General features: G+C 39.9%; 1 protein-coding gene and 1 pseudogene across 5 annotated transcripts; one reads left to right on the forward strand and one right to left on the reverse strand.

Annotated features, from left to right (window-relative positions):
• The first annotated feature begins 20,167 nt into the window (after positions 1-20,167).
• Positions 20,168-69,347, forward strand: ZNF326 (zinc finger protein 326). 5 transcript variants are annotated; one of them, XM_037045465.1, is made up of 12 exons: positions 20,168-20,335; positions 22,609-22,656; positions 28,599-28,634; positions 28,731-28,842; positions 30,965-31,370; positions 33,695-33,893; positions 45,046-45,157; positions 49,146-49,293; positions 50,686-50,785; positions 55,175-55,305; positions 57,189-57,284; positions 68,456-69,347. In XM_037045465.1, exons 1-12 carry the CDS (start codon positions 20,320-20,322, stop codon positions 68,804-68,806), a joined length of 1,755 nt encoding a protein of 584 aa, XP_036901360.1. In that variant the 5' UTR covers positions 20,168-20,319; the 3' UTR covers positions 68,807-69,347. The 5 variants fall into 5 exon arrangements, with proteins under 5 accessions (XP_036901360.1, XP_036901362.1, XP_036901364.1 ...); XM_037045467.1 differs by having other exon boundaries at positions 31,229-31,370; XM_037045468.1 differs by lacking the exons at positions 20,168-20,335; positions 22,609-22,656; positions 28,599-28,634 and having other exon boundaries at positions 28,761-28,842; positions 31,254-31,370.
• Positions 69,348-98,299: 28,952 nt separating this feature from the next.
• Positions 98,300-98,952, reverse strand: LOC118986557 (40S ribosomal protein S7-like; annotated as a pseudogene).
• Between the last annotated feature and the right edge of the window lie 45,227 nt (positions 98,953-144,179).

Below are 144,179 nucleotides of genomic sequence, written 5' to 3' on the forward strand. Positions count from 1 at the left end.
GGACACTAACCAGTGAGCTATTCCTGTACTGTCTTTGTCTAGAATGGGACATCTACCTTTGAAGGGATAAACAAGCCTGGGAGCTTCCAGTCTCAGGGGATGACTTCAGGGCATTGCTTCTCCCCTACTCTTCTATCCGTGGGGACTTTGGGGAAGGACCATGTTAAAGGGACAGGCTCTCCTGGCATGCTTCCCCCCTTTCCCACCCCCACCTCCGTGACAACTTCCTCCTTCTTGCCTTGGATCTGAATGCCTAAACTGGAAGCGCGGCAGCCATCTTCTCACCAGAGGGAGGAAAGCCGCTTGCTAAGGATGCTGAATCGTAAAGAAAGAACCTGGTCCTCTCACGGCTGTATGTTAGCCCTGCTTATACCCTGATCTAAATTTTCTGAGAAGCTATTAAATCTCTCACTCTCAGGATCTGGTTTTTGAGTCACATAATTTTTTTTAAACATCTTATTTATTTTTATTTTTTTAATAAAGGTTTTTTTTTTTAGATTTTATTTATTTATTTATCTTTAGAGGGGAAAGAGAGAGGGAGAGAAACATCATTGTATGGTTGCCTTTTGTGCGTCCCCTGCTGGGAGTTGGCCTGCAGGGAACCGGCCTGCAACCCAGGCATATGCCCTGACTGGGAATCGAACCACGATCCTCTGGTTCGCAGGCCTGTGCTCAATCCACTGAGCTATTCCAGCCAGGGCTTAAGATCTTATTTATTTTTAGAGAGAGGGAAAGGGAGGGAGAAAGAGAGGGAGAGAAACATCAATGTATATGAAATACATTGATCAGTTGCCTCTTGCGTGCCCCCAACCAGGGACCTAGCCTGCAAGCCAGGTGTGTGCCCTGACTGGGAATTGAATTGGTGACCTTTCGGTTCGCAGGCCAATGCTCAGTCCACTGAGCCACACCAGCCAGGGCTGAGTCACATAATTTTATTACTTTTAATTTTTTTATTACAGTTGATCAATATTATTTTATGTTAGTTTCATGTGTATAGCGTAGTGGTTAGACAATCATATACTTTATGAACTGATTGACTGCCCTCCCAACCCAGTATTTCAAGCACCCACCGGGCACCATACATAGTCATTGCAATATTATTGACTATATTTCCTATGCTGTATTTTAAAACCCTATGGCTATTTAGGTGTTTTCCCCCTATTGTTTTCATTTGTTACTAAACACATCTTTGATCAATTCATTGTCCCACGACCCTGGTAACAAAAAATCGGAGCTTAAACATTTATACCTTGGTTTGAAAGGATTGCAGATGCTTTCTCCATTCTGCTTCGTATCGGAATACACCTGGATGGAAAGCTCTAGGCATTGCCGCACATTAGAGCTGAGTCCATCTGTGTTTAGACCACTGCACTCAGGGCTGCAGAGCCAGTTACCCTTTGAAGCGCCCTGGTTGAACCACCTGGCCTTCTCACATTCTTATGCTTCATGTCAAAACAGGTAAGAGATATTCAGGGAGTGGCTTCTCCCATTGTTTGAACATAATAAAAATGGTGCAGATTAACTTTTTAACAAGTCGTAGCTGGAGGAAAAAGAGAAAAGTAAAAAGAGAGGGGAAAAACAGAGGCAGAAGCACAAACACTTGCTTCACGTGTGTGTCAGATCACACTCCCTTTGGCAAACTCTCTGTCAGGGAGATAGACTGTCCTAAGGGAAGTCTTGCCTTGGGACAGAAAATCTCTCCAGATGTCTCTGTCCCTCCAAATATTACCTCTTTTAGTCACAGAAAGATATTTATAAAACAGATTTTCTAAGGCAGTCACTGAAAAATATATGCCCCTTTGTTGTTAAGAATCTTTCCCCTTGGAACACAATCTCAGGATTTCTAAGTCGTCCCTGGCCAATATGGCTCAGCTGGTTGGAGCTTCGTCCCTCAGTCCAAATGCTGAGGGTTTGATTCCTGGTCAGGGCACATGCCTGGCTTGTGGGTTTGGTCCCCCATCGGGGTGCATAGGAGTGGCAATTGATCGCCGTTTCTCTCTCAAATTAATGTTTCTCTCCTTTTTTTCATTTTTTGCCCTTCCTCTAAAATCAGTAAGCCTGTCTTCCGGTGGGGATAAGAAGAAGGAGGAGGAGGAGGAAGAGGAGGAGGAGAAGAATTTGTAAATCAAAACTGCACGTTCACCTTATCATGGATTAACTTCTCTAATTCAAATATTTTGATCTTTGTAAAGCAGATCTTCAAAGAATCAGGAAGTCTCCTGGATTTGGTGTGTTCGGGGTGTGGTCTGCCACACCCCTTGAACTGGGGAGACTAATGAAGTGAGTTTATCCGCTTGGGAGGTCCTTGGCTTGTGGACATTGGGGGAAGGAGAGCAGCAGAAAATCTGGAAGTAAGACCAGCCCCCTCCCACAGTGGATTCGAAAAAGCTGTTTGCTCCATCGCTCCGCCTTTTGGGTACCCGGCAGGTAAAACTGCTTAGGATAAGACAGCAAAGACTATTGCAGAGGGGAACGTGGAGAGGCCCTCTTGAGTTCAGGGAGCAAGGTGCACGCTGAGGCCATGTAGTAAAGAGAGGACTACCCTCGGGGTAAAACTGGAACCAGAAAGCTGTCAGGGTGGAGCAGCTCAGGGGAATGACAGTTCCCTTTGTCTCTCTCATGGTCCATATCATCTCCTTCTTGTGATCCCTCTGCGTTTCTTCTGCGATAAGGTCTGCAGTATTTTGCTCTCTGTTAATAGGCCAATTCCTAAAACCAAATGCCAGAGAAAGTTGGTCCAAATGACTTTGCTTATTGACATTGCTCCTTTGGGTAGAATTTTTGCCTAAGGCATTTCATGAGCCATTAGCCAGCTGATGCGCAGTCTGCCTCGGGCCAACTGCTCACCTCCAGTCCACTCAGTGGTCCCTGATGCACAGACACCAGCCTAGTGCAACTTCCCTAACCCAGGGGACTATGGGCAGGGTAGTTTATACTATAAACAAGTGATAGAAGACATAGCCTCTGGGAGTTGCGTGCACACTCAATCTCAATGCCTTCACATGCATTTTCTGTTGAACCAGTGGACACCCAGACTTCCTTCTCCCCAAATAGGGAACAGTAATGAAAACTATTCCAAGGATTGTGGTGAGACTTAAACAGGATAATGTATAGGCAAGAGGGATTTGTAAATTGTTAGATACCATAGTAATGATATTATCATCAGAAAGGGGTAACCTCGAGCTATTTTGACTCATTTGGCTTTTCGGAAAGGCTAGCCACTCATGCAGAATGAGGACAGTGACAGGGAACAAGTGGCCTGGGGAGTTGGGGGTGGGGGGTAGGTTCTTCTGCTTCCTTGAGTTCAGACGTGTGCAGGGGGTGCTAGCCAGGAGTCCCGGTCCTCAGGATCTTACAAAGCCCTGGGTACCTGGTGTGTATGTAAAATGAGTGACAACCTCTCCTCCCCTCTATAAATGGCCCCCTTTTCACCACTGACCTCTCCAAATCTCTTTAAAGGCAAAAAGAAAAGAAGACAGGAAATTGAAAAAATCAGAGTTGAAAAGAGAGAGGTGACAGTGAGTAGGCAGAAATAATAAGATGTTGGGGGTGAGCTCCCCAGGACTGAGTGATTCAACCCACCTCAGCTGGGGAATTTCAGCTCCTCCTTAAACATCCTGTAGCGGCCTGTAAATATCAAGCTCTTTGCCTGCACAGTGGCCCTCATCTCAGGCAGGCAGAGTCGCCTCTGGGCTTCCCTGGAATTCCCTGACTCGCTGCTGAGGTAGCTGGATGAGGGTGGGGCACCAGACCAAGTGCAGTGGGTTTGCTGTTAACTTCACAGGTTCCTTCTTAAAGCATGGAGGAGATGGAGAGAAAAAGAGAGTGGCCGCTGGCTGCAGGGTTAGATCTTCCCTGGGCCTCCTGTCCCGCATCTGAAAGCTGGGCTCTATTTGAGGAGGCTCAGGGTGCTCACATTTAGTTGGTCACATGAAGATGTACTAAAGTGTAAGAAAATTCATAAAAACGAAGTTTTCTAAAACATGCTGCAAACTAGAGTATCTTGATCCACAGAGACTGTCTACTGAATTCTGCTGGCTGAGCTCAGCCTGTGAAGAACTACATGGAGTAGGAAGATTAATAAGGGAACAAGAAAAGTAGAAGCTAAGTTTTTTTTGTCGCTTTGAAAAGAACACAGGAAGGGCAAGCAAGGGGAGATAGGAGAGTGAGGAAAGAGATGACTCATCTCCTCTTTATTTGGCTGGTTTCCTCACGGGAATTGGCAGATAGGGCTGTCGAACCCAGGTCCTGCGGTCATGGCTTTCCTCTTCCAGGGCTTTTCGTTTTCTTAAATTAGGACATTGGAGACATTGTCATGATAATGACAGTCTAGACCTGGGGAACTATGGGAAGTAGTAAGAGAATATTTCATTACAGAGATGAGAAGACACAGGAAACTGACAGGGTTTCTGAAAGTTTTCCCTAGCACAATGCCACACCGAGCTGTGTTTTCGGGATTGCCCTGATGTTGTCTGTTGTGTAAGGGGGAATCGTGGGTGTTTGTCTGAACATTCTGGGCCATCAAAATGTTCTTTGTCCAAGAGTTCAAGGACAGCAGAGAAAGCTGTGCTGCAGGGCTCTGATCTTCAGTAGTTTTACCCTCAGATCATGCCGTCATGGAGGGCCGAGGGGCAAATAATCTCTTGTTGTCCAGACCAAAAGACACTGATTCTGTCTTTTTTTTTTTATTTAATTTGAGAGACAGAGTGATTAGGTCGGAAACCTCCCACCTTGCCAAGTTTGGTCACCACCTTTTCCCTTCTACAAATGACTTACTTTCTTTAGCTGGTTGGTAGAGAAACTGAGCCAGGTGTTTTCCTTCCTAACACATAGTAGTAAATCTATACTTATTGGTGTCCAGTTTAACCAGAAATTCTCATTAATCAGTATTTTTCCACGGGGAGAGGACAACATGACTGGTGTTCACAATGATGCCTGGAAAGTTCCAGGCCATCTCCAACTGCTGTTTTACTTTTCCCAATGGAAGTATCACTATTGTTTCTGCTGGTTATGCATAGAAAAGTAGCTTATTGTAAAGGCTCGATATTGAAAACTGGGGAAGTAAAAAATCCCTTCTGAAATATCTCACCCTATAGTTAATGCCCTGGGTAAACACTCAATAACCTAGTGTAGATCCATCCTTCAGAATTTTCATGTATATAAAATACACTTATGCAAATGAGATTATACTATGTATACTGTTATACTATGTATAATCTATACATAGATTACTCTGTGTTATAATCTATATATAACATAGATTATACTATGTACACTATTATGCAATATATACTATGTACATTACTGCCGAGTAACATGCCTTTTCGCTTCACGTTATAAACATCCATATAAAACATGTAGAACTACTTCAACATGTTTAATGGGCTGCATAGTGTTCTATAGTATAGATTCATCATAGTTGATTTTACTAAATATTTGTTAAAGAATGATGTGCACACCGGCCCACAGTGTCCATGGCATTATGGATGAGATGAGACAAATTCACACGGGCCACCAAAGTCCTGTGGAGAAAAAGGGATGGCACAGCTACTCTCTCCAGGGGAGAGCACCTCAGAGCACCTTGGCCACTCTTTCGAGAGGAGAGCACCCTGACCCTTGCCTTGACAAGCTCTTATTGGGTTCAACTTGCACAGGAATACAGGGCATATACGTAAAACTCACCAATCTTTGTCAGGCAGAAATGATTAAACAATAGATAACATTCAAAGAACTCTGAGGGCTTATTCTGAGTCAGGGTCAGATAGTTAAAGCGCCATAAAACTTTGGGGAACAAACTCAGTTTATACTTGAACCCTTATCATTTAAATTGAGGGTATTATCAAAGCAGTTTTCATAGGATTTTATGCATTTTTTCTTTGGCCTGATCACCCCAGGGAACCCACCCTTCTAGCACAGGACTGCACCCACCTCCAGCATTGTTTCAGGCTTAAGTTAGGCAGGGGAAGTAAGGCAGCCAAGAGATCAGGAGACTTCTGGTAGACAGCATGAGGACTCAGGCTATGTCAAAGCTGAAGGGCAAGTGTCCATCACCCCCTTTTTCTGTAGCCTCCCAAGTCCCTCCCTGAGGGCCCCTTCGCAACTATGCCTGTCTTAAGTCATCCCTCCCTTGAGGAATCTTACCCACTATTGGCTAACAGTCATCCACCCGGGGCCAAGAAGGGTGAAGTAAAGGGGGCAGAGGTGGTGCCTCTACAAGGAAGATAAGCTTTTTCTCTTAAGTGGCTTATGGTCCCAAGGTCCTTTACTCAGCCTTAGCCACAGCAGTGGGGGGAGGGCAGTGAGGGGGGATTACAGCTTCTGAAACCCTGCATGGCAATTCCCAACAAAAGAATATTTAAGCTGCTTCTTATTTTTTTTTAAGTAGGGAAACTTTTTAAAAAATTAATTTATTTTTAGAGAGAGGGGAAGGAAGGGAGAAAAGAGGGAGAGAGAAACATCAAAGTGTGGTTGCCCCTCACATGGCCCTCATTGAGGACCTGGCCTGCAACCCAGGCGTGTGTACTAACCAGGAATCGAACTGGCAACTCCTTGATTCACAGCCCAAGCTCAATCCACTGAGCTACACCAACCAGGGCTGCTGCTTATTTTTTGCTATTATAATGAATTCTGCAATGACATTTTAGAAATTCTCTGATTTTTAACAGATAAACTGTATTTTTGCTTCTTTATATAATTAATTTTATTGAAACATAGTGTATGTATAATAAACTGAACTCGTTGAAAGTGTACAGTTCCAGTTTTGACAAAAGAATCCAGCCATATAACTGATACCACAGTAAAAGTATAGAATCTTTCCATCACCTCAAAACAATTTCCTCATTTCCCTTTATAGTTTCCCTTGCCTGAACCTCAGGCAGCTAATCTGTTACTGAAGATTAGTTTACATTTTCTAGAATTTTACATAAGTGGAATTACATGTTATACACTTCTTTGAGTCTGACTTCTGTCACTTAGCATAAGATTTTTGAGCTGTTAATTCACATAGTTGCCTGGATTAACAGTTCGTTTCTCTTTGCTGCTGAGTAGTATCTTGTTGTATAGAAGAATTGCAGTTTGTTTTTTCCATTCACTTGTGGATGAACATGTGGATTGTTTACAGTTTTTGGCGTTATGAATAAAGTTGCTATGAACATTTGTTTAGAATTCTTCGTATAAATACATGAACTTTATAAGAAAGTGTCAAACTGTTTTCTTAGTGATTGTACTATTTTACATTCTCACCAGCAGTGTGGTAGAGTTTTAGCTATTATTCCATATTTTTGCCAATACTTGACTTACTAGTCTTTTAAATTTTAGCTGTTCTATTGAATGCATAATAATATATCATATGGCTTTAATTTGTAGTTCCCTGATAACTAATGGTGTTGAGCACCTTTTCATGAGCTTTTGACCATTCATGTATCTTATTTTATGATTCACCTGTTAAAATATGTTGCCCATTTAAAAAAATTTAGGTCTTCTTCTTATTACTGTATTATGAGAGCTTTCTCTATATTCTAGCTCCAAATCCTTCATCAAATGAGTGTATTGCAGACATTTTCTCCCAATCTGTGTCTTGCCTTTTTATTTTCTAAAAATGATGTTTTTCAAAGAGCAAATGTTTTTAATTTTAATAAAGTCCAGGAATTATTTTTTTCAAACATCAAAGAGAGAGAGAAAGAGTGTGTGTGTGAGAGAGAAAGATTAAATAGTGCTTAGTATAATTTTTGCATTTAGTTCATACAGTGTTTAAATTCCTGAGAAATTGTCAACTGTCTGTTAATTAGAATATTGGCTTAATCAAAACATATTGCTTTGGGTAACAGAATTTTTTATACTTATGTATCCTCCTGCAGTGACTAAAATTTAAATGCTACCTTAAACCCTTTTCAAAAAGTGACCCAACTGGGAAATGTAGAAAGAATGAAACATCAGATCTCTGCTCACCATTTATACCAATTTTTTTTCCTCTGAATGAGTAAACTACAAATGTTTGTTAACAGTATTGGTGAAAACATAGTGAGTGCTCACTCTGTGTTAGGCACTGTGCTAAATGGATCATTTTATCTAATACTCAAAACACTTGGTCACCATTGTTATCCCCACTTTGTAGATAAAGAAACTGTTCAAGGTCACTGGACTTACTCCAGAGTTGGAATCCAAACCTAAGTGCCTGTGTGCCTATGTGCTTTAACCACAACCCACAAAGCACTCATTCTGTGAGTTTCCTTTGGTGCATTAAAAAACATATAGTACATATCAGTGGTAGAATTAACCTAGCAATGTAACAAATTGTTGCATCTTAAGGTTTTTTTACTACCCAATCCATATTCTGATTTCCTAACATGTCCTCCAATATTTTTACCACTAATATATAACATCTGTTAATTGCATCTCAATCATATCATCTTTATTCTTGAATAGCTTTTATAAGGCTCTCTTGTTATCTGTATTTAGGCATTTGTTGGTCTTGAGGGTTAAGTGTTTTGAGGTTTTCTAATATTGACTTCAGTATCACTTTTTTTTCAGTGTAGGGACTTCATTTTTAAATTCACATTTGCCAAAATTCTTAAGTGAAAAATTAGAAGTTTGTAGTATTGAAGTTTCCAACTCTCTGGCAAGGTGCAGCTCAGAAGACAAAAGTCTGGAAGAACAGAGAGAAGTTGCTAAGGGAGACAAGGGCTGTTCCTCATAAATAACAAGACATTTTGCTGGGTTGCAGCTGTCCTCCTTCGTTTTCAGATAAATGAGTGGGAATTAGAGGAGACTGCAGAGGTGAGGTCCCAGAGCCTCCCAGAGCTGGCTCCCAGGCAGGGGCAGTGCATTTTCAATGTGGGATCCAGAGGGATGGTTGTAATATATCAGTGTCATGGCTTTTGGTGGCTAAATATGGCTTGTTATTAAGTCAGTTACATCCTCCAGATGTACTCTGACAGTTACCCTGAGGATTGGCTTAATCAGAATAATGTGCTTCTAGAAATATCTGGAGTAAGGCCACTGACTGATGAAATGCACCGCGTATTTCTCCTTAAGGACTGCGTATTGGTCAGAGCAGGACTCCACAGACCTTTCCTTCCTTTGCGCCAGATTCCAGCTAGTCCGCTCTCAGTAAGGGGTGATGGTGAAACTGTGTGGAAGGTAAAGCGAGCTCTTCTTTCAAGACAGGAGACAGAGCCTTGCCTTGCCCCTGTGACTACACTTGAAATAACAGTAAACAAGTACCCCCCAAAAGTGTGTAATGAGAAGGGAAGGGGTAGAAACCAATGGACTGCAGATTTCAACACATTTCTAAAATATAAAAAGCAAAAGGGGTAGATTAATAATTGAACTGGGAAGAAAATGCCACAGGTTAGAACATGTAAGATAAAATCATGGTTAGGAACTTAAAAAAAAAACAAATTCTGAATAATAAAGTCAAAGAGCACACATGAAACAAGCTACAGCCAGGAATGAATATAAGCAGTTAACAGAATGTAAGAAAAGGTAATCTGTTTGACCTTGATGGTAGAAACAGCTTCATCTCAGAGACCCAGGGGTTCTAACCTTGGGCCTAATGGAGAAGGTCAGCCTAGTGTATTCACACTGAATAATGTTTATATGGCTCATAACACAGTATATGTGCTCTGTTGGCTTTTCCCCATTTTTAATATGTTAATAAACTTTGTGTTTTAGAAACTTTAGATTTACAGAAGATTTGTGAAGTTATTATAGAGTTTCCTTATTATTAACATTTTACATAAGAATAATTCATTTGTTATGATTAATGAATGAGTATTGATGCATTATCACAACTAAAGCCCATGTTTTATGCAGATTTCTTTAGTTTTTACCTAACATCTTCTTCTATTCCAAGGTCTCATCCAGGATATTACATTACAGTTAATCACTCTGTCTCCTTAGGGTCTCCTTGACTGCAGCAGTTTCTCAGACTTCCCTTGTTTTTGATGACCTTGACAGGTTTGGGGAGAACTACTAAGCTATTCAGTAGAAAGTCTCTCGTTTGGGATTTGTCTGATGCTTTTCTCATGATTAGATTGGGATCACAGGTTTTGCAGGGAAGACCACAGAGGTGAAGTGTCATTTTTGTCACTTCAAATCAAGGCTGTATGCTTATCAAGGTCAAGGTCACTTATCACGTTGACCTCGATAACCTGACTGAACTAGTATTTGCCAGGTTTCTTCAGTGTAAATTTACCTCCCTGTAGCCCCTGCCTCTTCATGCTGTCCTGTTTGGAAGGCGGTATACAGGCTTTTAAAAAAATGTTACTTTAAAAAGTTATTATTTTATTTTTAGAAAAAGGGGAAGGGAGGGAGCGAGGAAAAGAAATATTAATGGGAGAGAGAAAAATTGATCTGTTGCCCCTGGATATGCATGGAGCTGGGATGAAACCACAGGCATGTGCCCTGACTGGGAATCCAACCATAAACTTTCTCCTTGCAGGACGATGCCCAACCAACTGAGCCACCCCAGCCAGGGCAGTACATAGGCTTTTAACTCCTAAATTCAGCCTATAGATAAGAAGTAGAAAAGCCTTTTTCATGGTTGCATTATAGGATATAAATATTAATAATTTTGCCAGCGGTAAAATGTTGCTGACAAAAATCAAAGGCAGAGGAAAAGTGGAGGAATTGAAAAGAAGACCAATACCTTCATTTTATAGACTAGGAAATCCACAGGTACTTTATTAAAAAGAAGTAGAAAGTTGAGTCCTATCCTGGCTGGGTGGCTCAGCTAGTTATACATCATCCCATTCGCCAAGAGGTTGTGGGTTTGATTCTTCAGCCAGGGGACAAATGGCAGGCAACAGACCAATGTTTCTTTCTCTCTCTCTCTCTCAATCTCTCTCTCTCTCTCCCTTCCACTTTCTAAAATCACTAAACATATCCTTGGGTGAGGATATAAAAACAAATTGAATCTTTACCTAAAAATATAAAATTAGCCTGGCTGATGTAGCTCAATGGATTGAGCGCGGGCCTGCGGACCAAACAATCGCGCTTCGATTCCCTGTCAGGGCACAAGCCTGGGTTGCAGGCCAGTTCCCTTCAGGGAACACATGAGAGGCAACCATACATTGATATTTCTCTCCCTCTCTCCATCCCTTCCCCTCTAAAGATAAATAAATAAAATCTTAAAAAAATTTTTAATTAAGTTACAGTAGAGGAAATACACCACCATCATTGATATCAACATTGGGAAGAGAAGGATAGTATGGGGTATTTGTGCATCTTCATGCAGTGGAATCCTCTGATAGTGAGGGCAGTTGGCAGCCCAAGGAGAGCGAGATGGAGTGAGTTGAAGTCAACACCCAGTGACCTCACCGCAGATGAAACCAGTGTTTTCCTCTGCAGAGAAAACTGGAGCCGAGCAAGAAGGGGAATGCCTGATGCTCTTCACTGGAAGTTCTTTTCTACTATTTCACTTACTACCATGTGCACAAATCATTTGTTTTAAAACCAGATGATGTGTAGGGTGTTTCCCGGACTCACAATGGACCACCTACTATGACCCATTTTGTGCAGCACCAGCCTTCCGTGACTCAGGCAAGCCGGCCCACCGCCTAAGCTTCATTAGCACAAACCACACTTCCGGTGAGGTGTTTTGTTGAGGCAAAAACATCACTTTGAATGGAGAGATAAAGAATCTTTTTAGGTCTTTGGTTTGTAGGAAACACATTTGGGGAAAAAAAAAGAACTCTTTGTTCCTTTGGAATAAAGATTAGGAAGATTTCTGTTGCAAAAGAGAAATTGGCTGAAAGATGTATCAACTGTCCCTCGCTGAAAAGTATTGGCAGTCAGTGGAAATGCCGCATGTGCTTCCTGTGTTGAGCATTCACACAGCATGTTTTAGTTTAAAAGCCCTTTACTGTTATTAGCTAATTACCTCCCAAGGGCGGCAGCGGAGTTAGAGGGAGCATTGGAACCAAGCCAATTTTTAGAGCTGGACGATGTACATGTGTCTGGACCAGCCCTAATTCAGGGTGTAGCTGTTACCTCATATCCCACAATGGATTGATCGGTTATTCAATCTCTAAAGTTTTTTTTTCCCCCCTAGACTCCAAATCTTCTTAAAACATGCAAGTTACTGGGACAGAAGAGAACCTAGTCCAACAGTATGTTTTGTAGGTATCCTGGAAATTGTTCAACATCGGTGACAGTTTTAGGATCATCATTGAATCAGAACTCCCAAAGTGAAGTTTTAGTTTTGGCACTTCCAGAAGGGAAAGGGGATGGTTGGGAGGATGAAGACAGAAAACGAGGTTAAATATATGGGGAGAGAGGGAGACTAGATTTGGGGCAGTAAGCATACACTGCAATATACAGATGATGTATTATAGAATTTGCTTGACACTTACAATAATGTTATTAAGCAATGTCACCCCAATAAACTTAATTTAAAAAGGGCTTTAACCCTGGCCGGGTAATTCAGTTGGTTAAAGCACCACCCCCTAAATGCCAATATTACAGGTTCAATCTCTGGTCAGGGCACATACAAGAAGCAACCATTGAATGCATAAATAAGTTCAATAACAAATCAATGTTTCTCTCTCCCAACCTCATTTCTCTCTCTCTCAAATCAATTTTTAAAAAATCATGTGGTTTTTTTTTTCATACACTTAAAAATAAAGTGCCCTGGATGACTTGAGATGATTCTAGAGTAGGGGCTCTTCCTCTTCACCCCAGCAATAGCTGCATCTACAAAGAGAATGAAATACAATGCTTGGCTAGAGGGCACTTTTTATAAACACCGATTGTTAATAAACATTATATCTTGTTTTGTATCATATGTAGTTACATTAGAAAAGTACTAAACCCTTTTGGAGAATGTAGAAGAGGAAACATATGTGCCTATGTACATATAAAAAGTCATCACAAATAGAAACATTGTTCATGTTTTGGAATTTTTCTTTCCATTTTATTTTTATACTTTGTCTTTTAAAAAATGTTAAAAGACTTTCAATTGTAGTTGACATACAATATTGTATTAACTTTAGGTGCTTAGACATCTCTATAACTCAGCACTGAACACGAAGGGAGCCCGGCGCCCCTCTGACAGCACACGCAGTCATCACCGTGTCACGGACTGTGTTCCCTCCACCGCCCTGTGGCTGTTTTCAGAACTGGCAATCCGTCCATCTTAATCCATCCCCACTTTTCACCCTTCCTTTCAACCCCACTTTTTCATCTGGCAACCATCGAAATGTTCTCTGTACCTATGAGTTTGTATGTTTTCTTTGCTTATTTATCTGTTTGTTTATTTTGGTGTCAGGTATATGTGAAATCATATGGACTTTGTCTTTCTCTGCTCACTTATTTCCCATAGCTTAATTCTGTATAGGTCCATCCATGTTGTTGCAAATGGTAAGATTTTCATCTTTTTTTATGCCTAAGGCATAGCCCACTGTATGTGTGCACCACTTCTTTATCCACTCCTCTGTTGGTGAACACTTAGGGTGCTTCCATGTCTTGGCTCTTGTAAATAATGCTGCAATGAACATAGGGATGTACAGGTCTTTTGGATTTAGTGTTTTGGGTTTCTTGAGATAAATACCCAGAAGTGGAATTGCTGGACCCTTCTTTGTCTATTGTTACGGACTTTGTTTTAAAGTCTATTTAGTTTGATATAGATATTGATACCTCAGCTTTTATTTTTTGCTCCCATTTGCATGAAATTTTTTTTTCATCCCTTTGCTTTCAGTCTCTGTGTGTCTGTTGATGTAAGTGGGCCTCTTGTAGACAGCATGTGTAAGGGTCTTTTTTTCTTATCCATTCAGCCACCCACTTAATCCACTTAATTAAATGGTTGGACCATTTATTCTATTTATATTTAAAGTAATTATTGATAGGTATCTAGTTACTGCCATTTTATTACTCATATTTTTAAACCTTCCCCCTTCTTCTTAAAGATGTCCCTTTAACATTTCTTGTAATACTGATTTGGTGGTGATGACTTCCTTTAATTTTTTTCTTGACTAACATATGCTTTTGTCTGTAAAAAAATGGACATAGCTGTAATAATATTTCATATACAATTTTGTATTTTGATTTTCAAATTTAATAAGCATTTTTAATTGTTTCATGCTTTGAAAGTGGTCTCTAAAAATGGAATCTAGCGAAATGAGGTGAACAGGAAAATTTATGCTCATAATTGAACCAACATAGAAATTCAGGTAACTGCAGAGCCCAGGCCCACGGGAACATTTCCTACCTGGTGTTCATTTAGAAAACTCACTGGCAGGAACTAGAACATGTGCTCGATTTCTGTAGCCAAATATTATCTATGTTTGGTGTGTGGTGCCCTCTACTGGCTATCCTAGGATTGTGCCTTTTTGTCGTTGTAGACAGTGTACGTGGTAGGTAAGGATTCTCTAAAGGGGATTAGATAGTATGTGTGCATGTTTGAATTTGGTATATCTGCATTTTTATTGATATGCATTGCCTTAATGTAGAATTGAAGCTATCTAAATACAGGAGATAATGCTGAGTCTATTTCCTTTTTATTCATTCAACGAACATTTTATTATTTTTAAGGATTTGTATTTATTTATTTTTAGGCAGGAGGAAAGGAAGGAGAAAGAGAAGGAGAGAAATATCAATGTGTGAAAGACACACTGGTTGCCTCTCACACACTCCCTACTGGGGACCTGGCCTGCAACCCAGGCATGTGACCTGACTAGGAATTGAACTGGTGACCCTTTGGTTTGCAGGCCAGCACTCAATCCACTGAGCCACACAAGCCAGGCCAACAAACATTTTAAAGAGCCTACCATGAGGGAGGTCTGATGCTAGGGTGATGGAGACCCCCAGATGAAATCCCCACCGAGAGACACAGCTAGGTGGGATCATTATCATAAAAAGCCTTGGTTACTGCTGAAGAATAACTTGATTCCTCTAGATCCTCGTCCTCCTCTGTCTACGAAAACCATCCTCTTCAACAGGCACGCAGCTGGGGGAGGGACATCCGTGGCAGAGCCGGGAAGAAAAGGGACACCTTCCCAGCACGGCAGACCCACCAAATCGATGCTGGCAACCGTGGGCTCGACAGGTGTCACAGACAGCTTGCTCTCAATTTACTTAGTGAATTAAAATACATGATGGGCTATAATATTAATAAAATGAGTGGCAATAATTCAGAGGTTTAATTGAGCCTCTATGAGTGAATAGATCTAATTTTCTACAAATGTATAGTACTTTATATAACGTGTACCAAAGGACGAAACTTAACTGTCACATTTTCAAAGCACCTTTGTGTTGGAATTTTACATTGCATATATAACTAATCGAGTTTTTCTCATTGGAGGAAAGCCAAAAGCAAAGCACAAAATGGGGAACCTCTAAAGTATTCATGACCATTTCTTCTGATATGTAGTCTCTTTGACTACATTATGGACAATTATGCAAGACGATCTATAGATCATCTAAATTACTTTTCTTTTCACCTGAGACTTTGATGATAATATTGGGTTTACAAGGTTGGTTCCATACACCAAACATCTAAGCATGACTCATTTATCATGTGTACAAAACCAGTGATTACCGATTGTGTGGTCCTGGATGAGTAACTTAACTTTCTCTTTCATTGTCTTCATTTGGGAAAACACATAACCTCCCTTTTTAAATAAGAATTAGTAATGAGGCATGTAAAGTATCCATCAAAATTTCTGACATGCAAGAGCTGCTCAGTAGAGCACAGTAGGCACTTTAGAATGACAGGGATACCAGCCTGGGCTCCAGAGTGAGGCTGTGTGAATGTGCATCTTGGCTCTACTGTTTCCGTAGCTGTGTGACCTTGGGCAAGTAATTGTACCTCTCTGGATCTCAGTTTCCGTATCATCTCAGTGGCAGATGATAGCAGTGCCTACATCATAGGTTTACTGGGCAGAAAAAAAAATGAGTTAACACATCTAAAGAGCTAGATGCATTAACATTTATTAATACATAAAACTTAATAAAGGTTAGTTATTATTTTAATTGCTGTTCCTTTTAGCTTTTAAAGTCACCTGCATCTTTTTCAAGTTGCATATTAAAACCAGAGAGAGGCATCCTTCTGTCAGTATGAAACACATCCATCAGCGTTGTCACAGCAGCTGTTTTCAGCAGATTTCCATTGTGGTGACTCTGTAACCAGTTCTCCTATGATAGGTCCTCATAGCCCTCGGTAGGAATTACTTTGTTTGTGTTCCCTTTGCCTACTTTGCCATAATTAGCAATTCTTCATTCTTAACTCCCCTCTCTAAGTATTTGTGAATTCCTTAAAGAACACATTGGGGAAGTAGTATTTGGAGCAGATCAGGAAAACATTGTGAAATTTGAACTCTTTGTCACCCCACTGTCATTTCCATACAAAATAATTGAAAGTCGTGGTTTTCTGCAGATGAAGTGCTGGGAACCCAATTTCAGTCTCATTAAATTTCTTCTTTATTGGCAATTTGGCGAATGCTCTTCCCCCGCAGTGAAAATGGTGACACCCAGGCCACACGAAGGGGTGAAGGAAGGATCTCCATGTCCAAGGAGTACAAACAAGGAGCGTGACACAGATATAATGAAGTAACTCACTAATTATACCAAGAATCCAACTGTGATAACACAGAAGGGGATTCTGACTAAGAGCTTAGGGAGAGTTTTTAAAAGAGGGAACATTGACGATACACGGTGAAGAGTGACAGAGGAGGAGAGGGAACACAACAGAAGCAGAGAGAACAAGAAGAGTAAAGGCATAGAGATGTGGAAATCCCTGGCTTATTCAGTAAATAGCAGATGGTCCTGTGAAGTGGTGGTGGAAGGTACGTAGGCCGAAGGTTAGGAGATGAGGAACGAGGGCCTCTGGGTCCCTGGGGAGTCCACTCATCTAGGTCTTCTCAGGTTCTGGGGAATGGGTTGGTGCGATTTCTCAGACAACCTCCTCAGGGTCAGGTGCTAAGTGTAACCCTTCACTTCCTCCTTCTCCCTTGTCTTCCCTTGACCTCAGCCCACACATCCTTGTTACCTCTGCACATTAAAAGTCCCATTCTCTTCTTTCTTCCAAAGGACTTTGCTGGTCTGGTATTTTCTAACCTGTCACCTATTATGAAATATATAGAAGATGAAATGGCATAAGTGTTCGTACAAAACATTGGCCCCTCTTCCCCCAGGTGAAAATCTGAGCCTAATAATGCAGGAACAGGCTGTGCAGCCTAGCTAGAGATGGGGCAGGGGTGGGGCAACAGATAAGCGAGAACAATGAAGTGAGAAGAACATGCTTGGTACATAGTTGGTGCTTGATCAATACTTCTTCAAGAAATAAACTGGGGGACAACTTGGGAAACTCAAGGTGTCTCTGAGGTACGGCCACCTGCCTCTGTGAAAAATCACTGCCTATTTGGAAAGCAGGAAGGACGAGGAGAAGTGACCTGTATATTCTGGTTCTCTGAGCATGTGTGACAAGTCCAGGCTTCTCGTGGAGTTGGCAGTTCTTCGTCTGGTAGTTTTCTCTTTCAGGGAAGAGAGGGGTGTGTGTGTGTACGTGCCATGTGTACCCGTGACACACAAACACAAATAACCCAATGTTTATTCTCTTCCAGTCATGCCAGGACTAAAAGATCTCCGGCTTCAAATTCATTCCTTTGCCAGAAGGTAAATTGGGGTGGGAGGTGGATAACAAGAAAAAAAAAGTTAAAAATGCCACAAAGAGCACAATTTTACTTGGTAAACATATTCACTCGACACTTAGGATAAAAAGACTTGGTTCTAATCACAAAGAGCTTTTAGTGTGGAGAGATATAAAGCCAAGCCGAGTATTTAATGCAGGGGAAACAGTGTTATAACAGAGGTTAGCCCAGGGGACTCAGGGGAGGGGCTTTAAATAGAGCTCAGGGCCCTGGCTGCTGCGGCTCCGTGGATTGAGCAACCACCCCGAACCAAAGGGCTGCTGGTTTAATTCCCAGGCACGTGCCTGGGTTGTGGGCCAAGTCCCCATCAAGGGGTGGATGATAGGCAAACACACACTGAGGTTTCTCTCCCTCTCTTTCTCTCCCCTTCCCCTCTGTCTAAAAATAAACACATAAAATCTTAAAAAATAAATAAATAGAGCTTAAGGTCTTGCTACTCCAAGTGTGGTCTGGTCACCACCAGAAGCATCTCCTGGAAACTGGTGAGAAGTGCAGACTCATTGGCTCGAACCCAGACTGAGTGAATGTGAATCTGAGTCTTAATGAGATTCCTGGCTGAATCATCTGCACATTAATGTTTGAGAAAAACTGGACTGGATGTCAGGGATGGGTTCTGGAAGTATTTCTTAGTGGAAGTAAATCCTGAGTTGTGTTTTGAAGATGAGTACGGTTAACCACATTGTGTTCCAAACAGAGGGAGCAACGTAAGCAAAAATACAGGGGCATGGAAAAATATAGGGGTGTTTTGGGATCTGGAAGTTCTCAAAAGGGAATTGCTGATCAAAAGGGAAAGTGTGGGAGAGAGGGGGAGGGAGAGATATAGAAATATGGCAGGTCAGGCAGTGGCCGTCTAGGTTAAGGAGCTTTGCCTCTACCTAATCTGTGACAGAGACACATGAGGACATGTTCAAATCTGCATTTAGATCACCGTAGCCCTGAGGAGCCTGAGAATGTCAAAATCAAAGGGCAGAGAAATTAATTAGGCAGCTCCAGCAAAGGTTCTGGAGAGAAATGAGAGTCTAACTCAAATAGTAGTTGTGGGGATGGAGAGGAGTGGGCAAGTTTAAGAAATTTTATAAGGTGATAAGTAGATGAAAGACTTCAGTATGGATTGAGTGTGGGAGAGTCTTGGAGGGCTGAGTCCTGACTGCCGGAGTTGCAGGCTTCTGGCTGGGATCACTGGGTGGCTGCTCAAGACGCCACAGATGGAGATGAAAGCACAAAGGAAGATGAGCAGGTTTGAGGAGGGAAATTACGAGCTCAGTTTTCAGCATGTTCTGCTTACGTGAATACAAAACAAGTGTAACAGAAAAAGAAAACAAGAAAAGGGTGGAAAACTCAATCAATCAGGGTGCAGAAGGAAAGTGATGAAGAAATACTATTCTGCCTATATTNTGGGATCACTGGGTGGCTGCTCAAGACGCCACAGATGGAGATGAAAGCACAAAGGAAGATGAGCAGGTTTGAGGAGGGAAATTACGAGCTCAGTTTTCAGCATGTTCTGCTTACGTGAATACAAAACAAGTGTAACAGAAAAAGAAAACAAGAAAAGGGTGGAAAACTCAATCAATCAGGGCGCAGAAGAAAAGTGATGAAGAAATACTATTCTGCCTATATTTGGGGCGACAGTTATGCACATGGTAGTTTTCTCTGAGTTTTTCCTCCAGTCTTATTTCCAGAGGCTGCCTTCTGGGAACTTGGTCCCAGCAACTGTTTGGACATTGAAGATCAAATGGTTTGACTCATGGTTTCTTATCCTGTGAGCAATTCAGTGCTCTCTGCCAGGGGAGAAAACAAAAACAAAAACAATTCACCTGGAATTCAAGCCGCTCACGGTCGGAATGACTAAACAGCTGTGTTTTTCCATATTGCCCCACCGGTGAATAACTTTGCCCACTGCCCCTAACACTGCATCCAAAGTGGCAATAATACAATGCCAGTATTTGTGTGTGTTAGCACGTGGTTGTCTTTCAAGTTCTGGGTGCGTACAGCCAAAAATCTTCCCTGTGAACTTTTACCTTTTTATTTTGAACCTTAAAATTCAGAACTTTGTAATAGCCTGTCTCCAATCATTTCCAGAGTTATTTCCTATTTAGCAAACTGTTCTTCTTTGCATACAAAGTTCTCTAAAATAAGTCTCGGACTTCTGAGTCTTCACGGCAGAAACTCCAAGTAATTTAACATTTTCTGATCAGCCAATAAAAAGCAAAAGGTCGGCACGTGGTTTATCAGTTTGGGCAGGAGGAAGGTATTCCAACCAGATCCTTCCGTTCTTGCCAGGATCAAACATGGCGGGCCGCAGTCTCACCTTCCAGAACACCTAGCTCTCTTTCCCGCGACCCCCAGTCAGCTTCGGCGCTCATGTTTTTTACCTACATTCCTCCTTGCGGCTCCAAGAGGGTCAGCACCTGGGAGCTTGACAGCGGACCTGCTTCCCGCCCCCACCCTAAGTCCCGCCCACTAGTTTATGTTAACCAATCGTTAGGCCGCACTACGGCGACTGGCAGCGCCGGCCGGCCCCACCCCCCAACCTCGCTGTGGCCTGAGGCTCCCGGGCCGGTAGCGTCGCTTTCGGTCGCGCGGACTGGTAGTGTGGAAACGCGGGTCACCGACGCTCGCTGCCGGCCGCCACTCAGCCTAGTGCCGCCGAGGCTGTCGGCCCGGAGCCTCCGCCATGGACTTCGAGGACGGTAAGCGCCGCCCCTGGCTGGTGGCCGCGGTGGGCAGGAGGCGGGTGGCCTGCGCTGGGGGTCTGTTTACCGTCTCAAGATGGCCGTGTGGGCTTTGTTCTGCGGGCCCGGAGGCCGCCCGCCCGCCCGCCAGCCGCGGGCCCAGTGCCCGGACTCGGCCTCCGTGGGCACCGCTCGCCCCGATCCCACCCGCGCCCTCCGCGTCCTGGGACCTGGGAGTTCCGGGCCGGCCTGGGCGGGGAAGGACGCGCCCGGAGCGCGACGGCCGCGGCGCTCGGCCCCGGTGCGTGGGGATTGACCCGGCGCCTCCCAACTTCCCGGTGCCGGGCCGAGGGGCGCCGGGGCCTCCGCTCGCCCCTCGGCCTGCACCCCCAGCACAGGGCAGCCGCCCAGGTCGGCCGTTTGGTAGATCCTCAGCCCCGGGGACGATTTTCAGAGGCTTCTACATCGAGATAGTTCTGGGCGTCTTAGTTTAAGATGAGTTTAAAGGGCGTCTCCGAGCGATAAGCGTAGGTAGATACGTACATAATCAGATTGGAGAGTGAGATATTTGTGGTGAGCAAACTGAGATACTCACCTCCGGCCACGACCTGGTCGTCCATCTCTAGGAGAAATAGCTCCGAACCAAAGCATTTTTCTCTGGGTTGTGTAAGGAGGGGACTAAAGTTAGAATTCTGGCATCACATGCCCTTCAGATTCAGACCTGTCCACAGCCGCCTGGCTAGGACTTAAACTGCTTAAATGAACTGTATCTCAGCAGACCGTTCAGTGGTCTCCCACACCCGTGCTTTGAACCATTTTCACATGCTCACAGAGTAAAATAATTTGGTCTTCACCTTGTCTTTGAAACTTGCCCAACTTGGATAGGGGTTGGTGGCAAGATAGAATGAGTGTATAATGGCAACGTTAGGGAGACGTGAAAGGGGGCTTGAATGATTAAATTGGGTTTAATCCTGAGTAACCAGGCATTTCTAAATAAAACAGTTCACTAAGAACTAGTTGTTAGCCTCTAGCCCAACCAACCCCCCCCCAAAAAAAAACCCACTTGAACATCGAATGTGGTATGATCTCAGCATGTGAGTGTTAATAAATGAACTTTTGATCTTTGATTTCCTGCCACAAAGAGTTCTGCCAAAGTCTAAGTGATAAAAATGGACCGGTATAACCTTTTTGTGGATACTTTTAAGTTACTTTGTAATAGAAAGGTCAGCTATTAAGTAGCACAAGCTGGTGTTTTTGTTTCAGTTGATCTTTGACTCGTTTTGATATAGATACTTTTAAACTATGTATGAGTAGTTGAAGTGCCAGAGTTGGGAATTAAATTAAAAAATGTATTATTGTGTTTTCACGTCAGAGTTTGATGACTACCAACACCCAAGGTACAGAAGAGGATACTAAGGTGGGGGAGGGGTTGGGGAGCAATTAGAGTGGTCCCCTCCCACATAAGGGAATCCATTTCCTGTAAAGAATTGAAAAACAGTAGAACTGTATGTTGGCTTTTATTATCACCTACAATTCTAAACAGTGTAAATGGTAAAATACTCCCTCTTTCATGCCTTCTCTTCACCCCATCACTATATTTTGGGGGGTGGGTATTTGACTAAAAATATGACTGAATCTAATCCTGTGTAGTGGCGCTGGATTCTGTTGTATCAAAAAGACCAATGTATTAAATTCCTTTCAGTATTTATTAGTAAAATTAACTAGAGACTTTGACAATTTGTAAATTAGTTTTGACAGAGAAATTGCTAATACAGCTTTGGGTTATGTCACATCCTGGTTAGATACAGCACACACACTCATATACATATAGGCATATACATTTCTCCAAGATTCTGAAATCTTTAGAGAGTAAATTAAGTGTTAAAAGAAATATTAAGTTTGAAAACATTATAAGTTGTGTACAATCAATTCTCAGATGTCCTTATATTTGCATTATTTAATACATAATTTAATGTATTTGCCTTCTCTTTTGTTAGTCTGTACAAATCAGTACTGGATCCTCTCATTTGGCTGTTTTATATATTAAGTGTTTTAGACTAATTTTTCCATTACCATAATTTGGACGATAAAACCTGCCTCTTAGGGAGATGGTGAAGAGAAAGAGATACATGTTTTCCCCATATGAAATATTTGTAATCTACTCCACTTTTGCAAATAATTGAGTCGCTGACAGTTTTGGAAGAAATTGTGTTTCTTTTAAATAGGTGGGTAGTAATTTCAGATTTTCGCTAATATTGCACTAATTCTTCTCTGTTAATGTGTCTTCATAGATTGTTACACACACTCTGCTTGCAGGAATACTTATCAGGGTTTTAATGGTGAGTATCCTTTTTCATTTGCTCTTCAATGTTAGGTGACACATTTCAGTTTTTCTTTTCATATGTATGAAGCGCCAAGTAAAATGCCAGTTCTACCTTGTTTCAGTCAGTTTTTTTTTTCTCTCGATGTATCAATCACTTTTTAGGATTAATGTCATACTATATTGAGTGTTTGAATTAGGGAATTTGGGGTTAGAAAAAGTTAAGGCATTCATATTATCTTGTCTCTTTGTTTTATTTGACTTGTGATTCCTTTAATTTATTCCAAAAGGCCCTGACTGTATTCTGAGTGATGAGTTACAAGAAACTGGCTGACATTTTTGTTGAATTAGAGGCTTTGGTTTGAGTAATGTATATTAAATGGATTATTGGCTTGGTTCTGTATTGCTTCCATTGTAATATATTTTGACCTTGTTTTTGAGGTCATTTGCTTAATGTGTTCAAATGTGTTGGTATTTAAAGAACTGCCTAAAGGAGCACATGAAAAAGCCTGGTTATTTATTAACATAAAGATGATGTTGGAGTTGTGACTACAGAGTTAGATAAAATCTGGAGAGGTATGCAGAATACAACTGGGTATCATTTCGATAGTTTACTAAAGTTAAGGCTCTTCCAGACAGGATAATTATGCAGGGAAGAACATGGAATAAATCAAAGAGATTTTAAATAGCATTGCATGAAGGACTCTGGGGAGTGGAATTAAAATTCTGATTGTCAGAGAAATACAAAATTCAATTGCTGTACAGAATATAATATATTCATAAAGTAAAACTGAAGCAAATGTACTACTAAACAAAGGAAACTATATCATTTCATGGGAATAATTACCATCCAGTTGATTTCTGTTTATCATCTCTCAGAAAGTTTCATTTCTCAGAGAAACTTTGGGCTTGATATGGGCTAAAATCACTCACTATATAGGAAGTATTCAATATACAGGGTGGGCAAAGTAGGTTTACAGTTGTAAGTACATGAAGCACACAGTTTATTCTTGTATTAATATTTATTAATTATTGTATTACTTTCCATGTGAACAACTCTAAACCTACTTTTGCCCCACCCTGGCTGCTGAGTGCTAAAAAATACCTTACTGAACAGGAGAGTGATCTAATAAAATTACCAAAGGAAGTTTAATTTTCATCCACATATAGGTTACATTGAAAATTAGAAAATTATCTAGAAAGCTATTTCACAAATTTAGGTATAATGACTTTAAGACACTGGACTTGGAGGTAAAAATAGTAATTTAAAAAATATTAAGATATTTCAGGAGAAAATTAGCAGAACTTGTAGGTTAACTAGTAGTGAGTAGAAAATTGAGAGGTATGGATAAAAATGAATCCAAGATTTTAAACTGAAGTGAGTAGGACTAGTGATTTTACTTAAGAAAGTGATTTGGAAGGATAGAAGGTCATGATCTCTAGTAGGAGTTATTAAAGAGTTGGATTTAATGTCTAAATACAGGACTTCGAACTGCAGGGCCAAAAAGTTCTTTTCTTAATGTACGGTGTTGCAAAAAGAGCTCCAGAAATTTCTGTCACTAATGTTAGTACTTTTATTTTTTCTTTTAATTTTAGCTCCAACAGTGGTTCTTATCTGAGGGTGATCCCCTCGAATCTTACTTATAGGGCGAGTGGTCCCCACCTATGTATGTTATGAAAAAGTACTCTGAATGATTGCTAAATGCATCTCTGGTTAAAGACAAATGCTTGACAACACTTCGAAGTCTGCGTTATCTACATTTTATAAATGAGGAACGTAATTTCAGGGACATAATTTGATTTCACTCAACAAACTTTTTTTGAGTGACTGCTGTGTATCAGATATTATTCTAGGAGCAGGCAATACAGTGGTGAACAAAATGGACAAATATTCCTGCTCTCTTGGAGCTTCCAGTCTAGTAGGGTTAAATGTACAGTAAACATAGTAAAGAAGTAACATATGTAAGAGGGTAATTGCTAGGGAGAAAAATAATACAGGGAAGGATGATAATGATGATTGTGTGTGTGAGAGAGAGAGGAAGAATTTTAGAGTAGCTGGCAAAGAACTCACTGGGAAGGTGACATTTGAGCATAGATTTAAGGGAGGTGAAGATATAAGTCGAGGCTATCTAGAGGAAGAATGCTTCTTTAGGAAAAAGAAGGTAAGTGGTTATCAAGTGAAGCTAACAATACACTTCATCATTAGCATTGTATTTTCTGTAGACTGAAATGAAGACATTGGAAAACATGTCAAGAAACAAATTTTCTCTGCACCATTTGTTGGAAGAAAGTTGTATTTCCAGTGTTTCCATGTTTTCTTTCTTGATTCATTAAAAATATTTTTAAAGATTTTATTTATTTATTTTTAGAGAGAGGGGAAGGGATGGAGAAAGAGAGGGATAGAAACATTGATGTGTGAGAGATACATTGATTGGTTGCCTCTCCCACACCTCCAAATGGGGGCCTAGCCCATAACCCAGGCATGTGTCCTGACTGGGAATCTAACTGTCAGCCTCTCAGTTTGCAGGCTGGCACTCAATCCACTGAGCCACACCAGCCAGGGCTAAAAAAATACATTTTATTGATTAAACTATTACAGTTGTCCCAATTTTCCCCCCTTTGTCCTCTCTGCCTGGGACCTCTGTTCCCTCCAGCAATCCCTTTAGTTTATTTCCATGGGTTGTGCACATAAGTTCTTTGGTTTCTTCACTTCCTATGATGTTCTTAACCTCCCCCTATCTATTTTGTACCTGCCAATTATGCTTCTTATTCCCTGTACCTTTCCCCCCATTCTGCCCCATCCCCCTCCCAGCTGATAACTCTCCGAATGATCTCCATATCTATTATTCTGTCTATTCTGGTTGTTTGCTTAGTTTGATTTTTTTTTTTAAAAGATTCAGTTGTTGATAGTTGTGAGTTTGTTGCCATTTTAATGTTCACAGATTTGATCTTTTTCTTATATAAGTCTTTTTAACATTTCATGTAGTAATGGCTTGGTGATGATGAGCTCCTGTAGCTTTACCTTGTCTGGAAAACACTATCTGTTCTTCCATTCTAAGAGACAGCTTTGCTGGATAGAGTAATCTAGGTTGTAGGTCCTTGCTTTTCATCACTTTGAATACTTCTTGCCAGCCCCTTCTTGCCTGCCCTTTTTGCCTGCAAAGTATCTTTTGAGAAATCAGCTGACAGTCTTATGGGCACTCTTTTGTAGGTAACTGTCTGCTTTTATTTTGCAGCTTTTAAGATTCACTCTTTTTCTTTTTCATCTTTTTTTAAAGATATTTATTTATTTATCTTTAGAGGGGAAGGAGAGGGAGAGAAACATCAATGTATGGTTGCCTTTCGTGCGTCCCCTGCTGGGAGTTGGCCTGCAGGGAACCGGCCTGCAACCCAGGAATGTGCCCTGACTGGGAATCAAACCGTGATCCTCTGGTTCGCAGGCCCGCACTCAATCCACTGAGCTACACCAGCCAGGGCCTAAGATTCACTCTTTTTCTTTAACCTTTGGCATTTTAATTATGATGTGTCTTGGTGTCCTCTTTGGGTCCAACTTGTTTGGGACTCTGTGCTTCCTGGACTTGCATGTCTATTTCCTTCACCAAATTAGAGAAGCTTTCCTTCATTATTTTTTCAAATAAGTTTTCAATTTCTTGCTCTCCCTCTTCTGCCATGCCTATGATTTGGGTGTTGGTACATTTGGAGATGTCCCAGGGCACCTTATACTATCCTTGTTTTTTGAATTCTTTTTTCTTCTTGCTGTTCTAGTTGAATGTTTATTTCTTACGTTCCAAATCATTGATTTGAATCCTGGCTTCATCTCCTCCACTGTTGGTTCCCTGTAGATTTTTCTTTATTTTACTTGTTGTAACCTTCATTTCTTCCTGTGTCTTTTTAATTTTGTTGCCATACTCAATGATTTCTTTGAGTGTCCTGATCACCAGTGTTTTGAACTCTGCACCTGATAGGTTTGTTATCTCCATTTTGTTTAGTTCTTTTTCTTGGGCCATAGTTCTGTTCTGTTTCTTAGTTTTGTTCTTTTCTTTGGGCCATATTTCTTTGTCTCCTCAATTTGGCAGTCTCCCTGTGTTTGTTTCTGTGTAGAGCTGCTTTGACTCCCTGTCTTAGTAGCATGGCCTGTTATAGAAAAGTCATCTATAAATTGTGTGGATGGAAACTTAAGTTTATTGCCAGGGTGGGGCAAACTGCTTCATAGCTTTGTGACTTTGTGTGGGAGGAGGGCTAAGTGAGGGGACTGTGCCTCTGCCAGGCTTCTGGAGGTTTCCTGGACAGTCACCTCATTTCCAGTCATTTCGCACATTCCCTGTATGCAACTGACACCCTTCCAGCTGTTGCCCTGGTGTTAAATCCCAGAGTGGGCTGGTTTGCATGTGTTTTGTGAGCTCTTTAAGGGGAGTTTACTGAAAATCTGTCAGTGTCTTATGCTGCCCCAACCCCCAGGTTTTTATAGCTGGAAGTTATGGAGATTTATTATTCCAGTGCTGGAACTCTGGGCCTGTGCATTCCACCCTGGGATTCCTGGCTCCCAACATATCCCTCCTGTTTTTATCCACCACACGTGAATGTGGGACAGCCCTTGCCCATTCTGCTACCACTGCCACCTCTCCCCACCACACTGTATCTCCTTGCCTTTCCGTCTGGCTCTGCTCCTCCTCCTCTTCTTCCTTGCTTCCCAACTTGATGAATGTGGCTTCTTTAAATCCTTGGTTGTTGGATGATTTTCTGACTGGTCTGGGTATTACTTTTTTTTTTTTAAAGTTATTTATTTTTAGAGAGAGGCAAAGAGGAGGAGAAAGAGAGGGAGAGAAATATCAGTGTGTGGTTGTCTCTTGCGGGCCCCCTACTGGGGACCTGGCTCACAGCCCATGCATGTGCCTTGACTGGGAATCGAACAGGTGACCATTTGGTTCACAGCTGTGCTCAGTCCACTAATCTATACCAGCCAGGGCTTGAGTGTCACTTGTTTTGAGATTTAGTTGTAATTCTTTCTGTGGTGGCGTGTGGCAGCAAAGAGTGTCTACCTACACTTCCATCTTGACTGGAAGTACAAAATGTATTTAATGTTTTTAAAAATATAAATTAAGGTATTTGCTCTGTGTATACTGTTACATTTATTAGTGCATAAAATTTGGGGAGGATGGTAATGAAGGATTTTAAAGGACTTTATAGGAAACACATTCTAAATGGTTTTTAAGTTTTGTCATTTTTATAATCATAATAAGTTCATTTATTACCTCGTATATATTTTTTATATTAGATGCTGAAATAGAAGTACAATTGCAGTATAATAAAATATTCTTAGCGTTATTACTGTATTTGACTTTTTTAGTATGTGTATTACTACAATTTCCATTAATTCCCTTATTCAAAGTATTTGAGGATTTAAATATTTGTTAAGTAATTATTTACAGGCACAGTACTGTACATTGGCCCTAGTCTGTGATTTTAACTTTGTAAAAATAACTATTTCAATTACTATATAAAGTAATTGAAATTTGGCTAATTGAAAATGTAGCTGCTTCTGGGTTGTTAGACATTTAGAGAACAGATTGATGCAGAACATTATATGTGTAACAAAAATGTTCCCTTTTGACATTTTTAAATACTGGTTTTTCTTGAGAATAGTAACTTTTTATTATTAATATGTTCTCTGTAGTATCTAATGCTGGCCTTAATGGTAGTATGCTAGTCAAACAAGTATTGGTAAAGTTGAAAATAATTCTAATATAGAACTTTTTAGTTGCTAATGTCATTCTTTGAAACAAATTTGAATTTTCAGTAAATTATTATGTGCATGTTTTTTTCAATGTCTAGTGTGACTTTAGCTTAACAGTACTAATGAATTATTTGCTCAGATGATTAATATGAATATCTTGTGTTTTATGCAAAGTTTCCCAAATAAAACGGTATATTTTACCAACCTTTTGTTATTGACTCTTTTAGGAATGGATCGTGATTATGGCCCTGGATCTTATGGAGGTCTGGCATTCAAGGATATTTATCTAAAAATTCTTCTTTTGAGTGCCAGTAAAGGTGAGCATCATTTAATTTTTTTTCTTTTTAAACTCTTTATAGGGATGGATCGTGACTATGGCCATGGATCCTATGGGGGTCAAAGATCCATGGACTCCTACCTAAACCAGTCATATGGCATGGACAATCACAGTGGTGGTGGTGGGGGTAGCAGGTAAATTGCTTAATCACTTGGCCAAATAATTAGAAGACTATAAGATTCTGGATAGTTTAATTTAAGAATTCTTTAGACATGTTATGATACTTGAACTTCACTGTTACTGAATAAATCACCTTAAATGTTTAAAGCTGTTAACTAAGGGCTATAAAAATTATCTCAGAATCACTAGCAGACATTATTTCAGGAACCTCAGATAACTATTACCATTTTTATATAAGTGTTAAGATTTTCTGTCTTTAGCAGTGACTATTTCTTTTACTTCTTTTAGTTTTAATGCCTGTCCATTATAATGTCCTGAACAAATGATATAAAAATGTTACTGGAAATATATATATATATGAAGCTTTTTCTTAATGATTTCTGGAAAATCTTCCTTAATGTCAGGTGCTATGTTAGGCAGCAGGACAGTCTTTGACTAGAATGGGTTTAACTGAACTAGCCTAGCCACATTCGGTTTCTGAGAAACATTTAAGATAGCTATTCTTTTCATTTTACTTTTAAATTAAGTAGTAAGAGCATATTATAATAATAAAAATGTTCTTCATACTGTGTCTAGGTTATTTATTGGCAGGTACTGCTGACACCAAAAGCACTCGTGCTGTAGGCTAGGGTCATTTAAGCCATGAACACTATACTTTTTGCTTAGCTTAATGCACTGGAGTTTAGAGTGTATTTATATTTTGCTGTTGATACTGTGGAAAGCTTAAACCTAGTTGAACTACTATAGGCTTTAGGGTTGGCCATTTTTCAGACAAAGGGGGTCTACTTTTTGAGACACAAAGATTCCTACTAAATAATAATAAAACTAGTTAGGAAGCATTTGGAACTATTGTCCTTCTTCATAAGTTGAAGGATTTGGATTCCTTAAGGATGGACTAAATGATGCTTCTCTTTCTGCTTCGAGTGTGCCACTATGGTTTATAGTAGAGAAAAATCAAGAAAATGAACAGTTATGACAATTTTGCTTATATGAGAGATGTTTTGAAAAATGTAGTTGGAGAGAATAATAATTTTTATGTGGTTACTAGGATTTGGAAGTAAATAGTACCTGTTATTTAGCAATCTGTAAATAATTGAAGTAATGTAAAATTTAAATGTTTTAATATCAATTATTGCCTTGTTACATTGTAAATGTAATATGTATAAATTATGTAGATGTTATTGTTTATCTCATGTGTAATTGTGGGCCTTTATAAAACTATGTTGTAAGGTATCAAGTATACTTTGGATTTGTGAGAAGCAAGATGATTTGTTTCTTCTGTTGACACTATTAAAATCTTGAGGAGTCTGTGTGCTCCCCTTTTTTTAGAGTAGTTTTATGTGATAATTTCCTGCCAGGAAATAATTTTTCAAATAATTGAGGACGTAAAATGGATTCTTTCTCATCTGCCTTGAAAATTCATATGCAGAGGATATATGTTGGTGGTTCTTTACTTTTATGTTCTATTTTTATGTGCTTATCCTTTTAGATTTGTTAGATTTACTATTCTGTAAGTGAAAAGTGACTGAGAATTGGTTATTGACCTTAGCCAAAGTTTGGCCAGTTGTCAAATTTTATGACCAGAGATACTTTTCTAAATTTTGACTACTATAAAAACTATGAAGCAGTTTTGTGATATAGATTATTGAGGTTGCAAAAGGATCTCTCCTGTGTCACAAATAGCATACATCTGTGTAGTCTTTAATTTGTGTCCGCATTGAAAGCCAAAATACTGTAAATATTTTGTTTTTTTGCAATATTGGGGATGGATTCAAAGAAAGTTTGAGTAGTTTGTGAATTCAGCAAATAATTTTTTCTAAGACTAGGGCTGGGCTTAAATAATTAATAGACAAATCCTTTCTTTTTAATAAAATAGAAAAGCTGCTATAAAGCAGATTTTTAAGCTAACTTTTGCTTTACTCAATTCATACACAAAAACTGACCCAGGTAGCTTTCTATCTGGTCTCATGTTGAATTGCCCAGCCCTAATCAAGTGTGAACAAAAGTAGAACTGTGCAAACCAGTATGGTGTAAATGAATTTTAGTTGATAAATGTCATCTGATGATTTGTCTTTTGAATTGTCTAACATTAGTAAGCTTACTTTTGTTTTTTCCCTCACTGTGCAACTTTTCCAGGTTTGGACCTTATGAGTCTTACGACTCCAGGTCTTCTCTGGGTGGGCGAGATCTGTACAGATCTGGCTATGGTTTTAATGAACCCGAACAAAGCCGCTTCGGAGGTAGTTATGGTGGTCGATTTGAGAGCTCCTACCGGAATAGCCTTGACTCTTTCGGAGGTAGAAACCAGGGCGGGTCTAGCTGGGAAGCACCTTACTCCCGTTCAAAATTGAGGCCTGGGTTTATGGAGGACAGAGGAAGAGAGAATTACTCTTCCTACAGCAGTTTTTCTTCACCCCATATGAAGCCTGCACCTGTAGGCTCTCGGGGGAGAGGAACGCCTGCTTATCCTGAAAGTACGTTTGGAAGCAGAAACTATGATGCTTTTGGAGGACCATCAACAGGCAGAGGCCGAGGCCGAGGAGTAAGTACAACAGAATCTTTCAGATTCTTTTCACTAGTCACTCTTTTAAACCCTTTCAAGACCATGGTTTTCAATTAGAATAAACACTGTTCATCCCAGTGTATTTTGAAGAAAAGCTGAGTCATAAGCATAATTTTTAGGTTGCCTGTAAAACTTTCTCCAGCACCTCAGAAAATAAGTTGCAGTGTGAGATGATTGTTCATAAGTTTTGCCAAATCTCCCTTTAATAAAAAGGTGAGGATGTTAGGTTTGGTCTAAAAGGGGTTAAAAGGAGTTGCATTTTACCTTGTGAACACTAGCAGTTTTGCTGGTGGGACAGTTCTTGGATTTTTGTAAAAGGTAACTGAACCCTTTTGGAGTTTCTGAGTAGGTTAAAGGTGCAATGTATGATAAAATATTTATAGTTTTCTACTAAACTCTAGTAGGTAGAATTTCTTCAAAGCTCCATATTTCACATTAAACACAAGAGAGTAAAAGTTGGTGACAGTTGAGGGTAGCTTAGCTTTGTTTACATGGTGAAGAAGTTGATATGTATAGTAGGTTGTAGAATGATTTGTGGTCAGTATAATTTTGCTAACTCACACTCTTACAATATGTCCTATTGCTGGGTGTTCTATTTTTCCTGTGTCATTAGTTTTACTATTGAAAAATAATTTCCTACGTGTTCATGTTTATGGCTCCTTCCTAGGAAGTATTATTTTGTAAATTATTGCTTAAATGGGCAGATATAGTAGTCTTCAAGTGTTTGATTTCAGGATATACAGTGTTAAGATTATGCCTATGTTCTTAGGTAACCTGACTAACAAGAAATTTTACCTAGTAAGTGTATGTAGATTATGGAGTTATTATGAAGTTTGGTCATATAAAGAATATTGTATTTTTGCTATAATGTAAGAAATGTTTTTTTTCTGAGTCAGTTGCTCTTAATTTTCTCTTTGCAGAAGAAAGGACTTTGATAAAGAGTGTAGTAGGGTACATGTTTTTGACTGTTCATTGGCATTTGGTACATCAGTGTAATATGTCAACCTTGTTTAGAAATTTTGCATTTATAACAGTTAACTCTTATGTAAAATGCATTGCACCTTTAATGCATAGTAAATGAAGATTTTTCTTATATGACTATATATATATATTACCCGGAAACACTAATTTATTCAAGTCTACTAGGTTAGATAGGTATTGTAAGCCTAACATACATGTAAGCAACTGATTATGTTGCTATTTCACCATGCTTTATGGTGGTAGGTTAATTAAAAATAGTTGGGGTAAAATATGAAAACACTTAACATTTTCCATGCTGTATATTACTTTATAGGCAAATGATTTTTTTCTTAATGAGACTTAAAATATCAATTTTGTTTTCAAAATAGAAAACCAGGTATTCCTGAACTTTGTATTCACCATTCTAGTCTGAATGGACTTTTCCTTCTTTTCTCCTGTTAATGAAGTAGATGAACAAATAGGATTTTCTTTTTTAATCTTCACTTGTACAATTCCCATTGGATCCTTCTCTTCAGATTACTCCTCAATCTTTATCTTCTAAAAATAAGGTTGGCAGAATAAATTCCTATGGACATGTGGCCTCTTGGTGTAGTGGATTTTGTTATAGCTAATGATAAGAGAAGAGGAAGGGACACAGAGTCGTTGGTTGCATGACTCTTCGTCTGTAAACTTTTGCTTCTCAGGCTTCTGGGTCAGAATATGTTTCTCTAGGTAAGAATGTGAATGGAACGTCAGATGTAATTCTTTATCTGAAGTGTGTCTTGGAAGTTGATGCATGGTTATGCTTTAACTCTCCTACTTCATACTAATGTTCCATCTCGCCTTCTCATTCCCTTTTTCAACAGGGAGAAATCCTAAATGATTTCTGGATGTTTTTTACTTTAAACTTTAAATATGCTCTTCTTTGTGTTTCTTATTTTTAAGCCAGCATTTAGTACAATAAAGATTTCTTCTAAGGTCTTTTTATGGGAAAACACCAATTAGGAACTCTGAAGAGGAGTTGTCAGAGAGTTGTACAAGTGGTAATATTTTGACAGGCACATATGTTGTTTATGATCTCAAGTAATTTTGAATTGTGAAAATAAAAAGTAGGTAGGAAATATCCGTATTTCTTCTACTGGAAATAAAAGCATTAATTCACTGGATTTGAGTTCATGTAATAATTTACAAAGTTTTTCATTGTTCAGAATGGACATGTAAAATTTAGTTACGTTTTGGGGAATTTTCAGGTAAAAGTTATTAGATAGATAATTTTATGTGAATTCATTCTTTATCTGTGGATATTATGCTAATAAATATTTCTTGATTTCACAAATTTGCAGCATATGAGTGATTTTGGGAGCATTCATAGACCTGGAATTGTTGTTGACTACCAAAACAAATCTGCCAATGTGACAGTTGCTGCTACAAGAGGAATAAAGAGAAAAATGATGCAACCATTTAATAAGACCAGTGGAACCTTTGTCAAGAAACCCAAGCTAGCAAAACCCGTCGAGAAGATGAGCCTCAACAAATCACCTAGTAAGTAAGAAAACATAATTGCTATTGTTTAGGATAATTTTTATCTTTTTGTAAATTTGGTGCTTTTAGATAATTCTTTCGTATTTGTGTAGACAAACTGCATAATACAATTGCAGAAGTTAGGTTTGTGAATCCGTAGTATAGTTATTAGTCATGAACATCAAAATTGCCAAGATAATTTTTAAATTAATATCCCCTGCTCCACCCCTTTTCCTTAAATCTTGGCTTTGGGTAGAGTCAGAACATGTATAATTTTTAAATGCCTTCACACATGGTTTTGAGTCAGTCTTTTTTCTTGGGTGTTATAGTGTATTTATTGTTGGAGGTATTGTTGAGGAAGTGTGATGTCTGGTTACATAGAATCTGTATGAAGATGAAGAGAAATGTTGTATGGTCCCTGGTCACAGGAGAGGCTGTTTCTTCTAGAAAATTAATTTGCTTTTAATCTTCTGGACATGGTGACTCTTAGAGACATCACATGTACATTTTGACATTGTTAAAGACTGGAGAGCCAATCTGAAAACGAAATTAGTAAAATACTTTTATTCATGTTAGCATCAAGAAGAAAAAATAACAAATTTAACAAAAGAAGAAAAGAACTTATACTTTGAAAATCACAAAGCATTGTTGAAAGAAATTAAAGAAGACCTAAGTAAATGGAAAAACTAAATGTATGTTTATAGATCAGAAAATGTAACATTGTTAAGATGATAATACTCCCTAAACTGATCCATACGTTCAATACAATCCTTATCCAAGTCCCTCTGACTTCTTTGCAAAAATCAACAAATTGATTCTAAAATTCTTGGAGAATTTCAAGGGATCTAAAATACTCAAAACTACCCTGAAGAGGAACAAATTAGTGAAACTCATACTTTATGATTTTAAAACTTAATACAAGCCTGAGGTAATTATAACTGTGGTACTGGCACAAGGACAGACATTGTATGTCAGTAGAATGGAATCAAGAGTCCAGAAATAAGCTCGTAAACCTATGATCACTGGTTTTTAACAAGGATGCCAAAATTATTCAACAGGTATTTCTGGGACAGTTGGATAGGCATATGCAAAAGTTAAAATGTAGTACCTAAAAACTAAAACTATAAAACTCGTAGAGGAAAATATAGGGGTAGATCTTTATGACTTTGGATTTCACAAGGAACTTTTAGATGGGACACCAGAAACATGAGTAACAAGAGGAAAAATGCATAAATTGGACTTTGTGAAAATTAAAAACCTAGCTTTGTGCTACAAAGCACACCATTAGCCAACAGAGTGGGGAAAAGTACTCGCAAATCATGTATTTGATTAGAGACTTGTAACCGGAATATATAAGGAATTATTTTTTTAGAAGATTTTATTTATTTATTTTTTGGGGAGAGGGGAAGGGAGGGAGAAAAAGAAGGATAGAAACATTGATGTGAGAGACAAACATCGATCAGTTGTCTCCTATACATGCTCCGACTGGGCATTGAAGCTGCAAATTAGGTGTGTGCCCTGACTGGGAATTGAACTGGTAACCTTTTGGTTTATACGATGATGCTCAGCAAATGAGCCATACTGGTCAGGGCAAAAAATAAGAAATTTTTACGCCAGTTTAAAACTGAACAAAGCATGTGAACAGTCATTTTTCCCAAAAAGAAATACAAATAGCCAATAAGCACATGAAAAAGTGCCCACTAATTTGTTATCAGGGAAATGTAAATCAAAACCATGATGAGATACCACTTTATACTCACCTGGATGGCTAGAATAAAAATAAAAAAAAAAGACAGATAACAACAAGCCTTCATGACAATGTGGTGAAATCAGAACACTCACACTACTGGAGGGAATGTAAAATGATATAATTGCATTGGAAAACAGGTAGTTCCTCAAATGGGTAAACAATTACCATATCATCTACCAATTCTACTCCTAGGTATATGTCCAAGAGAAATGGAAACATGTCCATGTAAAAACTTGTATACAAATGTTTATACCAGCATTATTCCCAGTAGCCAAAAGGTAGAAACAACCTACGTATCCATCAGTGGATGAATGAAGAAGCAAATGGGTTATGTCCATACAGTGGCGTATTTCTCAGTCATAAGATGGGATGAAGTATTGGTTTAGGCTACAACTAGGGTGAACTTTGGAAAGATTATGCTAAGTTAAGAAAGCCAGTCACAGGACTCCTGGCCAAGAAAGAGGATTAGGTAGTCAGACACACTGTGCCTCCGTGCACAACCAAAAGAAGGATAACAAATTTAAAAACAACTGACAGAAAATTGAAGTGTTTGGAAGTCCAACAAACAGGAGTTAAAGAAGAAAAAATTCATCTAGACCAGTAGGAGGGGCAGAGATAGGCAGCCGGATGGAGAGGATGCACAGTAAGGCAGCAGCTGGCAGCCCGGGCGGTCCCTCATTCCAGTGCAGATAAACTGGGAGGAATGACTGGGGAGTGAGAAAGACCATGCAACCCAGGGTTCCAGTGCGGCCTCGAAGCCTCTGACTGAAACACCTTCAGGGTTGAGGCAGCCATGGCAGAAACTCCCGGCCTCACAGGAGAGTTTGTTGGAGAGGCCCATAGGGTCCTAGAATGTACACAAACCTACCCACGCAGGAATCAGCACCAGAAGGGCTGAATTTGATTGTGGGTAGTGGGGGAAGTGACTGAAAACTGGCAGAGAAGCAGAGCAAGCAGCACTATTCCCTCTTTGACTTTTCCCCCATGTACAGAGTCACAGCAATTTGACCTGTGATGCCCCACCCTGGTGAACACCTAAGGCTCCGCCCCTTACTATAAAACACATGTGCCAAGACCCCCCCCCCCCCCAATGGCCCTAATGAAAGAACAGATCAAAGCTCCAGGAGAAAATAACACCTAAGCAATGAAGAGATAACCAGCCTATCAGATGCACAGTTCAAAACACTGGTAATCAGATGCTCATAGAATTGGTTGAATATGATCAGAAATTCAAGGGAAAAATCAAGGCTATGAAAAGTGAAATAAAGGAAAATGGACAGGAAATCAACAGAGATGGGAAGAAAACTATGACTCAAATCAACAGTTTGGACCAGAAGGAAGATAGGAACATTCAACCAGAACAGAATGAAGAAACAAGAATTCAAAAACATGAGGAGAGGCTTAGGAACCTCTAGGACATCTTTAAACATCCCAACATGTCAATCATAGGGGTGCCAGAAGAAGAAGGGGAAGAGCAAGAAATTGAAAACTTACTTGAACAAATAATGAAGGAGATTGTCCCCAATCTGGCAAAAGAAATAGACTGTTAGGAAGTACAGGAAGCTCAGAGAGTCCCAAGAAGTTGGACCCAAGGAAGCACACACCAAGGCACATTATAATTACATTACTCAAGATTAAAGATGAGAGAATCTTAAAAGCAGCAATAGAAAAGGAGAGGGTTACCTACAAAGGAGTTCTCATAAGACTCTCAGCTGATTTCTCAAAAGAGACCTTGGAGGCAAGAAGTGACTGAAAGAAGTATTCGAAGTCATGAAAGGCAAGGACCTACATCCAAGACTAATCTATCCAGCAAAGCTTTCACTTAGAATGAAAGGGCAGATAAAGTGCTTCCCAGATAAGGTCAAGTTAAAGGAGTTCGTTATCACCAAACCCTTATTTTATGAAATATTAAAGGAACTTTTCTTAGAAAAAGAAGATAAAAAATGTGAACAGTTAAAGTGACAATAAACTCACAGCTATTAACAACTGAACCTGAACAAGAAACAAAAGCAGAACAAACTAAGCAAACAACTAGAACAAGAACAGAATCACAGAAATGGAGATCACATGGAGGGTTATCAGCAGGGGAGTGGGAGGTGGAGAAAGGAGGAAAGGATACAGAGAATAAGTAATGTAAATCGTAGGTAGAAAATAGAGGGAGGTTAAGAATAGTATAGGAAATGCAGAAGCCAAAGAACTTCTTTGTATGATCCTTTAGTTCATGGACAGAACTAAAGTGGTGGGGGGAGGGAAATGCGGTTGGGAGGGGGTGTGCAGGGCAGAGGGGAATAAGATAGGGAAGTGGGACAACTGTAATAATATAATCAATAAAATATATTCAAAAAAAGAAAGCCTGTCACAAAAGTCCACATACTATTTGATTCTTTTTATATGAAATTGTAGAACATGTAAAGTTACAGAGACAGAAGTGTATTAGTGGTCAGGCTGTGGTTTATATAGGGTGTCATAATTAAAGGAAAGGGTGCCAGGTTTCTTTGCAAGATATTTCTTTGTGATTTCTAAAATTGACTGTGGTAGTGTTTGCTCATATCTGCAGATATACTGAAAACCATTGGATTGTACAATTTAAATGGATGAATTATATGATATGTGAAATGTTTGTCAGGCTTATTGTTAAAAATCAGTGCAGAGCCAAGTTACTGTTACTTTTCTTTGTTATTGTATTTTATTTTTCTGAGATCAGATGAGATCAGGTGGGGTCAGGATGGTATGGCTGTAGACTGTATTTTATTTTTAAACTTTGTTTTGTATCTCAAAAAAAAAATCCAGTGCATTTGACAAGTTAGATTGTCAAAGATCTACATAATTAAAAGCTAAGAAAATGTCTTTTCAGCATTCTCTATGAAAACATATAGTAGCAAAATAATATCCAACAAATACTTTGCCTGTATTTTTCTGTAGAATGAATTATTTTTTGTTGGCTATATTTACTTTATTTTTGCCTTGATGACTGAAGTGTTTTATCTTCCCAAGTTAGGTGATACTACATGGATTCAAAAATTATTCTCTTCTTTAGAATTGATATTTGCTTATGTAATCTAGTGGGGACTGGAGAAAGTTTAGATAATTGTCATGAGTAAATATTTCAAAGTTTTCTGCTCAAATTTTTCAAAATTTTTGCATCTACTTTGTCTTTTGAGGTTGGAAGTGCTAAACTAGTGGTGCTAGCTCTCAAGTAATTATTATTTTATTTTTAAAATGTATTTAATTGATTATGCCATTACAGTTGTTCTGTTCCCCTCCCTTCATTCCCCTCCACCCGCACACTCCCTCCCCCACCATTCTGCCCCCCTTAGTTTATAACCACATGTCACAAGTTCTTTAGATTCTATATTTCCCATACTATTCTTGCCCTCCCCCTATCTATTTTCTACCCACCATCTGTGCTACTTATTCTCTGTACCTTCTCCCCCCTTCTCCTCCTCCCACTCCCCTGTTACTAACCCTCCATGTGATCTCCATTTCTATGGTTCCACTCCTGATCTAGCTGTCCTCTTAGTTTGCTTTTGTTTTAAGTATGGTTGTTAATAACCGTGAGTTTGCTGTCCTTTCACTGTTAATATTTTTTATATTCTTTTTCTTAGATAAGTCCCTTTAGCATTTCCTATAATAAGGGCTTGGTGATGATGAACTCCTTGAATTTGATCTTATCTGAGAAGCACTTTATCTGCCCTTCCATTCTAAATGAAAGCTTTGCTGGATTGAGCAATCTTAGATGTAGGCCCTTGCTTTTCGTGACTTGGAATACTTCTTTCCAGCCCCTTCTCGCCTGTAAAGTCTCTTTTGAGAAATCCGCTGACAGTCTGATGGGAACTCCTTTGTAGGTGACTGTCCCCTTATCTCTTGCTGCTTCTAGGATTCTCTCCTTCATTTTAGTCTTGGCTAATGTAATTCTGATGTGCCTTGGTGTGTTCCTTCTTGGGTCCAACTTCTTTGGCACTCTCTGAGCTTCCTGGATTTCCTGGAAGTCTATTTCCTTTGCCAGACTGGGGAAGTTCTCCTTTATTATTTGTTCAAATAAGTTTTCCATTCGTGGCTGTTCCTCTTCCCCTTCTGGTACCCCTATAATTCAGATGTTGGAACATTTAAAGATGTCCTGGAGGTTCCTAAGCCTCTCCTCATTTTTCTGAATTCTTGCTTCTTCCTTCTTTTGTTTGACGTTTTGTTCTTCCTTCTGGTCCACTCCCTTGAGTCCCAGTTTCCTTTCCATCACTATTGGTCCCCTGTGCATTTCCCTTGATTTCACTTGGTGAAGACTTCATTTGTTCTTCTAATTTGTGACTAAAATCAACCAATTCTGTGAGCATCCCAATCACCAGTGTTTTGAACTGTGTATCTGAAAGGTTGGCTATTTCTTGGTCGCTTAGAATTATAGGCTTTGGGGCTTTGAGCTGTTCTTGAGTCATAATGTTTTGGTCTGTTCACACCTCTTCTGTATGAGTGGCAGGGCCTTAGGTGTTCACCCAGGCAGGTGACAGAGTCACTGGGTTGTGATGCTGTATGTGAGGGCGGGGTCAGAGAGGGGCATTGGTGTTCGTCCGGCTGTCTCTCAGATTTCAGTCCCCTCTGCTGCTTTCCACAAGCAAATTGGGCCTTTCTGGTGCTTGTTCCTGGGTATGTGGGCTTGTGTACCCTCCAGGACCCTGTGGGTCTCTCCAACGAACTCCTCCGGCACTTCGACCCTGAAAGTCTTTCCAATTGGTGCTTTCAGGGTCTAATTCCTGTCTCTGGGGCCCTAGCCTGTGCGGTATGTCTCACTGTTCACTCCTTTGCTTGGTTTATCTGCACACGAATGTGTGACCTCAAGTCAGTCAACCTCCCTGCACCCTCACTGGGTCCACCTGTTGCCAACCCCTGTCCTGGGTTGGTCTGGCCACTTTTTCCTGTGGGACCCACTCAGCCGCTGCTTCCGCCCCTCTTACCGGTCTGGCTGAATGGTTCGTTGTTGTCGGACTTCCTTCCTTCCTTACAGTTTAATTTTCTGTGTTTTGGCTGCGTTTTTTTTTTTTTTAAGATTTTTAAATTTATTTCTTTGAGAGAAGGAGAGGAGAGAAATATCAATGTATGGTTGCCTCCCGTGAGTCCCCTGCCAGGAACTGGCCTGCAACCCAGGCATGTGCCGTGACTGGGAATCGAACCGCGATCGTGTGGTTCGCAGGCCCGCACTCAGTACACTGAGCTACACCAGCCAGGGCTGGCTGCGTTTTTGTTACTAAAACTTTGTTGTCTTTAAACTTGGTTGTGCGAGGAGTATGCGTTTCCACAGCGTTTCCACCTATGCCTCCATCTTGGCCGGAAGTCCTCAAGTAATTATTAATAACAGCAAGGAGAGCGAAAGAAGCAAGGAGGCCTAGACAAGTTCTACTTCAGTATCTCAATCTCAATTTTATTGTATGTTTTTGGATATCAACAATATGTTTTTTATTTTCTTAGTTTCATCTTCACTTAAATTGCTCAAGGATTAATGTATTCATTTTGATAAAAGTGGAATTGTAGTTACTGTTAATAACAGTAATCTAGTACTTAAATGCCTACTGCACACTAGGCTGTGTGTTAAAAGGATATGATGTGCATTATTTATGTAATTCTCACACCATCCTGCTCAGGTATAGGTATGTGTGTCACCTCTCCGAAGCTGAGAAAACAGGCACAGAGATCAATAACTTGGTGCCAAGTTTAAACAACGAGTAAATGGCAAAGCCAATATTTATTCTAGGACAAGTCTTGCTCTAGAAACCCTTCACTTAAACCTGTGTGTGATTGTAACAAAAAATTGCTTTGTATTATTTTGTCCTCTTTTGAAACAACTTTCCCCCCTTATTGTAACATTGTGAACAACTTAAATTATCATATTTGAAAAAAATTGAAATTACTAATGTTTGATTCCTTCCTCAGAACATATGGACTAGGCCCTGGCTGGTGTAGCTCAGTAGATTGAGCACAGGCCCGCGAACCAAAAAATCGCGGTTTGATTCCCAGTCAGGGCACATGCCTAGGTTGCAGGCCAGTTCCCAGCAGAGGGAGCACAAGAGGCAACCATACACTGCTATTTCTCTCCCTCTCTCCTTCCCCTCCCCTCTAAAGGTAAATAAATAAAATCTTAAAAAAAACCATGGATTAGAATATGAAACTCAGGAAACATTTAATAACTTTTTAAATTTACTTTTGTGCCATGCTTTGCAAGTTGATATCTGTATTGTTTAATAAAAAATAATAATATTCTGGAATTCTGGACACCTGATATTAAGTTAGTAGGATGTGTATTGTGGGGATATCTTTCATATGGTGTTAATTGACAGATTGTTACTTTCCAAATTTTGCATCTAGATATTACTAGAAGAGGCAATTCAGGTGATCCTCTTAGGGCAGATTCTAGATGTATTTTGCAGGTACAGTTAAGTAAATATTGCAAAGTTTGATATAGAAACTGATTTGCCATTAAAGCAGCTATATAAAGTCCAGCTTTTTTTCCTTTTTAATGATATCTGAGAATAGTGAGCAGAGTTAAGAATAAAGCGAAAATTCTGTAGTCAGTTCAGCCTTTCACTGTCAGGTGTGAGGTGGTCATTTTGAGAGGTATTTGCTGAATATTCAGGAGTAAAAGATCTTGCCGTATAGACTATGTGATTTGTGGGGAAGCAGTAGGAAAGGAACTATGTTCTGTCATTTTGCTGGAGGCTCAGCATGTCATAGCTTTAGTATATAAAAGGAAATTGTAGTTACTTGTAGTTTGAGGTCATACACCTGTAGATTTTCCATAGAGTGAGGGTTTTGGGGAAATTGAATGAGGATATTGAAAGTGGTTAATTAATATGAATATACATTTGTCCTGACCAGTGTGGCTCAGTTGTTGGAGTGCACTCCACTACACCAAAAGTTTGGGGATTTGGGTCTCAGTCAGGTCACATATAGAGGTTGTGGGTTTGATTTCCAGTCAGCCTGTGTATGAGAGGCAACCAATTGATGTTTTTCTCTCACACTGGTTACTTTCGCTTTCCCTTCCTCTGTCTAAAATCAATGAACATATTTAAAAATTAAAAATATATACATTTAAACTTCATAAAATGATGAATAATAACCTAGATATTGAATTTTAATGTATTTGATTTTACATAATTTTGAAACATTCTGTAGCAAGTGCTTTTTAAATATTTGCTTACTGTCAAGTTTATGAATCCTGAGATATTCATGATTTTATATTAGGTATTTTTAAGAAAATTCATTTATTTATTTTTAAAGAGAGGGGACGGAAGGGAGAAAGGAAGAGAAACATCAATGTGTGAGAGATAGATCAGTTGCCTTTTGTGTGCTTCCAGCTGGGGACCTGGCCTGCAACCCAGGCATGTGCCCTGACTGGGAATCGAACTGGCGACTTTTTGGTTTGCAGGCTGGCAATCATACCAGGCAGGGTTATTATTATTTTTTTAATCTTCACCTGAGGATATATTTACTGATTTGAGAGAGAGAGAAGCATCTCTGTGAGAGAGAAACATTAATTGGTTGTCCCTCATAAGTGCCCTGACTCGAGGTTGAATCCTCAACCTAGGTATCTGCCATGACTGGGGACTGAATCTGCAACCTTTTGTTGTACAGGTTGGTATAACCAATGGAGCCACCTGGCCAAGGCTGGATAAGGTTTTTATTTTAAGTCTTGAGTTAAATGTATTATAAGAAAGAACTGGCTCACAATGAGACACATTGCATACCCTGTGAAGTAGATGGTAAACAATCAAAAAATAAAAATAACAAATGTTGGCGAGGACATGAAAAAATCAGAACCCTCACACATTACTGTTGGGGATATAAAGTGCAGCTGCTATGGGAAACAGATGGATTGTTCCTCAAATGATTCAGCATAGACCAACAGGGTGACCCAGCAATTCCACTCTTGGGAACGTACCTCAAAGAATTGGAGAAGAGTATTCTAATAAATGTTTACAAATACACAAATGCTTATAGCATCATTATTCACAGTAACCAAGAGGTGGAATCAATACAATTGCTTATCAACACCCTAATGGCTAAAAGAAAACGTGATGTATCCACACAATGGAATGTTATTCCGCCATTAAAAAGGAAGGAGGTACTGATACATGGTACAACATGCGAATGAAGCTTGAAAACATTATGCTAAATAAAAGAAGCCAGACAAAAAGGCCATGTATTTTATGATTCCATTTATATAAAATATCCAGAACACGGAAGTCTATAAAGCCATAAAGCATATTAGTAGTTATCAGGGAGTTGGGGAAAGGGTAAGTGGGGAGTGACCACTTGATGGGTGTGGGTTTCTGTTTGAGGCTATGAAAAGCTTTGAAACTAAATCGTGGTGGTGGTTGTACACGACATTGTTATGTACTTAATGCCGCTAAATTGTTCACCTGGAAATGGCTAAAATGGTAAATTCTGTACCAGGGTTTTTTTTGAAAAAGGAATAATCTGCTTCTATTTTAGAACTTACACATTTTAAGAAATTTTGGGAAAGCTGCTATAATATATTTGAGTTTTTATATCTAAAGCTCTCCAGTTCTCATTTGATTTACATTTAAATGCTGGGTCAGGTGACCGTTAGTGTTTTCTAAAGGGGTATTCGAGATGATTTTAGTCAGCGATTTTCAACCTTTTTCATCTCTCAGCACATATAATCTACTAAAATTCTGTGGCACAGCAAAAAATATATCCTAGCAAAAATTGATTCAAAAATATCTTTTTTTGCTGATCTGAAAAAAATTAGTTATAATTTCCCCCCATCTTTTAAAAGATTTTATTTACTTGTTTTTAGACAGAGGGGAAGAAAGGGAGAAAGAGGGAAACATCAGTGTGTGGTTGCCTCTCACACGCCCCCTACTGGGGACCTGGCCCACAACCCAGGCATGTGCCCTGATGGAATTGACGGCAAAATTTTTGGTTTCCAGGCAAACTTTTTGGTTTCCAGGCGTTGCTCAATCCACTGAGCCACACCAGTCAGGGCAGGTATAATTTTATTCGTTCACACCAGATAGCTATTGGTTGTGTTAATTGTTATCATTTTTTAAATTTGACAGTCTAAGGGTAAAAAGGTCAGTGGCCAACGTTTTACAAATTCTTGGAGCACACTGGTTGAAAATTGCTGTTTAAGGTGATACGGTTATTATTGCTTAAAATGGGGATAAGAAAAATGAACAGATTAAATATATGTAGCAAAATCACATAGGTGAAAAGTAAATATGGCAAGATTTATAATTGTATTCAAATTAAGTTTCAGACGTACTGGGTAATTTTGAACTCTGATTTTTTTGGTGAGTTCAATTTAGACTACTATCACCAAGTAAACTTTGTATGTCTGTATTTTAACAACTGGGGGCGGGAAAGGGAGAATGAGAAAGTACTCTGTAGTCTTGACATTTTTGTCTGATATTCTAGCAAAAATTGATCCAAAAAATGAAGAAGAAGAGAAGCGGCGAATTGAAGCTCGGCGAGAGAAGCAAAGGCGCAGAAGAGAAAAAAACAGTGAGAAATATGGAGATGGATACAGGTTTGTACTTAAGTCAGAAAATTAGGCTCATTAAAAAACCATTTTCTAGAAAAGTGAAATTAGTTGGAACGTTAAAAATTCCTGAGCGCCAAATGAAAAGTTTTGATCAAAGATACATAAGAATGCTTTTGATTTTTGATATTTATATACAGTTACCACTTAGAAAATATAAAAGTCCCATTCAATAATGGTAATTAAAAAATAAAATATATTTAGAAATACAGTATTCTTAAAGAGCAATATATGTCATAACATGAAGAAAACCACAAAGCCTTTGAGATTGAACTACATGGTGGTACAGTGATATTCTTGGACAGGAAAACCAAATATTACAATTATATATGGCCTTTCTAATCTTGATTCCAAAGAAAATTCTGAAGAATAGTAAATGAATAGATACTAGCTGTTCTAGATATTGAAACATTAGAAATTCATCGTCAGTGAAATAAACTGAATATTTAAGTAATAGCATAGCATTTTATTAGCAAGGAGGAAAGAAATACTGATTTACTAACTAGGATGCAGTCAAAGGGCACTGTTACAATTTTCTGGTGACTAGTTATAACTCCTGGGAGGCAATTTAGCACTTTTAAAAATGTTTTGAATTTTGTAATACTTTTTGATCTCTCCAAAAATAATCTAAAAATACAGAAGAGTTTAATCTAAAAAGATGCCATTCTAATATTATTTATAATAATTCCAAATGTGCAAGAAATACCAGCAATACAGAGCGACCAAGTATATGTAAGATTAGATACATTCCTTCATGGCTCTTAAGCCATTGGTTATAAAGCCTGAAATGACATGCAGAAAATTCAGGTAAAATAGAAAAATACAGGGTGGTAAAGAGTAGGTTTATAGTTGTTCACATGGAAAATAATACAATAATTAATAATAATCCAAGAATAAACTTTCGTATACAACTGTAAATCTACTTTTGCCCCATGCTGTATAAATGCAAGATATAAAATTATGTCTAGAAGAAAAAAGAGACTACTAGGAAATTGTTTTTAAAGGACAAGATTGATATTCTTTTTTTCCTCTGAAATCTGCCCAGGTACTACTAATGGTAGGGAAATAAAGAATATAAAATTTAAAAAGTAAATTCAAAGTAAAATGTGTTTCCCATTCAAAAAACAGTTTTGCTCTATGAAAGTTAACTTGTTTTTGTAGCATGAAGGGACTGAAATGTTTCACCTATGTGAATTTTCTAGATGTCTAAAACTATATCTTAATTCAAAAGATAACATTTTAAGAGAAGAATATACAAACCTTTTTAAGGTAGTATTTTTAAAATGTATGGGTTTTCTTCCATATTAAACAGGATACTCTTTGTTATTACTTGGTTTTAATATATACAATGGGTTTGCTTATGTAAAATGTAGTAAATAAAAAAAATTCAGTTGCATTTGATTCCCAGATTTTTTGTTTGAATGTCTTATATTATTAGTCTGTTAGGTATTACTTGTTTAATCTTTGTGTCTAGATTTAAAAACCTTTACCTATGTTCTTTGTGGTTTGTTACTCCTCATTTGTTGGGACCTGAGAAACAATAAAATTAAGCTTATTAAGGATTAACTCACAAAAAGGAGTTTTAAGGGGCATCTATGTTGTGGTCTTTGTATCTCCCGCTCTGGTATGATTTCTTCTTTTGACAAGGGTCATGGGCTTAGTTACTTTGTAGCAGAAATAAATTGAAATGAATGCTTTGTATCACACGTGTAGGAGTCTGAAGATGGTTTTATATTATAAAATTATATTTACCTATGAATACCTTACCCATTAAAAGTTATAGATTTGGATATAATACATTCATATTAATGTAATATATATTGTGATTTGGAGAAAATAAGTGAGCTTTAATTTAGCTGCTTTCTCCATAATTCTAAATATAAACCCAGTGACTTAACTAAAAGAAGAGTATCATTTCAATTAAATTGTCATTTTAGGATAAGAATCCTTTAAAGTAATATGAAATTAATTTATCAGAGCAGTTTCACTTTGAGTTAGGATAAGAGATTGACAGTAAGTAACTATTCTTGTAATATAGTTTTTGACATTTGAATGCTTTCAATATAATAAAGAGGATGGAAAGGGATGGGTATTTGAGATGTCTTCTACATTGGAGGGCAGGAAAATCGAGGAAATGGATCAGTGGTTGTGAACTGATTTAGGGGTGGGAGGGATGCAGTAGGAGTTGTTAGGCAGCCCAGGTAGTGGTCATGGCTTGAGGTAAAAAAAAGCAAAGAAACAGATGTTTCATTTTATATTCAGGAAACTGAAAGCTATGTAGATTGAAAATGACTGTAGTGTATTGAAAGGTGTAATCTAATTAAAACATTTAATGAAGACATACATATGTGCCAGATACTGTTAAAGGTATTGGTGGGTAAAGCCAGAGAGGAGGAGGGGTGGAGGGAGGGAGGGAGGGAGGGAGGCAGGGAGGGAGGGAGAGAGAAAGAGAAAGATCAAGAGAAAGAGAAGGAGAAAAGCCCCAATTAGTGTAGCTCAGTGGATTGAGCTCAGGCCTGTGAACCTCAGGTTTGTGGTTTAATTCCCTGTCAGGGCACATGCATGGGTTGCAGGCCAGATCCCCACAGCAGGGAGTATGAGAGGCAACCACACATTGATGTTTCTCTCCGTCTTCTTCCCTTTCCCTTTCTCTAAAAATAAATAAACAAACTCTTAAACAAAAAAGAGAGAGTAGAGAGCAAGAGCTAAATGGCAGATTGAAGCGTTTTAACATTGGTGTTTTGTTTGTTTGTTTGTTTTTTGTTTTTTTGTTTTTTGAGCCTTAAGGAGCCAATGAAGCCTTTTGAGCAGTAGTGTGTTGTTGCCTTCTTTAGGAAGTAGCAATAATTAAATGAATAAGTACTGTGTCAGGAACTGTTCTAAGGGCTTTATAATGTATTTTTTAAATCCTCATCTCATTAAGATAAGAAAACTAATGCCTAGAGGAAGTTAAGTAACTTGTCCAAGGTCACAGAAGGATCTAGATGTAAACTCAGCAGTTGACTCCAGATCCCGTACTTTTTTTTTTTTTTTAATCCTCACCTGAGGACATGCTTATTTATTTCAAAGAGGAGAAAAGAGGGAGAGAGAGGGCGAGAGAAATATTGATGTGAGTGAGAAACATCTGTTGGTTGCTTCTTGCATGTAACCCCGGCCAGGGACCAAACCTGCAACCCATTCTCATGACCTGGCCAGAATTGAACCTGTGACTTGGCTTATTGGATGATGCTCCTACTAACTGGGCTACACCAGCTAGGGCCAGATCCCCTACTTTTAACCAGGAAAATAAATTTAATGCTAGAATAGGAAATTAATTGGAAAATCAAGACTGGAGACAGAGAATCCAGATAATGTTGTCATAATTCAAGGAAAAGGAAATAACTACAATATATAAGATAGGAGCAGTTAAATGGGAGAAAAAGGGGAATGGCTCCTGAAACTCTAAATGCATGCATTTGTCCAGACCTGGACTGTTAATCATCCTGAAGTGATCATTAGGAAGCAGGACTTTTGATCACCCAAGAGCTCCAAGGGAGTGAATTATAGCTGCCTGATATTCCACCTGGCTGTGTTGATACTACTCTGGTGGTTTGGAAACTAGGAGATGGAACAAGTTGTTGTAAAACAAGTAATGGAACTTTGGAAATTGATACTGCTTGAGGTTTGCTTTGGCTCTTTAACTGGTTGAGGCTTGAAGTGGAGAGTTTAAGATTAGATTAAGTAGATACACTGATTCCATCTTTTATACCTAGGAACTCCAGGGTGGGCCAGAAATGCAAAGTAGTATAATGACACTTTGTCCAATAGGTACTGAAAGAAATACTGTTTGATTTTTTTGATTTAAGTTTAATTTACATCAACCATAAAATGGAAGATAGGAAATCATTTATGATAGTAAAATTAATTTTATTGTTATCTTTTTATGAACTTAATAAGTAAGGTAATATTTAAAGAAAAACTTTTTTCCCTTTTATAGAATGGCATTCACATGTTCATTTTGTAAATTTCGAACGTTTGAAGAAAAAGATATTGAACTGCATCTGGAAAGTTCTTCACACCAGGAAACATTAGATCATATTCAGAAACAAACTAAATTTGATAAAGTAGTTATGGAGTTTTTGCATGTAAGTAGCTGTTTTTAAAGTGAAAAGCACTTTCTCTGACATTTGAATTTCTTATTTTTTATGTTCTCCATCTCACACTTTATGTTTCTAAAATTTTAATTTACTCTGTAAAGAGTTATTTTGAAATTATCCCAGTATTAGATACAAATGTATCTTCTATAATAGACTTTAGATTTGTTAATTGAGAGAACATTTTAAGTTTTTCACAGTAATTTCTGGCAGAGGTGTTAGGAAAAGAATTTTTTTTACCAACTGTTTATTGATGCAGAATCAGCTGTCATCCATTGAGNCTGGCTCCGCCCCTCTTACCGTCCCCGTTGAACGGTTAGATGTAGTCGGACTTCCGTATAATTCAATTTTCTGTCCTTTGGTTGTGTCTTTGTTTCTCCAATCCTTTGTTTTATTCAAACTTGGTTGTGGGAGAAGGCACAGTGTTTCCACCTATGCCTCCATCTTGGCGGAAGTCTAGATTTGTTAATTGAGAGAACATTTTAAGTTTTTCACAGTAATTTCTGGCAGAGGTGTTAGGAAAAGAATTTTTTTACCAACCGTTTATTGATGCAGAATCAGCTGTCATCCATTGAGGGTCTGTATATGTGGTGTTTTGATATTATATTTGAACTTCATAACAACTCTTTTTTATCATGAAAGATTGTCCTCAGACTCAGTAAAGTGGTGGATTATGAATTCAAAACCATAGAGCCAGGTGTCTGTTTAGTGTCCTTTGTATTATGAGTGTGTAGTCATCAGTTCAATGATTTTCCTTGCATATTTATGAAATGTACTGTGCAGGTACTGAAAACACAGACACTACCCTCAATGAACAGGCAGTAATTGGAAATAGAACATACTTACTCCTACACAGATTATACAGTTAGGTGGAAGGGCGGAGAATGATAGTATAGGCTTGGAGTACAGCTGGATAGTGGGGTCAGGGATTCTTAGGAAGGTGCTAGAGCTGGACTGCTAATTGTGCATACAGTTCATTTGGGCAGAAGAGATGGACTCGTTAGGGGGTCAGCAATGCAGTGATCGTTCAGTCTTCCATCTCCTTGCAGAATTGTGTCCCTTAGTTACAATTTTATGCAGTTCATTCCTTAACTGGATTTTGTCATTTAGGACTTAAGTACTCACCTGCCCAAAGAAGACCTTGAGTAGTCCAGCTCTTTGATTTCTCTTACTCTGTATGCCTAAAATACATTTTTGTAGTTTCCTAGTAACTTTATGACAGCCTTCTCAACTAAATTGTAAGCTTTTTGAGAACAGATATTAGTTCTTACAATAGTTCTTAAAAGCAACACATACTGTTGCTTTTCATAGGCTGAGCATGGTGCTGAGCACATGTCAAGTGCTCACTGATAACTTTTTTGATTCTTCCTATTTTGTTTTTAGGAGTGTATGGTAAATAAATTCAAGAAAACATCTATTCGTAAGCAACAGACAAATAATCAAACAGAAGTAGTCAAAATAATTGAAAAAGACGTTATGGAAGGTAAGTATTTAAAGAAATTGTTTTAGAAATTTACATGTCTATTTTACACCTTATTTCAAGGTAAATGATGTCCACTAGAGTGACACAGTACATAGTTTTATGTGGTAACCCTGAGTGGGTTATTAAAAATGAAGTTGGCTTCCTGTTCTCATGCTTACAAATGTATCACTTGTATCACTTCCGGCTTTCACTTAAGTTTTAGAGGAAAAATCATCTTTATGTCTGGACTCTCTCTTCCTTATCCCTTCTTATCTCCTCAAAGATTTTGCTCTTCTGTTTTTTGTTCCTTTTACTTCCCTCCCAGAAGCCTATGCTCTTATCTTAAAAACAAGTAAAAAACCAAAGGAACAAAAGAAAATAAAAACGAGCATAGTTCACGTAAGGCCTGCCTTTTCCTTTAAACAACTGTGCTTAGAGAACTAAGCATAGTCCACCATGGTCTCTGTTTCTTCACTCCCATTTATTACTTTACTCAGAGTAGACAATTTTCTGCTCCCATTAGTTTACTGAAACTGTTCTGACATGTTGCCAACACCAACTGCTGTAAGTTCTTTTGAACTTGGCAACATTTTTCACTGATGACTTTATTCTCTGTGAAACCATTTCCTTCCTTGGTTTCTTTGGTATCTCACTTTCCCAATGTTCTCTGTATTCCTTTGTCATTTTCTACTTTTTTGTGGTTTTCTTTCTGTATCAGGCATTTAGAAGTTGGTGTTTCCTAGTAGTTTATTAGTCCTGTTATCATCTCTCTTTATATTTCTTCCAGATGACTTCATTTACTTACAGAGCTTAAATTAGCATTTTTGTTAATTACTAATATATGTATAGCATAGATCTCTTTTTTGACCTCAAATCTCATACATTCAACTGCCTGTTCACATCTTTCTTCACCAGTTCCACAATATCAACATATCCAAAAACGTTATCCTCTCTTTGAGCATCCTCTAGCCCATGACGAAAACAAAACAAAAACTCTACAAATACTTTTTCATTTATGTTGGAAAGTGGCCCTACCATCAAAGCAGAAGTTAATCCTAAGTATTTTACTTGACCAGATCTGCAGCATTGTGTCCTTTATATTTCATCTTTTAAATATCTACCAAGTCTGTTCCTTTATCTCCTCTTTAAATATGCATTTGTTCACATCTTTACATGTTCTTTTGACAATTACAGTATTTGGCTAACTAGTTTTCTTACTTTCACTTTCTTACCTCTAATTCTTTTATATCACATCATTACTTCAAGAATTTTCAGTGGCTCCCCCCATTCTCTCCAGGATAAAGTTCAAATTCCTAGGCATGGCACACAAAAAGCTCTCCATGGGTTAGACCTTTCTTTTTTTTTTCTCTTTTCTCATCTTTTGTCCTTTCTTTTTTAAGTATATTTTATTGATTATGCTATTACAGTTGTCCCATTTTTTTCCCTTTGTCCCTCTCTACCTTGCAACCCCTTCCCACCAGCATTCCCCTGCTTCCACCAGCATTATCCTGCTTAGTTCATGTCCATGGGCTGTACATATAAGTTCTTTGGCTTTTCTATTTCCTATACTATTCTTAACCTCCCCCTGTCAATGTTCTACCTACTATTTATGCTTCTTAGTCCCTGTACCCTTTCCCCCATTTTGCCCCCACCTGCTCCCCACTGATAACCCTCCATATGAACTCCATTTCTGTGATTCTCTTCTTGTTCTAGTTGTTGCTTAGTTTATTTTTATTTTGTTTTTAGGTCATTTGTGAGTAGTTGTGAGTTTGTTGTCATTTTACTGTTCATAGTTTCGATCTTTTTCTTAGATAAGTCCTTTTAATGTTTCATATAATAAGGGCTTGGTGATGATGAACTCCTTTAACTTGACCTTATCTGGGAAGCAGTCTATCTGCTCTTTAATTCTAGATGATAGCTTTGCTGGATAGAGTAGTCTTGGATGTAGGTCCTTGCCTTTCATGACTTCGAATACTTCTTTCCAGCTCCTTCTTGCTTGTAAGGTTTCTCTTGTGCAATCAGTCTGATGGGAACTCCTTTGTAGGTACTATCTCCTTTCTCTTGCTGCTTTTAAGATTCCCCCCTTATCTTTAATCTTGGCTAATGTAATTATGTTGTACCTTGGTGTGTGCTTTCTTGGGTTCCAAATACTTTGGGACATTCTTAACTTCTTGGACTTTCTGGAAATCTATTTCCTTGGCCAGATTGGGGAAGTTCTCTTTCATTATTTTTTCAAATGAGTTTTCAATTTCTTCTTCTTCTTCCTCTTCTCCTTCTGGCGCCTCTATGATTTGGATGTTGGAACATTTAAAGTTATCCCAGAGATTCCTAAGCCTCTCCTCATTTTTTTTTTTGAATTCTTGTTTCTTCATCATTCTGTTCCAGTTGAATGTTTATTTCTTCCTTCTGTTCTAAATAGTTGATTTGAGTCTTGGTTTCCTTCCCTTCACTGTTGGTTCCCTGTACATTTTCCTTTATTTGACTTTGTGTAGCCTTCACTTTTTCCTCTCTTTTGTGACCATCCTCAACCATTTCTGTGAGCACTCTGATTACCAGTGTTTTGAACTGTGCATCTGATAGGTTGGCTATCTCTTCCTTGCTTAGTTTTTTTTTTTCCCTAGAGTTTTGATCTGTTCTCTCCTTTGGGCCATATTTCTTTGTCTTGGTGCACCAGCTATGTTGTGAGGGGCAGAGCCTTAGATATTTATCAGGGTGGGGCAACCCATATCTCTGCTTTGTGGTGCTGTATGTGGGGGAGGCATCAGAGAAGGAACAGTAACTTTTGCTTGGCTCTTGGATGGTTTTTGGTCACTTTCCCTGCTATCATAAACAAATTGGGCCCTTGTGGTGCTGAATACCTGGTGTGTAGGTTTGTGTAGTTTCTACAACCCTGTGGACTCCTCCAACAATCTGTCATGTGAGGCTGGGAGTTTTCTCCCACTTCCACAACCACCACTGATTTTTACAGTCAGAGGTTTGAGGCTTTCTTTTCTCTCACTGGAACCCTGGGTTACGTGTTCTGTCTTGCTCCCCAGTTGTTCCTCCCAGTTTATTAGCATGGAAATGTGGGATTGCCAGGTCTGCCAGCTGCTGCCTTGCCACGAGTCTTCTCCACCACAGCTGCCTGTTTCTGCCCCTCCTACCAGTCTGGATGAATGTTTCTTCTTTAACTCCTTGGTTGTCAGACTTCCATGCAGTTTGATTTTCTGGCAGTTCTGGTTGTTTTTTGTTTTTGAATTTGTTGTTGTCCTTACTTTGTTTGGGCAAGGAGGCACAGTGTATCTACCAATGACTCCATATTGGCCGAAATCTTTTGTCCCTTCTTTGTACTCTGTGCCACAACCCCGTGGGATTACTTGCAATTCCCAGGAAGAACCGTTCTCTTTTACAACTATCCCTTGCATGTATTGGGTTCCCAAAAAGTCCATTTAGTTTTTTCTGTAAAATAACAGACACATTTTTTATTTTCACCAATAACTTTATTGATTTGGATATTTTGAATATGTCAACGATTTCTTACATGGTATAAAGTTGTTTGTTCTCAGTTAATGTCTCAATTTGATCACTATCAAATTGAACTGGTCTACCTGACCATGAAGCATCGTTCAGTGAGAAATATCTAGCCTGAAACTTCACAAATCTCTTTTGTCACATTTGATCAGTCATAGTAACCTCTCCATATACTGCACAAATCTTTTTTTTTTGCACTTCAATTTAGTTTTTACTTTTCTTGAAATAATAAAGGATATAGTATACTGAAAATGTTGTGTACTTTCTTTCATCTTCAAAATTAAAATGGCTACACAAAAATTCACTAATTCTGATGTTTTTTTATTAATACGTGGTGACATAGCTTTCACAATACAATCTAACAAAATTGTTTCAAATGAAGTTAAAGACAGCTAAGCGCTGCTAGAGCCACCTTATGGAAAAAAAAACAAATGAACTTTGTGGCCAACCCAATATTTATTTATACCTTCTTCGCCTGTAAAAAACCTCAGTTACCATTTTCAAGGTCTAATGTATATTTTGTTCCTTTTGAAATCCTTTTTTCTGTTCTTACCTACCCACATTCATAATCATGCACATTCTTATTTTACTACAGAATCATACCTGTTTTGTTTTATATTTCATTTTGAGGGTGGACTTACAGGCTTTAGTGCTGATTATATAACATGATTAGGAACTAGAATTATACTTTATAATTTTTATCTTTTATCCATATATTTTTAAGCTATATATGCAGGTTTAGGAGATATAGTAAAAAAAATCAACATAAACCCAAATACTCTCATCCTTTTTTGGGAAGAAGGAGTGTAAATAATTATGGAAACAAACTAGTAAAAATTGATTTGTCTGAAATAAGAGTATATGAATTATTTCTTTTTAATAATTGGGTTTCTTTTGTAGGTGTTACTGCAGATGACCACATGATGAAGGTGGAGACCGTTCACTGCAGTGCTTGTAGTGTGTATATCCCTGCTTTACATAGCTCAGTCCAGCAACACCTAAAATCTCCTGACCACATCAAAGGGAAGCAGGTAAGTTTGGGTCTGTTCTAATGAAGTCCTTAAATTATTCTTCAGTCCCTTATTGTCCTTCAGAGGCCATTGTTTCACACCTACCAACTTGTGTACAATTCTGTTAATCTTACGTGTAAATAATTATAAAGATGGCTAAAGGCAGCATGCACAGTAGTTAAGATTGTGGGCTCTAGAGCTAGACTTTCTGAGTTGGAATTGTGGTTCAGTATATAATATGTGAATTGGCTTTAAGTTTCCTTATCTGTAAAGTGGGTGTGGATAATCGTTCTACTTTTATGTGACCCTTTAAATGTTAGATTAATTAAAATATAAAAGTCACTTACAATGGTGCCTGGCACACATAGTAGCCATTCAGAAAAATCATAGCTGTTGTTGAACTGTTCTTTTCATTAACAGCTTTTAAAAAGTACAAAATGATCGTGTATGTGTGTGTTTAGATCAAAAAAGAAAGATTTGACTATAACAGTTTTCTGTGGTTGAGAAAAATAAATTTAAAAAGTAGGATTATCAGTTACTGTCTATTGAATATTTTAGTAGAATTTACTCAAAAATCCTAGAAGAGCCCTGGCTGGTGTAGCTCAGTGGATTGAGCATGGGCCTGTGAAGCGAAGGGTTGCCAATTCGATTCCCAGTCAGGGCACATGCCTGGGTTGCAGGCCAGGTTCCCAGTAGGGGACACATGAGGCAACCACACATTGGTGTTTCTCTCCCACTCTTTCTTCTTCCCTTCCCCTCTCTCTAAAAATAAATAAAAATATATATTTTTTAATTTAATTTTTTATTTTTAGAAGGGAAGGGAAGGAGAGGAGAGAAACATCAATGTATGGTTGCTTCTGGTGCATCCCCTGCTAGGAACTGGCCCCTGCTGGGATCTGGCCTGCAACATCGGCATGTGCCCTGACAGGGAATTGAACCGCGATCTTTTGGTTCACAGGCCCGTGCTTAATCTACTGAGCTACACCAGCCAGGGCTAAAAATATTTTTTAAAATTCCAGAAGAATTTATTTTCCTTTTGTTAGCATATTTCTGCTTCTATATTGGTTGCTTTTATTTAGTCAAATTTATTTCAGATTACATGTTTATATTGTGTGAAATTTGTTTTAAAAAGCATATTTAAAAATTTAAATATTAAAGACTTAAATTTTAAATAGAACATACCTGAGTTTTAAATTCAAATTTTGTATTAAAGTGAACCTCATTTAACTCGGGCTTTTAAAGACATTTTTAGCTACTTTGAGCACATACAGTATTTTTTTAAAATTTTGTCTCTTGATAATTCTTTGACACTTCTGGAAACTAGACTTGCATATTCTACCACTTATTTTTTTATATTTTTGATTGTTGTTCAAGTACAGTTGTCTCTACTTTCCCTCCATCCCTGCCACCCCCACTTCCCACCCTTGATCTTATACCTTTGGTTTTATCCATGTGTCCTTTACACATGTTTCTGAAAACTCTTCCCTGCATTATCCTCTTCTCCTTTGTGTAAAATAGCCCGGAGGTAGACTAAATACTCTACCTGTATGAAAAGTTATTTTTTCTTTTTTGGTAGTATGAAAATTAATAGTTGGAGTAGTTGGCACTGGAGGAGGTGGAGGTAGAATGGAAAGGAGAGAATACAGATGTCTAGGAGACCTAGACTTAAGGTATCTGCTGACTGGGTGTGTGTTGTTGAGGCTGATTTGCTCATCAAAGCTCATTGTTTTAATCCGTAGATGATTTACACCGTGGTCATAGTAGCTCTTGTTGCTTTATAGTTTCATTTGCCCGAAGGTAAATCATTTAAATTTTAGAATTTGACTATATAATGTCATTTTAATTATGGAAATATTTTTTATGTCATACTTTTCAAGTATTACAGTGTGTTCTATTTTTCACAGGCTTATAAGGAACAAATAAAAAGAGAGAGTGTCTTGACTGCTACAAGCATTTTAAATAATCCAATAGTGAAGGCGCGATATGAACGTTTTGTTAAGGTAAGATGCTAGGGCATAAACTCTTTAGCTTATGTTGTAGTATTGTAATAATTAAATGATGATATAGTAACTCTTTGTGATATTTAAATATAGTACAACATTAGAAAGAATTTTACTTAATATCTGTTTTTCCTAAGCAGTGGAATTTGTGGTGGGGAGAGAGCAATAAGCCATTTCTACCTTTCTTTCTAGCTCTGAATTATTTGAGAGATACATAGGAGTCTGATAGAAGATCAAAAGTTAGCAATAATCTTTTCTTAAAGATTTTATTTATTTTTTGGAGAGAGGGGAAGTGAAGGAAAAAGAGAGGGAGAGAAACACTGATAGGTTGGTTGCCTCTTGTACATGCCCCAACTGAGTATTGAACTGGCAACCTTTCACTTTGCTAGACAGAGCCCAACCAACTGAGCCATACTGCTTAGGGCATCAGCTTTATTCTTGATTTTTAGAGAACAGATGACTTGAAGGATATGTTTCACATGTATAATTATGTGGACCCCCTAACAGTGCACTTGTAAATTAGATAGGCCTATGACCACCCCCCAACTTCTGTTACTGGTTCAGGTAGATAGCAACAACTTTCTCCTAGTTTACCACATGGCCTAGAACAGACTAGAATGTGTCATTTCTATTGCCAGGAAGACCCAAAAGAAGGAACCCAGAAGGGAATGAGTTGTATGTGTCCAGTTTCTTCTCCTAAATATACTAATTGGATAAGTCATTTCTCTTCCTTGGATAAAGTTGGAGGGGAAGCAGAGGTCAGTCATGTTGCTTCAGAAAAAGCTCTCTCATGGAATCAGGCCAGGGGAAAGGTTTGCCCCTTATGTTAGGAAGCTCAGATGTGGACAATAAGGTATACCTGGCCCGCTGCTTCTCACAGTACTTGCCCTGTAGTACTGAGGAATCTTTCTTTACACAAAATCCTTCTTTACAATGCCTATAGTACAAACAAGAGCTTAATTATTATTCAGGAAATAATAGAAATAAATTTAGATTTTAGTTTTTGACTTTTCATTTAAAAAATGAATTTTTTATTCAATAACTTTTAAAAGACTTTAAATTTATTTTTAGAGAGAGGGGAAGGGAGGGGAAAAGAGAAGGGTAGAAAAACCAATGTGCAGGAGAAACATCCATTGGTTGCCTTTCACATGTCCCCAAATTGGGACCAGGCCCACAACCCTGGCATGTGCCCTGACTGTGAATTGAATCAGCGATCTTTTGGCTTGCAGCCCAGTACTCAGTCCACTGAGCCATGGAAGCCAGGGCAAGTTTTTATAAAATAATACCTTATTTAAAAATCATCCTACACTGAACAGAGTCGTCATGTTGAAGATTTACAAAAGACTTTAATTTACATTAGTAACTAATTCTTTATTTTGTAAATTAGAGAAGTTTTGTTTATTTTGGCTGTTGTGTTGGTTAACCATGTGCTCTGTGAAGAAGCCTGATATAGAATGTCAACTGATGGTTGGTGGCACCAATTCATTGCCCACAGGAATCTCCAATTTGGGGTGCAGTGAAGAAGAAAAACTTTATTCAGTGCAAAAAAGTTCAATCGTGATGCAACATGGCTGTGAAAACAACAGAGCTATGAGGCAGTTCTGGGGCCATGCTGCTCTCTACCTAGACAGCTCTGCTGTCCTCCTTGGTAGTTGGCTTTGTGCTTCACTGGTTTGCTCCATTCTGTGCCAGTTTGCTCTGCTCTACTCCAGTGAGTCATCTTCAGTGTTTCAGCTTAGCTAGTCTTCAGTCTTTGGTAGAAAGGTTGAAAGTGCACTCTCAGAGCCAGAGGGGAGCTGGGTTATATAGACAGAAGTACCCACCCCTAGTCCCTGATTGGTCCATCCTCCTGTAACTCTAAATCCTTGCAGTGATGGATCCAAAAGGCATGTCCTGATTGGTCAAAATAGACCCACTTTGATTGGCAGGGGCTGTGCAGCTCTGATGAATAGGGAAATCCTCTGTCCTATTGGTTGAAATAGGATCCCAGGAAACGTTGATGAGAGCTGGCACAGATGGCAGAAACACAGTGCAGGCAGGTGGTTCAGTGCAGGCCTCTTTCTGAAATGCAGTTTGAGTGAGAGGCCCCTGTCAAGAAATAGCTGCCATGCTCTATTCTTTCTTTTTCTTCCTTTCTTTTTTTAAAAATTTGAGCCTAATTAGCCACGAGGAGCCCTTCTCAGTAGTAGATGTTTTGTACATAAAGGTTTATAATACTTAATGACCACTAAATCATCCTTCAATCAATCAAGTGAGGACTTCCGGCCAAGATGGAGGTGTAGGTGGAAACATTGTACCTCCTGACACAACCAAGTTCATATACAACAAATATTTAAAAACCAGAACGCAACCAAAACAGACAGAAAATTAAACTGTACAGAAATCCAACAACAACGAACCATTAATCCAGATCGATAAGAGGGGTGGAGTCAGCAGCTGGCCAAGAGGAGTCGCACAGGAAAAAGCGGCCTTGCTGACCCAGGTGCACAGGCAGTGGTTGGCAGATCCCAGGCCTGGGGTGGCAATGGGCGGACTCAGTGAGGGCTCAAGGCGGGTGGCTGACCACGGTCACACATTTGCACACAGATAAACCAGGCAAAGGAGCGAGCAGTGAGATAGACCATGCAACCCAAGGCCCCAGGGAAATAAAGCCTAAAAGCATCGATTGGAAAAACTTTTGGGTGTTGAGGTGCCGGGAGAGGCTCCCAGGCTCACAGAGAGTTCACTGGAGAGACCCACAGGGTTTTGGAGGGTGCACCAGCCCACACATCTGGGAACTAGCACCAGAAGGGCCCAATTTGCTTGTGGTAAGCAGCACAGGGGACCGAAATCCGAGCAAGCGGAAAAAAACGTCATTGCCCCTCTCTGACCCTGCCCCCACATACAGCATCACACCCCAGTGACCTGGGTTGCCCCGCCCTGGTGAACACCTAAGGCTCTGCACTTCGTACATAACAAGCGTAGAGAGACCAAAACATTATGGTTCAAGAAGAGGAACAGCTCAAAGCCCCAGAGCCAACAAATCTAAGCGACAAAGAGGTAGCCAAGCTATCAGATGCACAGTTCAAAACACTGGTGATCAGGATGCTCACAGAACTGGTTGATTTTAGTCACAAATTAGATGAACAAATGAAGTCTTCACCAAGTGAAATCAAGGGAAATGCACAGGGGACCAATAGTGATGGAAAGGAAACTGGGACTCAAGGGAGTGGACCAGAAGGAAGAACAAAACGTCAAACAAAAGAAGGAAGAAGCAAGAATTCAGAAAAATGAGGAGAGGCTTAGGAACCTCCAGGACATCTTTAAACGTTCCAACATCCGAATTATAGGGGTACCAGAAGGGGAAGAGGAACAGCCACGAATGGAAAACTTATTTGAACAAATAATAAAGGAGAACTTCCCCAGTCTGGCAAAGGAAATAGACTTCCAGGAAATCCAAGAAGCTCAGAGAGTCCCAAAGAAGTTGGACCCAAGAAGGAACACACCAAGGCACATCGTAATTGCAGTAGCCAAGATTAAAATGAAGGAGAGAATCCTAGAAGCAGCATGAGATAAGGGGACAGTCACCTACAAAGAAGTTCCCATCAGACTGTCAGCTGATTTCTCAAAAGAGACCTTACAGGCGAGAAGGGGCTGGAAAGAAGTATTCCAAGTCAGGAAAAGCAAGGGCCTACATCTAAGATTGCTCAATCCAGCAAAGCTTTCATTTAGAATGGAAGGGCAGATAAAGTGCTTCTCAGATAAGGTCAAATTCAAGGAGTTCATCATCACCAAGCTCTTATTATATGAAATGTTAAAAGGACTAATCTAAGAAAAAAGATAAAAAATATGAACAGTGAAAGGACAGTAAACTCACAGTTATTAACAACTACACCTAAAACAAAAGAAACTAAGAGGACAGCTAGATCAGGAGTGGAACCATAGAAATGAAGATCACATGGAGGGTTAGCAACAGGGGAGTGGGAGGGGGTGGGAAGAAGGTACAGAGACTAAGTAGCATAGACAGTAGGTAGAAAATAGAGGGGAGAGCAAGAATAGTATGGGAAATATAGAATTTAAAGAACTTGTAACACATGAACTGAAGGGGGGAATGGTGGGGGAGTGGGTGTTCAGGGTGGAGGGTAATGAAGGGGGGGAATGGGACAAGTATAATGGCATAATCAATAAAACATTAAAAGAAATCAAGTGACTTCCAAGTTGAATAAATTTCAGTTCTTTCAACTTGTTTCTTAGGAACTTATTTTCTGATTTGTTACACTTTACTGTATTCTTGACACTTAGTTTTAAAAAGGGAATGCCACACTAATTGAAGTCCAGTTTTGGGGGAGATATGGCATCAGAATGATAGGAGCCAAATTACGAAAAAATTAGATTTTGTCCTGAGAAGTTAATGGTTTCTATTAATGTATGAAAATAATTTTTAATGAGAGAAGAATACAAACTAGAATTTCTGTGTAGGGTTTTTAGGCTTCACTTAGGATCACTTCATGGGAAAAGACATCACTGGTGGAGTGTCTGCTCATGGTCCTATTTTGAAGAAAGTGCCTGAACTGAGGAGATTGCCTCAGGTGCCTTGTTGCTCTGAATGGACCAGCAGTACTGGCATTTTTGGGGAGCTCATTAGAAATGCAGTTTCATTTTCAGTTCTTGTCCAGCCCTATCGAATAAGAATCTTCATTTTAATAAGATTCTGTTTGATTCATTTGTGTTAAAACTCAAGAAGCACTGAAGTCACATTGTTCAGTGATTTCCCTTTGTTCAACATTTCTGTCTACTTTGTTCCTTGCAGTATTCCCCAGAATATTCTCTGTGGTCAGCTCTGGTCATGGCTTAAAACTTTCAAGTGCTCTCAGTCTAACAAAATACCCTTTTTAATCTTTGTCCCTTGAAGATAGTCAATTCATCAGTTTCTCTCAATTCTCCAACTGTATCGTCTTGTTCTCTTCACTCCCTGACCTGGACACTCATGGTCAGCCCTAACAACAGTGGAGTGCTTCTAAAATTCCTTCCTTATTTGTTCTTCTGACACTTAACCAGTTCCCAGCACTGTGCCATCTACAATTAGCTGTATTCACTGTGTCTTGCTGACAGTTTCGTGGCATTGTGTGTGTTGTGCTTGAAAATTTTCACTGCATTTCACAGTAATTTTACTTACTACCCATCAATGTAATATGTTTCCTATAGTGACTGTTTCAAACTTATTCCACTATTCATATACTAAGATTTCATTCTTACTCCCCTCACTTCTCACATTATTATTTCTTGTCTTAAGGAGATAGAGACCATTAGATGTGAGCTCCATAGTCCTTTCTACCTTGGATTTCTGTATCTATGCATTACCTTTATTGTTATCTGTGAAGCAAAATACCATTTAAATTTTTATTTTATATATATATATATGTTATATATATATTTACATATATATATATGGAGAAGGGAAGGAGGAAGAGAGGGAAAGAAACATAAATGTGTGGTTGCCACTCCTGAGCCCCCCACCAGGGACCTGGCCTGCAACCTAGGCATGTGTCCTGATTGGGAATGGAACCTGCAACTTTTTGGTTTGCAGGTCCATGCTCAATCCACTGAGCTATACCAGCCAGAGTTAAAAACTTTTTTCTTAAATATATTTTATTGATTATGGTATTATAGTTGTTCTGTTCCCCTCCTTGATCCCTCTCTACCCTGCACCCCACTTCCACCAGCACTCCCCCCACTTAGTTCATGGGTCATGTAAGTTCTTTGCCGTCTCCATTTCCTATGCTATTGTTAACTTCCCCTGTCTATGTTCTACCTACTATTTATGCTTTTTACTCCCTGTACCCTTTCCCCCGTTTTGCCCCCACCTGCTCCCCACTGATAACCCTCCATATGAACTCGATTTCTGTGATTCTCTTCTTGTTCTAGTTGTTGCTTAGTTTATTTTTATTTTGTTTTTAGGTCATTTGTGAGTAGTTGTGAGTTTGTTGTCATTTTACTGTTCATAGTTTCGATCTTTTTCTTAGATAAGTCCTTTTAATGTTTCATATAATAAGGGCTTGGTGATGATGAACTCCTTTAACTTGACCTTATCTGGGAAGCAGTCTATCTGCTCTTTAATTCTAGATGATAGCTTTGCTGGATAGAGTAGTCTTGGATGTAGGTCCTTGCCTTTCATGACTTCGAATACTTCTTTCCAGCTCCTTCTTGCTTGTAAGGTTTCTCTTGTGCAATCAGTCTGATGGGAACTCCTTTGTAGGTACTATCTCCTTTTCTCTTGCTGCTTTTAAGATTCCCCCCTTATCTTTAATCTTGGCTAATGTAATTATGTTGTACCTTGGTGTGTGCTTTCTTGGGTTCCAAATACTTTGGGATATTCTTAACTTTTTGGACTTTCTGGAAGTCTATTTCCTTGGCCAGATTGGGGAAGTTCTCTTTCATTATTTTTTCAAATGAGTTTTCAATTTCTTCTTCTTCTTCCTCTTCTCCTTCTGGCGCCTCTATGATTTGGATGTTGGAACATTTAAAGTTATCCCAGAGATTCCTAAGCCTCTCCTCATTTTTTTTTTTTAATTCTTGTTTCTTCATTCTGTTCTGGTTGAATATTCATTTCTTCCTTCTGCTCCAAATTGTTGATTTGAGTCCTGGTTTCCTTCCCTTCACTGTTGGTTCCCTGTATATTTTCCTTTATTAGACTTTGTGTAGCCTTCACTTTTCCTGTCTTTTATGACCATCCTCAACCATTTCTGTGAGTGCCCCAGTTACCAGTGATTAAACTGTACATCTGATAGGCTGGCTATCTCTTCCTTGCTTAGGTTTTTTTCCCTAAAGTTTTGATCTGTTCTCTCCTTTGGGCTATATTTCTTTGTCTTGGTGCACCAGCTATGTTGTGAGGGGCGGAGCCTTAGGTATTTATCAGGGTGGGGCAACCCATGTTTCTTTCTTGTGGCACTATATGTAAGGGAGGGATTGAGAGGCAACAATGCAGCTGGGTTGGCTCTTGGGCTTTCTCTTACTTCCCCAGCTACTCACAAGCAAATTGGGCCCTTCATGTGCTGATTCCAGGGTGGGTGGTTTTGTGTATGTTCTAGGAACCTACCGGTCTCTCCAGTGAACTCTTATGTGAGGCTGAGAGTTTCTCCCACTTCCGCAGACGCCACAGGTTTTCTCAGTCAGAGGTTTAAGGCTTTCTTTTCCCTTGCTGGAACCCTAGGTTGCGTGGTCTGTCTTGCTCCTCAGTTGTTCCTCCCAGTTTATCCACATAGAAATGTGGGATTCCCAGGTCCTCCAGCTAGTGTCCTGCTATGAGTTCTCTTCACCCTATCTGCCCATCTACTTCCTTCCTACCAATCTGGATGAATGTTTCTTCTTTAACTCCTTGGTTGTCGGACTTCCGTGCAGCTCAGTTTTGTGGCAGTTCTGGTTGTTTTTTTGGTTTTAAATTTGTTGTTGTCCTTCTTTTGGTTGTGCGAGGAGGCAGAATGTATTTGCTACCTACACCTCTGTCTTGGCCAGAAGTCCAAAAATACCGTATTTTGCCCGTCATCTGTATTCCTGTTTCATTAGCTGTTTCTTTCTTGACTTGCATCTGACTTTTTCCCCTCTTTATTTTCTTATTTTCCACAAACAGACACACTAATGAGTTCCCTAAACTAAAAATGACTAACTTTTCCTAGTCTCTGGTCGTTCTTGTTTAACCCTAGTAGTTCTCAAATGGACGTACATAATTAGAATTACCTGTTAGGCTAAAACCAAGTAAAAATTTGCTTAGGCATTTCCTAAAACCTTCTAAATTAGGGTTTTCAAACAGTTTCTGATATGTATTTCTGAAATACTTCTTAAATATGCAGGTTACCGGACTTTTCTCTTGGAAATTCTGATTCAAGGGGTCTGAAATTGATTCAGGAATTTGATTTTTTAGTAAGAGATCCACTGCTTGACTAAATTAAAATCTCAGAGTGCGATACCTGGGCCTCTGTTTTTTGGGAGCTTCATGGGAAATGGTGGCAATTAATTCTTGGGCAGTTCTTGGTGTTTAACGTTCACTTAAATCATCCTTTCGAAACTGCTGTAAGATCACCAGTGACCTAGTTTTCAAATAAAAACATTTAGTATTTTATTCTCTGTTGTTTTAAATTCAAGAAATAAAGGGGATAGTGTAATAAATCCCTCAGGTACCCTCACCAAGCTTTAGTAATGATCAACTACAGACCTTTTTCAGTTCTGTTCCACTCTTGTTTGCATTACTTGGCACTGTTGATCTATCACTTATTCTTGAAACTTTGTTTTGCCAGTTAATATTTTGCTATCTGGGGTTTCCTTCTATATTGAGTGTTCCTTTTCTAACTTCTGCCCCCATGTATACGCAATTTCATAGGTTTTTTTTTTCCCACTCTCTCCTCCAGCTCCATCCCTGGGCTGTCCCATTTAAGATCTTGGCTTCACTATTCACTCTGCAAGCAATTCACAGATCTGAATGTCTTTCTTTGAACTCTCTTCTTTGTTGCAAATTAATAGCTGCCTGTTAGTCACTTAGACATCTGAAATTCTAATCTAGAGCATATACCTGCTTCTTCCCCTTTCCCATCCTATTTTACCTGTTCTGTTAATGGTGTCACCACATCTCCTCTACTTTCCTGTGCTATTAGAGTAGACTTGTCACCAGTTATTTCTCGTCTTGCTGCTCCAACTTATTCTGCACATTCCTGCCTGGTTTATGTTAAGGTGTATCACCAGACGTACACTGTTCTGCCTAATAATCTTCATTGCCTCTACATTTCCTGCTATGTTAATGTAGCCTTCTGATATGTTGTTTTTGAGACTTAATCTGGATACACAATTCAAGTATTTAAATAAAAATACTGAAATACAGTTGTGTCTCTGAATGTTTAGTGAATTAAAGATTTGTTTACTTTTTTTGTTTGTTTGTTTTTTCTTTCTTTTTTAAAAATATATTTTATTGATTATTCCGTTACAGTTGTTCTATTCCCCCCCTTCATTCCCCTCCACCCACACACTCCCTCCCCCACCATTCTCCCCCCCTTAGTTTATAACCACGTGTCTCAAGTTCTTTGGATTCTATATTTCCCCCACTATTCTCACCCTCCCCACTACCTATTTTCTACCTACCATCTATGCTATTTTCTGTGCCTTCTCCCCCCTTCTCCTCCTCCCACTCCCCTGTTTCTAACCCTCCATGTGTTCTTCATTTCTATGGTTCCACTCCTGATCTAGCTGTCCTCTTGGTTTGCTTTTGTTTTAGGTGTGGTTGTTAATAACTGTGTGTTTGCTGTCCTTTCACTGTTCATATTTTTCATCTTCTTTTTCTTATATAAGTCCCTTTAGCATTTCATATAATAAGGGCTTGGTGATGATGAACTCCTTGAACTTGACCTTATCTGAGAAGCACTTTATCTGTCCTTCCATTCTAAATGAAAGTTTTGCTGGATAAAGCAATCTTGGCTGTAGGTCTTTGGATTTCATGACTTGGAATACTTCTTTCCAGCCCCTTCTTGCCTGTAAGGTCTCTTTTGAGAAATCCGCTGACAGTCTGATGGGTACTCCTTTGTAGGTGACTGTCCCCTTATCCCTTGATGCTTCTAGGATTCTCTCCTTCATTTTGGTCTTGGCTAATGTAATTATGATGTGCCTTGGTGTGTTCCTTCTTGGGTCCAACTTCTTTGGCACTCTCTGAGCTTCCTGGATTTCCTGGAAGTCTATTTCCTTTGCCAGACTGGGGAAGTTCTCCTTTATTATTTGTTCAAATACGTTTTCCACTCGTGGCTGTTTCTTTCCCCCTTCTGGTACCCCTATAATCCGGATGTTGGAACGTTTAAAGATGTCCTGGAGGTTCCTAAGCCTCTCCTCATTTTTTTGAATTCTCATTTCTTCATTCCTTTCTGGTGGGATGTTTTGTTCTTCCTTCTGGTCCATTCCATTGATTTGAGTCCCAGTTTCCTTTCCATCACTATTGGTTTCCTGTGCATCTCCCTTCATTTCAATTAGTTTAGCCTTCATATGTTCCTCTAATTTGTGACTATGTTCCTCTAATTTGTGACTATAATCTACCAATTCTGTGAGCATCCTGATAAATAGTGTCTTGAATTGTGCTTCTGAGAGGCTGGCAATTTCTCGGTCGCTTAGAGTTATTGGCTCTGGGACTTTGAGTTCTTCTTGCACCATCTTTTGGGCTGTTCGTGCCTGTTCCGTAGCAGGATCAGAGCCCTAAAGTGTTCACTAGAACAGGGCAACTAAGTCGCTGGGTTGTGACGTTGTATGTGGGGGCGGGGTCAAAGAGGGACAATGGCTTCCCGCCTGCCGCCTGCCACCTCGGACCCGGCGCCACCACCGTTACCAGGCCCACGCGTTTTGTTCCACTGCACACGAGTGTGCCATCGCCGTCAGCCCTCCACCACTGGGTTTGCCCCCTGGGGCCTGTGTGGTCCGTCTCACTGTGAGTGAATGTGCGACCGGGGTCAGTCTGCCCCACACCCCGACTGGGTCCAGGCTGCCTGCGCACCTAGGTCGGGGGATCTGTCCTGCCCAACCCAGCTCCGCTGCTGGCTCTGCCTCTCTTACCGTCCCCGTTGAACGGTTCATAGTTGTCGGACTTCCGTATAATTCCGTTTTCTGATCTTTGGGTGTGTCCTAGTTCTCCAGACCTTTGTTGTGTTCAAACTTGGTTGTGGGAGAAAGCACAGTGTTTCCACCTTTGCCTCCATCTTGGCAGAAGTCCCCTTGTTTACTTTTTTAAAGAAAAAGTTAGGCACATAATTTTCATTTGAGGTTTTTAAAGATATTCTATCTACAATAGTGGTGCATTTACTACTAGTATAATTAAGTAGGACATAAATCTTTTGGTTCATCTACTTAGTTTCTGTGCAAACCCATGTATTTGCCTCCTCTACACACACCTCTCTCTGCCCCTCACTCTCTCATACACACAGAGACACACAGTTTTAGAAATTCAGTTAGGGAAAATGTGTTCTTTCTACCTTCTACTTTATGGAGTGTATGGTAATGACTTCAGTAATGTTTATAATCACATTGGTATCACTAGGTACTGAACAGATATTTCGTGAATTTGTCGTGTATTGAAATACAAAGCTTTTAAGAATATTTGTTTTGGTGATACAGTGTAAAAATTTCACTGATACAAAATGAATGTGCTGAGCTTTTTCTCCTCATGTCTTTAGGGTGAGAATCCTTTTGAAATTCAAGACCATTCTCAAGATCAGCAAATAGGAGATGAAGAGGAGGAGGAAAAGATTGATGAACCTATTGAAGAGGAGGAGGAAGAGGAGGAAGAAGAAGAGGAAGTGGGAGAAGTAGAGGAAGTAGAGGAAGCAGAGGAAGTGGAGGGAGCAGAGGAAGTGGAGGAATTAGAGGAAGAGGGAGAAGGTGAAGGAGTAGAGGGAGCCGGGCAAGCCGAGGCTGTTGGGGAAGGAGACGGAGTTCAAGAAGGAGAAGGAGTGGGGAAAAGAGATGAAGCAGCAGCAAAGGAAGAGCATGTCAGCTCCCCTGTTGACCAACCTGAAGAAAATTAAATATAAGGTATTAGATTAAAAAAAAAGAGCTTTAAATTTCTGTCTTAATGTGGAGAAGGGTAAGAATTTTAATAGTTTAAAATATGAGACTTAACACCTATGTTGCATGCATTCCACACATTAAAATTTGTTTTCTATAATTTCTAAATGTTTGGCATTTGTTTTAATAAAATGAAGGTATTAGTTTAGTTTTTATAGGTACCAAACTTAGATTCAATAAATTGTATAATTTTTAAGCTTAATTTTTATTACTTTATTGGTGTTAGGATAACAGATGTGTATTGTCAGTATATCTATTCTAATCATTTGAACTTAAATGCTGCTCTTGGGAGATTATATTCAAGTGTGCATTAATGTTTTGAATACTTACCCTGGAAGAGATAAATTGGGCAAGTATTTTGTGCTCTGTGTATTTTTTTACTGCATTGGACATTGAATAGTAATTTGCTTTAAGATACGCTTTAAGGCTTTTTGTGACCATGTTACCCTTTGTAGCAATAAAAAGTGTTTTTTGTTTTTTTGTTTTTTGTTTTTATAAAAACTCTATCTAGATTAACAATTTTAAATGAAGCAGTTCAGAAATTAAATGAGTGTTTAAAATTAGGATTTGCCTTAATGCACGAGTTCAGCTCACAAGTATTTTAAGATGATTGAGAAGACTTGAGTTAAAGAAAAATTTTACCTCAATCATATTTTAAAATGTATTACTAAATATTTTTAACATATTTCAAATAGAGGTCAGTCTATAACTGACCTATTTATACTTGTTTTAATTCATCTTGTTTCTTGGTGCCTGTGTCAAATCTTGAAATCTTTTTGAAAATACATTTGAATACAAATAATTTTTCATAGTTGTGTTAGTTATTTTGTTATGTCAGTTTTTGGTTGAAGAACAAAGAAGCAAACTCTCACTTTTTAAAAAAAGAATTATTTCTCTCTTGACTATTTACCTCCTATATTTACTTTTTGTAGTCCGTATGCTCTTATATCATGTAAAAGAAGATGAGATTGACAGATGACCCTTTTCAAATGACTATGTCACTGAAAAGCAGTACTCTGTTTGAATCTCCGCTCTGGCCTCTTTTGAGAGGGGCCCTCTTTCCATAAAATTAGCTTCTCAAAATTTTGAGGCATCAAATGAATCAATACATGGGTATATTAAGTAATTTTAAGGCAATAAGTAGATGATTTTATGGGCATTTGTAGAACTTCATAGATAATTTGTTTTTTTGCATACACTAAAGCTTTTAAAGGGATTTTTTTCCCAGGCCAATATGGGCTTATTGTTGTGGGCTACATTTACTTACTTTCCAGCTGCAAAAATACAGTAGGCATTTATATCCACTTACAGGGATTTGGAGCCAAACAAGGTTAGTTGAAGACTGGAGATATTTGGAGTCTGTTTAGGAGTCTGTATTTGCTTTAAAAGGCTTCAGAAAGAAAGTCTTTTTGCTTAGCAGTTTGTATTTGAGTATATTAGAACTTGATCTGCCTTCTTGTTTCTCCTTTAAAAAATATTTGTGGAAGAGCTAAGGTAAAAGAAGAATAAATCTCTGGGTTAGAATTTAGTAGGTTCTTTTGGCAGGAAGTAGGGCTTAAAATTGTATTTATTTTTAGAGAGAGAGGAAGGGAGAGAGAAAGAGAGGGAGAGAAACATCAATGTGTGGTAGCCTCTCACATGCCCCCAATTGGGGACCTGACCCACAACCCAGGCATATGCCCTGACTGGGAATCAAACCAGTGACCTTTTGGTTTTGCAGCCTGGCACTCAATCTATTGAGCCACACCAGCAGAATTTTTTTTTTTTTAAAGAAACTTTTGGAAAGAATCCTGTAGGGAAAGAATTCTGCACAAGAAATTCTAAGTACATGTTTTAGAATGAGAGATAGGAAGGAGCATCTAAGTAGTAATTTTGTGGGAACCATGTAAAAACCTTTATTTAGACCAGCTTGTTTGCATAGTATTAATAAAGTGCATTTCATTATTGTACTTAATTCAGAAATTCAAATTTATGTGTATCATAATTTATAGATAGGTAGTTTAGTTTGCAGGCAGATTAATTTTTCTGATCCTTTATGTTTTCAGTACTTTTGTGATAAGGGTATATGTAATATCTTTGATACTTTTGTAACTTCTGTTTCCAAGCATTATTTTTTTAATTAAAAACCTAAACATTAGTTCTAATCACCAAAGAAGTTCATTCACAGCTTACACAGTTGTTTAAGCCAGATGTCTAGGACTGTCTTATATTCTTCCCTTTTTATCTCTTCCTAATTCCAGTCTATCAGAAGGTCTACTTTCTACTTCCAAAATTTATCTGTCCACTCTCCCATCTCTGCTGCTACTGGCCCAGTTTAAGTCACCATCATCTTTCCTGGGCTATTGAAATAGCTTATTAACTAATCTTGCTTCCACTCTGATACTGCCAGACTCTGTTTTCCACACAGAAGTATAACTTTTTTTTCTTTTTAAAAAAGAAGGTTTTTAAAAAATTTTTTAATTTATTTATCTTTAGAAGGGAAGGGAAGGAGAGAAATATCAATCTATGGTTGCCTCTTGCGGGTCCCCTGCTGGGAACTGGCCTGCAACCCAGGCATGTGCCCTGACGGGAATCAAACCTCGATCTTTTGGTTCACAGGCCGGTGCTCAATCCATTGAGCTACACCAGTCAGGGCAAGTATAACTTTTTAAAAGTATAATAATTCAGACTATGCTAGTCTCCTGCTTCTTTTTGTGTCTGCACAATCCAGACTCCTTATCATGGCATTCAGGCCTGGCCTAGCCTTCCAATTTTATATCATACTGTTCTCAGCAGCCATAATGGCCTTCTGTTTTTATTTTTTTTGTTTTTAAATGAAGCACTTCTCTATCTCCAGATATTTGTACTTTCTGTAACCTATATATACTTGTCAGCTCTCCTTGGTGGACTTTTTATTATTCTGGTCACCTTAAATATTGGAGGTTTTTCTGAGGAAGTATAAGGGCAAAGTTATTAAATTTTTGTAAACTGAGGATTTCGGCCATCTATATCTCAGATTTACCAGATCATATTCTTTGGAGATGGTGTATTTTTAATAAGTATCTCAGGTAGTTCTGAGGATAGTAGGCAGTGATTGCATCTTGAACGTTTATAGGGCTCGTAAAACCAAATTTCTAGTGCCCGCCAAAGCAGGAGCTTTTGCCCTTTAGTGAGCAGGTGCAGGACGGTTCTTCATAATATTTTATAAAAGCATTGGGATGACCTTTAACAGATCTCTGGGAGTCAGAAAACTGGGTTTTGTTCTTGTTTTTATTTTATTCCCCATTAGATTTATTTAATTCTTAATAACCATATTGTGAAGTAATAATAATAGGGATAGTACTTCAACCATATAACAAGCTCTGTCCTGTGTTATTTCACCCACTTGGAATACTTCATTGACTTTCCATACCAGTAACTATAAGATCCAGATTGTTTTCGTGTGACATCCATGGCTCTATGTCTTTTAGAGAAGCAGTTCCTTGCCTGCTTCTCCAGCCTTCTATCTCTTATTTATATTAACTGCCGGTCCCCATAAACGTCTGAATTTAGATCTTGCTTCAGGAGACAGTGGTTCCTTGAGTTGACAAGGCTTGACTATAATGCAACTACATTGTAACCATCTAGATGTATTTTTTTAAAAGATTTTATTTATTTATCTTTAGAGGGGAAGGGAAGGAGAGAAGGAGAGAAATAGAGAAATATCAATGTATGGTTGCCTCTCGTGAGTCCCCTGCTGGGAACCGGCCTGCAACCCAGGCATGTGCCCTGACTGGGAATCAAACTGCGATCGTGTGGTTCACAGGCCCGCGCTCAATCCACTGAACTACACCAGCCAGGGCAATAGATGTTGTATTTTATAATATCACACTATTATAAAATATGCTTATTTGTATTTTACAATATAATTCATAATATCCAAAAAGCCATTAATCTTTTAAAGTAGTGAGGTGAAATAACTGAAAATATCTACAGGAATTTGTATACCAAAAGCTGTGGACATATAGGAAAAACTACAAAGGTAAATGTTAGTAGTGTGTGTTAAAACATGTTTGAGAATTCTGTTTTTACTGACAAGTTTATTGTTATTGTAGAGGTCGATAGTATAGGTTATCTGATTATTATCAGACTTAATTATTTAACATTTGCTTTGCCTACCAAATTTTTATTTTGAATACAAACTTTTATGTATATGTGAAATTTACCATTTTGGGAGTAGTCATGCTGACAGAAGTGTCTTAGTCCATGTGACAGTTCCTGCCACAGATCAACAATTTGACTTTGTTTGAGAGTTACGGTCCCTACTCTGATAGCTGGATCTTTGGTTGGTATGCAGACCACCAGGGGGCCGGCAGACTCTAGGGCAGACTCTAGGCCGTGGTGAATTCGGTCAGCACTGCCACCATTTGAGGCCTGTTTAGAAACAGTCGTATTGATCTCTTTGTAATTTTATTTCCCCTTCTGATTTTTCTGGCTTTTGTTTAATTATTTTGAAAAGTTGCATATTAGTGGTGAGAGTGAGGTGGTGTTGATGGTGACAGGAGATGGCCTGCCTGGTGACTAGGAGTGTGGGAGGGAACTGTAGCAGCATCGTTATTAGATGAATGTAGCGTATGTTTTGTGGTGAGTGCTAGATCAAAGTCGCCTACTGGATTGAAGTCATTATTCTAAAGTTCTATTAAAGTTATAGAATACATACAAAGATAAAAACTATAGCAATAAAGTTAAATTCATAACAATAAGGGTGCTGTAAAGCATTTCTAAAAGATATAAAATGACCACATCTTAAATAAATAGAACGATAGACCCAAACAGATGAAAATTAAGGAATTACTTCCATTTTTAGAGGCACCTATGAGAACAGGTGGCTGTAATATGATAATCCACCCCCTTTTTTTTTTTACCTCACTCAAGGATATGTTTATTGAGGGGTTTTTTGTTTTTTGTTTTTTGTTTTTTTTTTTAGACAGGAAGAGGTAGGGATGGGGACGAGAGAGAGAGAGAGAGAGACAGAGAGAGACAGAGACAGAAATATCAGTGTGAGAGAAACATGGATCAGTTGCCTCCTACATGCACTCTGACCAGGAATTGAGCTCACAAGTTTTTGGTGTATGGGGCAACTTTCTGGTGTACAGAACGACACCCTAACCATCTGAGCCACCTGGCCAGGGTGATATCTACTTTTTAAAGGACTGAATAGTTATGTCTGTCCCTGGATCAGAGTTGTAGGTCCATAGTATTCCTCCAAGTTATAGCCATTACAGAGATTGTTGTTTGCCAAATAGAGTGAGACTTCTGATATAGTAGATTCCCGAAGCATACATATACAGGGGCCATTGAAGGTTGGCAGTGCCCTAGGTGTTCTTGGTTACCACAAGGAGGTTTGCTTCCCAATACATAGAAAACTGTACCCCCCCCAAAACAAAACAGAATCCCCCCCCCCCCCCCCACGCCCCGCCAAAACCCCGTGGCTGCCCAGTTCCAATTTTTCCTACTGACTGGTCTTCCCTCCTTCCTCACTCAATTAAAATGCTTTGTTCCTTACAATCAAAATTTGCCAGGGAGTTTTACTCAAACAGAAAATACACTCCAGGTAGCAGAATTGAAAAATCTAATGGTGCTGGCTACCATCTGCAAGCTTCCCACTTCTGTTTTTGTATGGATTTTATATTTTTAAAGGGTTGTAGAAAACAAAACCAAAGAATATGTGACATATCCAATGTGCTCCTAAAGGACTGACTGGCCCTTTAAAGGAAAAGTTTCCTGGCCCCTAGCTTCTCATCTACCAATACAGACAGACAACCAGGAAGTAACAAACATTAAGGAAGAGAGCCACATGAAAGCTTGGCAGTGACCTTAAAACACCAAGATAATTCCTGGGGAAACAAGGTGGGAAAAGGAAAGAGAGAGCTTTTAGAGTAAAGATAATTATTATTATGTAATAGTAACTAGTAATAATTACAATTAGTTTTATATATAATCCTCAGATATGTATAAATCATTATATCCTTCAAAGAGATTTTAGAACTTAATGTGTTGGTATCTTGGAAATAAAAAATAGTTGCTAAAATAAAAATATTTTTGGCCAAATAGTTGAATAAAATATGGCTGAAAATGAAATTCCTGAGCTCAAATTTTGAGCTGAGGGGTACTTCCAGAATCTTGTAAGAATATGAGGCCAAATAGATAGAAAATAATGAGAAAATTTAAGAGAGAAGATTCAAGTAAATACCATCCATTTAAAATTAAACTTCATCAGGTTAGGAGTATGTACATGCAGAGAATTCATTATTGAAAACCTACATATGTCAGGTACATGGTAAGTGTGCAATAAGTATTTTTGAATGAGTGAATGAATGTATGTTTATGTATGTATATACGAGAAAGTGAGAAGACACAAAAATGAAGGAAATAACTAATAGGGTAAAAACTATTCTGATGAAAGGCTGACTTCATTAAAAGGCCAGAGTACTAAGAAAAAAATAATGAAGAGGGAGACATACACTTAAGATAAATCCTGATGAAATTTCTGTAACCCGAGGATAAAGATAAAAATATCAAAATGTCTAAAGAGAAACAATTTACTTATAAGGGGAAAAGTGGCATTGGTTTTAGACTGGTCATTGGTACATTGATATGCTAGAAGAGAATATTATTTTTAGTTATGAAGGAAAACTTGAATTTGGGATTCTATGCAGTTAAACTAATTTTAAGAGTGAGGGCGCAATAAAGGCATTTTAGCAATTCTGAAATATGGAAGATTCTAATTAACTTAAAACTATACAACATGACATGAAATTATGTAATAAAAAACTGCTGACAAGGAAAATTGATGCATTTGCAATCATAGCAGAATATTTGAACATAACTTTCAGAAATTATCAGATGAAGGGTTCAAAATTGAGGACACGGGTTTTGAATCTCACAGTTCACAAACTTGAATAGAGTTTTTCTTTTTAAACATAAAAAATGACCATGATGCAGACAGGTCAGAGAAATACAGGCTCCCTCCTGTTATTACGATGCAATAGACTCTAAATTAACAAGTGGATAGCAATAAGTTGATAAAAATGTAATTGTTTATATTAAAACATTCTTTGTAATAGTTGTTTAAAATTATGAAATTTTGAGGGAATTCCTATTTTAGCTGTGCCAGGTTATGCAGAAATCTGAAACACCTCTCAATGTGGTTGCTTAGGCCAATACACCCTTTATTCTGTGTTATTGTCCCATCAAAGATAACTACAGACCCGTCTCACTTAGGAACAAATGTAAATTGTTGAAAAAAATCAAATCCAAAAGAATGTGTTATGACAAAGGAGGGTTTATTGAAAGAATATAACAATCTATTAACGAACTCAGTACATTCGGAAATCTATTATTGGAACTGAGAAAAAATCATGTGATAATCTTGACAGATGGGAAAACCATTTTCTAAAATTTGACACATTCCAGATTTTAATTTTGTCAGGCTAGGAATAGATAGTTAACTTGGCCAAGGACAGCTACCAAAAACCTTCAGCAAATTGTCCACATTCAAGTCAGATTCAAGCCTGTTGGCTACGCAACAATCACTTAACCAAAAGAAATAGAAATATTAGGGAGAGACAACAGCCAGGATTTCAGGCTCCACATGATTGTGGAGACAGTACACCCAAGAGAATCAATTGAAAAACTTAGCAATAAAAGGTAGTTTTGTTTAACAATTCAACATATACAAATCTGTAGCTTTCTATAGTATCAGCCAATCAAAATGTGATTTTAAAATGCCCATTCACAATAAAAATCTGAACCATATACAGTGGGGATGAAGGAGGAAAGTGCAGCTCCGCATGAAATCCCCCCCTACATTTTTGTGGAGGGCATAAAACCGCTGAGTGAATAGATAAAATGTTTTGTGTTCCTGTTTGTAAAAACTCAGTTTTGTCAAGACATTATACTTACCTCCTGATTAACCTATAAATTAATGACAGTTCCAAAGGGATTCTTTTACTTAGAATTAGTGTTGATCGTGAGAGCAAGTTAAGAATAACAGCTGCTTCCACAAGACTGCAGTGTCTTTCCTATGAAAACTCAGGTGGTCAGTGTAGATAGAGTGGGGTGGTGCCCTTCTGGGTGTCTGGGGAATGATGCTCCCATCTTCAAAACTGACCTCCAGCCATCCTGTCTGTTCCAACCAGTGGGCAGGAAGAAGATAACAAAGACACACTTGCACTTCAAAAACAGGTCCCAGAAATTGCACCTAGGTTTCTATGTTAATCCTCTTGCTTAAATTAAAGTAGCCACACAAACACACCTGCCAAGAAGATTGGGAATTGTATTTATTCCACATGGCCATTTTCTAGCTATAAAAGAGGAGAAAGTGAATATTTAGGGTACTATTACCAGTATATGCCATTTAAGCTGATTTAGAAGTTTATATGCAAAGTAACCAAGAAAAAAAAACATGAAAATATGCGTATCTTACTAGAAACAAAACAATAATGTATCAAAAAATAGATCAATAAAATAGAATAAAGTAACATAATATGTATGTAGTATATGATAAAGATACAACTTTGAATCATGGGTAAAAGAAAGTAGCCTGTGAGTGATTTTGGAGAGAGAATAGCCACACGGTTAGATGTCTGTCACACTATACACAAAAATAAATTTCCTACAGGAAGTTTATTTTAACCTAGAGACAGGTAATATATTTTAACCTAGAGACAGGTTAAAAAACCCCAAACTATGTAAGTACTAAAATGTAGGAAAATCTTAATTTTGGGATAGGGTTTTTCTAAGCAAGATATAAACCCCAGAAGTCAGACAAGGAAAAATATCAACAAGTTTGGAACATAAAAGAAACTACTGCGTGGTGAAACACTCTGGACGAAGCTGAAAGCAGAGTAACAGGGAGGAAATATCTGCAGTAGGTGTGTGTGAGACAAAGGTTAAGTCAATAATAAAGAACTTCAGTACATCAATTACTACATCGATATTCAAAGATTTATTATAGTCACTTTTGGTGAGAATAATAGACCCTCTACCAGATAATTAATGGCTGAATAAATTGTTTCATCTTATTTGGAGGACAATTTGGAAGTAACTAGCAAGATTTAAAATGTGCATACTATTCCATCGCACCCATAAATAGCTATTTATTTACCTGAAATCACAAATGCCTGAGATACTCTTGTACGCATGAATGCAGAGGTAGTTTATATCATCTAATCAGCTTCTTTACTATTACAAGAAGGTGTCAAAAAAGGATTTTTGTACAACAAATAACACCTGGCTGGCATTGACGGTAAGATGCTATCAACTGTAATAAGCATTCCAGCCCAGAGGGAATAAAGTGTGGATTGGGGGAGACTGGGGGAAAGGTGTGTCTAAGAATTGCTGAAACAGGGCAGGTCTGTAAGAATGGTCTTTACAGCATTATTTATGATAATGAGAAATTGGAGATAGCATAAATATTCAGCCATAAGGGGAATGATTAAATTATGTACAGTCATAACATTGGATACTCTAGCCATTAGGAAGAATGAGAGAGATCTGTCTGCTTTGACATGGAAATATTGCCAAGATACATTGTGAAGAGAAAAAAGGCAAGTTACAATGCAGTGAACGTATTAAAGTTTTGCTTAGGAAAATGATATATGTATATATGTAACTACATAAATTCCAAACTTTGTATAGAAATGCTAAAAAGAATACAGTGGTGGGCAAGAGGTTCATAGTTGTAATATAATAATAAATAATAATACAAGAATAAACTTCCATGTACTCACAACTGTAAGCCTACTTTTGCCCCACCCTGTATATTTATACAAAATAAAAAATCTGAATGGATACATGAATAATGTTTACTTGTGAGGAGGGAAATTGCATGGGAAAGTGGTGACTTGAAAATTTTTTGGTCATTTTTTAAGACAATAAGGATATAATCATGTATCATGTTTATAATGTAAATATTTGAGACAAATCTAGAAAATATAGTATAAAGAATGAAATTTAAAAAACCAGCCAGAATCCAACCACTTAGATAATAGCATTAGTAAGAGTTGTTGTGTATTTCCTTCTAGTCCATCTTCCTTTGCAGCTGGGTAGATGTCGATACCCTTTCTCGGGGTAGGAGCTGGTGCTGGTGGAGATGATGAATCCATCTGTGAGCTTCTTAAGTTGGCATTGCCTGTGGGACAGTAAAACGGTGATATCAAGGAAGCAGTGGGATGTGGGGGAGTGGAGCTTAGGGGAGCTCACGATCAATTTACAGTATTAATGCTTTCTCTTTCAAGTGATGGGTTTTAATATTCATGTGTCTGACACAAATGTAATTCCTGTGGCAGCATAGTGTAACTCTGGCTTGTCAGGTTTAGAATTCAACAGATCTTGCTTCCCTGCTGTTCCCTACCCTATATCCCAGCTGTAGCATCTTCTAGTTTCGTTCATCTTGGGAAAAACATTTAAATTACAAAAAGCCTGTTTTTTCATCTATAAAATGAAGATCATGTTCTCTTCCTTGCACATTGTTACAAAAATTAGGCGAGTGAAAGTGAACACCTAGCCCTGTGTGGAGTGCTTAGTTGGCTCAAAATTTTAGTTTTCCTACTGTTACCTAAATATCAGAGCTAATTTATTTATGTTTAATTAGCAATAAAAGAGAAAAAGAAGTATTTGATTGGTAAATCCTTATGTAAAATTAATCCAGAATTTTAGTTTTTCTTCCAAATTCATTTTAACCCATTTTGATCTTCTGTAGCTTGTTTTGTAGATTACATTACTCTGCAAGGTTTGCACAGGACTTTGGTCGAAATGAACAAAATCATAGTCATCTGATCATCAAAGGGAAATAATTGGCAAGTGTCTCATCTAGTAGAACCAATTACAGTTATTCCCAGGAACATTTGCCTTTGGCATCCAAGGTCCTCAACTGACAAAAGTTTAATAACCTGCTAATGTTAAAGCTCTAAACTCAACCCCTACAGAATTAAAGAATTCTCCTCAACTGGGATTTGAATTGCTTGTCAGCACTCAGGTCACTGTCACTGTTAAATGACAGGCGTTTTCCTGAAATCCCTTGTATCTCTTCCTGTGATATAAAGTTCAGTGCTGGCAACAACAGGGTGGTGTTCTTTAATAACTGTTAAATTTATTCTTTAGGGGGTTTACAAAGATGTCCTATTGTCTGGGAAGACTCCTTGGACGCCCAAGTCTGCATTTTCTTTTTGCATAATGCCTATGATTTAGAGCCACCAGGCTCCCTGTTGTATAGCTCCTGTATTCTTGGTTCAGTATAACCAAAATGCTCATAAATCTCCTTTTCTTCCAGTAGCTTTCTGCAGCAGCTGGGGTATGACAGTGATGTCCCTGATCTGTAATTCCAGACAACCCTAGAGTGAACAGATAGACCAATCCACAGCTGCTACATCAGATAAAGTGATGTTGTTTGCACAACTCAGTGTCCTCAAGAGGTACTCATGTAATACCCCCAATTTGTATTCTGCATAAAACTCCTTTTACAAGTTATAAACTTCCTATAGGGAACAAATGTATCCAGCTAAAAGATACTGAACATATGACTGTGTAATATAATTTTAGGCACAAAAGGAACTGGCTTAGCCTTTTCCATTCTAGAAGCTGAAAGCTGTGAAAGAACCCATAATTTCTTTTTAAGTATAACATTTTTCAATTTGGAATTCTAATAAGCTGTGTTTTCCTCACCCTGGGTTTGATATGCAGTGCTAAGGATATGACGGATTAATATAAATATTTGCATTGTATATATCATGAGACTTAAGTATTCTATCACAAAAATTTGATTTATTATTTGTACTTGATTGACTTGCAGTTGAGGCAGCTATTTAAATGATTCCTATTATCACATTAATTGCATTAGAGAAACTTTGACTAAATGGTGCATTTGTGTTTTTAATTACATGGTACTTTCTAATTTTCTCCTTTTGGATCAGAGATTCTCAGTCTTGGCACTGTGAGTATTTGGACTGGATGATGTGTTGTGGGTGCCTGTCTTGTGCATTACAGGAAGTTTAGCAACACCCCTGTTCTCTGCTTAATGTATTCCAGTAGCATACGTTAGGCATGACAATCATGGACAGATGTCCCTGGGAGACTGGTCTAGATTTATTAAAAGTAGTTGGGTGTGAATTTGAACTCTAAATGTTCTGCTAGAAGATACTGGAATTTTTTTTAAAGCCACCTTAGACTCAACTCTTCTAGGAAGGATTCCTGGATTGCTTTGACTTTTTCTTCCTCTACACACAAATAAATATAAATCAGGCTGTAGATGTTTCTTTCTTCACTCTATGCTCTAGGCCTCTGCTATACAGGAAGGATTTTTTTTTTCTTTTTTCCTATCTCCAGCCACATAGTCCATGGCACTTGGGAGGTTGGAAGAATGAATGTTACCAGTCACTTTTTAACTTTATTTTTATTGTTGACACTATTACACATGTCCCCATTTTCTTTTCCTTTGCCAACCTCTATTCAGCCCCCCACTCACCTCTGGCCACCGTCATACTGTTGCCTGTGTCTGTGTGTCATGCATGTATGTCCTTTGGCTAATCCTTTCATCTTTCATCTGGTCCTCCCCACTTCCCATCTGACAGCTGTCAGTCTGTTCTCTGTATTTATGAGTCTGTCTTTATTTTGTTTGCTGGTTTATTTTGTTCACTAGATTCTACATATAGATGAGATCATATGGTATTTGTCTTCTTCAGACTGGCTTATTTCACTTAGCATAATAGTGTCCAGGTCCATCCATGCTGTTTCGAAAGGTAAGGTTTCTTTCTTTTTTATGACTGAGGAGTGTTCCATTGTGTAAATGCACCACAGCTTCTTATCCACTCATCTACTGATGGGTGTTTGGGCTGTTTCCAGATCTTGGCTATTGTAAATAATGCTACCATGGACATAAGGGTGCATATATTCTTTCAGATTAGTGTTTTGGGTTCCTTCACCTATATTCCCAGAAGTGGGTTTGCTGGGTGAAAAGGTAGGCACCAGTTATTTTTCTTCTGGAAGTATATGTCTATACATATACAGACCTTCTTTTATTTTTTATTTTTATTTTTTTAAAGATTTTATTTATTTATCAGAGGGGAAGGGAAGGAGAGAAGGAGAGAAATATCAATGTATGGTTGCCTCTCGTGTGTCTCCTGCTGGGAACTGGCCTGCAACCCAGGCATGTGCCTTGACTGGGAATTGAACGGCGATCATGTGGTTCGCAGGCCTGCGCTCCATCCACTGAGCTATACCAGCCAGGGCCTATGTCTATAAATATACAGACCTTCTTTTAAAAAAATAGAATGAAAATAGATTTGTCCAGATATTTTATTTTGCTTTGTATCACCTCTTTAATATTTATAAGGCTGTGAGACTTCATTTTCATGATGCATTATTTATTCACCTACTGTATTTTGAATACTTACTATGTGCCAGACACTTGTGCTAGGAGTAGAAGATGGAGTTATGAACAAAATGGACATAATCCTTGTCCTTAGGGATCTTACAGATGATTAAAATGCGATTACAATTCAGGAATGGCCTACTTACTTAGGTCTCTGACAACATTGGTTTTCAAACAAATCAAACTCATGTAGGGCCAGAACCAGCTCTAGATACATGGCATATAACAGACATGTCCTGTGGGCTTCAGAAAAACCCTTTGCTTCAGAAATCCTTAATGTGGACTCTGACTATCAGGGTCCATGTATTGTGGATGCAATGAACAAATTCACACGGACTACGGGAGAAAAAGGGATGGCACGGCCGCTCTCCAACTGAGAGAGAGGGCCCCGACCCCTGCCTTGACAGGCTTTTATTGCTTTTCTGGGCACATTACATTGAGGATGGTCCTCATTGACTATGCATAGGTTCATTGTAGGTGATATCCTTTTACAGATAACAAAGGAAAGGGTGTTGCTAATGCAAGGGGAACGGTGGTTGAACTGGTTACACTCCATCCTTGGGAGGTTTATCACAGACTTTAGGAGGTTACTTTAAAGATGTGCAGTAAACATTTGCTGCCTCAATTCAGGGTGAGGGAGTTTCAGCAAAAAGCAAGCCTCAAAACAGCCTAGGTACAATGCAGGCCTGGTTCCCCATGGGAAAACTGATCTGTGGGCCCGGTTCCTGTGTGCCGCCTTGCTCCTGCTGACTTTCTGAATCGGGCTGGGTTACATTCGCCACTGCCATATGGATTGGTTCCCTGTAGATCCTGAATGATTTCTTCTAGTTTTTCCACACTCGAAAATACTAGAGGAGAAAATGTGAGTTATCAGGGGTGGGATTACTAGGTAGTAATGAGGAAGCAGAGTTCTGTTCTTTAACTGGTATATTCCCAACAAAGAGTCTGCCAGGGACCTAGAGAGGCAGCATTCTAAGAAAGCACAAGATTTTGAGTGAGGAAAAAAAGTGCCAAATAGCATTCTCTCTCCAGTTGCAAATGCATACTCAGTTTCATTAGGATTAATCACTTGTTTGTGGGTATTGACCGGATGTGGCAACAAAAATAATTCCAGTCCTCCGCTCTCACCTGTCCCTGCTCACTAGGTTACTCTCTGGGGCTCCCCATGTAAAGCCTCCTTTACTCCACTCCAGCTCCCCAAATACACCAAGGAGTGTCCACATATGTTCATGAATATTGCTCATACTCATGCAGTCGCTGCAGGAACTGAGATCTCTACATGACATCTCTAAGCTTCATTTGAATCTACATTTGGTACAATGCCAGCAATACCATATGTGATCCTGCAAATGTCTTTCTGATCTCACCTCCTCCTGGATCCGTGCTCATTATGCCACAGGTCCACTGGCCTTCTTTCGGCTCCTCTGACACATCCCACTTGCTTCTGCCTCACAGACACTGCATTTGCTGTGTTTCTCTGCCCAGATTGCTCTTTTCCCAGACCATTGTGTGGCTCGTTCTCCTTCATCATTCAGCGAGGTTAAACTGAAACTTTCTCGGAGAGGACTTCGTCCATAGTCATTCTCTATCCCCTTATGTTTTTACTGCTCGCTATATCTAAAATCACTTTATTTTCTTATCACCTGTCTCCTTCACTAGAATATAAGCCCCATGAGAACAAAAGTTTTCCTTTTTATTCAGCACTGGATCCTTGGCACTTAGAATGCTGGCAGGCACTCAACAAATACACATTGACATAACTAATCAATTCACGCTGCCACAAGTGCATGGATAATCTTCATGGGTGAGTGGAGGTATTTGACAAAGGTGGGAAAGAATACCTCATCCTTATTTGTATCATATTGTGTTAGGATAAGGTTTCTCAACTTCAGCACTATTTACATTTTGGACCAGATAAATTCTTCCTTGTGGGACATCCTGTGCATTGTAGGGTGTTTAGCAGCATCCCTGGCCTCTGCCCTCCAGATGCCAGTAACATTCCTCCCTAATTTAGGACTACCAAAAGTGTGTCCAGACTTTGCCAAATGCTTGCTTGTGAGCAAAATCTTCCCTGGTTGATAACCATTTCATTAGAAAGATTAGAAAGCAGGGACATTTGTGTACCTATGTCTTACAGAGTTGTTGGAGGTGTAATTTGTTTTTGTTCTTTTAATAATAGTGCTGCATATTCTACCCCAAATACAGTGGCACACAACCATATACATATTTTTGTTTGTTTTCCATCACTTGTGTGCCTGTAGTTTGGCTGGGAGTGGGTCAATCTTGGTGGACTCAGCTAGGTTTGGCTTCAAGCTGCAGATTTGATCTACCTCTGTTCCAAATATCTCTCATTCTCCTTAAATCAGGGCTGAGTCATGTTTACAATGAAAAAAAAAAAGATGGAGAAAAAGGCAAGCCCAATCATGGTAGTGTATTTTAAGCTTCTGTTTATGTTATATTCTCAAATGTATCATTGACTAAAGCAAGACGCATGGCCAAGATGGAAGTCAAAGGGCAGGGAGACACCCTCACACACAGTGGAAGGTGGAGAGGATTGCATATTTATTTGCTGAATGGTAATCCAAAATATTACGCAGATCTTTCCGTTTTAACTCACAGTTATCTATTTAGACATATGAGGCCTGTCTAGAAGGTATCCAGCCATGTAATATGAAAAATAGAGAAACTTACAAGAAGGTACAGAAAGAACTAGGGTACACAGGATAATGATACCTCAGTCACCTTCAAAATAGGCATCTTGGGACCTCACACAATTCTCCCGATTGCTATCAGCTGTCTTATATTTCCTGAATCTAATCAATGGTTGAAATCTCTTCTCTTTCAAAGATGATTTTAGTTTTGGGGAGAGCCAGAAGTTGCAGGGCACCAAATATGGGCTGTAGAGGGGGGCTGACTTGGGTGATTCGCTGGTTTGCCAAAAAACTTTGTGAGACATGATGTGTAAGTGGGCATGTTGTCATGATTAAGCTGCCAATCACCAGTTGCCCATAGCTGTAGCCTCTGAATCATCCAAATGGGTTTATGCAGAGGAATGTTTAAGCTTAATGCAAAATTTGATGCCACTTGTTTCTCTACTAGCTCAGTCACTTTAAATGCGGTGGCCGCACAGTACATGTGCTCAGTCAGTGGTGTCTAGTGCCCCCACTGACTAGTACAATGAAGTCAATGTTCACACATTGTACATTCCAGTCCACTCTCCTTGGCTGTCAGGTTACATCGATGTTGTGCAAATCATTTTTGTTATGTTAGCAATGGCTGGACTTTTTCTGGATGGACCTTGTAAAACCAATGGAGAATGGATCAGGAGACATATCTGAATGATAGTCACTGAAATCTTCCTTTGCAATTAAGGTTTTCTTAGTGGGTCCTTCTAGCTTTTTTCTGGACCTCTCATACTCTGGTTCACATAGCTGGTAAATAGCAGGCCTGGGATTCATGCCTAGTTCTATCTGATTCCAAAGCTCATGAGGTTTAACTCTTATGAGTAGAGATTAAGTGAGGAGGAACTTTTAAAATCATGGAATCCACAGAATTTGTTAGCCTCTCAAACTTAATTACTTGAGGTAGGGAAGTGAGTCATGATCCTGAAATTCAGCCATCTGGTAACATTTCTTTTTTAAAAATTATATTTCATTGATTATGCTATTATAGTTGTCCTGATTTTTCCCCCTTTGTCATACCACTCTCTCAGGCAATACCCCCACCATTGTTTATGTCCCTGGGACATGGGACATGTCCATGGACAAGTATTTCCTGTACTGTACTTTACATCCCCATGGCTGTTCCATAACTACCTATTTGTACTTGATCATGGAGCCTTAGGTGTTCACCAGGGTGGGTCAACCCAGTTGCTGGGTTGTGACGTGGTATGTGGGGGTGGGGTCTGAGAGGGAATAGTGGTGCTCGCTCCTCTCACTGTTGGATTTCAGTCCCCTCTGCCACTTCCCACAAGCAAACTGGGCCCTTCTGAAGTTAATTCCATACCAGATAAGTATCCTATTTGTACTTCTTAATCCCTCACTTCTTCACCCATTCCCCCACACCCACATCCCATCTGGAAACCATCAAAACACTCTATGTATCCATGATCTTTTTCTTAAATAAGTTCCTTTAACATTTCATATAATAATGGTTTGGTGATGATGAAGTCCTGTAGTTTTTTTCTTGTCTGGGAAGCTCTTTATCTGCCCTTTGATTCTAAATGATATCTTTGCTAGGTAGAGCAATCTTGGATATAGGTCCTTACTTTTCGTGACTTGGAATATTTCTTGACAATCCCTTGTAGCCTGCAAAGTTTCTTTTGAGAAATCAGCTGATGGTCTCATGGGAACTCCCCTGTAGGTAACTAACTGGTTTTCTCTTACTGCTTTTAAGATTCTCTCTTTATCTTTAACCTTTGGCATTTTATTTTTAAAAAAAATTTAAATATATTTTATTGATTATGCTGTTACAGTTGTCCTATTCCCCCCTTTCATTCCCCTCCACCCTTCACACCCTCTCCCACCCACATTTCCCCCCTTTAGTTCATGTCCATGTGTCATAAGTTCTTTAGCTTCTACATTTCCCATACTATTCTTGCCCTCCCCCTGTTTTCTACCTACCATCTATGCTATTTATTCTCTGTACCTCTCCCCCCTCTCTCCTTCTTCCACTCCCCTGTTGCTAACCCTCCATGTGATGTCCCTTTCTGTGGTTCTGTTTCTGTTCTAATGTTTGCTTAGTTTGTTTTTGTTTTAAATGTGGTTAATAATTGTGAGTTTGCTGTCATATTATTATACATGTTTTTTATCTTCTTTTTCTTAGATAAGTCCCTTTAACATTTCATAAAATAAGGGCTTGGTGATGATTAACTCCTTTAACTTGACCTTATCTAAGAAGTGCTTTATCTGCCCTTCCATTCTAAATGAAAGCTTTGCTGGATAGAGCAATCTTGGATGGAGGTCCTTGTTTTTCATGACTTGGAATACTTCTTTCCAGCCCCTTCTTGCCTGTAAGGTCTCTTTTGAGAAATCAGCTGACAGTCTGATGGGAACTCCTTTGTAGGTGACTGTCTCTGTGTCTCTTGCTGCTTCTAGGATTTTCTCCTTCATTTTCATCTTGGCTAATGTAATTATGATGTGCTCCTCCTTGGGTCCAACTTCTTTGGGGCTCTCTAAGCTTCCTGGGCTTCCTGGAAGTCTTATTTCCTTTGCCAGACTGGGGAAGTTCTCCTTTGTTATTTGTTCAAATAAGTTTTCCACTTGTTGCTCTTCCTCTTCCCCTTCTGATACCCCTATAATTTGGATGTTGAAACATTTAAAGAGGTCTTGGAGATTTCTAAGCCTCTCCTCATTTTTTGAATTCTTATTTCTTCATTGTTTTCTGTTTGGTTGTTTTTTTCTTCCTTCTGGTCCACTCTATTGATTTGAGTCCCAGTTTTCTTCCCATCACTATTGGTTCCCTGAGCATTTTGCTTCATTTTGCTTAATGTAGCCTTCATTTTTTCGTCTAATTTGCAACCAAAATCAACCAATTCTGTGAGCATCCTGATTACCAGTGTTTTGAACTGTGCATCTGATAGGTTGGCTATCTCTTTGTCACTTAGTTATATTTGCTGTGGAGCTTTGATCTGTTCTTCCATTTGGGCCATTTTTTTTTGTCTTGATGCGCTTGTTATGTAGTGAGGGGCGGAGCCTTAGGTGTTCACCAGGGTGGGTCAACCCAGTTGCTGGGTTGTGACATGGTATGCGGGGGTGGGGTCTGAGAGGGAATAGTGGTGCTCGCTCCTCTCACTGTTGGATTTCAGTCCCCTCTGCCACTTCCCACAAGCAAACTGGGCCCTTCTGAAGTTAATTCTCATCTGCGTGGGCTTGTGTACATTCTAGGACCCTGTGGGTCTTTCCAATAAACTCTCCTATGAGGCTGGGACTCTCCTGGAACCTCAACCCCCACAGGTGATTTCAGTTGGTGCTTTCAGGCTTTATTTCCTGGCACTGGGACCCTGGGTTGTGCAGTCTGTCTCGCTCCCCAATTCGCCTCGTTTATCTGCATGTGAATGTGGGACTGCCCGGTCAGGTGCCTTGCCTGCAGTGCCTCACTTCACAATTGCCGCCTTGCTGGGTCTGCCTGTTGCCACCCTGTGCCCAGGCTCTGCCAGCCACCACCTGTGCGCCAGAGGTGATTTTCTTGCCCAGTGCCACTGCTTTTTGTGCCACGGCCCATCTCTGCTTGGCTGCCAGACTCCGCCTTGCTTACGGGTGTGGATGAATTTGTCTATTTTATCTCCTTGGTTGCCCGACTTCCACACAGTTCAATTTTCTGTCAGTTCTGGTTGTTAATTTGTTTCAAAATTGTTGTTCTTATTTTGGTTCTGTGAGGAGGCACAGTGTGTTTACCTACACCTCCATCTTAGCCAGAAGTCTAACCATTGGCATTTTAATTATGATGTGCCTTGGGAGTGGGCCTCTTTGTATTCATCTTGTTTGGGACTCTGTGCTTCCTGGACCTACATGTCTATTTACTTCACCAAATTTGGGAAGTTTTTTCATTATTTTTTCAAATAGATTTCCAATTTCTTGCTCTTTCTCTTCTCCTCTGGCAACCCTATGATGCAAATGTTGGACCTCTTGAAGTGGTCCTAGGGGCTGCTTATACTATTCTCATTTTTTTGGATTTTTTTCTCTCTTGTTCTGATTGGTTGTTTTTTGCTTCCTTATGTTGCAAATCATTCATTTGATTTTCAGCTTCACCGACTCTACTGTTATTTCCCTGTAAATTGTTCTTTATTTTAATTAGTGTATCATTCATATCTGACTGGGTGTCTTTTATGCTGTTAAGATCCTCACTTAGCCCTAGCTGGTGTGTCTCAGTGTTGAGTGCCAGCTTGCAAATCCAGGTACTCAGTAAGTTTTTGAGCATCCTTGTAACTAGCACTTTGAACTCTGCACTAATAGATTGTTTATCTCCTTTTTATTTAGCTCTTTTTCTGGAGTTTTGACCTGTTCTTTCATTCGGGTCCTGTTTCATTTAGCAGCCTCCCTGTGTTTGTTTCTGTGCACTAGGTAGAGCTGTTTTGACTCAGTATCTTGATGGTATGGCCTAATGCAGTAGGCAGGCGTCCTACAGGGTTCAGTGAGTGGCACAGCCTCCCCTATCACCCAGGCTGGGTACTTGAAGTGTGCGCTTCATGTGGGCTGAGTATACACCTTCCTCTTGTAGTTGAGCCTTGGTCGCTGTTGGCAGATCAATAGGAGAAATTTACCTAGGCCAGTCAGTTGCATGGATTGGCTATGACCACTGACCACCAACCTTTACCCTCCATGGAGGATCAGCTGTGCAGGGGCAGGGTGGTGGTGCTCCAACATGGTCTGTAGCTGTTCACTTGTTATATTGGCTCTGGGGTTCCCTGGGTGGTGCTAGCCAAGATGAGCCCCCACCTGTGTTCTATCTGGGGCTACCCTGCCTGAACTATAAAGCAATCTGAGATGACTGCTACTTGTGCTGGACTTAGAGATTCCCAGGTGAAGCCAAGCTGTGAATCTAGGCTAGGTGCTGCTAGTGATGGGCCTGGGACTCACTGAGGCCAGTGGTTGCTTGTTTGAGAGGATTTAGGAAGCTGTGAAGCCTGGGCCAAGGCCAACCATTCACATGGAAAAGCAGCTTAGGTGGGTGTGTAAGTTGGGTGGGACAGAGTCTCAGGTTATCTCTAGGGCAGGGCAAACAGTGTTAGCGAGGTTGATGGAGTCTCAGATATGGTACTGGCTTGCCAGCCCTGTGCATAAAGGGTTTACAAAAGGGACAATGGCCTCTGCTCACCTTGATCTAGACCCTTCAATTTCTCCCTGTGCGCCACTGGTGCCTTTCAAGCTGCTACCCTGGTGCTGGAGCTCAGAGTGAGTGAGTCTGAGTAGGCGAGTCTGTGTGGGTTCTTTAAGAGGAACTACTTGGTACCCCAGCGGTTTCTTCCCCTGACTCAATCTCTGTTCATTTTTGCAGGCAGAAGTTTTGGGGCTGTATCTTCCTGTCACTGGAAACCTGGGCTGGGAGGCCTGGTGTGGGGCTGGGACTCCTTGCCCCCGAGATATCCCTCCCAAACTTTTATCCACCACACGTGGTGAGGGATCAGCCCATTTCAGGTCTGTGCCCCTCCTAACAGTCTGGATGGATGTGGATGGTTTAATTCCATAATTGTCAGACTTCCACATTCAACTCGATTTCTGATGGCTTTGAGTGATGGTTGTTCTATATTTTAGTTGTAATTTTGATGTGGTTGTGCAAGGAGGTGAGTTATACCTACCTATGCCACCATCTTGACTGGAAGTCAATTTCAAGCCCCTAGTAATATTTCATAGTTTTATTAATCTATTCAAATAATTATTGAATAACATGCATATACAGTGTACTCTGCCAGGTACTATGTATAAGAGAGGCATAAATAGTGAAACATTGAAACACTGATACCACACTTTTGAAATTTTCAGTCTAGGAGGGAAAATTTGTATTCTCTTTCTATATATGCATAGAAAGAGAATACAAGTTAGAAATGATAAATATTGGACTGTAAGGTACGCAAGTTTAGACATTGCGCCTGTTTTTGTTTGCCCCAGAGTGTCTATAATATTTTTGTACACAGTAATTCAGTAAATATTTGCTCCTCTGAACTAAAGAAATAAACAGAATGTGACTGATTTCAGAAAGAAAGAAAGATTTGTTCTAGTTGAAGCATTTAGGGAAGGCTTTGTGGAAGAAGTGGCATTTTACCTAGAACTTGAAAGATGCAAGTGGTTTGGACAGGAACTGCAGATAGTGAAGGTGGTGGAGGAAAAGCATTCAAGAAAAAATATCCATAGAAACAAGGCACAAAATGTGCCTTGAGACTCTCTAGGGCAGGGGTCCCCAGCTCCTGGGCCATGGACCTACCTGTACAAGTCCATGGTCTGTTAGGAACTGGCCAAACGGCAGGAAGTGAGTGGCAGGTGAGCGAAGTCTCCTCTGTATTTACAGCTGCTCCCCATCGCTCCCATTTCTGCCTGAGCTCCGCCATCTGGCAGATCAGTGGTGGCATTAGATCCTCATAGGAGTGCAGACCCTGCTGTGAACTGTGCATGTGAGGGGTCTAGGTTGTGCCCTCCTTCTGAGAATCCAGTGCCTGATGGTCTGAGGTGGAGCTGAGGCGGTGGTGCTAGTGCTGGGGAGGGGCTGCAAACACAGATCATCACTAGCAGGGAAGTTTGACTGCACAGAGGCCATGATAAATCCATTGCTTCCAGACTTACATCAAAACCCTATCAGTGAGTAGCAAGTGACCGTTAAACTGCATCTGGTGGCAGGCTATAAAGCCATCCCGCTATCCCCAGTTCATGGAAAGATTGTCTTCCATGAAACCAATCCCTGGTGCCCAAAAGGTTGGGGACTGCTGCTCCAGGAACAGTGTGTGCTTCCTTGTGGCTGCAGTGCAGGGCACTTGAATACGGTTGTGGAATTGGTTGGTGGCAGATCAAAGAAGGCCTTGAGTGCCAGAGTAAAGTGTTTGTATTTTATTCAGAGGCAAGGGGGAGACAGTGGAGTGACATGAACAGAGGTGTACTTCAGGCAGAGGAATCTGTGAGCAATGTTAAGATGTACTGGAGTAAAGAAACTGGTGGGAGGTGGAGACTGCAGTTAGAAGGTTAGTGTAATGTTTCAGGTAGAGATAGCAAGGGCGCTGCACGAAGGCCTAACCCTGGGTGACAATGGAGGGAAGGCACTAAATAGGTCTGGAAAATATTAAGCGGAAAAGGCAGTACCTGCATTTCATTTGATGCAGGGGACCAATGAGAGGGCAAAAACAAACAAACAAACAAACATGGCATAAAAAATTTTTTAACTTGAGTGACTAGAGAATAGTAGTGTTATTAAAAGAAATCAAGCTCACCAGTCAATTTCTATTGACTGGTTTGTGAGGGAAAATGCTCTTTGGCTTTGATTGTTCTGAGTTTGAAGGCATTGTTAGATACCCAGGTATGAGCAGAGTCAGGGTGGTGAGGGTTGGCAATTCTCCATCAGCAGGAAGTGAAGGCTGAGGACCGAGGGTGATTCTAGGGCCGGTTCTGGGAGTCAGATCCACAGGGCCCTGTGTGTGGCCTCCATGCAGGGCCTCACGATGCTTATCGTTGTGTCTTGTAGCTAGGGTTTAGTGTGTAGGTAATGTTGGGGTTGATATGACAGAGGGTGTTTTGGAACCATTTAATTTTGGGGTGTGTGTATGTGTGTGTGTGGGTGCATGTGAGAGAAAGATACTGCCCCCTTCAGTGATTTCGTGCTTTCCAGTTCTCTCCTAAGCAGTTTTTACGGTGGAAGGTAGAGGGCAGCAGAGTCCCACATTTCAAAGGAGATCAGGTCACTACTTCACAGGAAAGTCTTTGTTGTCTTACTCCTCCCCTGCATCTTCTTGTTAATGAAACCTAATCCCCATTTAGAATGGGAGACCATAATTTGTTTTTTAAGTTGCTGTCTTTGGGTGCAGCGTGAGGATCTGAGCTTTGCTTTGGGGGAGCCTGTCTCGGAGCTGATTACGTCAAACTCTTTTACAGAAAGGAGTTAAGAAGTCCTTGCCTGGTGATGGAAAGTGTGGGCTTAGGCTTGCAAGGGGGAGTATGTAGCCTGAGGGCTAACTCCATTCTGAAGACCATTTTTTATTCGAAGAAAAAAAACTTTGGCCCGTCTTTTAAGATACATTTGGTATTCCACAGAGTTGCAGTCGGGGTGAGTGTAGCTTTCAGTCCTTGCTGCTGTTGGCTGGGCTTCCTCAAGCCAGGCGGAGCTGGGATAAGGGTAGGTAGTGAAGCCACACTCGCAAATACAACCTGTGTCTCTTTGGTTTTTAACCTAACTCACTACTGCTGTGCCTCCCATCCTTTCCAGGCTGTCCTTCTACCTCTAGCCCTCTGTCTACTGTCTGCGCTGCCCCTGAAGCAGGTGGCAAAGGGGCTTGTCATTTCTGTCCCCAGGGAGGGGCTGTGCTGTCTTCCTTTGGGTGATGTCACCGCTTCGTCCTGAGCAGTGGTACCTACTGCTGCCCTTTGGTGCACTGGTCATGCTGGGCCTGTGCAGAACATGGGACTTGCTTCTCTGTGCTGCGCTGGCTTTGGTGCGCGGACAGAGGCCATGTCTACCTGTGCATTACTGTGTCCACAGCACCAGCACGATGCCTCACGTGGAACAGGTGGTTGATCATTTTTTTGGATTGTTAATTGAATAAGCGCCAAAGACTAGTCAGCTCAATGTCTTATGGAATTTTAACTAAGCATTTAAACCCCGCCCCCCCACCCCCGGCTCTTTTACTTGTACTTCTTCGGTTTCTCACTGCTTGGTATGTGTCCTTAGGGATATGAACAAAAGGCAAACTCTCACAGGTCCCAGGAGGAGGGTGGGGCAGTGTGCAGACAGCTGGGCACTCAGTGCCTGCGTCTGAGTCAGGCCATGACCAGCTTATGCACGTCTGATGTTGCTCTGTGCTCTGGTCACACCACGCTGTTAGGCCATCTTTCTTTAATTATTATTTTATTGTTGTTCACATACATTTGTCTGCATTTCCCTCCCGCTCTGCCCCCACCCCAGCCGACCCCACCTCCCTCCCCTGATTTCACCGCCCTGCCTTGGTTTTTTCCATGTGTCCTCTATAGTTGTTCTTGAAAACCCTTCCTTCACTCTTCTTCCCCCATTATTCCTTCCCACCTTCCCCTCTGGTTACTGTCAGATTGTTCTTAATTTCAATGTCTCTGTTATATTTTGCTTGCTTGTTTGTTTTGTTGATTAGGTTCCACTTAAAGGTGAGATTCCATCTTTCATTGTACCCTTCTCTTTAAGCCTCCAGGCATTTTTTCATACTGTTTCCCGGGCTTTGAATGTCCTCCTTCTTTTCTGGCTCATGAACTCCTTCCTTCCTTCCTTCCTTCCTTCCTTCCTTCCTTCCTTCCTTCCTTCCCTCCTGATTTTGTTTTCTTTAATACTTTTTCTTCAATTGTATTTTTTCCATTACCATTTAATCCCTTTATACCTCCTCTTCCCCAGCAGTCTTCACACTGCTGTCCTTGTCCACGAGTCCTTTTTGGTTTTTGCTCCATCCCTCCACCCCCTACTCCTCTCCACCCCCCACTTTCGCTGTCGTCTTGCTCGCTGTCTCTAGTTCCCTTTCTGGTTCAGTTTACTGAACTTCTTTTTCCTGCCGTACTGTTTCCCCCTCGTAGCATTGCCACTTTCTATCTAGTTCGGCAGTTTTTTATGTTGCCCGCCCTCCCGCCCTCCTAGTAGGGTGTCAGCTCCGTGAGTACGGGGGTCTTTGCTTGTTCACCCACTGATCCCAAGCACCTAGAATATGGCCTCAAACATAACAGCTGCTCAGTAAATACTTGTTAAATGAGCAAATGGGTCCTTGAAGTTTCAAGTTAAATGCCATATTGCCGCCTCAGGGAAGCCTTCTACTCAGGGAAGAGTAGAGGTCTGACTTCTACTCTCAGTCCTGGATAAAATGTTTTTCCGCCCTCTATATCACCGCAGTACTTTGTGTATATTTGTAGTATGGCACATGCCCCACTGTGTGGCAGTTGCTTTATATCGCAATAAAAATGATAATAAAATAATGTAACAGAATATTGAATTGGCAGTTTTGACTGAGGCACCAAGATGTGCTAAGTGTGAGATTTCAAAGTTAGGTACCATCCAAAGATAGACATTTCCATGAATTTCTTGACTCTTAGAAAAAACCCACCATCACTGTGCATACTGAAGGATCACGAGTGGCAAGGGGAGGTTGGATGAGGAGGATTTCCCGTGAAAGAGCAGCCCTGTGAGCTCTCCACCCCCAGCGGGAGGAGCAGGGAGGGCGCTCCGCCTTCACCTGCAGCCAGGAGAGGAACCTCGAAGGGACTATGCGGATGTGCATCTGTGTCTCTGGCAGGTCCGGAGACACACGACTGCTTTCTAAGCCTTGCCTAGAAATTATAAAAGGCAAAGACCAGCTGGCCAGCAGCTCTGGCAGCAGAGCAAGGGGCCGCCCCTACAGTTTGTTGGGGGAAGTGGAGCGCTTCCTCAGAGCTCCGGAGCTCCGTGAGCCGAGTGGGAGGCCGCAAGGCTGGAGTCCGTTCCAGTCCTTCCCAAGACTGCGCCCGGAGGCTGCCCTCCAGGACAGCCATAGAGAAGAGGTGGCCAGCCAGGGAAAAACACCACTTTGTAGGAGGAAGGGTAGTCAAATATTCCTAAAAATTTTGGAAGGTGGAGAAGGTTTTGAAGAAATTGTTAGACAGGAAGTCATTTTTAAACATCCAAAGCAAAGAAGGCCCCAAAATGTAGGAAACTGGCTCCAAAGAGAATTAGTGAAAATAAGAACGTCTCTCTGCCCCTCTACCTCTTCTCCATCCCACTTTCACTGCCCCTGGCAGGGTGAGAAGCCTGCTGAGGGCTGGGGTCACCATGGGAGAGACAGAGAGGTGCGGCCTTTCTCAGGAGAGGCTGTCAGCCTCCAGCAAAACCCTCCCCAGAAACCATTTAACGCTAAACCAAGGTTAGAAGTTGTATTCTTACATGGGACTGGGCATCCTGATTTCTGAATTAAGCCGGTTTTCGTGGAGTAAAGTGACTTGAAGACTCTTTTCATTACCTAGGAATCTTCAGAAACGTGATAATGTCCAAGACTTAGTCCCAGGCCCCGCCCTCTGCACGCACTCTAAAGGGACAGTGGAACCTTGTGATTGCCGCCCCCCAGTTCTGCTTCTTCACAGCATCAGAGACGATAATTAGCTAATGCTTCTTGTGTGCTCACTGTTTGCCAGGCACTATGCTGACTATAATGTATTTATCTCAGGATTCTGCCCTGCAGCCCTGTGCTGTAGGAACTCTCATCCTATTTTACATGCAGGAAAACCGAAAGTGAAAGATGTTAACTCACTTCCCTGAGGTTTACACACACCACTTAGAAGTAGAGTTAACATTTGGACGCTCTGACTATGCTTTATTTTTTGCTAGATTCAAATTTCCTCCCCACGAGAGCTCTGTTTGTACCTATACTCCTCATGCACAGTGTGGGGCCTGACATTTAGTGCTCCACAGAAGTTTTAATTAATGAATGGTGCATAGATGTTGGTAATATTTCATAGTGACACATACAGTATTCAACAAAACAGGAAAAAGGGTCTTGGGCTTTGGAGTCAATGGGCCTGGGTTTGAATCCAGGTTCTGCCTTTTCATAGCTGTTTTGTCTTTAGGGAAACACTTAACCTGTGCCTGCCTCAGCCTCCTCCGCTGTGGAGTGGAATAATGATGCCATCACAGTGCCGTGCCGAGGACCGGAAAAGACAGCAAGTAGATAGAGTGCTGACTGGGCCTAGCATGCAACATATAGTTCTTGCCATAGAACTATAGCGTGTGGCCCAACAACGTGATGGCATTTGTTACTGAGGTTTGTGTTGCACTGCACTGCTGAACCAGCAGAGACAGAGTTTGGTAATGGTAAGCAGGTTGGATCCATCCTTGGCAAAACTGTGAGGTTCGATGGAAGCCCTTGACCCATCCATGTGCCGCCTGATGCCCACGGCTGGCTGGGTGCTCCTGTCAGGTGGCAGCTGTCTAGTGTTTCCATGTGCATGTCCTCCCCTGGAAAGGTGTCATATTGCAGCAGGTCCCTGCACTTGTTCCTAAATCTGCTTATTTGTAATTGTAATTACATAATTTAATTAACTTATTTAAATGTATGATGGAAAAGATTACAGCGCTTTTACAGTTACTCACCTGTCTTTGCCTTTCTATCTAATTAGTGGGGCAGTTCTGTCTTCATACTTTCTTCTCTTTCTTTCTTTTTTTTTTAAGGAGAAAGAGCTGACTAAACACATTCATACTAAGACATGAATGACTGTTACCCCTCTTAGGGTCAGTTGCATTTTAATTGAAGTTTAATTGTCTAGCTAAAGGAAGAAAGCTCTAATTGTGGAATTTGGGTGCCAAGGGCAGGGTGACTATTTCGCCCTGTCTAAAACCGTGTCAAAAGTTCCCCTTGATCCCTACTCTACATACTTAGAAACAGGGTGCTGTCTCTGTTACAGTTGTACATTACATTTACACGCCCATTCGTGCCTGGGCCAGAGTAATGTTTTCTGATTGACATTTGCCTTATTTCACTGAGAATGGTTCAATATACATTATAAACAAATTGCGGGTAGAATTTATGGTATACCTTCTCCAACCCACAGAATATGCTCCCAACTTTTACCCTTTTGTGGCAAACCCTAGACCAGAGCTACTGAGTCTGTCTACTGCCTTGTGCATTCTCCTGGGCGAAGTGCCTTTCATTTCTCTTTCACACTGCCTTGGTAAATGCTCATGGAACAATAGCCTTGGTTCCCACTTAATGTATGCTTATTTTAACTTCCCTTTTATGCAGAATTAAGAACATGTTACAACTGAAATCATACAGTTCGAAAGGACTGGGGGAAATTGTAGTCCAGCCATCTCACTCTGTCCAAGAAGAAAAAACTAAGGGAGGTGAAGTGACTTGCTTAAGGTCAAACAGGGAGGTGATTTCAGACCTGGATTTAGAACCCACGTCTTCTGACTCCTAATCTGGGGCTTTTTTGCTGTTTTATCTATTTGAAAATGTATTAATAACATCCAACATTTACTTAGTGATTACTATATAGTCCAGAGGTAATTAATAGCCCTGTGCATTCATTAACTCATTTCACTATCATAACAATCCTATGAAGTTAGTAGCCCATTTTACAAATGAAGAAACTAAGGCAGAGAGAAAGTAAGTCACTTGTGTAAGTCCATTGCCAGAATCAGATCTTACGCTAGGAATTTTTGCAGAAGTTGCAATGGATAGATGAATTTTTTTATTACAGAAAAACCTAAGGTATAATTAATACATATATATTAGCTTCAGGTATACAACATGATTATTATATAAATATTGAAATGATAATCATAATAAGTCTAGTAAACATCACCACACAGTTATAATATTTTTCTTATAATGAAAACTTTTAAGATTTACTCTCTTAGAAACTTTTTATTTTGTGAATGACACTTTATATAGTCTTTTTGTTTATGCCTGAAACTCAGAATTCAAAATTAACGTTCTTGCCCGTGAGCTTCTTAGAGACGCCAAAAAGGTTTCGACCTTGTGTTCCACACTGTTCTGCTGGGCTTTATCCAAGTTAAACTTTATAAGCCAGCCAGCCAACATCCCGTTTCATGTGCATTCTCTTGCCCACAGTTTCACCTGGGAAAACCGAGTCCTCCAGGATCTCACTGTGCATGGCTGTCAGGGTGCATGGCTCCTGGGATGCTTTTGCTAATTTTTTGTATGGCTTTTTTGAATTGGCTTTTTTCCTTGGAGCAATAAAGAGAATGTGCTTCCCACTGAACTTTTTCTCCAATTTGCATACTAGCCCCACTTGGATTTTCTGGAAAGATTTCAGTCGAAGGACAAGAACAAAGATTATAATAGCTTTCTGACTGCTCCCAGGTTCAGTATCTTTGGCTGCTATTATAATCAGCTCTCGTGACTGGGACTTGAGGTCCAAGTTCATCTCCAACTAGAGGAGAGCCTGGGAGATGTCAGACTTGACTTGAACTGGTCTGGCTTCTCACCATTGGGCTTCACAATCTTCATGCTCAAACGGAACATGGTCTTCTCCTTGGTGAGTGCAGCCTGGGAAGAGGCCTAGGTCTCTCAGGAGCTCATCAGATATCTCTTAGCAATTTTCAGATATGCAACAGTATTGTTAACTGTAGTCCTCATGCTACATGTCACATCCCCAGGGTTTACTTATTTTATAACTGGAAGTTTGTACCTTTTAATCTCTTCATCCATGTTGCCCACTCTCTTCTCCCCAACTCTGGCAGCCACCAGTCTGTTCTCTATCTATGAGCTTGATTTTTGCCCCCACATACAAATGAGATCATTGTCACTTGTCTTTCTTTGTCTGGCTTATTTCATTTCGTGTAATGTCCTGAAGGTCCACCCAGGTTGTTGTAAATGGCAGATTTTCTTGCTTTCTTTTTTTTTTTATGGCTGAATAATATCCCATTGTGTGTATGTGTATTTTACATTTTCCATTCATCCATCAATGGATACTCAGGTTGTTTCCATATCTTCTAGGCTGTTATGAATAATGTTGCAATAAAATAGGGTGCATCTTTTCAAGTTAGTGTTTTCATTTCCTTTGAATAAATACCCATAAGTAGAAGTGCTGGGTCACCTGGTAGTTCTATTTTTAATTTTTTGAGGAAGTTCTTTACCGTTTTCATGGTGGCTGCGCCAATTTTCATTAGCAGCAACAGTTACAAATATTCCCTTTCTCCTCATCCTTTCAGCATTTGCTATTTCTTGTGTTGTTGATAATAGACATTCTGACAGGTGTGAGGAGATACCTCCTTGTGGTTTTGACTTGTATTTCCTGGTGTTTAGCAATGTCGAGCATGGTTTCATGTGTCTGTTCACAGTCTATTTGTCTTCTTTGGAGGAATGTCTATCTCCAAAAATGGGCAGTCAGGTCCTCTGCCCATTTTTAAAAATTGTATTTTTTTCTGCTGAATTGTGTGAGTTCTTTATATATTTTGGATATCAACTCCTTATCAAATATATGATTTGCAAACATTTTTTCCTTTTCAGTAGGTTGCCTTTCACTTTGTTGATGGTTCCCTTTGCTGTGCAGAAGCTTTTGAGTTGATGAAGTCCTACTTGTTTCTTTTTTGCTTTTGGTGCCAAATCCAAAAAATCATTGCCAATACTGATGTTAAGGAGCTTACTGCCTATATTTTGTTAGAGTTTTATGATTTCAGGTCTTATGTTCAAGTCTTTAATCCATTTTGAATTAATTTTTTTTGTAAGGTATAAGATAGTCTCCCTCCTTCCCTCCCTCCCTCCCTCCCTCCCTCCCTCCCCTCTTTCTTCTTGCTTCCCTGTCTTCCTTTTTTCTTTTCTTTCTTTCTTTGCTGCCAAAAGCTTTATTCCTTCTATTTGGTCCATGGATTGAGAGAGGGCTCCAGGGATAAAAAGCTGCCTAGTGCCTGCAGGGAGAGACTAAGGCTGAAGCCAGACATCAGGGGGAAGCACAGGGCTCCTTCAAAGACTGCTGGGCTCTGAAGGCCCCTAGTTATGCTTGAGGGTGAATCTTTGGAAGAGACAGTGACCCCACCCAGCCTGGGGCTGGCAGCCACAGATGTTAATCAGGTGGTTGCCAATCTTCTTGTAAGGTTCTCCTGCTCACCTAGGAAGTGAGTGGTTCTCCAGGGAGAGATGGGAGTTTGTGTTGGCAGAAGTAGGACATGGAGATTCAGAAGGGCACTGTTCAGGTTCTTCTCTAGGACCATGGCAGCTTCCATGGGGTAGAGGGTTTTACCTGACTTGCTCTGCGAGGCCTTCTGCACGTCCTAGAAGAAGGTGCAGCTGCTGCGCTGTTTTTTCATCTTCAAGAGGCACTAGGTTCATTGGCACTGCTTGACCAACTCACAGACACAGTGGCCAGTGCTCTCCAGAACACTGCAGTGGAAAGAGAGGCCAGAGAGAGGTAGGTGGAGGAGGCCCACAGAAGCAGGTTGACCAGGCAGTTGATTCCGTGCAGTGGGGTGGGGGGTAAGGGGAGTGACAGACCTTGACCTCAGCAGAATGGTTCTGTCAAATATGGGAGCTATGGCTGCTTGGCAATAAGGAGATAACCACAGAAGAATAACAGTGTTCACTCATCCTAGAGGTAGAGACTATGGCTGAGAAGGTGGTCTTGGAGTGGGTGGGGACCTAGTGGTCAGAAACAAATCAGTTGTAGCGAAGTCAACACAGCTCCAAGCAACTGTGAGTGGAACTCAGGAGGGAACGTAAAAAGAGATTGACCTGGAACCTTTTTTTTTTAAGCTATGCACTTTATTTCCTGTGAAAATGAAAATAATTTGCTGTAATCAATGATAACATTCTTTTTTCTACATCATGTTTAAAAATTCTTATTTTTAAAAAAACTTTCAGGATTTTTGTGTCTGATGCTTTCCTTATATCAATTTTGCATTGGTTCTTTTTATTCTCAGTTGTGTAGAATATTCAACAGAGCTTAGCAAACGTGCCTAAAGCCTGACACATGTTATTTTTTCTTCAAGAGAGTAACATTCTCATTAACATAGAGCAAATCTCCTATATTTTATGTCTTATTTTGCAGTTAAATATATTTTTTAAAATTTGGCAATGCTCTTGTCTTTGGATTACAATGAACAAAATACATAAAACACTTGGTAATAATTATTTTAGATTTTTGATTTAGAAAAATAAATTTATTACGACCAATTTATTTGTTATTATCCTGATGAAAATAATTCTGTAAGAATCATAATAAAGTTTCTGCTGCATTCTAATTTATTTGCTTGTAGAGAAGGCTGAACACATTAAAATCTTTTGTTTCATATATTGATTTTTTAAAAGGTATTTGAAATGCAAATTTATTTTGATTCTAAGCAAAAAAGAATGGGGCCCATGATTTTTTAAATTTGTGTTTTAACTATTTGAAAAGCACCTTAAATAACATAAAAATTAATTGAAATGAAAAAATGAAGAATGGGCCAAAATGAAGCCAAACATCTATATTTAATAAAAGGCTTTGTAAAAAAGAAAATAAAAGCTTTAAGAATCCAGTTGGAGACTCTAAAGAAAAGAAGACAAAGTTTTAGCAGAGCCATAAAAGAAACGTCACTATATAAAAAGTGCCTTCAAAACGGTCACCATGGAAATACAGAAATCTGTTCTAATGATGGTCTCCTTACATTATTTATAAAACACCTCTTAAGAATTTCCTCTAGATCCTGTTGCAGTTTTTGTTGTTGGAAAGTATATTAGCCAACACCTAAAATTAACCATCACAGTAGTATTTTCAGTAGTGAAAAAATTGTCCTTCTTGGGGGAGTAAATTTGATTTTTAGGAATATAAAGAAACAGGTCTCTGAAACAGCACCCAAACTATTTGTGGTCAGAGACTAAAAGCACAACCACGATGCAATGTGGCCTATTTTTTCAGGATGGGGGAAAAACCCAGAACTGGCTCTCAGGGTGACATTGGTCATGTGTATGAGATAAATCAGAAAAGCTGCTGGGATTCAAGTCACAGAGGCTAGAATTGTAAAGCTAATTAACTTGAATGTACTTTATAATTTGGTGGTGGATCCTATAGAGGCTTTTGAGCAGTGGGAGGACGTGTGTAGCAGAGAACGGAGGGAAATGAGTAAGACGTGGGAAACCACGTCAGGAATCTTTCTGAGACTGAGGACGCTACAGTCTTGGATTATACTTACATAATAAAGTATTTTAGGAACAGAAAATGATTTGACTTAATTTACTAGTGAACTGATATTTTATTCTTTCAAATTAAAAATAATTTCCCTTGATGGAGAGGGTGAAAGTGGGGAGGGCAAAGGGGAGAAAGATTAATGGTTGATCATCTGTGTGATATTAGATCATTAACTGGTTGAATGGGCTTAATTGCTGATTAAATCTTTATACTTTAAAAATTCTTTTAAAACGATATAATAAAAACCTTTAATGAGGTTACATATATATCTTATTTGTATTCTCTGCGTCTTCTATAAAGCCCCAAATTTAGAAATTACATTTTATCAGAGTATGGCTGATGAGTGGTCATTTACCCTTAAATATTTCTTTTCCTATTTGAGGGTATCAACACTAACTAGTCAGATTAGAAACTTGTGAGTTACTCTACATTCTTTTCTCTCCTCTACTATCTACATTAAATATGTAAGCAAGCCCTATATTGCCACAATATCACTGCCTAATTTTAGATTCCCATGAACTATCTATAAACTTTAACAGTCTTTTTGATTTTTTAAATATAATCTCAACCCCCTGTAATACATCTATTTGTTCATTTATATTTTAATCCTGCAAATAATTACTAAATGGCTTCTAAACCAGGCACTGTAATGGGCTCTGGGTATACAATATTGAACAAAGTAGACACAATTTTCATGGATATAGTTTATTAGGAAGGTGGATATAAACCACACATAATTATGAATTGTAAGTAGTGCTATGAAGACAAGAATAGCAGTATGGGAATGACACTGTAGTCAAATTAATCTTTCTTTTTTTTTTAAGATTTTATTTATTTATCCTAGAGGGGAAGGGAAGGAGAGAGAGAGAGAAATATCAATGTATGGTTGCCTCTCGTGTGTCCCCTGCCAGGAACCGGGAACTGGCCTGCAACCCAGGCATGTGCCCTGACTGGGAATCGAACCGTGATCCTGTGGTTCGCAGGCCCGCGCTCAATCCACTGAGCTACACCAGCCAGGCCTAATCTTTCTTTTTTATTTATTTATTTTTATTTATTTATTTATTTATTTATTTTTTAAGATTTTATTTATTTATCTTTAGAGGGGAAGGGAAGTAGAGAGGGAGAGAAACATCAATGTATGGTTGCCTTTCGTGCGTCCCCTGCTGGGAGTTGGCCTGCAGGGAACTGGACTGCAACCCAGGCATGTGCCCTGACTGGGAATCGAACCAATATCCTCTGGTTCGCAGGCCCGTGCTCAATCCACTGAGCTACACCAGCCAGGGCTTCACCTATTGGATATTGATTGTATAAAAACTGTTTCATTGTGCAAAGGCAGTGGTCCTCACAGATATTCCAAATTCTGATCTGCCAAACCTACCTATAAAACGTGTGCTAGCATCTTCATTTTGTGCACTTACAGAAGGCNTTATTTTTTAAGATTTTATTTATTTATCTTTAGAGGGGAAGGGAAGTAGAGAGGGAGAGAAACATCAATGTATGGTTGCCTTTCGTGCGTCCCCTGCTGGGAGTTGGCCTGCAGGGAACTGGCCTGCAACCCAGGCATGTGCCCTGACTGGGAATCGAACCACGATCTTCTGGTTCGAAGGCCCGTACTCAATCCACTGAGCTACACCAGCCAGGGCTCAAATTAATCTTTCTAAAGATCAAATCTTATCATGTCTAAAGTCTTACGCTGACTCCAGGTGTCTGCAGGATCCTGCCTGGGCCCCTCAAAGCAGCTCACGAGGAACCTCTGGTTGCACCCTCGTGCCTATCACAGCGCCAAGTTCATGCAGGATCAGTGAGTTAGATGAACGAATGGCAAAACTTAAAAATTAATTTAAGACAATTCTGCATTTACTTGTATTAATAAAGTTTGTTAGGTTTGAAACAGATTGCCAAATGCTTCATTAAAAGGAAAAATATTGCTTTCATCAATTTTGAGGTCAGATTGTGTTTGGAACTACTTTTTTTTTGTCCTTGAAACACTGCCAGAATTTTAACGGAAATATCAGAGATGTGTTATTACTATAATGTGAAAAATGTTGATTTTTTTTTTTTGGTGTGTGGCAGGAGAAGTCTGTAGTAAGGATGGTGAAAAACAGATTGACATTTGGTCATTATTTCTTATCAAGGGTGTTTTACTCGTAATGCTGTTTGACAGCTATATTCTAGGCCTGACAGCACTGAACCAGCGTAATTCCCACTGAACTGCTCTAAATAGGCAGTATTGCAATCAGTTTAACAACCCCTGGAGGCAATAAAATCTCTCCTTTGAACGAATACTCAGGGGGAGGAAATCTAAGATTTATAAAGGGCAGCAAGTATTCAAGAAAGGGGCAAAGTTTATGTGTGAGCCTGTAATTGATGTTTCCTTTGTTGCAAAAGAAAGCTTGAGGATGCTTTAAGGATTAATCTTTAACAAGTTCTAATCTGCACTAACAAGTGTGTTCAGATGAGTGAAAGAGATACGTGGTCTTGAGAGTTAAGTTCCTTCTGGCCAACTAAGAAAATTTGGAGGGGTCATGAAAGTATGAGAAGGACACTTTAAAATTAAACCAGAGGTCTTTAGCCGTGTCTCTGGTGTCTGGGCCAGAGGGTCACTGTGCCTACACGTGGGGTTGATTAGGCTTTATGATTGGCTCGTGGGTCAAACTTGCTTAATACATATGTACTTGTAGAGATAAAATTTCAGTCAAATGTAGTATCATCCTCATTCTAAATGAACTTGGCAGTTCTACTTCTGCAGGTAGTAATTTAGACACACATTTAAGCAGAGTTTAAATCAAGACAGCCCTAACTTTAATTCTCTGCTTCTATCACTGTTAGGTGTGTATCCCTGAGGATTTTATACTCTTGTTCATGGTTTTCTTATCTGTGAAATGGTGCTGATAGTTCTTATCAACCAGGGACTTTGGAAAGTACGTAGCTTAAGAAGTGCGCTGAATCGAGTGTGGGCCACAGGGTAAGAGCTGACTTTGTTGAGGTTGTACTGCGTTCTAAGCAACTGTGAGCTTCAAGCTGCTAGACCCTCTCAGTAATCATATGAGGTTGGTACAACAGTTTCACAGGGGATGCTCTGAGGGTGGGGGATATTAGGAGAAATAGGTTGGGGTACACAATCGAATGGTTACTTCTCTATCTTGGACCCACTTGCTCGGGTAGTAGTTTTATGTCTGTCACTGGACTCCAAGGAGCTTGGGGGTTCTTGATCCTAGAAGGTAGTAGGGACAGGCACTACCACCAAAACTCCAGTGATACCTGCCTCTAACTCTCCTTTTTAATATATGATTGTGTATATGCGTGTCCAGGCTTATTACTAATTCTTACCTCATCATTTACATTGCTGTTGTTGACTGCAACTTCTGTAGCACCAAATGAGCTGGGCAAGGTAAGCCTCCCATGCTCTCTTTGTATAAACTGCTCCCAGGGCTCTCACCTTTCACCATCCACTTAACTTACTGAGTTCTCTTCCTCTTTTGCGTCTTGGCTTAAATACCATGTCTCCAGCAAGCCTGATTCCTCAAGAGTGGAGAGGTTTCGCTCTGTGTGCTCTTATGCCCTTCCATAGCCTTTATTCTGCATTGTTATTGTGGTAAATACTTCCTGCTTCTTACTTCTGAGCATAGGGAAAGATCGCACCTCCTATCCTTCTTGGAGTTGGTGTGGCCGTGTGGTTTGGATTGGCTGATGGTTTGCGATCACATTTACGTAGGTTGTTCTGTGCTCAAGTCCCTCCCCCTTTTCCTCTGCCATGGCGACGCTGGCGATGGAGGTGCAATGGTGAATCATTGTATGGAGGAGTGCAGCAGTTGTGGAGTGTTGCCAAGGCACACAATAGACATTGCTGTGTGAGATGCGTACGTCTGTGGCCTTTTGGCAACTAAGAGTTTTGCGGTTGTAGGTTACCGCAAGGTATATTGACAGGTCCAGTCACTGCTGAGCCCACAGTTTGCTTCCTCGCCTGTCTATATTTCTGACTGCGGGAGGTAACTGTCTTGCTCATCATTCTATCCCCAGAGCCTTGTTACAGGACTGCCTGACATATGGTAGGCAACTAATAAATCATTCATAGAATGAGATGATGATACTATATGAAGGAAGAGTCTATCTGAAGATTTAATTTCCACACTAGCCAAACCTTTGGCACCGTTCTGATGTGAGGTAAAGTGATAAAGGAATATTATTTGAGGGGAAAGATAATGATCATGGTTCTATATATTAACCTTTTGGAAATAATTTCTTTAGGAAAAATATATTTTATCACTGAAGAGAACTATGTATAGAAAAGAAATGAAATGCATATTTCTCTTTAGTATATTTGGATATTAACCCTCTATCAGAAATATTATTTGCAAATATCTTCTCCCGTTTGGGTGGCTGCCATATACTTCTTTTTATTTATGGATAAATCACAACAGTGAAATATGCCAGGAATTACAGAAAAAGGCCTATGATGTGAGGTCACACTGAAACGTTTTTTACTAGGTATTCCTCCCTTCCTTCCTTCCTTCCTTCACTCAACATTGTATTCTAACTGACCTTGTGTGTACTGTGGCGGGTGGGAGAATATGATCTGACACCACCTCTCCTTGAAGAGGAGAGCTCACAGTCAAGTAGCGGATGAACAGAGACTGAGCTAAGTAGAACACAATGGAATAATTGCAACAATAGTAAGTACTCTTGGGAAAGAATATAGGAGAAGCCTAAATTACTTATGAATTGGGGGGTAATAAATTTACAGAAGTGACATTTTAGTGGGTCTTTTCACTGTTTAAATTTACCTTTCATTTCCAGTGACCACTCTCTGTGTTCATTTTCAGCCATGGCCATATTATGGGCTTTGTCAGCATCCAGAATTGTACCAACTCTGATACAGTAAAATCCATGATCTCACTCTTTGACCAAACCCAAGTCTTTCCAAGTTGAGTATTCAGTTATAATCAGTTATAGCCATTCCTGCAAACTTCTTAAGACTTTCACTCTCAGATCCTTCTTTTTCAAACTTCTCTTTTTCCCCTGCATGGACCTTCGTGGACCAACACTTTGCCCACCCTCTTGCTGTTATCATTTACTCCGTTATTATCCTTTGTGAGTTCTGTAGTGCTGACCTGGAAAATGCCACCTTGGATCAAACCCACGTGGCCTTCTCCATGCTTTCATTAGCCTGCTAGAGAAGACTGTGGGCAAATTACGGGCATCAAAAAAGCATCATTTCCAACTTTAACTAGAACCTCAACATTTCTTAGTTATCCATTTATGTTTCCCTACTGAATTGTTCCAATCCTCCCTAGTGGCTATTTCAAGCCTTCTCCTCTATACTAATATTCTAAGACCTATCACCTTCTGCCACATGTTCAGCAGATGACCTCACCTATTACTTCTCAGAGAAATATAAACCATCACGTAGATACTTTAACTTCCTGCAGTGAAACAAATTACTGATGGCTCCAGCTTTCTTCCTATTCTCCTTTTGTTCAAATGAAAGAGTTGGGCTTCTGGATGTCCTAGGGTAATAACTTGGGTATGGATTTAAATAACAGGTTGTGGGAAGAAGAGGGAATATGTTTGACTACAAGAAAATAGCCTAGGTCCTGGAGGGTGGCTCAGTTGGTTGGAACATTGTCATGCACATCACAAAGGCTGAGGGTTTGATTCTCAATTGGGGCATGTATGGGAGGCAACTGATTGATGTTTCTCTCTCACATCACTGTTTTTTTTTCCTTTCTCTTTTCCTTCCTCTCAATAAACATCTTCTTGTGAGGATTAAAAAAAAAAAAAGTGGGCCCAGGAAAGAATCCTGAGAAATAGATTATTTAAGAGACAATGGAGGAGGAGAGCTTACTGGAGGGACTTAGAAGGAGTAGTCAGGGAGGGAGGAGGAAAAACAATTAATTGTTTTTCCCCTAATGAGGTTAAGGGAGCCAAAGGAAGAAGTGCATTCCAAAGGAAGGAGAATCAACATCAAATGACTAAAACCTTGGAGAATGAGGTAAGACAAAAAGGTGTATCTCTTGAGCAGTCCACAAGTGGACTGTTAGGAACCTTGATAAGAGAGCTTCAGGGAGAGAGGGGGCAGCAGTCAGAGTAGAGTGGGTTGAAAAAGGAATGGCAAGTGAGCAAGTGAAGATTCCAATAGATTTCTATTTCACGAATTCAGCTCTAAAGGAGAGAAGTAAATAGCTCTAAAAGAGAGAAGAGTTGTGGGGTAGACAAAAGCTACTTGTCTTGGTAACAGTGACTTAGTATATATAAACGTCTAGAAAAAATAAGTAGATGAGAGGTTTAAAACCAAGTAAAAGAGGATAGGACACTTGATGGAATAAGGTCCATGTGAGCAAGAATGAAGAAAATGCAAAGCCTTTTGTAGGCTCCTCTTTACTTCCTGTAGTAGACCATCTATCTCATTTCTTCTTGCTCTCTTTAACTCTCTCATGCTCTCAAGTATTATCTATATGATAATGGCTGCTTCCAAATCTATAGCTTCATGCAAAATCACCTCTTGAATTCCAGATTCTTTTATGAAGCTGCCTAATGGATAGCAATTCCTTGGCTACATATAGGCACCTTCAGCTCGTCACATCTGAAACAATTAATTTACACGTCTTCCAAATGTGCTTACTTTTCAGTGCTTCTTAAGAAAAGATACCACTATCCAATCAAAATCCCAGTAGACATCTGACTATCCTCTACCTTCCTGCTGTCATCTCCTCCTACTTTTTTGTTGCCTGGGGAATTCCAGGTCTTGATGTAGATTTCCTCTTCTCCAAGAAATGTGGGCGTTCTTCCTGTGTGTCCTCATTGTGTCATGTACATCCTCTATTAGCACTTAACGCTTTATCTTGTCATTTTTTTTCTAGACTCTCAAGTCTGTGTCAGTGGTTTTTCAGCCTTCTTCATCTCATGGCACACCTAAACCAATTACTAAAATTCTGTGGCACACCAAAAAATACATTTTTTGCCATTCTGACAAAAAATAGGTATGATTTTGATTCATTCACACCAGATGGCTATTATTGTGTTGGCTTCTATCATTTTTTAATTTGACACTCTAAGGGAAAAGGGATCAGTGCCCCCGACTAAACAGGCGGGTGTTGCATGTTTTAAAATTTCTTGCAGCACCCCAGTTGAAAATCACTGGTCTGTGTTGATAGTCAAGGACTGTGTCTACTTCACAGTTCCATCTCCAGGGCTTGGAACATAGTGAGTGTTGCATAAATATTAGTAGAATGAATGGAGAATTATAACTGCTAATATTGGTATGCTGTGTTAGGCATTTCTATATTTATGATCTAATGTGATATTTATATTTAGGCATAGAAGGTAGGTGTTATTGTCTCTCTTTTACTGATGAAGAATAATGGGACTCAGAGAGTTTAAACGCCTTCACCCAAGATCATCTACCCGTGAATAGCAGAGCGAGACTCTCACCTCTCTGGGGTTTACCTCACAGCACACCCTTTCTCACAGGGGAGGAGATTTGACTAGGACTGATACTGACTTGAGATAGAAAGGTCTGATTTTATTCATATTGGTTTTGTGTTATTCCGAGCTCTCTGGGGGATTCCTAGTAGAATGGTTTAGGGAAGAAAAGGAATCTTGGAATCAGCCCACTTGTATTAGAACCCTGGCTGTTATCTCTTGTGAGCTTCAGCAAGTTTTATAACCTCTCCAAGCTTCAGTTTGCTCAAAGGCAAAATGAGAATAGTTGTACCCTAAGTCCTCAATTAACATTATCAGTAGGTTCTGTGACTCAAGTGAAATGACATACAATAAAATCTATTTAACTACAGGCTAACGGATATAAACAAGATTAAGGTTTCTATGGCATTTCCATCAATGTTATAACAAAATGACATTGAATGAAACAGCATTATTCAAGAACCTTCTCTACCTACCTCATAGGTGCTTTCAAATGATGCCCTCAACATCGAGCCTGGCTCGGAATTCTCATTCATCAGTGATGGTTCTTCTTCTTATTATCAGGTCACCGTGACTGTGTAAACAGTCAGCATGGGGCTGTGCACGCAACATGGCAGACTCGGATTCCTGTTACCTAGGGCAAGTGCAGCACATCACCTTGGCAGCTTCTACTGTCAGTTCACCTGTGCAGACTGGTCTGGAATGTAAGACCACTCGGTCCCCCTCAGGCATGATGACACCCAGGGGAAGAATTCCATGTTAGAGAAAGAAATCCTACTTACAGGCATCAGTGGATTGGAGCCTGTGGGCAAGTTCCAGTTAGAACCTGGAGGTGTGCACATTTCAGGGGGGGATAGAGGAAGGCGAGTGGGCTTAGAGGGGAAACCCAAGAGAGGGTTGTCCAGTAAGAAAGAACAAGTGAGAACAGAATAAGGCCAGAACAAATTTAAAGTACCTAATAGTTACCGACTGTTTAGTATGTGCCAGGTACGTATGTGTGTTAACTTATTTAATCCTTATACTAACCCAGGGGGTTGTGATTTCATCCCTGTTTTATAGTTGAAGCTCAGAAAGGCTAAGGATCTTGCCCTGGTCTCGCAGGTGGAACTGACAGGAGGGCACATGTGGAGTGAGGGCTGGAGCTGGACAGAGAATGAAGGGCGCTTGTACATGGTGTCCTGCTGAACAGCCCTGAGGAGGGGGCTTTTGTTTCTGGGGGCTACACTGACTGGCTTTGTGTAGAACACATGGTCCCGCTCTGGTGGTCCCTTAAAGGAGCTGACAAACCTGGCTGCATGTCACATTCCTCTGGGAGCTTGTTAAATGTACAGATTCCCGGTCACACTCCCAGAGATTCTGACTCAGGTGGGTCCAACAAGACCAACGTTTTTAATGATCACCTTGGACAATTCTGAAGCACCTGGTCCCCTGGCAGCTATTTAGAAGCCACTACCTGGAAGCTGCCACCAGCTAGAGGCACCATGTAGGTTTTGTGTAGGCATTTACTCCGACCAGTCACCCACGGGGTCCCTAGCTAAAGGACCTATTGAGAGCCCTGTTTTGGCTGGGGGAGGCTTGGAACCATGCCAAGAAATTCTGCCACCCCCAAGTCCCAATCTTCCGAATGAAACCTGGATTAATAGCCTGCCTGTGTAGGATGCAACATGGCAGCGATTTGGGTTATTAAAGATATTCCTGTTAAACTGCCTTTATTCTCCATAGAGCGCTGCTGGTCTCTTCTATTAGCTTAAAATCCTGAATATTGGGTTTGAGTTTCTCAGCAATCATGTGTGTTCTACGTGAGTAAAGAAGCAATAGCATTTTGTCTGCAGCGAGCTAAACCATCCTGAGGGAGCCGTTTACATCATTAGAATGTAATGAAATAAGTTGTCACCAGCAGCTGCCAACAATATTTCCGGTGACTTAGAAAAAGGTTATGTTTAGCAGACATTTTCTGAGTTGTATTTACTTTTGTATGTGGAAGGTGGCCAGGAATGCTGGCAGACTCATTTTCTTTTTGATTTCATGTACTTTTAATAATGGCTTGTCTGGGTAAGTATGGACAAATCTAGTAAAGTACTTGATGAAATGCTCAATGTCAAACCAATAATTTAATGCTTCACTAGGCGGCTTGAAGAGTCAGCTCTCCTCAAAGATGAAGTGTGTAGCATGCTAAATGCTATTCATCACCCAACTTTCTTATTCTACTGTTAGGCACAGCAGTAAAAACTCTTGGCTAGGGGAGCCAATGCCTCTTGAGGATTTTGTTTTCTGCAGCTGCTTTGCCACCACCCTGGTACAAGTAACTATTAGTCCTCATCTAATGCACAGCCATAAACTCCTAACTGGTCTCCTTCTTTCTCATCTTTCCCTTCTATATGCAGGACACAGACCAAACTTCTTAACATGATTGTAAGTCCCCTGCCTACTCACACCTCCCTTATAGACCCTGCTATACACTCAACTACCTTCAACTCCTCCAGTTTGCCATTTCTCTCACCGCTGAGCTTTCACACCTGCTGTTCTGTCTGCCCAGGTATTCTTCCTTCCCCCACCCTGCCCACTTTGCTTTAATGAGGTAATTCATCTTCATTCTTTTGATCTCAAGCTTCAAATCTTCTCTGATTCTCCCAAAATTGAATTGCTTGGACCACACTTGTGATTCTTGAGCTCCTGAACTGCCGCTCCCCCGCCCCCCCCAGCTCTCACTCCACTGAACTATGTATTGCTGATTTGTTTCTCTCTGTATTTATTCCACTAAAGCGATCAGCTCCTTGGGTGCAGAAGTGCTATCTATATCATGTACCGTTGTCCAGCTAGCATAGGTCTTGGCACCTGGTATGCAATAAATACTATTGCCTGATGTTGAGTGAATGAATCAGATCAATATTAACAGCCTGGAGAGCTGAAGGCATAGCCTTGATTTTTTGTCTTGGCTTTTGTTGGGAATAAGGTCCTCTAGACACATTCGTAGGCTCTCAGATGGAGTGGACTCTTTGGTTCAGTTCCCTCACTTGACAAATGTAGTCTCACTACTCTGGATCAAGTTACTGTTAACTCTCACCTGGCTGAGCAATAGAGCCCTAATTGTTCTCCCTCTTCTTCGATACATAGTTGTCCACTCAGCGGCCACAGAAGTTGAAATTCAGAATGTGTAAGTGACTTGTGTGCGGCCTTATGATGGTTTAGGAGCAAAGCCAGAATAAGAAACCATTTTTAAGGAACTATTTTCTTCTAGTTGCTCAATAGCTTCAAACCCACCCGATTGAATCCAATTTCATTCTTAGACATAGTTAAGTTTCTTAACAAAGCAATTTTATTCTAATTTCAGCTGCATTTTTCCCTTGAGGGTTTTGCACAAGTTCTAGAGATCATGCCATTTCTCCCTCCTTGCAGTTCTGGGGACATCTGCTTTTCTTAATAAGCAATATCTTGCCCCTTACCCATTCTTATTAGAGAAAGATTTCATTGGCAGGACAATATATAATAAAACTTAAATCTGCGACTTCACACATCAAAACTATGTGTTCTCAGTGAGTATATGTTTTATGAACTCAGTTTATGAAGACACAAGTGGAAAAGGGAGGGAGCTGAAGACTGTTCAATCCCAGAAATCTGTGCTATGCCCGTAATTTTTTCTTAACAGATGTCTCCATCATTAATTTCTTGATATTGTTAGCTTGTTTCACTGCACACTCAGGGACCATGATGGCAAAACTTTCCCATTTCTTCTTTTATTCTTTTAGGGCCTGTTTACTAGCCACTCCACGCAACTGCCCTCTTGTTTCCTTTGTAGCAGGTCCCCCAGCCCCCATCCGGCTGTTGCTGTGATGGCGTGCACTGGGAAACACAGCGTGGCCCTGGCTGGGTGGCTCAGTTGGTTGGAGCTTTCTCCCCTACACCACAAGGTTGTGGGTTTGTTCCCTGTTTGGGGTAAGAACAGGAGGCATGTCTCTCTTTCCCACATCAGTGTGTGTCTCTCTCTGTCATCAATAAACATATCCTCGGGCAAGGATTAGAAAAAATAAAATAACTGAAGTTTTAAAACACACACACAAACATACACACACAGTGAAAGTAGTTTTGTAGTTTTATGCTCACCCCCATTTTCTTTCTCCCAGAGGTAGCAACTCCTAGGAGTATGCCACGTGGCCCTGGGTGTACATCCCCTTCAGTAAGGGTTCTCTGAAGAGGGGAAGGGTTCGTTTTAGGGTTGAGGTTCTGCAGGCCATCACTGGGGACCTGGGCTTTGGCAGGGGCAAAGGTGGGGGGCGGGGGCGGACAGAGAGGAAATGGCTCCAGAGGGCAAGCAGCTGGGACTGCTTTCACGTAGTAAGAGACCAGCCCCTGGAGAATCTGAGTCAAGCCTTGTGTCCTGCTGGCTATGCATACAAATCCCAGGGCTTCTCCCCCAGCACGGTCCCTGCCCAGGACTGTCGCTTATTTTTCCTTTTTACTGTCTTTTAAGTTTTGAAATAATTTGAGATTTATAGAAAATTGCAAAACAGTACATTGTATATATCCTTCATCCAGATTCCCCCGATGTTAACATTTTTACCCTGCCTTTATCCTGCTCTCTCTCCAGGTAACACATGCATGCACAGACACACACAAACACATACTGTTTTCTGAGTCATTTGATAGTAAGTCACAGACATGCATCTTTGCTCCTCTGTATTTCAGTGTGTATTTCCTAAGAGTGATGATGGCACTATCTGATTTAACTTTAGTGTAATGATCTAAATCAGGAAATTAACATGGATACAGCATTATTATCTAATCTATAAACTCTACATAAATGTTATCAGTTATCCTGTAAATGCTCTGTATGTCAATAGAAAAATCCTGTTCAAGATCCAGTCCAAGATGACTCTGTGCATTTAGTTGTCACATCTTTTGGGTTTTCTTTAATCTGGAACAGTTTTCCTTTGTCTTCAGGACTTTGACATTTTAAAAGAGTACAGGCTAGACCTATTTTAGAAAGTCCCTCAGTTTCAGTTCGGTATTTCCTCATGATGAGATTCTGATTATACATTTTTGGCAGCAAAGTCACAGAAGTGATGTTGTGTCCTTCTCAGTGCGTCACGCCAGGAGGTTCAAGGGGTTAATGCATCTCACTCGTGGTAACGCCAACTTTGACCACTCAGTCTGTGTGGCATTGGCCAGCTTTCTCCACTGTAAAGTTACTATTTTTCTTTTGTTAATTAGTAAGTATCTCATAGGGAGATACTTTGAGACTATGCAAATATCTCTTCTCTCATCAAGGCATAACCCACTGATTTTAGCATCCATTAGTGATTTTTGCCTGAAACAATTATTGCTACAGGAGTTGTCAAATGGTGATTTTGAATTTCATTATTTCTTCTATACTTATTAGTTGGCATTTCACTTTAAGGAAAACTCTCATTCATTACTTATTCATATTTGCACAGTCTCACAGACTCTTATATTTTATGAGTTGTAATTTGTTACTCTAATTATTTATTTTGATCCTCAAATTGACCCAGATTTAGCCACTATGTAGCCCTTTGAAGCTGGCTTCTGTGTCTTTCTGACATGACTGTATTAGTCTTTGAATATTTCCCTGTTCTCTGGTATAGCAAGGGTTCTAGGGTCATTTTGTACAAGACTATTCCATCCCTGGAAACAGCTATTTCTCCACAGAGCCCTGATTCCTTTTTGGTGAAGAATGGCACATAGAAACTGGTTTTGGTAAGAGGTATGCTCATCGGTACTGGGATGTCATTGCCTCTAGTCTCTCTGAACAGAAACTACTAGAGAACACACACATACATCTATATAATTTCTATATTTATCTACAGGGCTTCAGTTTTTCCATATTCAGCTCATAGGGTCATGAGAAAGGAATTATTATTTTGTGTTTTTTACTAGCACTTAAAATTACTTCTCGGGCTCATGTTTTCACCCAGTTTAAAATGATTCACCTTCTCCTCTCCAATTTCTGGACACAGTTCACACATCTACTTTAACTTTGTGACTCTAGCATGTGTGCTACATAGAACACCAAAACCAGATCAGTGTATGTGGCCAGGGACAATAGGAGAATGCTCGTTTGTAGAAGGTTATGGGAGTGGTACATGCCTTGGCATGGGAGCTTGCTCCCCCACCGAGTTCATGTATGTAGACATACGTGATCAATATTGCTCTGGGAAAGACAAGCACAGGTATTCTGCTTAAATACATATTATTGCATTACTGTGGTCTGAGAATGTTGGCTAATATTAATTGGCATTTAATGAAAAATCTTTAATATGCAGAACATGTAGAACTTATTAGCTTAATATGCAAATGGGTGTTGTGACTTTTCAAGAGAAGGCTACAGTGTAAGATTTCCGAAATGTCTATGGGATCCCTGTCTTTGGTGCATCTAGATGAATTGGTACATCATGAAATCCTCTTTGGAAGTTGCTGGTTTTTATGTATTGTTTTACTTTATTTTTCTGAATTTTACTTTCAATTACAGTTTATATTCCATATTATTTTACATTAGTTTCAGGTGTACGGCATAGTAGTTAAGTGATCCCCTCAATATTTCCAATACCCACCTGGCACCACATGTAGTTACTACAGTATTATTGACTATATTCCCTATGCTGTACTTTACATCCCTGTGACTATTTTGTAACTGCCAATCTGTACTTCTAATCCCTTTACCTTTTTCATGCAGCCCTCCAAACCCACTCCCCTGAAATTGCTGTTAAACACATATTTACTCATACAGTAACTGAGTCATAATATTGTACAAGTCCCAGAAAACAGGATTTAGCATGAGTCCCTGGGGTTTCCTCAATGAAATCCTGATGAAGTGGTTTTTCTTTTTTAAGCAGCAGGGATTAAAAAAATTATTTGTTCATTTTTAGAGAGAGGGGAAGAGGAGAAAGAAAGGGACAGAAACATCAATGTGTGGTTGCCTCTCGCTCTCCCCCTACTGGGGACCAGGCCTGCAACGCAGGCATGTGCCCTGACTGGGAATTGAACTGGCGACCCTTTGGTTTGCAGCCCGTGCTCAATCCACTGAGCTACACCAGCCAGGACCTTGCATTTTTTAAAATATTTACTTATTTTTAGAGAGAGGGCACAGGAAGGAGAAAGAGAGGGAGAGAGACATCAATGTGTGGTTGCCTCTCATGTGTCCCCCGCACTGGGGACCTGGCCTGCAACCCAGGCATGTGCCCTGACTGGAAATCGAACCCTCTACCCTTTGGTTTGCAGCTCATGCTCAATCCACTGAGCTACACCAGCCAGGGCGGGCCTTGTCTTTTTTTAATAGACAAAAGAAGCTAAAAAAATATGAGTTCCATTTTCTTTCAGCCCCAGATTTCTAGGTGTCCCTGATCAAATGGAAGATTTTGAATTTTTGTGTTCCTATACCACTGAGGGACTGGAGGTACTTAAAATTTAGCAAATATGCTAATAATTCTAAATATTTATTTCTGATAGACACATCTCTAACATCTCCTGACTCCCTAATGGTTCTTCCTCCAACCCTGACTCAAGTTTTTTGTGATCCCAACTTCTGAAATGAATTAGGGACACTTTGAAGAATGGATGCATGGGATACAGGGCTGACTCTCAGTGAAGTATTAGTGGTGCACATGAACTATGCCGTGGCATGTTACACTTTCATCTCCATTCCTTTTTTGAAAAACATATTTATCAAGAAATTGACTTGATTACCTAAAGAATTCCACACTTTTTACATTGATTTTATTTTTCCAGAGAGCCACAGCAAATGCAAGTTAAACTAATTTTTTTTGCAAGTAGATAGTATTTTACAAATATTTCAGTATCTTACGCATGTAGAGTAATGAAGTTGGCTATCCTATCTTTTTATACTGATGTTATTCGCTGTCTGGTGCGTGTTTACTAACACTACCAAATATACTCCTCCACCATTTTTAAGGATCACGAATAAAACATTTTTGGTCCCTGAATGGGCTTTAAATCTGTAAGTCAATCCCATGGATCATTTTAAATTACTAATCATAAGCAAATAGATAAGCAAGAGTGACTATAAATTGGTTAATTACTGTAAAGTTTTAGCTCATAATTTTGACTTTCAAAGGCTACACAAACCAATTTTGTACTCTTAGATTATAATGAGCAGTCTTTATTCTTTAATCAGATTGCCCCATATCTATCTAGCTGTCTAATGTAACATTCCTTTGAAGTCTAGAAAGATCTAACATAATTGAAGAAATGTCGAACTATTTGACTCTTTTTTTTATTATAAAGGAATTAAACATTAATCAGGCTTGTGCATCTCAATTAAGCCAATTAAATTTATCACAGAATGCAGTGCCTACTGCAATAGGTAGCTTTAGTGCTTGAATACATTATCAACTTTTACCTAATGTTCCCATCTCCATTATGTTTGTTCCTCAAAAAGTAAATACTGACCTAAACTCCGTATTAGAAAGCCACCAGTTAATACGATCTGGCAAAGCCCCAGCAAAAGAAACACTCACAATGGTGTTTGTTTAACTACTGTTGGTAGTTTTAAAATTCCCTTCAATCTTTCTGCCGAAAAGCGGTCTCTAATTATGGTGATGACTGGTGGCTTCATCCAAATGGCCCATTAACTACGCAATTTGCTTCCCTAACAACTAGAAACCAGTTTTGGTTTTGCAGGCTATGGTGTATACACAAAGTCCATATAATTACTAATAATTTGTAACAAGTGTTAATTGATAAACAGCTCCCTCTGGTAGCTTAATTAAAGCTGTAGGATAGCTCGGCGATTTACGACTGGGATTGATCTCAATTAGTCAACAAAATCTGTGTAGTCTGTTCAAAGGAGAGTAAGGAAATTTAGTCTAGTGAGGCTTTGGGGATTTTTGTCTTGTCTTCTCTATTTCACTTTCCTTCAAGAAGAGAAATACAATCAGAAGAGGAGCACTGCTTTGTGGGAAGCAACCTACTGAGCTTACAGGGCGTGTGACTTGTAGGCTCTTCAGTATTTGTTCTTCCATTTGTGTATGTATTCTCTGTCAGGTTCTTGAAAAATATTCAAGCATTTGCTTTTATTACACCCAGTGGTATACATTGCTGAACACCATCCCTGAGGGACTTAAAAGTAGAAGGAAAAAACAATTTTTTAAAATGTCAGGGTTTGATCTTGCAGATTTGTTTGCAAACTGGCATTTTGGGGTCATAATTAAAAGGAATCCCAGGAAAGGGGGCATAGGGAATTCACCAGAGACTTGGCAGCTTGAGGATCTTGTAAAGTGAGCTTGGCTGCTTCAGGACGCAACTTATTTCATCCTGTGGGCTGATACAGTAAAAACCTAATCTAAGCATTGCAGAAATTGCCCCTATGGAATAGAAGAGGAAAAAAGTGTCATCTGTGCTCAGTGAGATCACAGACTGGCTGCAAACAGCTGCTGAAACATTAATTAATCTGTTTGCAAATAAATTGTGGATCTGTACTAGCTAAAATTGCTGTTATAAACAAGCTGGATGCTGTGCTTTCCAGATTTGCCTGTATTTTAAGATTTTTTTTTTCATATGCCATGGATTCACCAGGGCCAAGATCCGGTGTTTACTTCTGGAAGCTCAGAGCAAGTGCGCTGACATTATCTCAGAGACACTCAGCTTGCAGGCAATCCCTACTAGTTGCCATACTTTTCAAGGCTGTGCAATTTTGTGTGAAAAGGTCTGCACCTCATTTAAATCAGATTTGTTAATCAAAGAGAATGAAATATTCTACAGAGCAAATGAATGTGGATTTAGTAATTTTGTAATTTTAAAGCATTTCGTGTCACAGTTGCTTAATTTGTTCTGACGAGGCTATGGCAAATTCTAGTTGCGCTGACACTTGGAAGATCAATGTTGGCTCCCCGTGTTTACTCATCTTTAAAAAAGTGATTGGATATGTAGCTGGAACAGAGAATCTGAGTTTGTTTTGCCCAAAATTTGAAGTTCTGATGCTCGCTGTTCCCTGTTTTTCCCCCTTTATTCTTAAAGATGATTTTAATCCAGTATCTACTTATGTACTTACTCTTCATTCATTCAACCAATATTTATTGAGTGCCTAGTATGAGCCAATTACTCTCTTAGGTGTTGGGGTGTGTAAGGTGTGAGACTGTAACCTTTGCTATCGAGGGGCTTATGGCGTATGCAGGGATTGGCAAACTTTTTCTTCAACGGCCAACAGCAGACAGTAACTGGTTCAGGCGGCAGGGGCCTGATGGTCTCTGCTACAATGCCAGACTCTTTTGTCAGGTCAGAGCAGTCATAGCCAATGTGTAGATGCCTGGGCATGAGAGCGTTCCAACAAAACTTTATTTACAAAAAAAGAACTATGACAGGCTGGATTTATTCTTGGGCTGCAGTTTGCCAATCCCTGGCCTAGTGGGAAAGAGACAAGTAAAAAGGCAAACTACAATATAGTCTGACCATGATCCCTTAAAACTGTAGGGTGCTCTTGGGGCACCCGGGGAGGACGCACTATCTAGATTTGGTGCTGTTGGTGGTTGTAATTTGGGATTACAGTCAATGAAATCTTCAAAGGAACTCTAAGTAAGAACATCTGAGGAGAAGGAGTTGGTTAGGTGAAGGGTGAGCAGAGTGTCCCAGGTACAAGAGACAAGGTGGGTCCATGTCAAGGTTGTGATACAGCCTGGGGTGTGTGGTGGGGTCCTCAAGACTGTTTTCCCATATTCTGATTTTCCTTCTTCTTTCAACACACTGGGGAATTGCACTTCCCCAAATGTAAGCATGGTCATGTGATCTGTTTTGGCCACTGAAAAGTGAGAAGAAATGGCATGGCTTAGCTCTGGGTGAAAGATTTAAGAGCCAGTACTCAACTCACTCCCCAAGTTCATGCCCTTTGTATCGTAGAAGCTCTTGTTGAGACAGAACCTTCACCTGCCTTGGTTCCTGAGGATTATAATGACAGAGTCCACCACCCCCCTTCCAACTTGCAGTGAACATTTAATGTGACATTTTAATAAGCCTACGTTGAGTAAAACCATTGAAATGTTGGGCTCTGTTTTTTATTCTGGCATAGCCTATTCTGTCCTGACTGTGGCAGTGTGTTCCTGGGACTAAAACTGTTTGTGGAAGTCTTTGTCCTGGGTATTGGAGTAGATCCAGGGACTTGAAGAAGTTTGCAATGTACTGGCCCAAAATGATGACACAAAGCAAGAGGTGGTAAGTGCTTTGAGGGATGTAAAAGGTGTTAGGGGACCATAGAAGGGAGAGAGCACATCCTTGGGACTATCAGAAAAGGTTTCTTTAAAGAGCTGTCAGTTGAGTTGAGTTATAAAGAACAATTAGAGTTTTACCGGCAATCATACACAATGGGCTGGAAAAGGCATATGAGTGGTAAAAACAGAATGAGACAAGGTACGGAGCCCAAACAGTGTAATTTAAAATGCAGAATGGCCCCTCCACCAGGTGTCTCTTGGTTGGAGCATTGTCCCATATGCCAAAAGACTGTGGGTTTGATTCCTGCTCAGGGCACATACCTGGGCTGTGGGTTTGATCCCCAGTTGGAGCACATATCTGAGGCAACCGATCAATGTTTTTCTTTCACATCTATATTTCTCTCTCTCCCCCCCTTTCCCCTCTCTAATCAATAAACATGTCCTCAGATGAGGATTAAAAAAATGTAGATTGACAGCCAAGCAGGAAAATTAAGGTCAGTCAACTGGGTACTTTACACACCATGCAAAGGGTTCTAACCTTTTTGGTATAGTGAGCAGAACACTTGGTGTAGGAGCAGAAGCTCTGGTTTCTAGAGGGAGCGGGGGAGGAAAGGGCATCTCTCTCCGTGGGACTCCTGATTGGCATGTAGTGAAATGTTGCTCTCAGGCTGGCCCACTCCTGGCCCAGTCCTGACTCTCCCCTGGAGACAGCAGGTAAAGACTGTGATGATGTCAGCGGGGCAAGGCAGTGGCTGGATTTGAGGAAACCTTAAGATAAAACTTAGTCTGGGCTCATTAATTCTGTTTTAAAGATGGTGAAGATGAGGCGAAGAGAAATTTCACGAATCATGTGGCTGATTTAGTGCTGAGCGTGCACTACAATCAAAGTTCTCTGACTCACACCACACTGCCTCTTAGAAGCGCAGGTTCCTAACCCAGGTCCAAAGTCTTCAAGGGCACCCTGCGGGACCCAGGACGTCAGAGCGGGGTCTGGGTGGTTGGAGGAACAGCTCCGGGAAAGCAAAGGAGTTGCCACAGTACTTCTGACCTTGGTTCATGAAGCTGGAGATCAGGTGACAAATAAAGACCTGAGGTGGTTGCCAGGGGCAGGGGAGCAATAGGAAGAGGTTGGAAAAGGGTACGGACTTTCAGCCATTAGAAGAATTAGGTCTGAGGGGCTAATGTATAACATGGTGACTATAGTTGATAACACTGTATTGTGTAACCGAAATTTCCTAAGAGGGCAGATGTTAAATGTTCTCACCAGAAATAAAAACCAAAATAAGATAAGTATGTAAGGTGATGGATGTGTTAATTAAGTAGATGGAAGGAATCCTTTCATAGTATACATGTATGTAAAAATCATCAGGATCTATACTTTAAATATCTTATAACCTTTGTCAGTTATGCTTCAATAATGCTGAATGACAAAAAGGCCTAAAATTCCCAGAGCTACCGATGTTTTTGCCTTCAGGCTTATGCTTTATGGGTTTTATAGTCCTCAAATTTTTGTAAATTCCTTTCAAAACCTGTTTATAGTTATATCAATACCTGATTATAGATGTTGTAGATCCACTGTTATTTCAGGAGTAATAAGTTTACAAAATTGTATTAACGGTTACTTCAGAGACAGTGAGGTACAGATCATAGCATCAGGATGTAGCCCTGGGTCTTGCCTGGATTCCCAAATGTGGCAACTTAACATTTTGTTTTGATTCTTACTTGAGGATATGTTTATTGATTTTTTTAGATAGAGAGGAAGGTGGAGATGTGGTGGGGGGGAGAGAACGAGAGAGTGAGAGAGAAAGACAGAGAGAGAAAGAAATATCATGAGAGCGAAATGTTGATCAGTTGTCTCCTACACGTGTCCCTACTGGATCGAACCCACAACCTTTTGATGTGCAGGATGGTGCTCCCACCAACTGAGCCACCTGGCCTGGGCCAAAATCTGGCAATTTTAATACCTTGGTGCAAGGATCAACTTCTCTTAGAATTTTCTCATCCAATGCCTTGAAAGGACTGGAGAAACAACTGTCTGATCTTTGTAAACCAAAGGGATACATTTTGCTGCTATTGATTTTAAGAAGTAGTTTTCCAAATTCAACTAAGGAAGAGACTGCTGCTCTGAGATGTGGGAACTGCCTGTTCAGGCAGATAAGGCGGGGCTAGACCATTTTACTTTTCTTGGTAAGTCTCTCAGGGTAAAGGCCAGGATGTATCCCTCACATCTCCACCAGATCTTAAGGTTACTTTTACTGGAGAAGCTTTTTTTCCTTCTCCCCTTTTTCCCCTCTGCCCTGCACTCCCCCCTCAACCAGCATTTCCCCACCTTAGTTTATGCCCATGGGTTGTACACATAAGTTCTTTAGCTTCTCTATTTCCTATACTATTCTTAACTTCCCCCTGTCTATTTTCTACCTACCATTTATGCTTATTCTCTGTATCTTTTTCCCCATTCTCCTTCCCCTCCCCACTTGTAACACTCCACATGATCTCCATTTCTGTTCCTGTTCTAGTTGTTTGCTTAGTTTTTTCCATTTTTTTAGGTTCATTTGTGAGTTTGTTGTCATTTTATTGTTCATAGTTTTGATCTTTTTCTTAGATAAGTTCCTTTAATATTTCATATAATAAGGGCTTGGTGATGATGAACTTGAACTTGACCTTATCTGAGAAACACTTTATCTGCCCTTTCATTCTGAATGATGGCTTTGCTGGATAGAGTAATCTTGGATATAGGTCCTTGCCTTTTATGACTTCAAGTACTTCTTTCTAGCCTTTTCTTGCCTGCAAGGTTTCTTTTGAGAAATCAGCTGATAGTGTTATGGGAACTCCTTTGTAGGTACCTGTCTCCTCTTCTGCTGTTTTTGAGATTCTCCCCTTATCTTTAATCTTGGTTAATGGAATTATGATGTGCCTTGGTGTGTGATTCCTGGGGACCAACTTCTTTGGGACTCTTTGAGCTTCCTGGACTTCCTGGAAGTCTATTTCCTTGGCCAGATTGGGGAAGTTCTCCTTCATTGTTTTTTCAAATAAGTTTTCAATTTCTTCTTCTTCCTCTTCTCCTTCTGGCACCTCTATGATTCAGATGTTGGGACATTTAAAGTTATCCCGGAGGCTCCTAAGCCTCTCCTCATTTTTTCTTTGAATTCTTGTGTTTCTTCATTCTGTTCTGGTTGAATGTTTATTTCTTCCTTCTGGTCCAAATTGTTGATTCGAGTTCCAGTTTCCTTCCCTTCACTGTTGGTTCCCTGTACATTTTCCTTTATTTCACTTTTCATAGCCTTTACTTTTCCCTCTATTTTGTGACCAAACTCAACTGTGAGTGTCCTGATTATGAGTATTTTGAACTCTGCATCTGCTATGTTGGCTATCTCTTCATCTCTTATTTCTGTTTTTGGAGCTTTGACTTGTTCTTTCATTTGGGCTGTATTTCTTTGTCTCTGAGCACCTATTACATCATAAGAAGCAGAACCTTAGGTATTGGCCAGGGCAGGACAACCCATGTCACTGTGTTGTGGCAGTGTATGTTGGGGAGGGGTCCAAGAGGAAACAATGCCACCCGCTTAGCCCTTGGCTGGCTTTCAGTCACTTTCCCCACTACTCATAAACAAATTGGCCCTTCTGGTGCCGACTCCCAGGTGGGTGGGTTCATGTACATTCTAGGATCCTGTAGATCTCTCCAACAAACTCTGCTGTGAAGCTGGGAGTTTCTCCTGCAACTACAACCCCCATAGAATTTTACTGCCAGAGGTTTTGAGGCTTTCTTCTTCCATGCTGGAACCTGGGTTTGCCTGGGTCTGTCTCACTCCCCAGTTGTTCCTCCCTGTTTATCTCCATGCAGATGTGGGACCACCTGGTCTGCCAGCCACCTCCTCACCAGCCTGGTCCTCCAGTCTCTGCCTTACCACACATCCTCTCTGTGATCACTGCCTGTCTCTGCCCTCCCTACCAGTCTGAATGAATATTTCTTTTTTATTTCTTTGGTTGTTGGACCTCCATATAGTTCAATTCTATGGCAGTTCTGGTTATTTTCATTTTTACATTCGTCATTGTCCCTCTTTTGGTTGTGCAAAGAGACTAAGTATATCTACCTATGCCTCCATTTTGGCAAGAAGTGGAAAGACAAGCATTTATACATTTATTTCCATAGTTTTTTCTCCCACTTATCTTAGAACTTGTTGAGAAGTATGTTTTACTCATGTTTGAGGCTTCACAGGGTGAGGTAAAGTGGAATTGTATCATATGTGAGTCAGACCTCTTCTGAGTAATATAACTCTACATAGTCAGGGTGGTGGAAGAAAGAAAGAGAAAGGAGGGGGGAGAGAGAGAGAAGAAGCAGCGAGTAGGAGAGGTGAAGAGAGGAGAGGAAAGAGAAAAAAGGGAGCGAGGAATATTTTATTGGGGGGACTGAATGACGCCACTCCTCTTGTATTTAATTAGCCTATGACCTTGAAGAAGCAGTGAGACCATCATCTTCTGTCTTCCATTCTCTTATGTAGATCCAGTGACCTTGTCACTCTTGCAGTGTGAGCATATTGTGATGCTGAGTGTAATTCTCATGTGTATTTTTTATTATGTAAAATATTTAATGTAAATTTTAAAAATTATATTTTATGGATTATTCTATTACAGTTGTCCCAATTTTTCCCCATTGCCCCCCTCCATCCAGCACCGAAGACTCCCTCAGGCAAACCCCACATCATTGTCATGTCCATGGGTCATGTGTATAAGTTCTTTGGCTACTCCCTTTTCTGTACTGTACTTTACATCCCCATGGCTGTTCTGTGACTACCTATTCATATTTTGTACTCCCCTCACCTCTTCACTCATTCCCTTACACCCCCTTCCCATCTGGCAACCATTATAATGCTCTCTGTATCCATGATTCTGTCTCTGCTCTTCTTGTTTGCTTTGTTCGTTTTTTAGATTCAATTGTTGATAGGTATGTGTATATTGTCATTTTATTCTTCATGGTTTTGGTCTTCTTTTTCTTAAATAAGTCCCTTTGACATTTCATGTAATAATGGTTTGGTGATGATGAACTCCTTTAGTTTTTTCTTTTTTGAGAGGCTTTTTATATGCCCTTTGATTCTAAATATTTTTGCTGGATGCAGTAATCCTGGCTTTGTCCCTAGCTCTTTGTGGCTTTGAATATTTCTTGCCAATCCCCCCAGCCTTCAAAGTTTCTTTTGAGAAATTAGCTGACATTCTAATGGGAACCTCTTCTGTAGTTAACTGTTTGCTTCTCTCTTGCTGCTATTAAGATTTTCTCTTTATATTTAAACTTTTGCATTTTAATTATGATGTGTCTTAGGGTAGGCCTCTTTGTATCCATCTTGTTCAGGACTTTCTATGCATCCTAGACTTGCCTGTCTATTTCTTTTACCAAACTATGGAGGTTTTCCTTTATTATTTTTTCAAATAGATGTCCAATTTCTTACCCTTTCTCTTCTTCTCCCAGCACTCTTATGATGCAAATGTTGGACCTCTTGAAGCTGTTGCAGAGGTTGCTTTTACTATCCTAATTTTTTTTGGATTCTTTTTTCTTTTTGTTGTTCCGACTGGGTTGTGTTTTGCTTCTTTATGTTCCAAATTGTTGATTTGGTTCTGAGCTTTATTCACTTTACTATTTTTTCCTTGTAAATTGTTCTTTATTTCAATTAGTGTACCCTTTATTTCTGATTGGATATTTTTTATGCTGTTAAGGTCCTCACTTTCTTTGAGCATCCTTATAACCAGGGCTTTGAATTTTACATCTGATAGATTGCTTATCTCCAATTTGTGTGGCTCTTTCTCTGGAGTTTTGATCTGTTCTTTCATTTGGTCCATGTTTCTTAATCTCCTCATTTTGACAGCCTCCCCGTGTTTGTTTCTATTTATTAGGCAGAGCTGCTATGAATCTCTGTCTTCATAGAATTGGCTAATGTAGTAGATGTCCTGTAGGGACAGCCTTCCCTCTCACCTAAGATGGGTACTCAAGGTGTGCCCTTCATGTAGGCTGAGTACACCTCCTCTTGTTGTTGAGACCTGATTGCTGTTGGCAGGTCAATGGGAGGGATTTACCCAGGCCAGTTAATTGCAAGGATTGGCTGTGATCACTGACCACAAACCTCTGCCCTCCATGGAGGACCAGCTGTGCAGGGGTAGGATGGTGGTGCTCTAGTGTGGTCTGTAGCTGTCCACTGGGTGCACAGACCTTGGAGTTTCCTGGGTAGTGCAGGCCAAGGTCAGCCCCTACCTGTGTTTTGCCTGGGGCCATCCTGCCTAAGTTATAAAGCAATCTGAGGTGGGTGCTACTTGTGCTGGGCTTGGAGATCCCCAGGCAAAGCCAAGCTGTGCATTTAGGTGTTCGTGGGGCCACTTAGCAAGAGGTGCAGGGCCTGGGGGCTCACTGAGTTCAGCTGTTACTTGTTTGTAAGGATTTAGGAAATTGTGTAGCATGAGTCAAGATCAGCCATTTATGTGGAGAAGCTACTGTTCACAGCTATAAGTTTGGGGGGACAGAGCCTCAGGGCATCTCTAGGACAGGGTTAATAGAGTTAGCCAGGTTGATGGAGTCTCAGATATAATCCCAGCCTTTAAACTCTGTGGTTCTGCCAGCCTTCCTGTCTGGGAGAAAGCTATCCTCCAGCTCTTGCCTTGATGCCAGTCACTTCAGTTCCTCCCTGTATGCCACAGGTGACTTTCAAGCTACTATCCTGGTGCTGGAGCTCAGAGGGAATGAGTCTGAATAAGTTCATGTGAGGGTTCTTTAAGGGGAACTGCTTGGGACTCCAAAAGTTTCTTCAGTTCAGTCCTTGCTGGATTTTGCAGTCAGAATTTATGAGGGCTGATCTTTCTGGCACTGGAATCCTGGGCTGGGGTGACTGTTATGGGGCTGGAACTCCTCACACCCAAGATGTCTTTCTCGAATTTTTATCCATCTCACTTGGATGTGGGACCAGCCTATTCCCTGTCTCCACCCCTCCTACCAGTCTGGATGGATGTGGTTTCTTTCACTCTGTAGTCGTTAGACTTCCATTCAACTTGATTTCTGTTGGTTCTGAATGGTGGCTATTCTATAATTTAGTTGTAATTTTGATGTGGTTATGTGAGGAGGTGAGCTGTGTTTACCTATGCCACTATCTTGACTGAAGTTCCCTGCCCCAGTGATTCTTGTATTTTTTATTTTTTAAAAGATTTTATTTGTTTATTTTTAGAGAGAGGGGAAAGGAGAGAGAAAGAGAAGGAGAAAAACATCAGTGTGTTGTTGTCTCTTGCATGCCCCTGGGGACCTGGCCTGCAACCCAGGCATGTGCCCTGACTGGGAATCAAACCAGCCACCCTTTGGTTGACAGGCTGGCACTCAGTCCACTGAGCCACACCAGCCAGGACTGATTCTTGTGTTCAAAAGTACATATTTTCTTACAACATGTTTGCTGAACAAAGCCAACTACTTCATCTTTGTTCAATGGAAATAGCTGCAATCTGTTCCAGTGCAGGAAGAAAAGCTTGTTCTGTTGGACTTAAAGAAAGATGAGGTGTCAGTCTGTGATGTAAACCCTTCCTGAGAGATTTTCAAGGGGAGTTTTGACTACGTCATGTGTCTCACCTCTGCCTTCAGAAATGGGCTGCTGGGTCTCTTTCACACCTTGATAATATCTGGGGCAAATCTAATGGCCTTTCCTGTCATCTTTGGCTTGAGAATTGTCTCATTTTAAGGCATTAAATGGACAGTCCCATTTAAACCAGATTCATTCTCTCACTTCCAGACTTCTTTCCTCTACTCCTTATTGATCTTTAGCTCCACTCATCAATCTGTAGACCAGCTGGGGAAGATGTATAGTTTTTGTTTTTTCACTATTACTCTGTGTTATTTACTTTTTAAAAAAGATTTTATTTCTTTCCTCTTAGAAAGAGGGGAAGAGAGAAAGAAAAGGAGAGAAACATCAATGTGTGAGAGATACATGATTCGTTGCTTCTTGCACACCCCCAACTGGGGACTTGGCCTGCAACCCCAGCATGTGCCTTGGCTGGGAATCAAACCTGCAACCTTTCCATTCACAGCCCAGTGCTCAGTCCATTGAGCCACACCAGCCAGGGCTACTCTGCCTTTTTTGTGTACTTTTCTCGCCCCCTTTTTTAATGCTTCTGACTCTTCCTGTACTAGGGCAAAAGGATGAGAAGAGGATTAAAACGGCAATGCTTACCTGACAGGTGGGGATAAAATCTGGCCTAGGTGCCTTCCACGGGGCAGATAGCTGAAAGTTGGCTTACTCAGACTGGGAAGCTTTTGTGGGTTCCTTGGAGATCTCTGTGGGGATCGTTAGCACTGCACTGGTTTTCAGTGTGGAAGATCCGTTCTCTAGCTGAGCTCTTACAACACTTCTCTTGGCTCTTGCTTAGAATGGTAGATTGCCAGCATCATTCTGCTGGTGTTGTCTTGTTCTGGAAGGTGGCCTCCTTCAGTGGAGACTTTTCAAGGGAGTCATCATGAGATGACCCCTTAGTTCAGAGCAAAAGTCCACATGCTTGTCCTACCAAATTCTCGGAGGATAAGCCATTCATATTGCTATCTTTTCTTGTCAGTGTGGTCTATACAAGTTTTTCTCTTCATCCCAGGACGTTGTCAGCATCTTCCACGAATTGCTCCAGGCTCAGCTTTCATCTGGGGACACTGGAGAGTCCCAGCAGCTCAGCATCTCTGTTGGAGGAAAACATGTCAGTCTTCTCTTCTGGAAGACATTACCTATTTCTACAAGAGATTTGTTTGAAGCTCTTTTCTTACTTGGCTTAGGAGGGGTCACCGATGAGAAGAAATGCTACAGTGCTGCTGATTCAGTTGACAGCTTTTTACTTCAATGACCATCTCAATCTTCATTTCAAAAGTCTTGAGTTTAAATCTAGGTTTGGGTCACAGCACTGTTTTCCTATCTTGTAGCAAGTCTTTCAAGGGTGCTTGTTGTTTTTCTATCAGATGAAAGGATATTTGTTATTTTCTCCTTTGGGCCTCAGTTTAAATTTTAAGACGAATGAAAAGTCCCTTTCAACATTTTGATACAGTAAGGTGCGATATTCTTTGCCTTGCATACCAATTTTAAGAGCCAAATTTCCACTTACATAGTTTTGCCCAATCTGTATGTGATTAATACATATTTTTGAATTGAACTATGCCCACATCCATACTTGGAGTCATGCCAAGAGAAGTCCGGTGGCCTCCAGGGAATCCTCCTTCGCTGGTCTAAAATCAACTCTTAAATCAGGAACTATCTCCTCTGCTAGTCCTCAGGAGAGGCCTGCTTACCGTAACACTGGTGTTAAGATTTGTCAAAGATGGCACAAGAAGGGAGAAATATCCATAAACTTTCTTAGTAATTAGAGACTTTTCTAAATTAATAAAATATAGCAAATGAATCTAGTGCAATGAGAAAAGAATATGACTAAACTGAATCAATTCAGGAATGCAAAAATAATTTATTATTAGGAAATGTGTTAACATGATTTGCCATATAAACAGGTCAAAAGAGAAAAACTCTTCAATAGATATTGTTTAATTTTAGAAGTTAAATATTTTTGCCTGAATTAAACTTTTATGGTAAAAATAAATTGATTTTTCTCAACATGATATATATATATTAGTTTAAATATATATTAAATTATATATATATATTAGTTTAAAACCCAGCACCATTTTTTGTAATAAAATCCTAGAAGCATTCTTATTAAATTTGCAAACAAGACAATGGCCAGCAAACATTGTTATTGCTTAATATTATCTTGAAAGCACTAGCTGATGTAATTAGAAAAGAAAAATAATTAGTGTGTAAATATTAGAACAGATTTTAAAAATCACTATTTCTACTTGATATAATTATAGACTTGGGAAATCCAAGATTATCAACTTAGGAAACATCTTTAGAGACAATAAAAAAATCCAGTGGGCAGCTGGGTATCTAATTAATACCCCCAAATCAATAGTTAATTAGAATAAACATAATTCACTAAAACAACTCATTTGCCAAAGCTATAGATATGATTAATAACATATAAATTCAATAAGGGAGGTGCAGGAATTATATGAAGAAAACTTTAACTTTTCTTGGTAAAGAACATGAACATAGTTCACTATAATTGAGAATAATGATTATCGCTTACCTCTCTGCCTCTGAGGCACAAAATCACAACTGGACAAAACAAATTTTGCTGAGGCACATAAAAGAAGGCTAATGAATGAAAAAATACATTTTGTTGTTGTATGGGAAATTGAATGCTGTAAACATGACAATTCTCTCTAAATCTAGATATTCAAGAAATTCTAATAAAATACCAACTCTTGTAATCTTGACAAAATAACATAATTTATTTAGAAAAATAAACATGGAAAAATTTTAGCGGTTAAAGGGGTTTAGGTTTATTATCTGTCTTACAGATAATAAACTACATTCCAAATTTATAACACTTAAAATTGATACTCCAGAAATAGAACTAAATCCATATGGGAATTGATTATTGATAAAAGAGATATTTCAAATCAATGCTGTAAAAATACTTAGTGAAATATTTGACTGGAAATCACTAGGTAGCAACTGGAAAAAAATTTAAAATAAATTTCTACTATTAGGGCTGAATGACTGGGAGGAAGAAGGTCTTTAAAAATAGTCCCACTTTTCTACGCTGTTTAAATATGTTGCTGTTTTACATCAGCCATATCACTTTCATAATTTCAAAACAAGTGAGAAAGCTTCAAAGGTTAATAAAAAAAAGGCCAGGGTCTGTGGCAGAGGCTCTCCGCGCCCCCCACCCACATCCTTCTCCCTTCCCACTTTAGGGCATAGCACCTGGTGTCAAGCTTCCAGGATCTGCTTTATTTACTTCAGAGCTTTCTGTGGCCCTGAGACCCTCTGCCTACTCGTACAGTGGGCTGGAAATGCAGAAAAATGAATGTACCTCAGGAGAAACCTCAACCAATGACTGACGGGGAGTTGGTTTCTAATACTTCAGTTCCCATGTTATTTGAGACTTTTTGTAGCCCAAGTTCCAGTTATGCAAGGTAGTAACTGGCTTGATAACATACCCTTTATTGGCTGCCTTTGCTCCCCTGTCTTATTCCCTTACCGATATTTCCTGCACCTTCCAAATGAACTCCTGGCACTCACCCCCTTGTCTTGTGGTCAGCCTCGGGGAGAACTCAGACTGGGACTCTGTCTCTCTGTGGATGCAGAGCAGAGGGGAATGTGCTCAACCATTGAACTCAGTGGTTGTGCAGATCTGTTCTAGAGCATTTGATGCAGACATGACCCAAGGGTGAGCATCTATAAGCCACTAAAGGGTGTTTGGTTTTGTGGAAATCAAGACACATAAGACAAAGAGCTCCTTGGAGTGCCAGGCTGGTGGTCTTCAAGGGTGGGCTCCTTTGGTTTCTCCTCCCGAGTCTTCTGGGAAGCTGATGTAAGGTAAGGAGCTAAGGAATCAGTCTTGAAGTATTCAGAGAGCTCACCTGGACAGTTTCTTGATATCTTCCTTTCCCCTGAACAGACATATTTACTCCATAAAACACACTTGGCAGTGTGTGTATGTGTGTGTTGTGGGGGAAGGGACAGGGTTCACTGTGGAATCTGGGGGCCTTTCCCACACGCTGTGGTGGAAGTGTTTGTCCCAGGTCCTCTGTGTCGCAATCACATCCAGTTTTGCCCACACTTGTGTTCCACTAGGATTTATAGAGCTGTCAGCTTATAATTGGACTGAAGGGCTGAGTTCAGTTATGGAAACAATTTTATTTGGTTGTTGTGTTTTGAACAGTTGAGCATTTTACAGCTGGGTTGGTGAAAGGTTTTTATGCTATTGGTGTCATGAAACATTTTATAGGGAGGGATAATTGAGTTTTTATTTTTACTAGAAAATAATGTTATCAGCCTGGCTTTGGGGACCAAAACGGGGAAGCGTTCCATCAAAGACCGAAACTCAGGGAGGCCCCGTAATTATAAAAACTGCAGAGAGACTAGCGCAGGAAAACGAGAAGAGCAGGGGAAACAAAAACCAATTGTGATTCTTCTGTAAAATTCTGACCGAAACAGTGGAACAGTCAAGGACATTATAAATCCATTCATTTATTTCAAAATTTGCAAAACAAATCCCTTCTTACACATAGTATTTGTACAACATGAAATTATTATTCAATAAGTTGACATTTTAAACCTATTACTGTCTAAACCCATCTATTACTGAGCTATTCAGAGCACTAAGTTAACATTTACCAACACATTCATCCTCACATCATGGGGAGATCAAGCTGAAATCCTTTATTTCATATTCAGATCTTGCCAGGTCAGGATTGAAATCGGCTACCTTTCTGATACTTTACTGAAAAGCCACTGTGAAATCCACAAAAGAATTATTATCAAGTTACTGCAGTTATTCAGCTAGATGTTGACTTTGATATGTCAAATCTCTGATCTTTAATAGAAAATTGATGGTCGTGCCCTGAGGGTCAGTCATATGCATGGCCAGGATAGGCCAAGGCTTGCATTAAATTACAGCCAGTCTTGTGGTCTCATTCCCAGGTAGACAAAGTCAAACAAAGCAAATGGATCCCTTGCTAGTTGGGTCTCTTCATTGTTTCGTGTTGGCACATGGATTTAATTCTGTAATGGGGGACTGCTGGGCTCAATCTGCCTTATTGATTTTCTGGAGAGAGTTTTTTCCTCAGAGCACCCAGAAGTGCAATGAAAGAAAAGCAACTGGTACAATTTTTCTTTTTCTCTGTCTTGGATGGTGGAACTCGCAGCAGACTGATTCTGCCACTAGATAACATATAAAGATATTAAATTATATCATCAATCAGTTTGTTTTTTAGAGGATTGGGTTTGTCCATATAATGGGCTAGGGAAAAGGAAACCGTGATGCTCTTATGTTTGAGTCATGGAGTGGGATATTTGGCCATAATGCTCCCTAGATTTGATCTCTGCTAAAACAGACTCTTTCCATAATGGTAATGTCGGCACTCACTCCCATTTCTGGCATTGGAGGCGGGAAGGCCTGGGGAGGTTGGAGAGAAAGGCCATGAGATGAGGCTTGTGGTTTGCACAGGGATTCCAGTCAACAGAGGAGCTCAGCCCTCCTGGCACGAATCGTAGACTATGGGGCTGGTCCAGATCATCCCAGCCACCCCGCTTCTCACCCCGCAGTGGTGCAAACGAGGACACTGAGGTCCAGAGAGACAGAGGGCTCATACAGAGCCTCAGAGAGATAGGGCGCTCGGGTCCGGTGCACTGGGTGGGCGAGCCAATGTTAAATTAAAAAATAAAGAGGGCAGTAAGTATCATTTGTTGGTACCATCATTCTACCCCTCAGGTTCCTCATCTGTGAACCACACTTTCCTCAGAGGATGGTTGTGAGGATTACACCGCAGGGCCTGGTTTGCGAGAGAGGTGACGGTGTTCAGTAGCTGCTTCTGCAGCAGGGCTCCCTGGGGACGCTCTTGGGGGGCTCAGGTGGGCCGTGGCCACGGTGGGACAGAACTGGCTTTGGACCTCATCTCCTTTCTGCCTGCTCAGGAGCAGTGATCTCTATGTTGTTAGGAACCGAAGTCTGCGTGCAGAGGGGTACGGCACTGTACATGTCGTTTTGCTTCAAACAGGCGGGACCTGTTTTTGTTTCCTGGTGTTTGTTTGGTCACACTCACTTCTAATTCTGTTGCTGATACCTAAGTGAAGAGGTTTACCTCTAATTACTAGAAAACACTCATATGAGGTGGGAACAAGAGCCATGGTCAGACTAGAGGGGGTTAGCAGATTTCAACACGTTTATTCATGTCATTATAGAAACAAGTATGGAAACAACCCCTCAGTAGCATATGTGAATATAACTTCCTGCCTTTAAATTGCATTGTTAACTGTGTACTTCTAAAATCCCCTTCTGATGCCACCATGTCTGAAATATATTGGAGAGCAATAGTAATAATAACAACCATGTTAATTACTATAATTACACGTTTTGAAAGATTTACCATACACCAAACATTTTGCTAGGTATTTCGTTTGGATTTTATCACTCTAAAGATGGGGCTCTTTTGAGTAAATTCCTAATTCGCAGATGAGAAAAATAAAGCTCAGGGCAGTGAAGTAAGTTTCCCAGAGTCCTATGATAAGCAGCCTTCAGTTACAGGTGGGTCTGATTCCCCAGCCCCACCTCTCAAATGCTATGCTGGGCACACCGTTTGCTGGTGTGGAACGCAAGAGGGAAGAACCGTGGTTGCTGGCTTACTTGATGCAGCAATTCTCTGTAAATTTAAATGGAGACCTGAAAATAAATGGATATCTATTTTGTCGTTTCCTAGGCTGGTTCATTCATTCATTCATTCATTCACTACACATTTATGAGCAAATACCTTGTGCTAGGGGCTGGGGAAATAAAGATAGACATGTCTTCATTCTTGTTTAATTAATACAATCTTATCTAATTAATTAATCTTATCTAATTAATTAATACAAAGTGCAGGGCTGGGTAACATGACACAATAGGGCAGAGAACAGGATAAAAAAGCTGGTATTCTGCCAAAGATAGGAAAAAATTGGGTTGGGTTCTGTGGGGGGCACTTTCCCCCCTTACGTTCTTGATCTTTATGTTCTTTTAAGACAAATATTCAGGTTTTACCTTGGGGGAAAAAACAGTGTGAGGATCTTAAAAATGTACTTTAGAGAAGGTCTTCTTCCAAATTTTCAGGGGTGGGCCCTGGAAAGGGCATTCATCTGACTCAAAATAAATACTCATTAAATAATTTCAAAATAAGCCATGGGGAGGCTCTTTTAAATCCAGGGCCAACCGAAGCCACCCAAATTTGCAGCTGGCACCGTCTCCTCCCTGTGCACCTGTCCCCCACCCTTCAAAAAAAACCCCGAGTGTGTTTTAATGAAAGAGGAACACTAAATGTTTCCCCTGCATTTTAAGGCGCTGAACTCTCACAGAGCGGGCTCTGCCTCACAGCCAGAGCTGGCCCCTTCCTCACCCTGGCCCTTTCATCTCCCTTTGTTCCCGGTCTGTGCCGAGGCTGAGATTTCCCCACCTCTCTCTGTCTTACTGTGGCTCTGAGAGATGATTGCCTTCTGGAGAAGCCCTTTCCCCTTCTTCTGTACCCAAGCTCCGTGTTCAATGAACATCAAAAAGCCTTATCATACCCTGATGGTTTAAATCTTTAAACAGAGCGTAACAGCCGGAGTACATCCAGACCGCTCACATCCTAGGGCCTTGTCACTATGCGTTCCTGCAACAATTACCAGGAGAGGGAGGCTGCGGAGTGAATCAAGTAGCGAGTGTTGTCTCCCCGGACTCCATGCTGATGCTCTGATCAGGACTTCAGCAAAATTCTGTTTGAAATGAGAATAGACTAATTTTCATCCGACTCTTCTCAGAGGAATCCCATGTGGTCCAACACGCCAAGGGTCATCATTAGAAAACCGCCTTCAAAAGAGCTGAGGCTTCTTGTGGCAAAGCTCTCTCCCTTTGTTAAATTTATAAACATTTATGTAAAAATGTATACATTAATTGTTCAGGCTCTTCTCGGCCTAGAAATCTATGCCCAGGAATATACTTGGGGGAAATAAACTCATAAAAAATACCCCAAGTCAGGATGAAAATGTCCTCGTTTTGACTAAAAATTCAGAAGAAGTCAGTGATCAAAGGCGATTCTTACTCCCAGCTGTTCAAAGGGACTTATATTTAAAAAAAAATCAGATGTGACCAAGAATAGAAAAGAACTCATTAAGAACTTAATGAGGCGGTGACAGGTGAAGTTATCTGTTGCTTAAACACTGTACATTTTTTCCCCTTTCATAGGTGCCACTCATTTGTTTTCCTGGATCCAATTTAGATTTTTATAAATCATAAAAGGCAGAAAAGTTCATCAAAGGGGGACAGTTTTCAGCCTGAGCCACTGGGCATTTCTGTAATTAAGATATCATCCTCCCCACTTGCCCCTCACGACCTCAGGAGAGGTCTGCACGCACATCCGGGGAAACAAACGTGTGCATCGCTTCTCCTTTCCCCTCTTCGTCGGGTTCCTTGGGAGAGAGAACCCCTAAGAGTGAGTAAGTACACCAGGAAAGGCCTGATTTGGGGAAGTTTAATAACAAGCTTCATAACCCCAAAGAGGAGGTAAGTTTTTGGTGTCCTTAGAGAAATAAACATAAAGAACCCCAGAGAGGTATGACTGTAAGTTCTTATAGCTTTTGTTTCTCCATTCTGGTGTTTATAAAATACCAAAACAAAGCAAAAGAAATCTCTCTCTCTTTTTTTCTAATTCTCCTAAGCAGCTTAAATCCCCTTTCACTTTCCCCAGGCAAGACTGGAATCTCTCGCATGTTTCCAGGCTCTGACCTTCCTGACGTTGGTCTTCCAACACTAGTAGCCAGTTTTTTTATTCTTTAAGTGCTAGAGGAGTCATGAAAAATTCAGACACTGGGTTTCCCTGAGACCAATCTGGTGGCTTTTTCTTTGTGCTAACTGCTGCTTTCTATGCATCATTCAAAAGGTACATACCAAGTTGTCAGCCCCTGAACTGCTACTTGGTGTTAAACATGAATATTTGTAGCTTAGCAAGGGACTACATTTAAAAAATAAATTAATACTTGACAAGCCCAAAGAAAGGCATAATAGGTCCAGAAGTGTCCATTTGAAAGGTTTTTTATTTGTAAAAAAGTCAAAACTTTTTGTATAACTGGAGTGTTTCTGAGTCACAATTAAGTTCTGCTTTGGAAAAGCCCTGATGACTGACTATATACTTCTTGCAACATCGATTATGGTTACACCCATTGCAAATGTGGCAGCAAAGCTTTTTTTTTTTATGTTGACAGTGGGAGGAATATTCATTCCATGCATGTGCTACTAATCTTATATGACTGGGAGAAGCCAAGCAGTATGATATAAGACTTTTTCCAATTGCATATCAACTATACCTACAATGGCAAAATTGCCTTTTCCCACATTTCTTAATTAGAATTAGAATCAGCTTAGAACTAATAGAATCTCTTATTAGTCACCAAAGAATGGCTGCCTCTCCAGTTCAAGTGGCATATCTGCATAACTTATAGCCTTAGGAGCTTATAGTCGCTGGTACTCTTGGCTGACTGCCTTTAACTCTCCCATATTAATGAGTTGTTCTAAATTTAGTCTGCTGTGACAAACTAATATTAATACAGTATTTTATGGCCCAGAGCATTGTTAATACATAGGAATGAAACCCAGAGTCAAAGGAAGGGAGCGAGGGAGCAAGATTACTTTGTGTGATTGTCAAGATATAAGATAATCCAAGTATGTAGATATTAAGACTTAAACATAATGCACTGCTTATGGATTTATATTATGTGAAACATTTTCTATTATTTTAAATCCTCGTGGCATTAGTTTCCTATTTTCAGGGGTTTATAACTTGGCCGCACAAATTCACTCTGGGCTGAAACTTGGAATGCTGGGTCTTAACCTGGGGACATCTGATTTATTTGTTTGTTTGTTTGTTTATTTATTTAACCAAATGAAAAGACAGGTTGCCATTTTTAACCCAGGCCAGTGGCAAAGGAGGAGCACAGGTGCAGAATACAAGTTTATAGACACGGCTCCCACCTGTTTCAAAAAATGAACTATACATGACCTATGGGGTAATTTTTATTTTAGAAAAAGGAAAAAAATGTTACAATGACAGCTAATAAACATAATGAAGGGATTTGTTTCCTTCAGTGCAGATCCTACCTTTTAGGTGTGCCCTTGAGTAACAGCCTATGGATGGCTATTGGTTTGGGTGGCCACCCCTGGGTGGGCAGCAGGGTGTAATAGAACGTGCAGGAGGTGTAGATGTGTGTAGATGTGTGCAAATGTAGTTGCTATTTGTCATTTGTAAGTAAGATATAGAAACATTCAATGTGGGATCAACTCAGTTCTCTAGTAAGATGCAATGCTTGCTTTTTAATGAGTTCGGAAGAAAAACAAGTGTCACAGTTATTATCATAGGCAGCTCCGGGCTGCCAGGTGCATCAGTCAGGGAGACTGTGAAGCGCACGGCAGTGAGGAAGCGGTGCAGTGGGAGCTCGTGGCGAAGACTGGCTGTGAAACTCGATTTTAAAGTCCTGTGGGACGGAGAAACCCGCCTCGCCGAAGCAGGGTTTTCATCCTAACTAAAAGCATTAAAAGCTGACTGCAAAGCCAGCTCTTTGCTTACATCCCAAAGATGTGTGGGTGTCTATTTGGCAGGTATTTTTTTTAAAAGTCTTTTTATATCTTTAAAAGGAGAGCCTGTGTGGGAAATTGTCATTGTATTTCTAGAAGATATTGTAACTTATAGAAAAATGGGCATTTATTGGAAATTGAAGATTTTTCTCTTTTATGCATATTTCTGTAAATACCAAGTTCAGTTAGTAAAATTCTTCTCTTTTTCTCTGTTATTCTGTCAGTTCAGAGCTGATTAATTCATTGGGAGGATATTCTGTACCAAGCTTCTCAGGGAAACACTGGGAAGGGTTTTCTGCCTGGAATTTCACAAGGAAATTTTTTCATAAGGGAAATGGCAACTGACTGCTCTTCAAAGCAGAAGTGAAACTCGGCTGCCCTGATCCAACAAGACGTTGTCAAATGCCTTCCCTGAGCGTGGGAGGGGCCGGACGACCGCCACAGGGCGGCTAGCAGAGCCTCTGCTGCAGGTGGAATCAGGACGCTGTGCTCAAAATTTGGGGATCCCCATTACCTGACGATATATTTCTAGGTGCAGTGCCTCTGAAGACATTGGAAACAACAGCAACAACAACAACAAGGCGGAACATCTACAAAGCAATTGATTCCTCGGTATAAATATGTAGTTAAATAAATTACTAAAACCCAGAAATACCCACTTCGAGGTTTCCAGTTCAAGGAGACAAAGACGTCTTTTCATAAAATTCTTAACCTCCTAATAGTCTTTCTGTTAATGGGCTAAAATAAAACGTAAACCAATAATCAGATGCAAATTATCAGTAACTATCCGCTGAGGTGAACAAACTTCCCTCTGGGCTACTTATGATGAAATTTCAATCCGTGCGGCTACCTGCCTCGCAGTTAGATGGCTTGTGCTCTTTACGTGCTGGATTTCCTCTACTTGAAACGCGCGGCTCACCTTGTTTAGATTCTACATTGCAGATATTGATGTATTTCTGAGAAAAGAAGCTGAATTTTTGCCTTGTCAAGGGAGAAAGTAGCTTTTGTATTTTATATTACACCTGCTGAGTTTCACCATCAAATTTAAAACCGGCTAGGAAAAGATCCTATTGGATTTTTAAGCTATGTTACACATTTGAATTCAGGCTTCATTGAGCAGAGGTTGGCTGAGGATGGTGAACTGGGAATTGGTGAGGAACATCTGAGTTGATTTTTGTGTGGAAGCTTCAGGTGAGGTAATCTCCCAGAACTGACAAAACGAGTTCACGCTCTGGGGAAGTTTTTCTTAGCTTTTCCTTGGGATGTAATTTTTTCCCTGTGTGTGTGTTTCCCTTTACTGCAACCATCTGTTAAAATTTAGATATCTTTCTAATGTGATAGCTGAACTTAGGTAGTCACTTAAAATTTTAACTTATATTTGAAGAACGATGTAGCACAATTCACAACTTAAAGTACAGTATGTCATAAAACACTAACCTTCAGTGCTGTCCCCACTGCTGTCCTTTTTCCCCCGACGTGACCGGTATTAAGATGACCTTGTCTCTTCTTTCAGAAACACCCGATGCCTGTGTTGTCTTTTCCCTCTTGTACGAATGGTAGTGTTCTTCACACACTGTTTCTCACTTTGGCTTCTTTCTCTTGATAATTGATCTTGAAGGTTTTCCATATCAAATCATAAGAGCTTCCTCCTTTGGGGGGGGCAGCACTATTCTGTTAAAATTGTACCAAAATTAATTAGCTTTCAACAGGTGAAAAATTAAGATATTTTCACCATTTTGCCGTTAAAAACACTGCAGCAAGACTAGCCTGTGTATATGACATGTCACACATATACCAAAAAATGTCGGTGGGATAAATTCCTAGAAATGTAATTGCCGGTCAAAAGAAATGTACATTTGTAATTTTAGTGGATGGTGCGAAATTATCATCCATAGAGTCTGTACTGATTTATACCCCCTCTAGTATTGGATGAAGGTGCCTCATTCCCCACACTCGGACCATGCATTAAGTGGTCTGGCAAACCTAATGATCTTTGCCAATCTAATTGGTAAAAAAGGCAGATGCTTCAGTATAGCTTGTTTTACTTATTTGTTTGTTTATTTATTTACTTACTTCACCAGAGGACAGCCTTTAGTTGCTTTTAGAGAGAGAAGAAGGGAGAGAAAGAGAAACACAGATTTGAAAGAGAAACATCGATCCGCACCCTATCCGAGGATTGAACCCGCAGCCTACTGTGGCATATGGGGTTGACACTTCAACTAACCAAAACACACCCATCCAGGCTTCAGCATAAGTTAAAATCACATTTTTCTCATTATGAAGTAAGCATTTGAAAAGGTACTTAATGGCTCTTCGTAATTCATTTTATGTAAACAATCTGTTTATATTTGAAATTCCTTCTATTAAATAAGTCAAATCTCATAGTTTCTACCTTGATTCTCTAGGGTCAGGGATCCAGAATTTTAAATGAGGCAGTCCAGTCAACTTCTTAATTGTTTGCACAAAGTATTGGGAAAAAACCACCTCAAGCTGATATAAACATGAAAATCATGATGGAATTTAGTTGTCCTCTGCTTTTAAACAAATTTTAATTATAAAGTCCTGATCTTATCTGAAGATTTGAAGACAGATCAGGAACAGGATCTTTAACTAGTAGCAAGTGAAACTTTCAGGTTGTCTGGGATTAATATTGCATATCTCAGCCCTGGCTGGTGTAGCTCAGTGAATTGAGTGCGGGCCTGCGAACCAAAGGATTGTGGTTCGATTCCCAGTCAGGGCACATGCCTGGGTTGCAGGCCAGTTCCCGGCAGGGGCCATTTCCCAGCAGGGGATGCACGAGAAGCAACCATACATTGATGTTTCCTTCCTCTCTCCTTCCCTTCCCCTCTAAAGATAAATAAATAAAATATTAAAAAAAATATTGCGTATCTCAAACACTTTCTTTCAGGAGAATGCATGTCTGCCCTTTCACCCCCGATCTATTCATGCAGGTATTTGTCTACATCCTCTATTAAGTGTAGGTTGACCTTCTGGTCAGATGGCTCATATATTGATCTGCCAATGAAGGTCATACAACAAAGACTGTAGAAATCTGTGGGTAATTGCATCAGTTCTATTTTAACCTTTAACCAAGGTGCTTTACTCTTACTGTTTATTTTTTTAGCTTAAATATTTAATTTAAAAAAGAAATCTAAAAGGTAGAGGGGAATACCATAGAATAAGAGCAGTGCATGTACAGCGTTTTCCCCAGCACTGGGAAATAATGGTCAACTATTTGTCATGTTTGCTTCTGGTCTCTTAAAATAATTATGTAACTGACTGAAGTCCTTCCTAACTGCGAGTTTTGTTTCTTTTCCTCTCTATTGAGGGACATCCACTGTCTAATTTAAAAAAAGATTATATGTATGTAAACTGTTAGATATATATATGTCATCCATAGATAACATATAGTACGGTTTTGAGTGCTTTTTAAAAGTATAAGTAGTGTGACCCCGGCCAGTGTGGCTCGGTTGGTTGGAGTGTGGCCCCACAACTGAGTAGTTGCGGGTTTGATGCCCGAGCTGGGGCGTAAGATCCCTGGCCCGGGTGCAAACAGGAGACAGGCTACAGAAGTCTCTCTCTCCCTTTTTCTTTCTCTAAAAGTATTTTTTACTCAACATTATAATTTTTTTTGAGATTTATCTATGTTGACATATGAATATATCTAATATATTTCCAGGGGTTTTTTTTGGTGGTATTTCATTATAGAGTATGCTACATTTGTTTATCTTTTCCCTATTGGTGGGTATTTAGGTTGTTTCTAATGTATATTCATAAAGATTAGCTCATGGGATCCTTATGTAAACCAGTGACACATGTGAGACAAGACAAGTGAGGAAATTCAAATACAGGGAGGTTAACTGACTTGGCTAGAGTTTTTGTTCCATTCCCAGGGAGAACCCAGATTTCCTAACTCTTCTTGTGAAGTCTTGCCTCCCTTTATACAGCTTTCCATTCTTCAAAGCCTAGAGTGCCCTTTACGATTGTAAGTGAGCCCACCTACACACAGTGTGGGCTGAGAATGCTCCTGCTTCCTTCCTTCATATATGTGTCTCACACACATCTATCTTTTTTAATTCTTCTGCTTTCAAATTAGCTTTAAGACACTAATTAAGAAATTACTGTCTATGAAACATATTTTAATAGACAAATACTAAAAATTTCAACAAAATTTTCTTCGTGGGTATATAAGTTCAGAGAAAATGTTAAAAATCTCTTCCATAGCAAATTTCTCTAACCTAATTACTCATTCAGAGATGTGTTCTTGATGTATTGCTGACATTTTAATCCAGGACCAGGGCTTTAGTAAACTTCCCCCCAAACTTCAATTTCTATTTCCTTTTTCAATGACTAAAACATTTGATGAGAAAGGATCAGATTAAATCTTTCTCAAGCAGGAAGTTTTCTCCTATGTAGCAAGGTGACCATGGTTAACTGGAGGATGAGGAGCCGAAAGTCAACAGCCCTCAACGATGAATACAAGACGTTGAAAAGAAGAGTCATTTTCGTGTACAGCATTGCTCATAGGCTTACAGAGCATTTGAATGGGAAACGACACAGATGTATGACTCGTCCAAGAATCTCATAAGGTGCCAGCAGCTATACTATCGGAGCACAGGAGGACTATGTAATTACAAAATAATTTCACTTTAGTTTTCTTATTTTTCTTGAACAAGAGAGAGATAGTTTTCTGAATGTGTTTAAATGTATGAAAGGAGAACAAAATTTTCTATGTAACTTCACTGAAATAGGAATATTTCTCTTTACATTCATGGAGCGATTTGGTACAGATGTCAGTGTGTGGCTGGTGCTGAGTGTGGAACTACCGCGCTGCGTATCTAATTGAGAATGGTATGTG

This window comes from Sturnira hondurensis, unplaced genomic scaffold, assembly GCF_014824575.4.
Source record: "Sturnira hondurensis isolate 20B ecotype Veracruz unplaced genomic scaffold, ASM1482457v3 Scaffold0004322, whole genome shotgun sequence".
NCBI lineage: Eukaryota > Metazoa > Chordata > Mammalia > Chiroptera > Phyllostomidae > Sturnira > Sturnira hondurensis.

What these genes read in the sequence shown, in the direction of transcription:
- ZNF326 (XM_037045465.1), top strand. An exon ending in GGTGGTGGTGGGGGTAGCAG is followed by an intron (nt 28,843 to 30,964) that starts GTAAATTGCTTA and finishes CAACTTTTCCAG; the next exon opens with GTTTGGACCTTATGAGTCTT. An exon ending in AAATATGGAGATGGATACAG is followed by an intron (nt 45,158 to 49,145) that starts GTTTGTACTTAA and finishes TCCCTTTTATAG; the next exon opens with AATGGCATTCACATGTTCAT.